This window comes from Oncorhynchus masou, chromosome 29, assembly GCF_036934945.1.
Source record: "Oncorhynchus masou masou isolate Uvic2021 chromosome 29, UVic_Omas_1.1, whole genome shotgun sequence".
Lineage (NCBI taxonomy): Eukaryota > Metazoa > Chordata > Actinopteri > Salmoniformes > Salmonidae > Oncorhynchus > Oncorhynchus masou.
In genome coordinates, this window is record NC_088240.1 from 58,393,550 (window position 1) to 58,537,728 (window position 144,179).

General features: G+C 42.1%; 3 protein-coding genes and 1 pseudogene across 3 annotated transcripts; 1 reads left to right on the plus strand and 3 right to left on the minus strand.

Annotated features, from left to right (window-relative positions):
• Positions 1–373: 373 nt before the first annotated feature.
• Positions 374–33,493, minus strand: LOC135520098 (mitogen-activated protein kinase kinase kinase 5-like). The gene is made up of 28 exons (XM_064945434.1): positions 33,024–33,493; positions 32,706–32,845; positions 31,770–31,957; positions 31,293–31,461; positions 27,295–27,401; positions 26,805–26,975; positions 26,258–26,370; positions 25,688–25,847; positions 22,358–22,508; positions 21,859–21,963; positions 21,434–21,486; positions 19,521–19,616; positions 18,797–18,881; positions 17,990–18,123; positions 17,049–17,176; positions 12,251–12,387; positions 11,839–11,944; positions 11,510–11,667; positions 7,785–7,977; positions 5,517–5,676; positions 4,998–5,169; positions 4,270–4,455; positions 3,760–3,865; positions 3,303–3,546; positions 2,877–2,989; positions 2,012–2,109; positions 1,656–1,732; positions 374–1,385 (listed from the first exon to the last, which is right to left on the minus strand). Exons 1-28 carry the CDS (start codon positions 33,352–33,354, stop codon positions 1,277–1,279), a joined length of 3,990 nt encoding a protein of 1,329 aa, XP_064801506.1. The 5' UTR covers positions 33,355–33,493; the 3' UTR covers positions 374–1,276.
• A 2,782-nt stretch (positions 33,494–36,275) lies between these two features.
• Positions 36,276–44,908, minus strand: LOC135520099 (smad nuclear-interacting protein 1-like). Its single transcript, XM_064945435.1, has 4 exons — positions 44,608–44,908; positions 38,532–38,655; positions 37,731–38,359; positions 36,276–37,494 (listed from the first exon to the last, which is right to left on the minus strand). Exons 1-4 carry the CDS (start codon positions 44,772–44,774, stop codon positions 37,242–37,244), a joined length of 1,173 nt encoding a protein of 390 aa, XP_064801507.1. The 5' UTR covers positions 44,775–44,908; the 3' UTR covers positions 36,276–37,241.
• A 31-nt stretch (positions 44,909–44,939) lies between these two features.
• dnali1 (dynein, axonemal, light intermediate chain 1) lies at positions 44,940–49,381 on the plus strand. Its single transcript, XM_064945436.1, has 6 exons — positions 44,940–45,351; positions 45,592–45,728; positions 45,873–46,042; positions 46,284–46,462; positions 46,942–47,106; positions 49,230–49,381. The coding sequence occupies exons 1-6, from the start codon at positions 45,271–45,273 to the stop codon at positions 49,263–49,265; spliced, it is 768 nt and encodes a 255-aa protein (XP_064801508.1). The 5' UTR covers positions 44,940–45,270; the 3' UTR covers positions 49,266–49,381.
• Positions 49,382–49,395: 14 nt separating this feature from the next.
• LOC135520101 (nucleolar GTP-binding protein 2-like) lies at positions 49,396–83,161 on the minus strand (annotated as a pseudogene).
• Positions 83,162–144,179: the final 61,018 nt, after the last annotated feature.

The following is a 144,179-nucleotide window of genomic DNA, read 5'->3' on the forward strand; positions in this document are numbered from 1 at the left end:
CACCAGCGACTCCTGTGGCGGGCCGGGTGCAGTGCATGCTGACACGGTCGCCAGGTGTACGGTGTTTCCTCCGACACGTTAGTGCGGCTGGCTTCCGGGTTAAGCGGGCATTGTGTCAAGAAGCAGTGCGGCTTGGTTGGGTTTTGTTTTGGGGGACGCACGGCTCTCGACCTTAGCCTCTTCTGAGTCTGTACGGGAGTTGCAGCAATAAGACAATTGGATACCACAAAATCAGGAATGTTTAGCAGGGCTATAAATTATAGAGAAGTTGACTAAAGCACAAACAGACCTGGCTACTAGGCATGACAAAGAAACATGCAGTGTCCATGTTTCATGTGACATTTTGAATGACATGTAGATATTTTGTTGTCGCTGGGTGGTGTTAGTAATTATGCCTACCAAGACTTTTATTCCTGTAACTACAAATGTTAAACAGAGAAAAAATCATATTTAAGCATATGACATTTTTAACATGAACATTGGCCCCTTTCTTTATCGAAAGACCCATATACACCTATTACAGACACCACCAGTATGTGGTATACACCTATTACAGACACCACCAGTATGTGGTATACACCTATTACAGACACCACCAGTATGTGGTATACACCTATTACAGACACCACCAGTATGTGGTATACACCTATCACAGACACCACTATTCCCACTTATTTAAATGACCAATCACCAGAACACATTCTCGCAAAAGTGTATATTTACCATCAATAACATAACTTTTCTTCAAGTCCTGGGCCCTGAGAAGAGCTCAGAAATGGTGTACATTAAAGGGGTACATTTTGTTTTATACTACACACCAAACTAACAAATAAATGTGAAGTATCATGGAGGCACGGAGTGTCTATTGAGGTAAAAATATGACAGCTGTTGGCCCTAAATATCCCCCCTCACCCCTCCGAATATCAGGGAATTGTCAATGGTTTAGAACCCCATTTCAGCCAATCAGATTGCAGATTTCTCCGAACCCGTTTTACAAGTACAGTTATTCACAATAAGAAATGACAGAAAAACATACTGTTCATCCATCTTTCTGTAACCATTTCAGTTCCAATATAACATCTTTGGGGAAATACTAAGGTAGGTCCCAATTTTTATGACATGATTATCTTGTTCTCAGAAAACCGTACATGCGCACACACACTGACACACACACTAATTCCTGCATCTTAACTATGAGACAAATTCACAGACTCAGTCAATTTGTACCATGTTGTGTTTATAGGACCAGCCTATTAGTGGAACACGTAATGACCCATCAGAGAATGGTGTCCTCGTCCTCTTCAGAGTGTGTGCTGAGCTGAGATTTGAGCTGTGACTTCCTCTGTGTTGTGATGGCCGCCCAGACACGACACAGCATCCCTCCTCTGTGGAGAAACAGTAACAGTAAAAAATACAACCATTACAGTACAGACCCTTTGTGTGTGTGTGTGTGTGTGTCACATCCATACACCCTCCTACTGCACAGATCCCTAGTCACACATTGACACATCTCAGCGATCCACAGTACTTTCACAGTCCTTTGAATAACGACATAAACATCCAAACAGAAAACAATGGGTTTTCCTCATTAGCGTAGATCAGTTTCCTGTTTCTGCTTTAAGGATGTGCGACCATGATTGGAGGAGGAAGTTCACCTTATGGCACAGTACATCAAGTCATCCCTGCAGGCCATGGTGAGGAGACAGTCCAAGGTGAACTCGTGAGAGAGTAACTACAAACAAAAGCACAGCGTGAATTCTACTTACGCAACATCAGTGAGAACAAGCCTCATGCAAACACGGACTGAAACCGAGCTCCATTACTTCCTATTTTTTCAGATTTTTCGTGGTATTGACTTTTGTGATTTGTTATTATAATGTGAATAAGGCTCTTTTCACCAATTAGATGGTTTATTCCATGCATGTAGTTACCCATAAATCAATAGCCACACCATATCTTGATAACCAATCCCACATCATTAAATCACAAAGTCGTTTTTGAAGTTCCTTACCTTGTCTATGGTGTCCTGATCGACTGGGATAGCCTTCAGCCAGCAAACCAAGGACTTGACTTCTGGGTTCAAACTTATCTGCAGGGACAACTCTGTATCTACAGGAGGATGAGAAGACAAGTCGGTATGATCTGGTCACCAGTTTGCGCCATCATGCTACTAAGCTGAACATTGTGAGTATTTCAAATGCAGATTTTCAGGTAGGGTTAAGGTGTTCGACTGACAGTCAAATGGACTGAGGTTTTGAGTCCCAGTCGGGGCTATTCGCGACAGTATACGTTAACATGGGTAAAGGAAGTAAACCTGACAGATACAAAGCAGAAGTGTTAAATAGGGTCTTATAAACAAAAACAGGCCAACATTTTCCGATGCCAGTTTCTAATCATTATTATGACTGACACATCTGGTTCCAAGTCTCGAATCTCAGCGGCAATGAGCTTCACGCCTTAAAGTCAAACCAGTAGAGCAGAAATCCACTGTCTGAGGGTGAGGTGTGGAGAGAGATCTAGAAACACAGGGTGTGAATCAAAGCCTACAAACTGTCTCAATGGCATTCCATCTCTCCATTTTAGGAACATGACAGTAGGCCGGCCGTAACTTGTAGGGCCACTGTCATACCACAAGCTTCAACCTCCAGTGTCTATGTATACAAAAACATACAGGATTTTAACGCCCGATATTAATTATTCATTAGACAAAGAGTGCTCGGCCTTGCTGCATACTAAGGCGTGGCAGAGTGACAGAATTTGGCTCACTAAGGTACTTCAACCAAACTTACAATGTTTACCAACACACTAGCCTTAAATGGGCTGACATTAGCAACAGTCAGACTGCTTTGGGACGGAGTGGGATCTGAAAACATTACCTGTGAGTTCTGATGTGTTCCTGGTAGTGTCGATCTGATCCTGTCTCCTCTGGACAGAGTTCCTCAGTAGCTCCTGGTATTCCCGCTCTTTCTCACTCAGCTGAGTCAGCAGTCTGAAACACACAATTAGTCATCATGGACCAGGCCTGAAGTAACAGTACATTTTCCTATTTACACACGTCACTTCACTCTCCATGTTGTAACTGGTTGCAATGTAATCCTTGGTTGTGTGCTGGCACTTTTCACTGAATCTGTAGGAATTACTATTTTCTTTACATTTTAAAGCCAATTATACTAAAGTTGAAATGAAAGGAAACCCCAGGTTAAAAGGTGGAATAAAGAATAACATGACAATACAAATGCATTTTTTTTTTGTCATGCCAATAAAGCAATGTAATATAAACAGCTAAGTAAATGGCACTGAACCTGCGAGTCTCTAGCCGTAGATCTGTCAGTTCCTGACTGAGGGGACAGGTAGTGTTGTACTGGAGGCCATTGGGTAAGCAGGGGCTTTCTGAAACTTCCTCTATGGTCTCTGTGTCGGCTGGCGCCGCCACCTGGTCATCTGAGAAAACTGCAGGCAAAAGCTTTACTGGTTCCCTGGGCCGCTGCCCTCTCTCTGGGCTACTCTCCTCCGTCTCAAAGGAAGACTGCAGCTGGAGCTTGAGCTCTGAAAGACATTGAGGTGTGTGTGTGTGAGCAAGAGTGTGTGTGTGGGCAGGGATTTGGGAGGTGGTGAAGTCTTTGAATGGCGGGGATGGACTCAATTCCAAATCCCAGAGTCATATCATGAAATTGAACAGGAGTTCTATGAGGAATGTCTATGTCCAATACAACGTATAGAAGTTGAGATGGAATTAGGCCCGACTCTGCTGGTTCTTACCTGGTAATAGTACAGTGATGGCGTCCTGCACGGCCTGCCTCAGCAGGTTATCCAGAGCAAACATCCAGTGAGGTTTCACCTGCTGCTGCCTCAATACCTTTTTCACCTGCACACACACACACACACACAAGGGAGTGAGAAGAATGGATTAGCATAATACTATTGGGTGTGATGCATAGCCTGTGGTAAAACTCCTGGCTATTTACACATATACGACTCCCCCTGTTCAATCCCCTGTCCACCCTGGCCTTGTGATTACTATCTGTCTAATACTTGAGGAACCGTGTGTGAAATCTATGGCCAATCCATGACAGTAAGCAATCTTTTACGTGCCAGGGAGAAATGGAAACTGGCAGGGCTACTGTCCTCAAGGACTGGCGATCAACTCCTGGGTAATGTTCATTAAGTACCACATGAAAAAGAACAGGGAGGAACTACTCCAATAAGATGTTTTGTAATGTTTTCCGTTGCATACCCGAATGAACACAACGGTGACCTCCAGTGACCTACCGCATCCTGGAAGCTGAAGAGCACAGCTCGCAGGTTTTTGAGGGGTACTGCGGTAGCAAGCAGTGTGGAGCGCAACTTCACCAATCTGTTCGTCAGGTGTCTTCTGTCTGGAGAGCGGATGTTCTCCCGCAGGCAGCCAATCAGCTCAGAGATGTGCTCTGAGGTCACAGACCCAACGTCTGTTTGCTTAGAGGCAAGGAGAGAGGAAACATTCTAAAATAATTATAGGCAAATAAACCTACAAGGGTAAAATGTAGACATAAACACTCATTCTTTCACACCTTTCACACCCAACACACTCAGTTTAAGTGCCTTGTGGCCCTGTGCAGCTCAGTTGGTAGAGCATGGTGCTTGTAACACCAGGGTAGTGGGTTCACTTTCCCGGGACCAACCTTACGTAAAAGTCTGCTAAGTGACATTTATTATTATTATTATTATTACACCATACATTGTCTTTAATTGCTCTGGATATATGCATGCTCCGATCGGTTGAGTGCATGCCCTCATAACCATCCTAAGCCATTGCATTTATCAGGATTTGACTGTATTAGGGATAGATCCTTCTCTGGGCCCATATAATTTTTTTTGTCAAAGAGTAGAAGTACCGATCTAAGATCAGGTCCATCCAGTCTTATTCATTATGATCTAAAAGGTCAAACAGATCCTAGATCAGCACACCTACTCTGACATATACAGCCCAAGATCTCTCTCTCTACCTCTCGCTCTACCTGAGGTAGTGTGTTCTGGATATTGTGCACCACGTCAGTGATGTACTCAGTGAGGATCCTGTGCAGTGTGGCCCTCCTCTCGCTGTCCTTCCTCAGTAGGAACAGGCCCAGGTTCTCCCCTGACATGGCTGGACTAGCCGTCGTGTCCACAGCACTGGGCTCCTCTGACACCCTGGCCACCAAGGTGGAGACGAGATACACCAATGTCACATAGATAAAACATTCTGCCATACAAATATGGTCTTTGGCAATATATAGCATGGGCTCCATCTCAATTGCTTGAAAATCTGACCTCTCCTCTACTCCTCCCCTCGGTCTGCAGCGATTGGAAAATAAGACAATATCGTGGAAGCTCATCATGGAGCAGTTGGATTTTTCAGACAATTTAGAAAAAGACATGGTCATCTATCTTGAGATGATCTCTTGCATTAACAGTAGGCAATGATCTACAATTAAGTTGTTTCACAAATCGGATGTAATCGAATGGGGAACCAGAGGGTATAGGATGTTTTGACCTACGGCAGGAAGCCTCTGGTGCTGGGTGGGCTCTTTTTAATGTCCGTTCCTCTGAGGGGGGAGATGATCCTCCGGAGGTCCCAGGAGCACGACAGGTCCATCGTGTCTGTATCTGTCACAGGTACAGACACCGGGACAGACATACTGCGCTGGTAGTTGTCACCTACAGGACACAAAGCAGGGCAGAGTCATTACCCCAGTAATGGTGACGGAATGGCGATGAGCATAGCCTTTCTGAATTAGGAAGACTATACACAGACAAGGGCAATAATAATTAATATTTCAGACAATTATGAAAATAATGAGTGTGGTGATAGAAATTAGGATCACTTTTGTATTTTTGAAAGACAAGGAGAGCGAGAGATACACACTGCTCAAAAAAATAGAGGGAACACTAAAATAACACATCCTAGATCTGAATGAATGAAATATTCTTATCAAATACTTTCTTTACATAGTTGAATGTGCTGACAACAAAAATCACACAAAAGGTATCAAAGGAAATCAAATTTATCAACCCATGGAGGGTCTGGATTTGGAGTCACACTCAAAATTAAAGTGGAAAACCACACTATAGGCTTATCCAACTTTGATGTAATGTCCTTAAAACAAGTCAAAATGAGGCTCAGTAGTGTGTGTGGCTTCCATGTGCCTGTATGACCTCCATACAACGCCTGGGCATGCTCCTGCTGAGGTGGCGGATGGTCTCCTGAGGGATCTCCTTCCAGACCTGGACTAAAGCATCCGCCAACTCCTGGACAGTTGGTGTTGGCGTTGGTGGTTGGAGCGAGACATGATGTCCCAGATGTGCTCAATTGGATTCAGGTCTGGGGAACAGGCGGGCCAGTCCATAGCATCAATGCCTTCCTCTTGCAGGAACTGCTGACACACTCCTGCCACATGAGGTCTAGCATTGTCTTGCATTAGGAGGAACCCAGGGCCAACCGCACCAGCATATGGTCTCACAAGGGGTCTGAGGATCTCATCTCGGTACCTAATGGCAGTCAGGCTACCTCTGGTGAGCACATGGAGGGCTGTGCGCCCCCCCCAAAGAAATGCCACCCCACACCATGACTGACCCACCGCCAAACCGGTCATGCTGGAGGATGTTGCAGGCAGCAGAACGTTCTCCACGGCGTCACCAGACTGTCACGTCTGTCACATGTACTCAGTGTGAATCTGCTGTCATCTGTGAAGAGCTCAGGGCGCCAGTGGCGAATTTGCCAATCTTGGTGTTCTCTGGCAAATGAAAAACATCCTGCACGGTGTTAGGCTGTAAGCACAACCCCCACCTGTGGACGTCGGGCCCTCATACCACCCTCATTCATGGAGTCTGTTTCTGACCGTTTGAGCAGACACATGAACCTTTGTGGCCTGCTGGAGGTCATTTTGCAGGGCTCTGGCAGTGCTCCTCCTGCTCCTCCTTGCACAAAGGCGGAGGTAGCGGTCCTGCTGCTGGGTTGTTGCCCTCCTACGGCCTCCTCCACGTCGCCTGATCTACTGGCCTGTCTCCTGGTAGCGCCTCCATGCTCTGGACACGCTGACAGACACAGCAAACCTTCTTGCCACAGCTTGCATTGATGTTCCATCCTGGATGAGCTGCACTACCTGAGCCACTTGTGTGGGTTGTAGACTCCGTCTCATGCATGTCCTTTCTTGGCCACTCCTATCGATCTATCTATCGATAGGAGTGGCCAAGAGAGATTATATATATATAAATAAAACAGCACTGTGTATATATATATATATATATATGTGTATATATGTGTGTGTATATATATATATATATGTGTGTATATATATATATATATATGTATGTGTGTATATATGTGTGTGTATATATATATATGTATATATATATATATATATATATGTATATATATATATGTATATATATATATATATGTATATATGTATATATATATATATATATGTATATATATATATATATATATATATATATATATATATATATATATATATATATATATATATATATATATATATATATATATATATATATATATATATATATATATATATATATATGTATATATATATATATATATATATATGTATATATATATATATATATATATATATATGTACATACACACACACACTGCTCAAATATTTAGGGAATCGATAGATCGATAGAAGTCACAAGACCAGACTCTGGCACTGATGATGACTATGAAAATGATGACGCTAACTATGACGATGAAAATAAAGCTACCTATGATTATGACGATAACAATGATGATGACTCACCAGCATCCGTAGGCAGTGTCTCAGGCTCTGGCTTGGCCTTCCTCCGGGAGGTGGACTTGAGGAAGGAGTCCTTGAGCAGCTCAGAGGCCGTGGCCCTGTTGTCTGGGTCCGGTGTGAAGCAGCTCATGATGCAGACTTTGGCCTCACCTGACATACACTCCGGCACCTCCGGGTGGATCTTGAACATACCAACCTAGACGGAGACGGGAACAGAATACGTACTCTTCAGGGTTGTGTTCAGTAGGGCGCGCAAGGTAAAACGTTTTGCAACGGAAACTGACAGATTCTTATTGGACAAGTTCAGGTAGTCCCTCCCTGTTTTAGTATATCTTCAGTTTGATGCTTTCTGAACACAACCCTGGATTCAGCTGGTAAAATTCTGTACTGTCCAGAATTCACCAGGTACTAACAAGGTATAGTACCTTGAGTATGCAATAACATTCTCATTGTCAAACCTTTAGGTTTTGAAGAAAAGGAAACGCACACCTATTTAAGCGAGGTGCTGGCTAGCGGAGTAGAAAACTTGAAAATAAGAGAGAGCCGCACACTCTAGGAGCTCAGATGCAAAAATGTAATTACCAACGTTTCGACAGCCAAGCTGTGTAATCACAAACACTGCGGGATGACTCGTTTATAGTGTCAAAAGACACAGGTGTCTGTAACCATGGTCAAGAGTGGCCTAATATCATTGGTTAATTATCAAATATTAAAATAGCATACAAACAAATGGATAGCATACGGATAGCATACGATCATAAATTAATTTTCGACTACACAAGCTGTTAATGATGCTGGCATATTCAATGAACTGATGAAAACTAACCAAGCGCTCTAGGACAAGTTGTCTACAGAAATAAAGGAAGTCATAAACAAGAAATTCAACCAAGACAAAAAAGACAAGGCCGAGGATAAAGTCTACTTCTGGAGAAACCCTGACAAGAGGTCTGCTCCTCCTCTCCATGGCAGACGCAGGAGGGATGCCACTTATGTCCATCCACCCCCGTCTGACCAACGCTCTACAACCAGCGCCTCATGGGCTTCCAGTGGTAGTTTTTTATTCAACGAGAGATTGGACGGACGGAAGGGCGGAGGTGGCCGCAGGCATGCGCATCAACGAGATGTCGCACCCGACGGGGTAAGAAGAAAGGACTATCCGAGGCAGAGGAGACCGTTCACACGGTGCCAGAACCCACGGGACTGAGTGTCTTTAATTTATCAAGAAAGATATTGAGCCCTGCCCATGTCTCTTTGCTTAAGAAAGGGTTATCTTTTGTGCCTACAACATAGTGCAACAATTTTGATGTTAAGGTAGACATGTTTAGTTTTTTTTAGAAACATCCGTTTAAGGGAATAGTTTAGCTCCCCTAATTCTGACACTTCTATTGAACCAGTAGGTTGCTCTCCTGCACATACTCCGACTCCTTTTAGAAGCAAGAGTTATTTTATACCTCCAGCCAATCGCAATCACTCTATCGAGACATATTGCAGACTTGTGGAAAAAGATGTTGGACTTCTCCTGAAGAATAAACAGGGGTCAAAATCTTTCCATAATTTACCTAATGATGAAAGACAAGCTTTGCTTGATTTACAATCCGATACGTCAGTCCTTATTCGTCCTGCTGATAAGGGTGGGTCGGTTGTACTCATGGATAGGACAGTTTATGTATAAATGAGTGTCATAGACAGCTGCTTGACAACACCTTTTACAAGAAACTCAGAAGTGACCCCACTTCCCAAATTCAGAATACTATCTTTACTTTCCTAGATGGGTATTTAAGTTCTGGTTAGATAAATTGCCACTTTCTACACTTTGCCAAAATTACACAAGAATGTTACAACCTCCAAGGCGCCATATTGTAGCGGGCATTGATGCAGTAACGGCCCCTCTATCTACTTCTGTTGACTTTTTTATTAGACCACTCGCAGAACAGCTCCCCTCCTTTGTAAAGGACACCAGCAGTATGATCTCTATCATTGAATCTCTTGATCCTCTCGCTGAGAATACCTTGTTAGTTACTTTTGATGTTGAGTCGTTATACACAAATATTCCACACGAGGGCGGTATTGAAACCATGGAACATTTTCTTCTGCAACGTGACCCTAATGAACTACCTTCCAGTGCATGCATTATAACATTGGCTGAAATAGTACTCACACAACTATTTCATGTTTCTAAATGATTTCTTTATTCAGATGAAAGGTACTGCTATGGGATCCCCCATGGCTCCTAACTATGCTAATTTGTATGTGGGTTACATGGAGAAACAGTCTATTTTCAATCCTCTCAAAAATGTTTTCTTGCCTCACATCATTATTTGGAAACGGGATATTGATTGTATTTTTGTTCTATGGAGGGGTGATGCAAAACAGCTCCAGGCGTTCCATGCTTTTCTTAACTTCTGTTCTGAGCATCTGAGATTTACTATGCAATCTGATACACGTCAAATCAGTTTTCTTGATCTTCTGATCTTGTGTGAAGATAATATTCTATACACTGATCTTTACAGGAAGCCTACTGATCGTAACAGTTTGTTGAGGGCTGATAGTTGTTACCCACTTCCCTTGAAAAATAGTTTCCCCTTAGCCAATTCTGTTGAATCAAAAGAATTTGCAAAAAACAAAATCAGGTTGACAGAAATATGGCTGAGACGCAAAGACAGTTCAAGGACAGGGGCTGCAAAAAGATCAGATGAATATTGCCATTGAGAAAATTCAAAACAAAGCATGACCTTTTTCAAGGTCAGTCTCGCAAAAAGACGCATTCTTGTGTTCTAACTACCCGCTATTCAAAGCGTTCTGAACAAATTAAGGGAATCGTTCACAAACATTGGCACATACGAAAATCCGATGAAAGTCTCGGTAATGTGTTTTCGGACCTTCCCGGGGCAGAAATCTCAGAGACCAATTGGTAAACTCTGATTTACCACCCCAAGATATTCCTGAACAACGTCTATTTGCGCCCCTACTGGATGGAAATTACAAGTGTAATGGCTGTGCTCAATGCAATGGCACTTATAAATGTAGATCCTTCAAACACTCACAAACAGGGAAATCGATCCCAATAAAGGTGTTATTACGTGCTCCACTAAGGCAGTTATTTATCTTATAACTTGTCCTTGTGGTAAAAATTGTGGGTTAAACAAAGCGTGAATTAAAAGTACGTATCTCAGAGCATCGTAGCACCATTAGGTGCAAAAAATTGACTTACCCAGTTGGGGCCCACTTTTTGGAGGCAGGCCACTCGATATCATCTCTGCGTTATATTGTCATCGAACATGTCACCCTCCCTAGGAGAGGGGGTGACCTTGATCATTTATTGTTAAAACGAGAGGCTGCCTGGATCTTTAACTTAAAGACCCTTGCTCCCTTCGGTCTCAATGTAGACTTTGTTCTGAAGCCATTCTTGTGACTTTGCCATTGTAATTGTTTGTAAGCTTGTGTAGTCGAAAATGAATTTATGATCGCATGCTATCCATTTGTTGTTTGTATGCTGTTCTTTGTATGACATTTTAATATTTGATAATTAACCTATGATATTAGGCCACTCTTGGCCATGATTACAGACACCAGTGTGTCTTTTGACACTACACAAACGAGTCATCCCACAGTGTTTGTGATTACACCCTGATGAAGACAGCTTGGCTGTCGAAACATTGGTAATTACATTTTTGCATCTGAGCTCCTAGAGTCTTCGGCCCTCTTTTATTTTCTAAGAGAAAGATTACCTTGAACATGGCTGCCTGTGGGCTGCCCAGCTCGTGGAAGGGTGGTTTCCCCGTGGCCATCTCTATGATGGTACAGCCCAAGGACCAGATGTCTGCAGGCTTCCCGTAGCCCCGCGGGCCCTGGTCGATGATCTCTGGAGCCATGTACTGCAGGGTCCCTAAGCACACCACACAGAGACGTTTAGACACCCGCCTACACAAACATGTAGACAACACATGTAAATAATGTTCATACCAACAAAGTCAAAGGACAGTGTTCATATGCAAAGAGCATGGCCACATACCCAACCACACTCATACAAAAGCATCAAACATACACCCACACACACCTGTAAAGGTCTCTGTGCAAGGGTTGATTCCCGCCAGTCGTTTCGAGGTGCCAAAGTCAGAGATCTTGAGAACACCACTGTAGGTGTTAATCAACACGTTGTCACCCTGTGAGAAAATGACTTGTTTCTTACACGAGATACTCTTTCCCCACAACACATTGTGACACATTAGTAGTTGAGTAAGCAACATACACCAGGTTCATGCTCAGTAGGCCACAACGTAGCAAAACGTTTTGAAAAGGAAAACAAAAAGGAGCGTTTCTTAAGTGCAGGAAATGCCTTCCTGTTTCACTCCATTTTCCGCCGTTTAGTACCGAATGAACACAACTACTAACTCTGACCATGAGAATTTAAATCCGCTGTGGCATTGGTACTTAAAAAAAAATAAAAAATAATGTAAAAAAAACCTCACCTTGATGTCTCTGTGGACTATCTGGTTGTCATGGAGATACTTAAGCCCTTCCAGGATCTGCCTGGTGTAGAAAATGATGGTGGCCTCATTGTCTTTCAGGGGTCCCCATTTGGAACGCAGGAGAGAGGACAAGCTTCCTACATGGGAGAGATGACATTGGAATGGGTTACGGATAGATATGTAAGGGATTCTATTTAGGATTTGCAACACCTGTGGGCCTCGTTTCCCAGTTGCGATGTAACTTAAGCATTACGATGACGTACCAGATGCATCATTATATACACGAGCCAACTTGTTTCCCAAACAACCACCCAGTGAGAACGTTCGCTTAGTGCCTTGTTATACCATGTGTCAACACTGTTAGGATCAGATATCTCCATTCAAATCTGAACATTAAAATGATTCCACAATACTGACCAAGGATCAGCCAGTAGAGAGTTAATAGTCTATTTTCAGACATAGGTGGTACTGAGGCAGCTTATTATGCTTACCCAATAACAATGCACTACATCACAGATTGGGCACATCGTTGACCACGTTGTCACACGTCATGAAAAACTTGGCCGAATAGCCTAGTCGAAAAATAGAACTCAATTGATGGAAATAGCCTACACAGACCCATGTAGGCTAAGCATCTTTTAATGCAGTCATCTTGGTTTTCATTCGAAGCTTCTACACCTGCATTGCTTGCTGTTTGGGGTTTTAGGCTGGGTTTCTGTACAGCACTTGGAGATATCAGCTGATGTACGAAGGGCTAAATAAATAAATTTGATTTGATTTAATTGTATTCTTCACTTGTTTGAAACAATTTCAAACACTTTGGCAACTTTGTATTTGTAGTCAACTTAGTTCTGAAGGTAACGGTAGTCAAAGTAAGACAGAAAAAAATAAAATCAAGATGTTTATGCTGTTTAGCCAAAACCTGTGAATAAAGTGAGGCGAAAGGGCAAAATAAATGCATATAATGATGCACTTTGGCTGCACTATGAGTGGTCTGGATCACTAGATGTGCCACATTACTAACGAAGGGACTGGGAATCACCTCGGCTACTAAAGAAGGTTCTAACGATGATCTTAACGTTATGAACGCTCTGGGAAACAAGGCCCCGAATATTCACAATGATAAAATGTCGGAAGCTGAAATAAAACATGACTTTTTGAAGTATTTTCACTTTTTTTATTTTTTATTTTATTTCTTTAAACACTGGTACATCAGTGACTTGATTACATTGTGATATCCATTTTTCTCAATCACTGTGATACTTGAAACACCCACACTTCCTGTGTCATATTCTGCCTGCAGCTATAGCACTGAATTAGACACACACACGCACGCATTCAAACACAAACACACACCAAAAAGACCTCCAGACTTCCTGGAAACATTCTCGCACTGGCTCTATGCACACTCACTGGACTCTACCCCCACACTCAAGCATACTACACTGACACGCCAACACACACACACTATTCTGTTTCATATCTATCCTGATTGCCTTGTCACTTTTACCCTTACCTGCATGTACATATTACCTAAATTAACTCAACTACCTCGTACCCCTGCACATTGACTCGGTACCAGTACTCCTTCTATATAGCCTCGTGATTTTATTGTGTTAACATTTCCTTTTTTGCTATTTAGTTGTAATTTTTGTATTATTATTTTTTAACTCTGCATTGTTGGGAAAAGGTTTCTAAGTAAGCATTTCACGGTAAAGTCTACATGAAATTACTGTGTTACATGAGGACTTACCTCCTGGTTACACTAGTGACCATATTCCCCGCGCATCCCGCAAAGGCGGAGGTGTTGTTATCATTTTACTCCAGTGCTAGCCTCTACACTGGCTTCCTGAACCTGTTAAGGCTCGGGACAATACTGCCCCCTTTGGATGAATTGCGTGCCCATAGTAAACTGAAAACAAAATCTGTCCAAAATTGCTAATATATGCATATAATAATAATTATTGAATAGAAAACACTCTAAAGCTTCTAAAACCGTTTGAATTATGTCTGTATGTATAGCAGAACTCACAGGGCAGCCAATCTCCCAAACTAGTTTTCTCATCAGGAAAGTTGTGCCAACTTTGACGTCATCGCCCCCACCCTTCCCAACCAGCTATGGATCTGGGAACAGTTTCTATGTCTTCCGCGAGATGTCTTCTATCAGTAGAGCGTTTAATTGTGCAAATCCCGCGAGCTTTGACCCTTTGGCAGGCAAAATACTGGGTGTCGCGAGAAAATAGATGCGCGTTCTGGCGTGAATTGTACACAGTCATTCCTCCGTTCCAGATTGTCTGAGAGGAATTGCTTTTGTCCTGTTGAATCGCCAATTGTTTTGTACGTTAATAACATCCTAAAGCTTGATTCTGCACTTAGTTTGACCAGTTTAGTTGACATATAATATGTAATTTTGAAGTTTTGATGCGCAACCCCTCGGGACCAGAAGTCATTTTGGATGCATTTCAGCTGGAACTTGTCGCATTTGCTAATACAAAGACACACGACTTGAAACCAAATGATGTTTTGGGTAAGTATGACTCCTTCCATTACATTCTGATCGAAGACCATCAAAGGGAATATTTATGTTGTAATTTTGTGTTTCTGTTGACTCCAACATAGCGGAGAAATATTGCTTATGTCTGAGCGCCGTCTCAGATTATTGAATAGTAAACGATTTCTGTAACGTTAAAAATAAATGTGACAAAGCGATTGCATTAAGAAGCAGTGTATCTTTCTAACTATATGTAGAACATGTATATTTAGTCAAAGTTTATGATGTGTATTGCTGTTATCTGGCAGAGTTATCTATAATTTCTCCGGACATTTTTTAGCATTTTCTGAACATGGCGTCAATGTAAACGGAGATTTATGGATATAAATTGCATATTATTGAAAAAAACAAATGTACTGTGTAACATGTCCTATTACTGTCATCTGATGAAGATTTTCAAAAGGTTAGTGAATTATTTTTTCTTTTAATCCTGCGTTTGTGATTGCATCTTTCGTTCGACAAAATGGCTACATATCGTCTGTGTCTTTGTGGTGGTTTGACATACATAGGTGCTATGTTTTCGGCGTAAAACATTTTAGAAATCTGACTCGCTGGGTAGATGAACAAGGTGTTTATCTTTCATTTGAGCTATTGGACTTTAATGTGTGGAGGTTAAATATTTCTAAGAATATTTTTGCATTCTGTGCGCCACTTTTTGAGTTGAGGGGGTGGGGGGGGGGGGGTGCCCTTGGGGAAAGTGTAGCGCAAGGGCTGATTTCAAGGTTTTACTGCTAACCGACAAAGCATTACATGGGCTCGCTCCTACCCATCTTTACGATTTTGTCCTGCCGTACATACCTACACGTACACTACGGTCACAAGATGCAGGCCTCTTCACTGTCCCTAGAATTTCTAAGCAAACAGTTGGAGGCAGGTCTTTCTCCTATAGAGCTCAATTTTTATGGAATGGTCTGCCTAACAGAGAGATGCAGAATCGGTCTCGACCTTTAAGTCTTTATTGAAGACTCATCTCCTCAGTTGGTCCTATGTAGTCTGGCCCAGGAGTGTGAAGGTGAACAGAAAGGCACTAGAGCAACGAACCACCCTTGCTGTCTCTGCCTGGCCGGGGGTATCGTCGGACGGGGCCACATTGTCTCCCGACCCCTCCGGTCTCAGCGTCCAGTATTTATGTTGCAATAGTTTGTGTCAGGGGGCTAGGGTCAGTCTGTTATATCGGGAGTATTTCTCCTGTCTTATCCGGTGTGCTGTGTGAATTAAAGTATGCTCCCTCGAATTCGCTCTCTCACTGAAGGCCTGAGCCCTAGGACCATGCCTTAGGACTACCTGGCCTGATGACACCTTGCCTTCCCCAGTCCACCTGGTCGTGCTGCTGCTCCAGTTTCAACAGTTCTACCTGTGGCTATGGAACCCTGACCAGTTCACCGGGCATGCTACCTGTCCCAGACCTGCTGTTTTGAACTCTCTAGAGACAGCAGGAGCGGTAGAGATACTCTGAATGATCGGCTATGAAAAGCCAACTGACATTTACTCCTGAGGTGCTGACCTGTTGCAACCTCTACAACCACTGTGATTATTATTATTATTTGACCCTGCTGATCATTATGAACATTTGAACATCTTGGCCATCTTCTGTTACAATCTCCACCCGGCACAGCCAGAAGAAGACTGGCCACCCCTCAGAGCCTGGTTCCTCTCTAAGTTTCTTCCTAGGTTCCTGCCTTTCTGGGGAGTTTTTTCTAGCCACCGTGCTTCTACACCTGCATTGCTTGCTGTTTGGGGTTTTCGGCTGGGTTTCTGTACAACACTTTGTGACATCAGCTGATGTAAGAAGGCCTTTATAAATACATTTAATTGATTGATGTGACAGTTTCATAATTAGGGGAGCAGAGAAAGATGAGCAAGACGGGAAGTATTGATGAGAGAATGAGTGAATACAGTACCAGTGTGTGAGTGGTGGAGAGAGATTGAAAGAAGGAGAATGAGTAGAGAGGCACAACAACAACCGAGAAGTGAAGACTGAAACCATTAGCTGTATGGCAGTTTAAAAAGGTAAAGCAGGACAAGATTACCAAAACTTCCTTCAGTGAGAGAATTAATACTGTACATACCAAGTGAAGGAATGATAGAAAGACTTGTCTAAAGACTACACATTTGTAGTAGAGAGGCACAAAAGTTGAAATTAGAAACAGTGAATAAACTGGTTCTTTGTGACCTGGTTTATGGGACCATAGAAACAGAATGAGATTTAATATAGAATGAAACAGATTCTATTTCTATGCACTGTACCTCCAGGAACCTCCTCCATAAAGATCTTGATGAAGCCGTCCTGACTCATAGAGCCCAGGTACTGAACGATGTTCCTGTGCTTCAGCCTCTTGTGCAGAGCCATCTCCTCATGCAGAGGCTGGGAGTAACTGAGATTCACACACAGATGGGGAGAGAACCAACCATTAGCATTGGCACTAGATTAGCATAGCATTAGCAAATGGGACAGTGTTCATCTGCCGTTATAACAACATTGCTACAAAACATAAACAATGTTAGTGCTGGCTGTGCCGTCATTGAAAAACAACATAAAATTCACTCCAATATTGCAGTTGCGCTGACATGGTGTAGCTTTGACCTTTGCGTACTGTATGAATATGATGAGAGCTTTACAAGCACCTGTCATGTGCTGCTTTAACCTATGTGGCCATTAGTTCTGCAGAGGAACTAAGTACTAACATTTCTTGAACTATGGGGCTCAGCTCTTAGTCGAGGTCGAAGGCTCGTAAACAAGGAATGGGGAAATCTAAATAGACATCCATCTCTTCAGGGAGTAGAGATTCCAGTGTAGCTATGGGGACACTGGGCAAACATGACATTTGGCATGCTGAGGAAAACATCTGCGCATTCATTATTCTCATCATTAATCGTGAACCGTTTCGCTCACATTGTATAATATATTACACATTAGGCTAAAATAATAATTCGGATGTATGGTATCATGTGCAAAGAAAAGCAGCCTGGTCCCAGATCTGTTTGTGCTGTTGTGTCAACAAGTATGGTCATTGTTTGACAATACAGCAAAACAGAACTGGGACCAGGCAACAAAAAAAAAAAGGGGAAATGTAGCCTGGTCCCAGAACTGTTTGTGCTGTCGTGTCAACAAGTATGGTCATTGTTTGACAATACAGCTAAAACAGATCTGGGACCAGGCGAAAAAAGGGGAAATGTGTTTTCCATACGTGCTGTCTTTCTCTGGGATCTCCTTGATGGCGATGCGGACTTGGTTGCTCAGGTCCCTCCCAGCATACACCACGCCATAGGTTCCTTTACCCAGAACCACCTTGTCTCTGTTTTCGCTGGTCTCATAGATAAACTGCAGGTCGTAAGGGAGGTTTAATTCAACAGGATGACGGGTGTGAAAATAAATGTGCGTGTGTGTGTTTCATTAAAAAAAATGTGTCTCAAGAGAGTGTGTGGGTTAGAAAGTGTAAAGAATTTCACAAGCAACCACAAAAGAAAAGGTTGAGTGAGAGCACAAAGCAATGGAAAGGGATATATATTTAGAAATCTTCTGCTGCTCTGAACTGCAGTGAACTGAAATACTATTTGAAATTATTTCAAATAGTATTTGAACCCAGGTTTGCTGGAGTGACATGCTGGACTGAATCCAATGTTCTGTGAATACCAGGAACTTAACACACACAAAAATGAGGGGTCGGGAATACGGTAACCATAGCACTACTTGGGCGACGGTTAAGGGAAACTTTTCGCCTATTGACCCCATCATGACAGGGCTTGTTTGTGTACTGGTAGGTTAGAAGGGGGAGGGTGTCAAAAAAAGAAAAGCAGCCTCGAGAGGGAGGATTCTACGGCCCTATCGCAATTTGTGTCTCCACAACTCCTTGAATCCTTTCTCCTCACCTCCTTTTCAACCGTATTTTAGGAGAAGGTCCTATGTCTCACCCCTCGAACCCTGGTTTCCAATGCATTTGCAGGAGGAAGAAAGAGGAGAGGAAATGAATGAATTGAGAAAGAACCTAGCTGACCTCCAGTAATCCTCCAGTGAGCTCGCTGGAGTACTCCACTGGGGCTTCTGCCTGGGTTAGAAGAGAATTGACCATCTCACAGAACCTGATGGAGAAACAGCACACACAATAAACTAAATCACGTGGAAAAGACTGTTCAAATACGTGAGCATGTCACATATCAGGCAAATCATAGATAAGACCTGCAGAAACGTACACAAATTCAGTACGCGGCACTGTTATCAATGTCATGAAGTATTAAAGGGGACCTTTCGATTGCCTGTTATTCACCTTTCACTGATTCCACAAACACTACTATGAAAACCACTTCCTACTTCCTTCCTTCTCAGAAAGTCTTGGATAACACCTGGGATTTACTGTATCCCAATACACAACACCTAGCTAATACTGTACTGTATTAGCACACAATGTAAAATGCACATCCCTATCAATTCACACCAAAAGGGGAGAGAGAAGCAGGCTCTATTTTCACTAGGCCAGAGTAAAATAAACATTAACAGTTGTCATGTCAACACAATCAAATCATGTGATAATGGTTCAAAGAACAGGCCCAATCTGTATGTAGGTTTTGTGTGGACAATGTGGGGAATGAATCAATGGTTGATATGGTTGGTTGTTACACCCCTTCCTGCTAGACAGCTGGGCTAAAGGCTGCCTTTTGGTGTGCATTTGTGCGTGTGTGCGTGCCTATGTACACGTGTGTTTGTACGTGTGTGGGACTCACCCCTTACAGTGCAGCTCGCTGGGAAAGCAGAGTTGGAAGTCATCCGAGTTCTCCAGGACATACAGGAAGCAGCTACGCTCGTCAAACTTGGAAACACTGTGCAGGTCAAAAGGTTAAAGAGGGGCATTAAGAGCTACACAACACTTCAAAGCTAACAGCGGCGCCACAATAAAATAACAAGTATTCTCGAAATACCAACGCAGGCAAACAGTTAAGGGAATATGAATAAAGACAAGAAAAGCCAACAATGGCACATTCAATATGTGGCTCTCCAATTCAGAGATGGACATTTTCTTTCCATCTCGTATAGATTGAAATACTGATACGTTTGAAGCCACCAGGTGACAGTAGGGCTGGGCGATATGACGATATATATCGTGTGACGATAGACGTTTTGTTAGCGTTTCATATTATGCTCTATCGTTTACTTCGTTGTGTAGCAAATCACACAAGGCAATATTTTTCATCAAACGTGCCATGTGGAAGGAAATTTGCAACACAAACAAACATGGAGGGGAGTGACCGTGACACAGAGTACGGAGACACAGAGTTTGTACCTAAAAGAGGGGCTACTTCGGTCGCATGGACGTGATTTGAGTATGAAAAGTCTGGTACGGACTAGAAAACTGCCATCTGCAAAATATGCCGCAGGCCGGTCCAGACGACAGGCTCAAACACCACGAACCTCTTTAACCACCTGCGTAAGAATCTTGTGAAACAGCGCAGAAAGTCTACCGATGAGTCCCAGAAATGTATAGTCAAGTGCTCAAAACAAACCCCCGACAAAGACATTGCAAGAGGCTTTTGCCCGCGGCACATCATATGGTATAGAATCACGACAATGGAAGGAGATACAGCTGCCGTTACAACTTACATCTGCAAAGACACGGCCCAATATACACGGTTGAGAAACGGGGGTTTCGTGAGTTGGTGCTAACGCTCGACCCAAGGTACCAAATTGATATGTGACACGTATTAATGACAAAATAACATGCAAAACAGGCAAGCTCCTAAAAATATTTATTATATATTTTAGGCCTATATTTATTTTGTTTGCAACATCAGTTGAAGTGTTTTCTATTTACCTTTTTAGATTTTATACATTCATATTTTGTTATATGTTTAATTGAAAATTTGCACAAAGGTTCTAAATAAAATGAGAAATAATCAAACATGAGTAAGTACCTTTTATTTGTTGGGTATAATTCTAAATGTAATAAGAAATATGCCTTTACATGTAGTCATTTTATATCAACTATTTATTCATTGAATTTACAGAAAATATGCTATATCGTGATATGTATCGTTATCTGGATATGAAATGACCTATATCGGGATATGGGATTTTGGCCATATCACCCAACCCTGGGTGACAGTGTTGCAAATATAAACTGAAAGAAAATAAATCTATCGCCCAGGAGGCAGTTCGGTAGGCAAAACAAGGGTAAAGTACACAGTGACCTCCACAGCCAAATAGACACGGACGGACACACACACACACACACACACACACACACACACAGTCAAAGTCGTTGAAAACAACATAGACAAAAACACCCTGATGGCCAGTGGCCAAGTCCACCAGACAGATAGTGTTTAGACTCAGTAGACCGCAACCTGGCTTCAAATACTATTTGAAATCCTTTCAAATACTTTAGCTGGGCTTGATTGAGCTTGCCTGGCGCAATGGAACCAATAGAGTAGTCGCAAACCTGCAAACTCCACCCATCTGGAACTCCAGGCAGGCTAAAGGAAACGCTGAAATAGTTCAAAAAGTATTTGAGCCTAGGTCTGGTAGACTAGCCCTGGTGATGTGTATGGGCTGCAGGCGTGAACACGACACACCCACACATCACAGAGCCAGGAACTCAGCCCAGAAATATTAGCACACTCTGTACTGTCTGTTACCGTACCTCACTCCCCGGATTTGCGAGGCTGGGAAAGTCCACTGGGCTTTCTGGCCTTTCTATGGAAGAGAAGACATGGCAAACTGTCAAAATGCTGACTCAACAGTCTAAACACACACACAAAGTGTGCACTCGCCTGCACACACACGCGGGTGGCACACATCCTCATTAGGCGATTATAGGCATGTCTTCTTTCCCGTCACTGACGTGGTGCCATTTTGAAAACACTCCACGCCTATTCTGGTGAAACACACCATTCCTGAACTACCATTTTCTATGTCTTAGCAGGTTGAAAACTGTAGACCTGTACAGTATAACTCAGCAGTTCAATATCTACAAGGCGGTAGAGGGGTCTGTTCACCTGGTCCCAGATCTGCTTGTCCTGTATAGCCAACTCTTACGGTCATTGTCATGCCGAACATGGTCTGTACCTTCAGGGGTGTGATGTGGTTGAGCCGAACTGTGCAGCTGTCATCCTCCTCACTCACACACACTATAGTGGGCTGGAGCACTTTGGTCTGCTCCAAGATCAGAACCTGAGGAACGGCAATGGTTAATGGCGATAACAGTTTTTGGCATTAAAAGGTTACTTTTCCAAATAATTTTACTGCAGAAAGGGACTGTACATTGTCAACATGACAAACTCTCCCGGCAAGGTGAAGCCAAGTGCCAACATCATTAGCAATTATCTGACCATGACCGTGCAGTTAAATGCATGTAAAAGCAAGTATTTTTTACTGCACTGCATTTGAATGCCCAGAACTGTCATATACTAGGCAGAGAAAATCTATTGAGGTCTCACAAAGCAATGTGGGTTTGAGGAACTAGGAGTACTTGGAGCGGTAGTGTCTGACAGAGTGACTTGGAAACATGCCGCTATGCTCCAACTCAATAAAGCTGAATGTACTGGGAGCTGTGGTGAGGTCTTACTGGGCAGCGGTCAGTGGAAACAGTGGGCTTGCAGGCTTGCAGCAACAGCTCCATCCAGAAGTCCACAGTCTCCTGTTTAGACGGTTTCACCTCCGGGGGCTTGGTGAACTGATGGTACAAGATGAACGTCTCCATGATCGAGCCCACATACCTCAAAAGAAAGATGCGAATAAGTATTTGAAAATCTAAATTCAAAACATTGACCTTAAAAGAGGTCATACCAAACTTTTGCTTAGGGGAAAGGTTTCCACTAAATGGCCAGTATCTTTAACATTAAAGGTCCAGCATAGTCAAAATCATGTTTTTCATCAAATGGATGATATTTAGATGAAACCAAATCAAAGTAGGATGAACAAAGTAGGAAAAATTACTGTTGCTGGTACATTTATCAAGTCTGATCATAAAGTTACTGGTCCCCTCCCCCCATGTGAAACACTTGAATTCAGGTGGCGGGATAATTTAGGGTTTCGTGTGACATCACATAAATCCCTCAATTTAATACACCAATGGTAACGTCTTATTCTCTTGCCTAATTTAAATAAGTACCGACTCGTAACCATCAGCATAGAAGGTATGTTTGCAGAGGGGTGTGGTTTACATAGCTAGCTAGTCTACTGGTGCTAAAATTTGACTGCAAGGTGACATCAAATTACAGGTTTCTCCTATTCATCTATGACAAAGATAATTATAGGTCCCCCCTTTCATCTGTGTCTGGTGTTTGCTAGTTACTGGCTAGCTAGTTCTTCAGCCAGCATGGAACAAAGGGGGGGGTCGTTCAAAACTCAGACGCAGTTGTCATGTCAACATTAGAGTGTTGGACTAGTAACCTTAAGGTTGCAAGATCGAATCCCCGAGCTGTAAAGGAAAAATCTGTTGTTCTGCCCCTGAACAAGGCAGTTAAGAACAAATTCGTATTTTGTGGGTTAACTGACTTGCCTAGTTAAATAAAGGTAAAATAAAAAAAATCTGTCAGTTTTGCTGCAAAATCCCATGCAAATGGGAGATCCTGACATCATTGATAGTCATGGTTTATGAATATGGTCTGGCAGTCAACATAAAAATACACACATATATACACACACACACACACACACACACACACAGTTGAAGTCAGACGTTTAAATACACTTAGGTTGGAGTCATTAAAACTAATTTTTCAAATACTCCACACATTTATTGTTAACAAACTATAGTTTTGCCAAGTCGGAGAGGACATCTACTTTGTGCATGACAAGTAATTTTTCCAACAATTGTTTACAGACAGATTATTTAATGTATAACTCACTGTATCATAATTCCAGTGGGTCAGAAGTTTACATATACTAAGTTGACTGTTCCAGAAAATTAAGTCATGGCTTTAGAAGCTTCTGATAGGCTAATTGACATCATTTGAGTCAATTTGAGGTGTACCTGTGGATGTATTTCAAGGCCTACCTCCAAACTCAATACCTCATTGCTTGACATGGAAAAAGTCAGCCAAGACCTCAGAAAAAAAAGTAGACTTCCACAAGTCTGGTTGATCCTTGGGAGCAATTTCCAAACGCCTGACGGTACCATGACCATCTGTACAAACAATAGTGCGCAAGTATAAACACCATGGGACCACGCAGCCATCAAACAGCTCAGAAAGAAGATACTTTTGTGCCTGTTTCCTCCAGTATCTATATCCACAGTAAAACAAGTCCTATATCGACATAACCTGAAAGGCCACTCAGCAAGGAAGAAGCAACTGCTCCAAAACCGCCATATAAAAAGCCAGACTACGGTTTGCAACTGCACATGGGGACAAAGATTGTATTCTTTGGAGAAATGTCCTCTGGTCTGATGAAACAAAAATAGAACGGTTTGGCCATAATGACCATTGTTATGTTTGGAAGATAATGCGGGATGCTTTGCAAGCCGTAGAACACCATCCCAACTGTGACGCACGGGGGTGGCAGCATCATGTAGTGGGGGTGCTTTGCTACAGGAGGGACTGGTGCACTTCACAAAATAGATGGCATTTTTATTTTTTTATTTTACCAGGCAAGTCAGTTAAGAACAAATTCTTATTTTCAATGACGGCCTAGGAACAGTGGGTTAACTGCGGGTTAACTGCCTGTTCAGGGGCAGAACGACAGATTTGTACCTTGTCAGCTTGGGGATTTGAACTTGCAACCTTCCGATTACTAGTCCAACACTCTAACCACTAGGCTACCCTGCCGCATCATGAGGAAAGAGGAAAAGTAGGTGGATATATTGAAGCAATATCTCAAGACATCAGTCAGGAAGTTAAAGCTTGGTCACAAATGGGTCTTTCAAGTGGACAATGACCCCAAGTATACTTCCAAAGTTGTGGCAAAATGAAAGAAAGAAAATTTGTTGGCAGAATTGAAAAAGCGTGTGCGGGCAAGGAGGCCTACAAACCTGACTCAGTTACACCAGCTTTGTCAGGAGGAATGGGCCAAAATTCACCCAACTTATTGTGGAAAGCTACCCAAAATGTTTGGCCCAAGTTAAATAATTTAAAGGCAATGATACCAACTACTAATTGAGTGTATGTAAACTTCTGGCCCACTGGGAATGTGATAAAATAAATAAAAGCTTAAATAAATAATTCTCTACTATTATTCTGACATTTCACATTCATAAAATAACATGGTGATCCTAACTGACTTAAAACAGGGATTTTTTTACTTGGAATAAATGTCAGGAATTGTGAAAACTGAGTTTAAATGTACTTAGCTAAGGTGTATGTAAACTTCCGACTTCAACTGTATATATTTTATGAGGCATACCCAGACCTTACCCTGTCCAGTTTCAACTGAAATTGTCCAAGATGAACGAGCTAGCTAACTTCATGATCTCACTGCAACACTGCTCATTACATCCAAATTGCTTGTCATAAGTATTTCAAAGAACTGTCAGTCAAGGCAAGCTCCCCCCACTCAGCCTATTAACTCCCCGCCCACTCAGCCTGCCTTTTCAGTCTTACTGATAGTTAGACATGAGAGAAGTAGTGCATTTCCTCAAATTTGGAGCATTTTTAAAATCGTGAAAAAAAAATACAGGCTATTATTTAATACAGCTATTATTTAATCCGGATGACTGTACTTGCCCTTTAATGGGATATTTTGAAATGTGGCCCCTCATCCTGGTTTCTAATCATCTCAATCTCAAAAAGCAAGTTCATATAAACATCAGTGTTATTGAGGAATCTGTTAGAATGATATGCTCATATATTTCACATCAAGAATAGCTGCCTGGTCCCAGATCTGTTTGTGCTGTCTTGAATGTTTGCAGTGACAATGACCATAGGGATCTAACAAGATGAACTGTGACCCCTCTCACCACATGGGTGCATTGAGCCGGTAGAGTTTCTCTGAAGCCTCGATGACCTTCCTGTGTTCGTTGGCCAGGATGCTGGCTCCCAGGTAGAAGCCTACGTCCCAGTAGTCCTGCATCTTCTCCAAGCTGCCCTTCCTCCCCAGCAGGCTGCTCAGGGTCACGCCTGGAAACACACACAACAAACACAAACACACACGGGCGCAGACAGACACAGAGGTTGGATATTGAGAATATTATATATTTTTTTCCCTCAGGCTAACAGTATGGCATCGAAATGTAACGAAAGAAGACATGACATGGCACAGAAGCCCAAAAAGAATAACAGTGACATGCATTAATAAATAATGTAGGGGTGTAATTATTTATGCAGGCTGTTAGTAATGATGATAGTGATTGGCAGGGAGTAGGACTCCACCAACAATTAGCCCACATTCACTGTGGTTGATTACTGGCATGGATTAAAAACAACAAGGCAATTGTAGTTTACTTAAGCAATTATACAAAACGAACACACTAGTTCACTTTGACAGGCTACTGATTCAGGGCAGTAGAGTGTCGGTGAGAACAATGTACCTATCTTGCGCAGCTCGATGGAGGTGTCAAATTCATGGCCGGCAGCCATCAAGAGGACAACGTTGTTGATGCCGGAGTGGAGGGTTTGCTCTGTCTCGAAGGCTTTGCCGTACCTGGGGGAGAATTCATGAAGGGAGATTAAAATGGATTAATTAATTAACATATATTGCTGCCTAGTCAATGAGCTGACCTAAGCAATGTTTTGCTTAATAACAGCGTATCATAAAGAATCAGTTGTGTCAGATGTCATAAGCCTGACACAAGGCGTCATGACTGTTTATGCCATCTGCCATTTCTTAATTCTAACAGTGTTATGCAGCCTTTATGACAGAGGACTCAAGTAAAGTGCAACTGAAAAGGATGGAGGGAACTCAAAGGAATAACATAACATAGACTGATGTCGAGCCCTAGTAAGGAGGGCTTGACTGGAGTGAGTGAAGAGATGCTGTGTGTACGGTGTGGATATTAGGACGACCGACAAGTCCGAGTGGCTTTGACACCAACTCCAAGGCTGTACTAATATGGACACCGTAATGGAAGGTCTCACCAGTAGCAGGCCTGGTCTCGACTGCGATGGTCTTTAAAGCCTGAGCTCATGAACATGTCTTTGTAGATACGGCCACAGAGGCAGTGCACGTCCGACGCCACCCGGTCACCTGACTCCACAATGGGCAGAATCACCTCCAGGGCCTTGGCACGGTCACCTGGACGATTCCTCCTGAAGGTCAAGGATTAGGAAACATTATGACAGATGGAATCCTCAGAATGAACAGCCCATGTCATGCTGGAAGTTAAAGTGTCAGGTAAATTTCTTGAAGAAAATCTGTGTGCTTGCTTCAGTCGTCTAAAATAATAAAGATAGGGGGGGAAAAAAACAGTACGGTGCTTTCAGCAAGGCCCCTACTTAAGTGTTAAAATGGGGGTTGGCTCCAACCCATTTAGTGTCGTATACACATTATTTCCTTTTATGATATCATGTGAAAGACTATCGTCAAACAGAATATGTGAGCAATACACAAGTAGAGGAACAATGGTACCTGTTTAAAGCAAATATGTAGTGAAAATTGATATTCTGCTGGGAAGCCGCCAAGCACGTGGGCAAGTTGTTCAGGCTCTCTACCAGTTTGATAATGGCATCGTAGTCCTGAAGTCAGAAAGAGGACTGGATTAGAGCAAACCCTTTATCAACATTACAATGACACCTCTGATTTCAAAGCATTATATATTAGGCATAGCTGCAGACACCTTTAATATTTTTAAATAGACATACAAAGTGAAGATCCTCCCTCAAATTGATTTACTTTAACCCCTGCAGTACTTGTTATACATGCATGTAGGGTTGGGCGATGTCAACATTTGTTCAAACATGATTAAGAAGACATGACAAATGGTGATATAAAATGAATATCCCCCTTTATTTGCCAAGCCGAAAATATACACAGCACCAATCAAAAGTTTGGACACAACTACTCATTCAAGGGTTTTTCTTTATTTCTACATTGTAGAATAATAGTGAAGACATCCACACTGTGAAATAACACATATGGAATCATGTAGTAACCAAAAAGGTGTTAAACAAATCCAAATATATTTTAGATTCTTCAAAGTAGCCACCTTTTGCCTTGACAGCTTTGCACACTCTTGGCATTCTCTCAACCAGCTTCACCTGGAATGCTTTTCCAAAAGTCTTGAAGGAGTTCCCACATATGCTGAGCACTTGTTGGCTGCTTTTCCTTCACTCTGTGATCCAACTCATCCCAAACCCTCTCAATTGGGTTGAGCTCGGGTGATTGTGGAGGCCAGGTCATCTGATGTAGCACTCCATCACTCTCCTTCTTGGTCAAATAGCCCTTAGAGTCTGGAGTTGTGTTGGGTCATTGTCCTGTTGAAAAACAAATGATAGTCCCACTAAGCACACAGCAGATGGGATGGCGCATCACTACAAAATGCTGTGGTAGCCATGCTGGTTAAGTGTGCCTTGAATTCTAAATAAATCACTGACAGTGTCACCAACAAAGCACCATCACACCTTCTCCTCCATTCTTCACTGTGGTAACCATACATGCAGAGATCATCTGCTCTGTGTCTCAAAGACAATGCGGTTGGAACCAAAAATCTTAAATTCAGACTCATCAGACCAAAGGACAGATTTCCACCGGTCTAATGTCCATTGCTCGTGTTTCTTGGCCCAAGCAAGTCTATTCTTCTTATTGATGTCCTTCAGTTGTGGTTTCTTTGCAGCTTGAAGGCCTGATTCACACAGTCTCCACTGAACAGTTGATGTTGAGATGTGTCTGTTACATTTATTTGGGCTGCAATTGCTGAGGCTGGTTACTTTAATGAACTTATCCTCTGCAGCAGAGGTAACTCTGGGTCTTCCTTACCTGTGGCGGTCCTCATGAGAGCCAGTTTCATCATAGCGCTTGATGGTTTTTGAGACTGCACTTGAAGGAACTTTCAAAATTCTTGAAATTTTCCGGATTGACTGACCTTAATGTCTTATTCTCTGTCAAATATCTTTGCTTATTTGAACTGTTCTTGCCATAATATGGACTTGGTCTATCACCAAATAGGAGCCATGTTCTGTATGCTAACCCTACCTTGTCACAACACAACTGATTGATGCAAACGGAGGAAAGAAACTCCACAAATTAACTTTTAACAAGGCACACCTGTTAATTGAAATGCATTCCAGATGACTACCTCATGAAGCTGGTTGAGAGAATGACAAGAGTGTACAAAGCTGTCATCAAGGCAAAGGAAGGCTACTTTGAAGAATCTCAAATATAAAATATATTTTGATTTGTTTAACACTATTTTGGTTACTACATGATTCCTTATGCGTTTTGACAGGTACTGTATATTTGTTTACATTTAGAATAGTACATACAGCTAAAACATATTTTAGTAGCCTATTCCTCTCTGTTGGAGCTGTGGCATAAAATAAGTGTGTGTCTGTGTGTGCCGACATATTTTATGGGTTGTAAATCATGAAGGGTCCGGCAACTCTGCTGCCCCAGAACTGGATAATTATTCAATGATTTGCATTTTTGCATAATCTTCCTCTCTTATTAGGCCTAGGTTTCTATATGTTGTAGGTAGGTTCTGTACATTGCTAATAATAGGCTATTGAAGTAGGCCTATTTTGTATTTTTTTTGTATTTTTTATTTTACCTTTATTTAACTAGGCAAGGTAGTTAAGAACAAATTCTTATTTTCAATGATGGCCTAGGAACAGTGGGTTAACTGGCTGTTCAGGGGCAGAATGACAGATTTGTAACTTGTCAGCCCGGGGGTTAGTCCAATGCTCTAATCACTAGGCTACCCTGCCTACTCCACACATGATTTCTTTCATAAGCTTTGCTCAGCTGTAAGTTTCCTTTTAACTTCTCATTAGAATTTGCACATCAAACTAGTGTTTGCAAAATTTCACTTCTTGTTGCCAGTAATATTTGCCATTGAAAATAAATGTTGTAGAAAATCACCTATAGATTCTGACTTTCACAATTGTTCCTATTTGAAAGCTGTAACTTTAGGACATGAAAACACTTTATTAGAACAGCCTACTTGGGAAATATATTTTAGAACTTTAACTTGTCTTAATGCTTTTGATAGGCTATTTTAATTAGTAGGATTTGGCTTTTGGCCATTTGGTTCGCCACGGCAAGTAGGAGGGATGAATAACTTATTTTAGACTAAGGTTTGTTGAAACTACTCATTCTATTTGTCTATCTTGCTCTTGTATGAGCTTCCTCTCATTGTTACCTTAGGACTATCATGTTAACTTATTCAAAAACAACTTGAAACTGTCTGAGAAGTCTGTTAAATAAATGTATTGTTTGATCAGGAAGTAGTACAGCGGGAGGAAGCGGGAGAAAGCCAGCATGCATAAAAACAGATGTCATATTCAAGTCAAATGGAGCAAAAACACAACATTTGGATTTTAAAATAATTAGACACTGCATTGTCCCCTATATAAAAAAAATATAGGCTTCGGCTATATGCCAATTGAGAAAGAAAAAATATATGTATCTGAAAGGACATTCTGCGCTGCTTTGGTGAAAATCTACATTGTTCTTTTGCATTCTGTAACTTCTTTGTAACATATTTATTGAAATAGGTTATGCAGGCTATAGCAAAGAAATAGCCCACTTGGCATGGCCCTGCTGTGGGCTGCCCAGTCCGCTCTTTTCTGCGTGGAGCCAATCAAGTTGAAACAGGCTATACATTGTCTGTCACAGCACAATGTCATCACCATCAGCGATAGCTGTCAATCGTCTTCGATATCTGATACTATCGTAATATCACCCAACCCTAAAAGTTCTTGCATACAACTGAGACCCCTGATGAGATGACTTTATTTTTTTACTTAGAATGACCTTGGAGGGCTGCTATCTAATCATTGTTAGCATTCAATCCCCTTTAAATATTGGTCTTTGTGTTCACAAAGAAAGAGCATTAATGTTTCAATGAAGGTAGTCAACCATCATGCAGACTGTAGATCCGCCACACTAACACACAGGTTTTAAAGGTAGATTTGGCGATGCATGAAGTAAACTGCAGAGTTGGGCCAATTTCCACACCAACTAAAAGTATGATGCACGAGGCTAAACTTCTCAGCTATTTTGGTACCGCAGCTATAACATTGCAGCAGTTACTCTGTGAGTGAACTGTCTTGCGTCCAGCTTATCTGCGTGGTTCATTCTTCTGCTCGTGGTAACTTCATATTGCCGATTCTCTGTTTAAAACACCACAAAAGCATTCCACAGTCATAAAAGTGAGCCCATGCAAAAAAAATAATCTACTGCCCAAACACAACAGCCACCATAAAATAAACAAGGGCAGTCTTGACACTGGCAAACACAGAACCACTGAGCACTAGGTCGTGTTCATTAGGCACCAAATGGTAGGGACTACCTGGACTTGTCCGATAAGAAGAGCTCGTTTTCATTTTCTATTACACAATGCTTTGCTACGGTGTAACCTAATGAACATGATCCAGGTCCCTGTCCCTCGCTCCCATAGCTAAGCCCACCTGGACATCCCGGTACGACAGCAGTAGGTTCATGATGATGTCTGGGCTGAGCAGCTCCACCGTGTCAAGGCGCTTCTGGATGCGACCCAGCTCCAGACTCAAGTCCTGGCCACTGAAGCGCTCCCGAGCCGTGCGGATCTCGTGCCGGATGGACTCCCGGAAGTACTCACTAATAAGAGAGTCAGTTTTACCCTTACGCAAGGCACTTAACCCCTGAAAATGCTTGTGATCCAGGGGCATATATTGCATATAGCACAAATGACTGATAATAGCTCATGTCGAACTGAAAGACATTTGCAGTTGGGCAGTCTAGACATTTCCAAGCTTAACCATGTACTTTATTTGCTGCTACTCTCCCACCCAACCAAGCTATCGAACCAAGCAGATGGGTTGAGCAAAAAAACAAAGTGAAAGACACAATGTGGGAGTCATAAGGGAATATTTAGATATGCAGCGTGGGAGGCATGACAGGCTGACCTGGCATGAACGTGCACATTGTCCAGCAGTTGGATGAGCCTCTCTACCAGTGGGGTAAGGAGGGGTTCCAGTTGGAAGCTTGGCTGCATCAGTTCTTTGATGCCGTTTACGAGGGTCGCGTCGCAGGCAAACACCTTGCCCTGTGGCAACACTACATACGGGATGAACGTGTAGCTCCCACACTGCTCCTGAGGGAAGACACACATATGGGAATTAGCATACGAGCTTTCACTCACAAGCGTTACCTATATGCAGCATACATAAACATTATGACCAAATCCCAGCACACGATTAGCAAAAAGAAACATATACAATATTCACCTTGGAACCACTGTATTAACGTGTGTTAAAATATTAGGAAATGTTTTTTTTGCTTAATCCCATCTCTGCAAATGCTGTATAAATATAAATGAGGTGATGTTCCATTGTCATGTGCCTGCTTGAGGACTTATGACAATGGAGTACTCATCTTGCTACCTTATCCATTCCAGAGTGGTATCGTGCTCTAACAGTGGTGCTGCTTTAAACACACATATCTACTAAACACACACATCCGCTTGATAGGCCTAAGGAAATCCATTGCCCTATAAACCTATAAAAGACTGCAATTCAACCTTTGTTCAACAATCCATAGAAAACAACCTTAAGATCAACCTATATCAGGAAAATCAGGGCTATAAAAAGTCACAAATCCTTATTTAATTTTTTTTTTTTTTAAGTGCAGTAGATATTGGCAATATTATGCAACTGGTGGTGTGACTGTTGTGGCAATGGAAGGGACATCTTTATGGCACTGTAGCCTACTTCTTACAATATGCCACACCTTAAAATCTGTTTACAACCCAATTTCCCCCCAAAGTGAGCTGCCAAAAGGCTCACTTGGTCCCTTCGTCAATAATGTAATCATTGTAAACTCTCACGATGCCCTGCGTGTACCTTGAGTGCTTGCAGGTCACTGTCCTGCTTGTAACAATACAGGATGATGTTATTGGTCATGCTGAAGCTCTCTCTTACGCCCAGGTGATAGAAGAGTGACTGCTGACAGCAAGTGTCACTAATTTCCACCACTGCCACATCTGTCAAAAGAGAAGGGTCAAATTGGGTGTCGAAATTCGAAAACACCCGTGCAGCCCCGGTACACACGTAAAATACCTGTGTGCAGAACACACACTAACTTTTTGGCCAACAACTTAGAAGAATGAAGTAGTGTGGTGTGGCAAATGCCTTGCAGACAGTCGACATGACTATACTTGCCTGCATTGTAGAATATATCAAGAATGTCAGTCGTCCCAAGCGATATCCTCTCGAAAGGAATTGTTTTGAACACCGCGTGCGTGTCCGCGCAGGCTTCTTTCACAGACTTCAGTGACAGGTTCTCTTCTGTCTGTGGCAGGGATGCATCCTCAACGACAATGTATACAACAGCAACAGCCCTAGTCCGGCTCCGGGGTGAAATAATGTGCTTATTCGAGGTGCTGAGATCAATAGCCAAAGGGTCCTGCCATAAACTTCCAGCTGATACCCAAACAGGATCCTTTCTTTTGACCTCGTGCAGGCTCATACGCCTGCGTTCGGTGGTATACATTTTCCCAAATATTCAAGGACTCATATTCCAGTGTGTCATAGACAGCGCAGCTCTGTTCCTGTAAATCCCCCAGGTGCGTCTCGTCTCCAGTGACATTCCGCGAACAGTTCCCTACACGCTTTCAACCCCTCCCATATCCCCGGCTGCGAACTCGCCCAACGTCTACACGCAAACTTCAAACACAGGACACGTTACAATATGGAAATAAACAAACGTCTTTCTCATTGGTGTAGCAAGTGTTCATGTGCACTTGAACATCGCATCCACTTTGGTATTTTATTAGGATCCCCATGAGCTGTTGCAAAAGCAGCAGCTCCTCTTCCTGGGGTCCACGCAAAACATAATACAGAACATCAATAGACAAGAACAGCTCAAGGACAGAACTACATAAAACATTTTAAAAAGGAATATATATATATATGTAGCCTACATATCAATGCAAACACACAAACTATCTACCGGTAGGTCAAATTAACTGTTGGGTTTACAGAGGCTCCTCTATGACCTCTGCTGGCGTAGCCAGAAAAACGTTTGGTGGGCCGGAAAAAATGTTGCTATTGAGATACATTTGTCGTTTTATTGCTAATCTCATTCTATTCTACACATTTTGCTATGATGCTGATAGAAAATATTTATATTTTAAACCTCATTTCCTATAATTCTACACATTTTGCAGAGGGAGAAAGAAGTGTGTTTATTTCCATATTGTAATGTGTCCTGTGTTTTTTAGTTTGCGCGTCTCAGAGCTCCATGTCTTATCTGTCACGTCTGTGCATAATGGGAGCACCACCTTTAGGCCTGTAGAACTATTGTTATTAAACATCTGTGGCCTGGTATACCCCAACCTGCTATAGCTGGTTTAGTAGCGTAGGACTGGTTAAGGCTTAAGTTTTCAATTTAGATTGAACTCTGTATTTTGAGAGTCTGTTCATTTTGTAAATATGTAGATTATGTAAATATTCATTCATTGGATTTCATCATTCACTGGGAACCACCTTTCACTGTGAAAAAAAACGGGACACCATGTTGCACTTGATCCTGCTGCCTCCTGCTACTTACTGCCTATAAGGCTGCTTCAACATTGAGTCTCTACGACAGCATCAGAGAAAATTCGGCATTTTTCAAGCTCAATTCCTGCAATTCTACACATTTTGGAATGGGACAGAGACTTTTTGTTGTTGCAGCTTTAAAGCTAATATCCTGCAATTCTATACATTTTGCCATGAGGCAGAAAACCAGAACTGTGTTATGTCCAAAAACCTTTCAAGGGGAATACAAGAAGTATTGATGGAGTACTATGGGAGCCTCCAAGACCCATGTTGCCCAGGGTTAAGAACATACATTGTAGAAAAGGCGCTAGGCTTTATGTTATATTTGTTCTTAATATCGACATTAATAGTAGAATGATAGTGTTTCGCAATATTCTTTCCCCAAAAATGTATCAGGTCCACACAAAATTTCATTTAAGGGTATAGCTTTCTTATTGGTCAACAAAAGACGACCATATCGTGGTCAAATTGACTGAGTTTCCTTTCGCTTCAGTACAGGTTAGCTGACGTCACAAAAACGGTGCGCAAGCATAAAGGGCAGCAGTGTTATGGTTCTGGATGGCCAGATAACTAGCAACAATGACAAGAAACTGACATGTGGCGAATCCTTAGTGGCTCGTTTCAGCTCAGTTGATCTTGTTCTTAATACCATGTCTTATTTGAAAGGTGTTTTGACTGATGTCACATCTATGATAATATGTCCCCAAAAAATGCTATCTAACCAACAACCTAAGGACGTATTTGAGAAAGAAACAAGTGCTCATTGTGCAACTTTGTGTTTTCAATAAACATTGGAGATGGACTATGTTGACAAATGCCGTCAAAAATCTATGCCAACCCCGCGTTTTGCCCCATAGTTGTGCACTTGTTGGTTTTGTTGCTAAACAACCAATCCCTTCTATATCCCCAGAGTAAGATTCCACAGCCACAAAGTCAAAATTGGCTACAAAAAAAAAGTTAGTGTTTTAATTTAAGGTTAACATTGCGGTTGTTAGGGTTAAATTAAAATGTTAAGAGAAATTGTAGAAAAGGGTGGGGATTATGACTTTGTGGTTATAGAAACGAGTGATGACCAATTGACCGGGGCCAGCAAATATTGTCAAATTGACTGGGGCTGTGCGATTTCGACATGTTTGACATTCGCTGGCCCCAGTCAATTTGAAAGAGACCGTTTGTCTTTTGTTGACCAATAAGGCTGCACCATTAGAATGAAGTTGTGTGGGCCCCCAATAACATTTCTTTGGAAAATGTATCACTATATGTATATATTAAGGACTTTCATGAAATTACAATGCAAAAATGTTACATCTAGATAAAAAAAATATAATAATACTACATTGTATTGCATTACACCCTCTAAACTTATTCGATAGATACCAGTCTTTGGCCAAATTATGTTCAATATGTTGTGGTTAGCAATATTCATGTCATTTTTCATCTGGCAGTACTTTGAGAACCGCCAGGGATATTCAACTCTTAACCTACGAGTCCGGAGCCTGCTGGTTCTGTTCTACCTGATAATTAAATTACACACATTTGGTGTCCCAGGTCTAAATCAGTACCTGAAAAAAAAAATGCTGTGTAACTGGCTTTGAGGTCCAGAGTTAAGATTGAGGGGTCTACGTGATACTATTACTGATAATATGACAGAACTTAGAAAACGTTACACAAAGCAGAGCGGCATAGGACTGCAGGCGAGGCTAATAAACCTGAAATAACCGTGGTTATCAGAACTTTGGGGACATTAGTCTGTAGAGCTTGCGAAATTTACCTCTGGTTTATAACTTGATGTGGCTTACTGTGTGGTTATGATGGTTTACTTGAACATACAACCATCAAAGTTATGGCGAACAAATAGCAACAAAACTAAGAGTCTTTCACAACCTTTATGTACAATACAAAACATCTAAAATTGAACTACAATGGGGTTCAAAAAAGTAAAAAACAAAATTGTCTTTGTAGTGGGAATAGTCATGCTGTACGATCTTTCTCCAGAAACCTCCATAGCCTACAGTCAATTCGGTAGTAAAGAATGGGTAAACGAGAATACACTGCGACACACACATTTTTTCCTACATCACAAGTAGCACACATTTAAAGCAGAGACATACACGCGTATGCTTTCTTCACTCCTTGTTGCAACGCTCAAACCCAAATACTGTACACTATATGATGAATCCAGCGTTCACATTCAATACATCCAGTGTATTTACAGTTAAGGTCTGGACATAGGCTAGCCTTCAGCAATATACTAATTTGTATTCAATGTTCTATTCCAAAAATATAATAACAAAATAATTTTTCGTAAAGTAACTTCTTTCTGGCATTGAGCACTTGTGTTGAACGTAAGCAGTCAGATATAAGGGTGGGGGGGGGAAATCAACCACACTACTGATCTTAAGCTAATGTCCTGAGAATAGAGTACTGAGACCTGTTACTGCAGGTTAAAGCAGGTTTTATGACCGACAAAGAGACCACAGAATTCTCCTACCCCTCTTTTTATTTGTTCCGTTAACCCTGAAAGCTGCTTAACCCAACACACCATCTATGCAGTTCATTGTTCCATCCGTGTTAAGGAGATGGCCAACAGGTGGTAGGCATCAGTGAACATTATTTTCCAACAATACACTTGACTGGAAAATTCGTGGCCCTGTCAGAATAGTTGAAAGAACGCACATTTCCTTCCTTGTTTCCCCTGAGGTAAGCACATATTTACTAAGCAAAACCCTACTATTTTCAACAATCCAACCAATTAAGCTCTGTAATTACTTCAAAAAGGAAAGTAGGACGGAAGCGCGCATGTCGCAACTATTTCGAAAAGGCTCAGAGGTCTTGCATTCACGCGTCCAGGCCCTCGTCATCTTCCTCCGCCCTGGCGTCCACCTCGGCTGTGTCGGAGAACTCATGTAGCAGGACGTACTCTCGGCTACTGAAGCCAAACTTGAGCACGTCCTTCTCCTTGAGCTCGTAGTACCGCTGCGCCTCGATGCGCTGGTTGTTCAGGTAGGTGCCATTGCCCGAACCTAGGTCAATGATGTAGGGCTTCACCCGCCGCCCGCCAGTTCCATCCGAACGCGTGAACTCCACCAGCCTGGAAATCAGCAGAAGCAGAAAGAACTACATTACCCAGAGGTTGAAAGTGTCCCGACCTAGAGATTGTGATTTCAAACTCAACAGAACTACATTAACCAGATGTCAAAAGTGTCAGACCTCAACAAAATGTAGGGAAATTATGTAAGTGGGAAAAAAGCATAATTTCAAAACAGAGACCATTTTCGAAGGATTAGCAGACTAATGTCATCCCGACAAGTGATTGTCAGATCTCACCTATACTGGAACACAGCGTGCTGTTTGGAGCAGGATGGGTGGTCGATGGGAATATCAGCAATCTTCCTCTGCCGCCCCATCAGGTATGCACTCTGCCTGTGGACGTACATGACCGGGAGCTGCTCATCGTTCTTGAAGGGGTACAGTCGCCATCTGCGCTTGGGGATGCGAGCCTCGGGGGGCTCGTTGTACTTGATCACTTCCCCCCTGAACGTGTTGGTATCTTCTGTGAGTGCACCGGACAGTTCAAAGTTGGGCTTCTCTTTATCGACTGGGGGGCTGTCTTTGCCCTCGCCACCCTCTTGGGTACCTTGTCCGAAAGGTTGTCCCCCGTCATCGTTCTCCTCAAACCGGTGCCGGTTGTCCCGTCGTTGATTGTCGTGCTGCTGTCTCTCTGCATGCTGCTCCTGGAAGGAGCGGGATTCTCGCTCTCTGGGCCGGTCTCCACCTCCACCCCGCTCTCTCTCTCCTCGTTTTCTCTCCCTGGGTCTGTCAGACTCTCTGGGTCCGTCAGCCTGCTCCCACCTACTTCGCCGCACTGGTGGCTCCGAGGGCTCTGACTTGTCGTTGCGGTCGCGCCTTCTATGGTCATCGGCACCTCGGTCAGCACCGTGGTGGTCACCCTGCTCCTGTTGGGGAGACAGTGAGACAGGAATATTAGCCTAATTCCAGAGTCAAGCACCGGGACAAAATTAGTTGGTAAAGTGTTTTTATTTACAGAACATATTTGCTGCATTGAAAGTTTTACATTAATGCATTTCCCCAATTGCTACATTTACTCATAAGTAGTGACAGAATCACCCGCTTTATTTTCACATCGGCACCGCGGGGAGGGCTTCGGCTCCTGCCGGTGTTTTTGGGCGATCTGTCTCGTCTTCCCAACGCCCTTCTACCTGGCGAATGACCTTTCGCCCTGGGTGGCGATCTAGTCAATCAAATCAACAAGGAAAGGCTTTAAAACCAATAGTTAATTTAACACCAAGGCTAGCTAGCTACAAAGGACAGCTCCTATTGTATTCTTCTCTGAGCGACATCTGACAAATAATTCGGAATACGGGGTTCGACATATAGGATGGCTGCTGGTCTAGGGAGTCAATCAACCATGTCAGATACCTGCTTGAGCCAGAGAAAAGTAAATATTGTAATAATACAATTTTCAATCTGGGATATAGATTTGATGAAAAACAGAAATTCCCAAAGCTGTTACTTCTTTATAACACGCACCGCACACATAGCCGTTGAGAAAAATACAGTGCCTTGCGAAAGTATTCGGCCCCCTTGAACTTTGCGACCTTTTGCCACATTTCAGGCTTCAAACAAAGATATAAAACTGTATTGTTTTGTGAAGAATCAACAAAAATAAATCTTTTTGTATCCAAATCCGGCTTTAAACTTCTTCACAACAGTATCTCGGACATGCCTGGTGTGTTCCTTGTTCTTCACGATGCTCATTGCGCTTTTAACCGACCTCTGAGACTATCACAGTGCAGGTGCATTTATACGAAGACTTGATTACACACAGGTGGATTGTATTTATCATCATTAGTCATTTAGGTCAACATTGGATCATTCAGAGATCCTCACTGAACTTCTGGAGAGAGTTTGTTGCACTGAAAGTAAAGGGTCTGAATAATTTTGCACGCCCAATTTTTCAGTTTTTGATTTGTTAAAAAAGTTTGAAATATACAATAAATGTCGTTCCACTTCATGATTGTGTCCCACTTGTTGTTGATTCTTCACAAAAAAATACAGTTTTATATCTTTATGTTTGAAGCCTGAAATGTGGCAAAAGGTCGCAAAGTTCAAGGGGGCCGAATACTTTTGCAAGGCACTGTATAATCTGTTGGGCAGCAAGAGGATGCATCTCTCAACTGGTTGTTGCATAGAGCAGCTCTCAGAAGAAGAAGTTTTAACTTATGCTAACTACCAGTAAAAGCTAAGGCAACAATGGGTATGCAAACCGGGTATTTAAAAAGTCTGGTCCGAAGTCATGGTTAAATCTTTGATGCGCAATTCAGTCATCAGGCTCTGTTTGAATGAACATTTTTAAATGCTTTCCTAAAAAACCTTCCCAATTTGTTTTGCAAACTCTGGCATCAAAATTAGGCTACATGGTACAGTATAGAAACACCATTAGCCAAACTGTCTCTTGCTAGGTGCGCAATTGAATTGAAAGGCAATACACTCCTCCAACATCACATTTTTTCCTGACCTCAAACGTGGTCTCCTGATGTGGTTTAAGCAGTTTGGGACTTAGAACATCACATTTGTATCGTTTTTATATATATAAAAAGTGTGATTTTGAGGGTGAAACCCAGACAAAAATAGGAAAACCCAGAAACGGGGAAAATGGACTTTAGCAAAATATAACTGATTTTATAGGGTCTTTATAGAGTACTGCTGACTGTTAAAAAAAAAAATCACAAATAACACCCTTTGATATTACGTTAAGGTTTTATAAACAATCAATGTAAATATTATAATGTCAAGTTACGATGCAATTATTAGTGTGTGGAGGGTAAGTTATTATAGGCTACTTGCTCATCCTGTAAAATATGTATACAATCAACTGATATTTAAATTATGCGCGCATTATATTTTTCCTGTGAGATCTTGGCCCGGGACAGTATCATTTCTTCCATTTGGGCCAGTGGCTTTCAGTTGGCACTGGGCCGGTGTGCCACCGGCAAATTTACCATTTATAGCTAGTCTGATTAATCCTGCTGTAATATAGAATTGGTACAGTGCCTTGCGAAAGTATTCGGCCCCCTTGAACTTTGCGACCTTTTGCCACATTTCAGGCTTCAAACATAAAGATATAAAACTGTATTTTTTTGTGAAGAATCAACAACAAGTGGGACACAATCATGAAGTGGAACGACATTTATTGGATATTTCAAACTTTTTTAACAAATCAAAAACTGAAAAATTGGGCGTGCAAAATTATTCAGCCCCCTTAAGTTAATACTTTGCAGCGCCACCTTTTGCTGCGATGACAGCTGTAAGTCGCTTGGGGTATGTCTTTATCAGTTTAGGCACATCGAGAGACTGAAATTTTTTCCCATTCCTCCTTGCAAAACAGCTCGAGCTCATTGAGGTTGGATGGAGAGCATTTGTGAACAGCAGTTTTCAGTTCTTTCCACAGATTCTCGATTGGATTCAGGTCTGGACTTTGACTTGGCCATTCTAACACCTGGATATGTTTATTTTTGAACCATTCCATTGTAGATTTTGCTTTATCTTTTGGATCATTGTCTTGTTGGAAGACAAATCTCCGTCCCAGTCTCAGGTCTTTTGCAGACTCCATCAGGTTTTCTTCCAGAATGGTCCTGTATTTGGCTCCATCCATCTTCCCATCAATTTTAACCATCTTCCCTGTCCCTGCTGAAGAAAAGCAGGCCCAAACCATGATGCTGCCACCACCATGTTTGACAGTGGGGATGGAGTGTTCATTGTGATGAGCTGTGTTGCTTTTACGCCAAACATAACGTTTTGCATTGTTGCCAAAAAGTTCAATTTTGGTTTCATCTGACCAGAGCACCTTCTTCAACATGTTTGGTGTGTCTCCCAGGTGGCTTGTGGCAATCTTTAAATGACACTTTCTATGGATATCTTTAAGAAATGGCTTTCTTCTTGCCACTCTTCCATAAAGGCCAGATTTGTGCAATATACGACTGATTGTTGTCCTATGGACAGAGTCTCCCACCTCAGCTGTAGATCTCTGCAGTTCATCCAGAGTGATCATGGGCCTCTTGGCTGCATCTCTGATCAGTCTTCTCCTCCTTGTATGAGCTGAAAGTTTAGAGGGACGGCCAGGTCTTGGTAGATTTGCAGTGGTCTGATACTCCTTCCATTTCAATATTATTGCTTGCACAGTGCTCCTTGGGATGTTTAAAGCTTGGGAAATCTTTTTGTATCCAAATCCGGCTTTAAACTTCTTCACAACAGTATCTCGGACCTGCCTGGTGTGTTCCTTGTTCTTCATGATGCTCTCTGCGCTTTTAACGGACCTCTGAGACTATCACAGTGCAGGTGCATTTATATGGAGACTTGATTACACACAGGTGGATTGTATTTATCATCATTAGTCATTTAGGTCAACATTGGATCATTCAGAGATCCTCACTGAACTTCTGGAGAGAGTTTGTTGCACTGAAAGTAAAGGGTCTGAATAATTTTGCACGCCCAATTTTTCAGTTTTTGATTTGTTAAAAAAGTTTGAAATATCCAATGAATGTCGTTCCACTTCATGATTGTGTCCCACTTGTTGTTGATTCTTCACAAACAAATATATCTAGTTTTATATCTTTATGTTTGAAGCCTGAAATGTGGCAAAAGGTTGCAAAGTTCAAGGGGGCCGAATACTTTCGCAAGGCACTGTATATACAGCCTGACACTAATGACTGCAAAATCATGTAAATGTTCCTTAAAACAAACTATATACCTACCGGCTCTCTAAAAAGTTGGGTAAATAATACTTTCCTGTGGAAATTTTCTCAAATTTGGAGAAGATGAAGGACAAACCACTCAGACAACCAGTAATGTTTAAATGTAATTTTATTCAACATTCTGGAGGCATGAGTTTTGGGCTGCGTCCCAATTATCGGTGTATTACTGCCTGATTAATCAGACTTAACACATACAAGGCTCTCCCTCGTCCTCCGTTGGGCAAATCCGACCATGACTCCCTTCTCCTGCTTCCTGCTAACAAACCAAAGCTCAAAACAGGAAGTACCAGTGATGTGCTCAATGTGGAGGTGGTCGGAAGCAGACGCGAGGCTACAAGACTGTTTTGCTAGTACAGACAATTGTGATATGTGGCAGGGCCTGCAGATGATATGGGATTAAAGGGAAACCCAGAGTTGCCCAGCGATGCAGAACTCCTAAACAAGCTAAATGCCTTTCATGCTCGCTTCAAGGAATAGAACGCTGTGCGACTTGCTTGAAAGCCCATTTTTTCAGATGACTGATATCCAATTTGCCTACCGCCCCAACAGATCATGCCATTTCAATTGCACTTCACAATGCCCTCTCCCACCTGGAGTGTGCAAGAATGCTTTTCTGTGCAAGAATGCTTTTCAGACTACATCTCAGCGTTCAACACCATAGTCCCCTCCAAGATCATCACCAAGCTAGGGGACCCAGTGACTGAACCCCCCCAACTCTGCAACTGGATCCTAGGTAGGCAACAACTGCCACGCTGACCATCAACACAGGTGCCAGTCAGGGGTGTTCGCTTAGTCCCCTCCTGTACTCCCTGTTCACCTACGCAGCTGCAACACTAAGTTTGCTGACAACACGACACTGGTAGGCCTGATCACCGACGCCGATGAGTAAGCCTACAGGGAGGTCGATAGAGCCTTAGAGTGTGGTGCCAGGAAAACAACCTCAACTTCAGTAAGACCAAGGAGCTGATTGTGGACTATAAGAGAAAGAGGGGAGAGCATGCCCCCTGTGGTTCCTTAGCATCCACATCAAAGGACTTTACATGGTCCACATGCACACCTGCAGTCGTGATGAGGGCACAGCAGCTTCTCTTCCTCAATAGCCAGTTAATGGTACAAGAACTATCTGCATTGACCCTACACACACTCACTAGACTACATACACTACACTGACACACAGACAATACAAACTACACACACACACACTTTTACACTCATTTGCTGCTGCTCCTCTTTATTTTACTCATCATCTATCCTGATGCCTAGCGACTTCACCGTCTTCATGTGCATAGCTACCTCAAATAACTCGTACCTATGCACATTGACCTGGTACTTGCTGTATATACTGTCAAATCAAATACAATTGTATGTCACATGTGCCGAATAATAGACTTACCGTGAAATGCTTACAAGCCCTGAACCAACAATGCAGTTAATAAAATATTTCCTAAATAAACTAAAATATATAAAAATTATATTTTTATTAACAAAATCCAACGAGGCTTTATACAGGGGGTACTGGTACCGAGTCAATGTGCAGAGGTACAGGTTACGGTAGCGCCATTCTTGTGTATTTTATTCCTCGTTACTATTTTATTTTTAAACTATGCATAATTGGGAAGGGCTCGTAAGCAAGCATTTCACGGTAAAGCCTCCAGTGTGTGACAATTGTATTTTAATTCTAGCTAGCTATCACTGTTTCCAATCAACTAACATTAAATGAGCTAGCTAATTGAGGGAAAACTGGCGGCATTCAGTCATTTACTTTGCCCACTACCACTTCATAAGAACTAGGTACAATCATGACACCGTGTTAACGTTTAGTAAACGTCAATAAATCATCACTTCCATAAGTCTTTCAAGACACTTATCAGCAAGACATTCAAAAAAATACACTCAACAGTTTTGTAGATCCATTCAGCTATGGTGGCCTCCACCAGATGAAACTATGCTTACACAAGTGTTGGGCTGGAGCATGCTAGCTAGATAGCCAATTAGCACAGGTGGTCGGTCGCCTAGTCTTCAGAAACAAGCGCTTTAACGTGGAGACATGTCAGTGTGGGAACACTGCGTGTATAAATTTCGCCTTTTGTTTTTTGAAAAGTATTATTCATATGAAAAATATGCCTCGACGCGTGTTAATGTTCAGATTGAGCGTCGGTGCTCATAACAAAACTCCCCGTACAGAAGACGCCGTTGTTCAATGACTTGTGTAATGTAATGGAACAAGAGTCGTGACCAAGGGCTAATTGAGGGTTAACGTTACACGACTAAAGCATAACAATAACGCTTACTAGTAAGCTAACTAAATCGTTAGCTTAGTGGCTAGCTAGTTGCTATTATTGAAATTGTGTAACATCATAGCCGTGCAACCCTACGGTGTAATTTGTGTTCGCTAACTACAATACTATACACCCATAAAATCAGACTACCTGCTCGTTCGTTTTCTCTGCGGCGGTGGGCTTGGGCTGCCGTTGGACCCCGAACTCGAGCGGCGTGATCTCTGGGGCCTAGCAGGGCTGAGTTTCTCTTGTTTGAATTTCGGTTTTGAGTCCCGCACCGGGGATTCCACTCTTTTATGACGTCTCTCTTTATCCATTATCAAACTTAACCAATAGTTGTAAATCGACTAAATAAAGTTCATCGCGAATACATATGTATAAAAAGTGAACAACAAACTCCACTGCAAACGCTGAGAAAGTTCCTTATTGTGCGCAAGGAAACGCTTTTCCGCTTCCGGCAGAACGCTTTAAATATTTTTCACCGTGACTATGGACTAGTTCACTTTAGTTCCGTTGTAATATTGCAGACATATTATATCATCTTTTCAATAAGGTCATACACCTACACAATGTTATACTTAAATGTTTGTACTTAATTTTCCTTCCCCATTTCATAGCGTCAAAGGCTTGAAACAACTCTGAATCATGCCTTCGAGCAGCTCGGATAGGTTAGTGAGTAGCGCATGGAATTAAGTTGCCATGGTAAAAATAAACAATTAAACGTCTTCAATTCACATTTCAACAACACACATTCCTTGAGACATTACCTGCTACAACAAAACACTTTATGTGTAGTGTAATCAAAGTATCACAATGATTCCTCCGGCTGATTCTCTGCTGAAATATGACAACCCAGTCTTGGTGAGCAGAAACACAGAAAAGAAGTCTCCAAAGGTAGGATAACGTTAACAAAACACGTTTTTAATGCTGGCTGCTAACGTTAGTTACAGTAGCTAAATGTATCCATACAGTGGTATCTAACATACATTATGTCCACTGTCATTATTTTGAAATCAATGGTATGCCAATGTTCCTAGTGAGCTGTGAGAGATGTCAATCAATTATTTATTTTTTCAACAAATTGGCTGAAGATTGTTGTTCTTCTAATCAAAATGATGTGTACTGCAAATTCAGGCACGACCCCTGAAAGTGGCTCCACAACAGCCTGCCATGACTGGCCCTGTGCCACCTCCACCCAAACCCAAGACCCCCTCAGCCGATACCAACAAACAGCAAACCGAGGAGATTCTCAATGCCATCCTACCACCCAGGTATGACATGACACGGACACATCTTTACTGATAACACGCTTCTCCCTATTTTTTTACTCTTAGGGAAATTAACCAATATTCCCAGCTTCGCAAAACCTGAAATTTGGCAACCCTGTGTTAATCTCAGCTCTACCACTGTTACAGGGAATGGATGGAGACCAACCAGCTGTGGGTGCAGCAGGTGTCCAGCACGCCGTGTACCCGCATGGACGTGGTGCACCTACAGGAGCAGCTGGATCTGAAGCTGCAGCAGAGACAAGCCAGGGAGACGGGCATCTGCCCAGTCCGCAGGGAGCTCTACTCCCAGTGCTTCGGTAAGGAGAGAGGGGGAAGCGAGATGAGATGCATGGATGGTAGTAATAGTAGAAAAGTGTGTTGGATACAAATCCTAAAAACTGGGCCAGTTTCCAAGAGGACCAAGATTAGGCTAGACTCAAGCTGGTTCTGAACTAAAAAGCAATTTCACTGGGTTTAATCTGTGTCTGGGAAACTGGTCCTAAAGAATGTTGCACTGTGAGTTTGTGTTTAAAACTCTAAGCCATTGATTGCCTGTAGATGAGTTGATCAGACAGGTAACCATCAACTGTGCTGAGAGAGGACTGCTGTTGTTGCGTGTGCGAGACGAAATCCGTATGACCATTGCTGCTTACCAGACACTGTATGAGAGCAGTGTGGCCTTTGGCATGAGAAAAGCCCTGCAGGCTGAGCAGGGCAAGTCTGACATGGAGAAGAGGGTAAGGAAATGGGTCGCACACAAATGAGCATTTTCCAACCTTTGCATCATTGTAGATTGACCTTTACGTTTAGAATGCTTGACCTGTCTGCAGTGTCACTGGAAAACTTTTCAAGCAACCAAGCTAGTGTAGACCAGCAGAGGGAGCCATCTTCCTGGCCCTCATGGCTGCATTTACACAGGCAGACCAATTCTGATCTTTTTCCCACTAATTGCGTCTTTTGATCAATCACATATAATCTTTTCACAGATCTTTTTCAGAGTTGATCTGATTGGTTTTAAAGATCAAATTATTGAAAATAAATATCAGAATTAGGCTGCCTGTCTAAACCCAGCCCATGACGTCAGAGAACGCTCCGCTTTTACCACTTTTTTACCACAGATAAAGCTAAAAAAGATAGTGAATGGACTGCTGCACCATTGAATGATTTAAAACCTTTATTACCCCAAAGTGAATTTGATTTGCATCTACTTGTGTAGATCTCCGATTTGGAGAACGAGAAGCGGGACCTGGAGAGACAGGTTAATGAGCAGAAGGCCAAGTGTGAGGCCATTGAGAAGAGGGAGACTGAGAGACGGCAAGTAGAGGAGAAGAAACACACAGAGGAGATTCAGTTCCTGAAGAGAACCAACCAGCAGCTCAAGGTAAAGGTGCTCAGTCATCATCATTGTGTGGTCTTGCCAACTCCTATGGGCATTGTCACGCCAAATAAGGAAGGCAGGATTTTCCTAACTCATAGAAAGTCTTTGAAATGATATCGATCAATTGATGTCAGTTGAAATATACTTCACAAAAATATACATGCATCATCAAATGTGTAGGTACCAGCTGAAATTATCCCAGAAACTTTCCACATGCACAAAAAGCTTATTTCTCTCAAATGTACACACATTTGTTTACATCCCTGTTAGTGACCATTTCTCCTTTGCCAAGATAATCCATGCACCTGACAGGTGTGGCATATCAAGAAGCTGATTAAACAGCATGATCATTGCACAGGTGCACCTTGTGTTTGGGACAATAAAAGACCACACGCTCCCTCAACATGTTTGAGGGAGCATGCAATTGGCATGCTGACTGCAAGGATGTCCACCAGAGCTGTTGCCAAAGAATTTAATGTATATTTCTCTACCATAAGCCACCTCCAACAATTTAGAGAATTTAACAGTACGTCCAACCGGCCTCAACCGCAGACCACGTGTAACCACGCCAGCCCAGGACCTCCACATCCAGCTTCTTCACCTGCGGGATCTTCTGAATCCAGCAAACCGGACAGCTGATGAAACTGGGTTTACACAACTTTAGAATTTGAATTGCAGAATTGCAGTTCAGCGTCGTAACGGACTTCAGTGGGCAAATGCTCACCTTTGATGGCCCCTGGCACGCTGGAGAAGGGTGCGCTTCACAGATGAATCCCAGTTTCAAACTGTACCACAGGCATTGAAGAGTGGGACAACATTCCACAGGCCACAATCAACAGCCTGATCAACTCTACGCAAAGGAGATGTCGTGCTGCATAAGGCCAATGGTGGTCACACCAGATACTGACTGGTTTTCTGATCCATGCCCCTACCTTTAAAAAAAACAACAACATATCTGTGACCAACTGATGCATATCTGTTATCCCAGTCATGTGAAATCCATAGATTAGGGCCTAATGAATTTATTTAAATTGACTGATTTCCTTATATGAACTATAACTCAGTAATATTTGAAATTGTTGAATATTGCATTTATACTTTTGTTCAGTGTCTTCGGAAAGTATTCAGAACCCTTGACTTTTTCCACATTGTTAGGTTACAGCCTCATTCTAAAATCGTTTTTCCCCTCAATCTACACACAATAACCCATAATGACAAAGCAAAAAAAACAGGTTATTAGAAATGTTTGCTAATTTATATTTTGAAAAAAATGACATTTACTTCAGTATTCAGACCCTTTACGCAGTACATTGTTGAAGCACCTTTGGCAGCGATTACAGCCTCAAGTCTTCTTGGGTATGACGCTACAAGCTAGGCACATCTGTATTTGGGGAGTCTCTCCCATTCTTCTCTGCAGATTCTTTCAAGCTCTGTCAGGTTGGATGGAGAGCGTTGCTGCACAACTATTTTCAGGACTCCAGAGATGTTCGATCGGCTGGGCCACTCAAGGACATTGAGACTTGTTTGGCATTCGCCAAACCCAGGTTTGTCTGAAATGTGATTCATCACTCCAGAGAACGCATTTCCACTGCTTGAGTCCAATGGCGGCGAGCTTTACACCACTCCAGCCGATGCTGCTCGGCCATGGAAAACCCATTTCATGAAGCTCCCGTTGAACAGTTTCTTGGTGCTGACGTTGCTTCCAGAGGCAGTTCGGAACTCTGTAGGGAGTTCCAAACTACACGCGTCAGCACCCGGCAGTCCCGTTCTGTGAGCTTGTGTCCTACCACTTCGTGGCTGAACCGTTGTTGCTCCTGGACATTTCCACTTCACAATAACAGCACTTACATTTGACCGTGGCAACTATAGCAGGGCAGAAATTTGACAAATTGACTTCTTGGAAAGGTGGTATACTATGACAGTGCCACGTTGAAAGTCACTGAGCTCTTCAGTAAGGACATTCTACTGCCAATGTTTGTGTATTGCATGGCTGTGTAATCAAATATATACACCTGCCAGCAACGGGTATGGCTGAAATAGCCAAATACAAAAGTATGTGGACATCCCTTCAAATTGGTGTATGTATATGAGATATTTTTAACATTTAAATTTCTTATCCTTTACAGGCCCAGCTGGAGGGGATCATTGCCCCAAAAAAGTGACTCCTCCATTCCACAAGTGATCTATATCCAGCAGATTTCAGATGGTCCAACACAGCATTATGTAATAGAAGTCTACTTCATAACCATAAAGCCTTGCGTTACTATAGCAGAATAAAATTAAAAAATGAAATATTTTGTTCATATACTTTATTTTATGGTATGACATCACTTGATGTTTTTTTCCTCCAAAAGTGCGGTACATAACCTGGGTGCCAGTGTTTCTGCTCTCTAGCCAACTCCTTATGGAATTGTCATGCCAAATTTGACAGTTAGCAAAATAAAGAAAACAGACTGGCACCCAGGCTATGCAGTACAAGTGTACTTTTTTGGGGGGATGACAGACCCATCCTTTCACTTCTCAGTGAAGCTCCATATGAGTTTAAGTAATAGTTTGACGAAAGTGATCAGTCACTTCGCTGAAGGTCACTCAGGATCAGGTTAATGCATCAAGCGATTCACTTGATTAATAAGAGGTTAATCAAAACCTAATTCACTCAATGCCCCTTCCCCAAATCACTTTACATCAAGATACCAAGGGTAGGTACCAAGACACCTTAAAACAATTCATTACAATGACAGGGTCATAAAAATAAATATTTATTAGAAATGTCCCAGTTTGGTTTCTTGGACCACAGACTAGTGCTTCAATCTCTTGGCTTTCTTGCCCTCGCTGGGCACCGTAGGCATCTTTCTGTTCTTGTTCTTGTTCTTGACGTTGTGTGTTTCATAATAGCGCATTCCAACTTTCTTCACCTTCTGAGCACGATCCGCTGCTCTCCTCTGCAAGGGGGGGAAAGACAAATGAGGGAGATTTAAGCCTGAGGAAGAACAGTGCCTTTCTTCATTCCATTAACAATAGCGGTAGGGGAGCGGCCATCCATCGGAGGCGTCCAGTCTAGATAGATAGGCCTGTTTGATGTCAAACAGCGGGGTAAGTGAACACACGGTACCTGCTTGGATGTTAGATTTCTGTTTGGACGCGTGAGCTCCTCTGCCTCATCAGTTTTCCTCTTCTTGCCAACCTGTGTTACAGCTGAGGAACAAAAGGTTGGCCAGTAAGTGGATGACCCGTAGGCATGGAATTCCTAAAACACTTAATAGGACATTCCCATTCTATTTATATGGTTTGATTGCTTGTTTGGTGTCAGTTTGACAGTGGTCTTTGGCCAAATACCTACTCTAATTATACATTTTATCTGCTGCTATCCATGAAGACTTGTATAAAGTCTGTACTTTGTGTAAAGGAAAGTGCATATTTTGCTAGAAGGCCCTTGTATTCTTTGATGGAATACATTTGCCGGGTTAAAATAAAATAAATCCCATGACTGAAACTTAAGTTGATCTCAGATCAAATGTCTGCGGAAGGAAGTGAACCTCCCCTTTCATGTAAAAAAAAATAATAATAATCATGACCATTATGCTTTTAGGGAAAGTGGATCATTTTGTACATGTATTAAACTACAAGTTTGACCAATTCCAGTCCTTTTCAATTGGAAAAAGAATCCATATGAGAGAAATCCGTGACAACTTTAACCCCTGCATTTGGGATGTCAGGTAAGCCCACAAAGGAAAATCACTAATAAGTTGAAATGAAGTTGCTACCTTTAGGTTGAGGTTTATTCGCCGCCTGCTTCACTTTCATGTCTGTGAGCACTTTGTCAGATAGTGCCTTCGGAATCCTGAACAAAAAAAGAACAGTAGAAAGAGTCGTCACATATAACCTCATTACTCCCTGCACATCCAGACAGTTTAGTCCAGTTGGAATTCGCTGAGCCGACAATGGAAAGCAAATTGGCCGCAGACGACTCTTATTTGACGTTGTTGAGTGAGGGCATGAGCTGAAGTTCACCAGCGAGAAAGACAGTTGGTGAGTCCGCGGAACATGACATAAATGGTGATGGAAAACCCCATCTATCAGACAGAACGGTATGAGCAGCTGCCAATCCCCAGGTGCCTGGACAGTGAAAAACGAGGCATGTTTCACCTCAAAGGACCTAGGCACCCTTCATCTCTCTATGGCTTCATCCCAAATGGCATCCTATTTCCTACATGGAGCACTACTTTTGTAGTTCACTATATAGGGAATAGGGTGCTACTTGGGACAGAGCTATGCCGGTATTTTGGACAAGAATCGGGGTTGATGTGGGTTTATTAGAAAATAATAAAGCACATCTTCAGAACAAGACTGAAATGATAAGTGGTGGGGAGAACGGAGAAGACAAACCGGATGGCGGAGAAGCGCTTGAGTCTGGCCCGGTCCAGGAACTGCTTGTACTTTGCAATCTTCCCACCCAGTTTGCGGATAGTCTCACGCAAACTCTTTTTTTCCTCCACCTTGGCAGGCTGACCGGCTGGGGTGGTGGCGGCACACTCAGCATCTCCAGCTGCTGTCTCCCCATCCCCCTTCTCTTCATCTCCATTTTCCTCTTCCTCATCCACATCCGAGCCGGACAGGTCTGAGAAAACGAGGTAGTCGGTCTGCACGGGTGCCAGGTCTTCATCGTTGAACTCGGGCGCCACATTGATCTTGCCGAAGTTCTGCCGAACGTTGGAGAGAATCTTCTGCACCTGCTCATGTTTGTGTTTCTGCTGCTGCTGGGCCTCCTGCTCGGCCGACACTGCAGCCACCACCTCCTAGCTCTGCTCCTCTGTTGTGCCTTCTTCCTGTACACACTCTAGCTTCTGGTGCCCCCTCCACTGGTAGTACATCCTTGCCCTGAAAACAACACACCAATCAGTACAACTTTCATAATCATGGCTAGGTTCTGATTCTCCTGAAGTGTGCACTTGCACACTCATTCGACATGGATTTAAAAATGATGGAAACTCACTCCAGCCAATGCTTACACCAATCCAATGGGGAGAGTGCAAGTCCACACTTCAGGAGAAAGGTAGAGAATCGGGATGCATGCAGACCATGTGTACATTTCACATTGAGTGGACAATATTGCCCACCTGCCATCTTGTTGCTCATCTGAGAGGACCACAACAGAAATAAGACATTGGGTTTTAGCCTCAATCATTTTAATGTATGCATTGTTGGCCCTGGCTGGAAGCAGCTTTATATATTTTTACTTGTCAAATAAAGCAAATGTAGAAAAAAAAAACTTGAGCAAAGACAGTCAATGTGACCATGCTTGCACTCTTGCCCAATCTTGGCAAGTCCTGTGATGATATTTTACATTTAGCCAGAGGGTGGCAGACTATAACCAGAATATGCTAACATTGCTGTTTGAGAATGTCTCTTTATTTTCGTCTGTGAGGGAGAGGGTTTTACTCCAGCTGTTCGTCCACCCCTCACCTCATGCTCTCCCTCACAGCCAGGGGGTTTTACGAAGAAGGGGATGCGTCCTCTCTGCCAGTCGTTCAGCACCATTTTGGAGACACATGGAAGGTCTGGCTCACCCCCCTGCAACAGATCATGCATTAGGGAAACATGAGAAGAAAATAAAGTAGGAATAAATGGAGCGTCCTTACATAGACTTTATGTGCCACTTGGGATTGATGGGTTCCAAATAAGCTTAGTAAGCTTTAGGGTCAAGTGTAGAATTTCAGACGGATCAAAAAAATGGCCCATACAAAAACAGAGTGTATGTTTGGGAAGATCATTTTTTACCACTGACCAACAGCTTGTCAAATACACAAAGGATAAATCCTGAATATAACACACCTTTCAGGACTAAAGTATATTGTGACATTCAAATTCCCTTAACCACAAAGAGTTATAAAGATAATTCAGACAGATGAAAGATGGTCAGAAATGAAGACAAGCAGCCCAGGCTATGTAACCTGGTGGTCTCAGATCTGTGCCATCTTGCCAATCCCTATGGTCATTAGCATGCCAAACAACAACCATAAGAGTTGGCTATGAAGCACAAACAGATCTGGGGCGACCAACAGCCTACAGACAATTACCATGTACTGTGACTTCAGCCCCCATTGATACACTCCAGGGTTATGTTAATTAAGTACCAAACGAGACAACTGACTGCGACAGGGAGGGACTATCCGGTCGTGTCCAATAAGAAACACTTTTGTTTCCAGTTCAAATGTTTTCCCTACAGTGTGCTTGAATTAACATGACACAAGCCCTGACCTTAAGGAGTTTGCCCATGCGCATCGCCAGTTTCTCCAGGAAGTCCTCTGGGGAGCGCCAGGTGGGGATGCGGTACGTCTTCTGGATGTACTCTGGTTTGGCCCGCTCTAGCACTGCCGGGATATGCTCCTCCGGGTTACGGATCTTCTCCACTTGCACCTGGGAAACAGCAGTGAAGCATACAATGATACAATTGTTAGGTTAGAAATGCTACAGGTTTAGACATGGAAGTAAAAAAAAAACTATCAGTGAGAAAGTTAAGACGCATAAATATCATACCCCCAAGACATGCTAACCTCTCACCATTACAATAACATGGGAGGCTAGCATTTTTGGGACGGGGAGGTGATATTTGTTCATCTAACTTTCTCGCCCATCATTATTCACTATACATTCAGGACTATCTGTAATCATGGTACCATCAACATTAATATATATGTGTTTAGAAACATTCTATTCACCATGAAAGTGACTCCAAAATTATACATTATTTACCTTTCATTTCTATTGGGCACAAAATTACCTGAAACGCAACTAAAACAAACAAAAAATGCATCCAATAAGTTTGGCGTCACAAGCTTGACGAAATCATTGCATGCTGGGAATATGGGACCAAATATTCAACTTTTGACGACCTTAATACACAAGTGAATTTGTCCCAATATTTTTTGTACCCTAAAAGTAATTTCCAAACAGATTACCCAACATGGCTGAAAATACCCTCAAATTAAAGCTGACCATCTGGGCCTCCCGGGTGGCGTAGAGGTCTAGGGCACTGCATCGCAGTGCTAGCTGTGCCACCAGAGACTCTGTGTTCGCGCCCAGACTCTGTCGCAACCGGGGGGGTCCGTGGGGCGACGTACAATTGGCCTAGCGTCTTCCGGGTTAGGGAGGGGTTGGCCGGTAGGGATATCCTTGTCTCATCGTGCACCAGCGACTCCTGTGGCGGGCCGGGTGCAGTGCACGCTAACCAGGTCGCCAGGTGCACAGTGTTTCCTCTGACACATTGGTGCGGCTGGCTTCCGGGTTGAATGCGCGCTGTGTTAAGAAGCAGTGCGGCTTGGTAGGGTTGTGTTTCGGAGGACGCATGGCTTAATTCACACCCGTACAGGAGTTGTAGCGATGAGACAAGATAGTAACGACTGGATACCACGAAATTGGGGAGAAAAGGGGGTATAATTCACACAAAAAAGCTGACCATCTGCACTTTAACCATTTCAAATCAAAATTGCTGGAGAACAGATCCAAAACTATTTCCCACTGTCCCAATACATTGAGCTCACTGCATAACCCTGCCTGCTCAAATAAAATAAAAAATGGTTTACTACAAACAAAACCATATAGATTATTGATGGAGAAAAATAACATACCACTCCTTTCAACACGATGTCGCTCTCGCTGTCTTCAGAGGGGTAAACTACACCAGGACAGTCGATGAGGAAGATGCGTCGCATCAGGGTGATGTACTGCCACACCTGGAAGAAGAGACCGGGCCCAAGATCAGCTAAGTCACATGGTCTAATGACTTTCTACTCAGAACCTATTCACAAGAACTTATCGGTTTGGGAAAATTACATTTAATTTGATAACGTAGCAGAAATTAAGACCCTACTGCATAAACAAACAAAACAGATCTTAATCTACTATCCCCCATAGTACAAAAGTTGAACTATTGTAATTCTGCCATTAGCGGGAAAATACCATTATCAAAAGGGACCGCAAATGCGATAATGCATTTAATGCTTTTTTATAAAAAGGTGCATTTTTATGGTGAAAATTTTCTTCCTCAAACTTGAAACTTCGTTCTACAGCTGCACCATCGAGAGCATCCTGACTGGTTGCGTCACCGCCTGGTAAGGCAACTGCTTGGCTTCTGATCGTAAGGCACTACAGAGGGTAGTGAGTACGGCCCAGTACATCACTGGGGCCAAGCTTCCTGTCATCCAGGACCTATTTTATAGGCGGTGAAGTGGAAAGCCCAAAATATTGTCAGAGACTCCAGTCACCCAAGTCATAGACTGTTTTCTCTGCTACCACACGGCAAGCGGTACCAGAGCGCCAAGTCTTGAACCAAAAAGCTCCTTAAGAGCTTCTACCCCCAAGCCATAAGTCTGCTGAACAATTAATCAAATGGCCACCGGACTATTTACATTGACACAACCCCCCTCCATTTGTTTTGTACATTGCTACTACTAGCTTTTTATTATCTATGCATAGTCACTTCACCCCTTCCTACATGTACAAATTACCCCGATTAACCTGTACCCCCACACACTGACTCAGTACCAGTACCCCTGTATATAGCCTCGTTATTGTTATGTTATTGTGTTACTTTATTTTGTAAATATTTTCTTAACCAACAGTGCAGTTCAAGAAGAGTTAAGGACTTGTAAGGAAGCATTTCACGGTAAGGTCTACACTTGTATTTCGCGCATGTGACAAATAAAAGTTTGATTTGAGTATGATTTAAAGTCGCAAAAAAAGGCATGCATTGTTTCTTGCCTTACACTGGGCATCATTCACAAGTGATAGGCTAATATTGTAACTCAAACTATTCTTGATTTAAATATTCTTTACATATACTAACTAAGATCTGAAATTTATTTTGATTTACAATGGACCATTAACATGCACCTGTCTCGAAACAGGGGGGATACATGTAATCTATGCTTAAATATCAAATGGAGGATGCTTTTCCAGTGGTTCATTTTCATGCCCGCCAGATAGGCTATACTCCTGTTGCAAAGACAAGCAATGTGCTTAATACTAGGAAAGTTGAGATATAAATATAGTAGACCTAGTCTTTAGAAAGCTGATGGCTTCTATTAAAAAGAAGAGGATCCCATCACTCTGTTTTCTCACACAATTGCATTGCCTATAGAAATGTTGCAGAACATGAGCTCTCATGAAGTGTTTGATGATATTTTTGATGACATTTGCATTGTCAGAGTGATTAAAAGGACAGAGTGCTGAGTACCTGGCAGTTAACGAGTTTGGTAGACTACTAATGATCATCAGCCACATCAGAGCTTGGAGAAGCCTAATTAGCATGACTAAACGGTCACAAAGAATTTGACTACCTTCAAGGCTCGTGACCGCTGGTGTGGTGGTAACACGGTCACCGTAACAGCCCTAATCAGGTCTATCACCGTCCTGTCGTCGGCAAACTTAATGTGTTGAAGTCGTGCGTGGCTCGGCAGTTGTTGGTGATTTGGGAGTACAGGAGGGGACTAAGCACGCACCCAGAGGGGCCCCCATGTTGAGGGTCAGCGAGGCAGATGGGGCAGTCCATCAGGATCTAATTTAGGTCTTATTTAGGTTGTTTTTCTACTTGCCCAGAGTCAGACGAACTCATGATTACCATTTTTATATATCTCTGCGTGCAGTTTAGAGATTGAAGTTAGCTTAGCGCAATTGCTGGAAATCTTCCGGTACAGTAGCCAGCTCCTCTCAAAAGCAGGGGAATAAACCTAACTACACCAAAACTGGGTGGTTGGTCATTTATAGTCTTACAAATCTATACATAGTAATCAATATTTTATACATTTGTTAATTTCAATGATCATCAATCAAACAAAACTAGATTCTATCCACTGCCTCATTCTCTGACCAGTTGTTGCATAGAGATTTAGAGATAGCAATGTTGTATCGGTCTCAATGGCTCTGCCCATGTGCTTACAGACGCTATAAATGGGACAGATAAAACATAACTAGCTCTATAAATCTCTATGCAACAGGGAAATAATGAGGAAGTGGTTAGAATATCAGATCTTATATCAGTTGAAATTAACTAGTTTGTTTTAGCAATGCTAGTTAATTAAGGATACTATAGTTATCACGTTTCACATTGAATTTATAAAAACTACTAAATGGTAAGACCTGTTTTTATTTTTTTTAAATTGGTGCCACTCTGCACACAAGCTTGTTAGCTAGCTCTGGTCTAGCTTTCAAAATCCAGGCGGCATTATCTGTAATGTACTGGAAACAGTGTCATGACTAAGGGCTGACTCTGGTCAAACTTTAGTTAAGCCAAATCTCTGAAATTCAAAGACATTAAAGTAGATATAATTCTGTAGGCCTAATTCAGATAATGCCTGTCATAAGAACAAGATGCCCAGTGCTCTCGTCACCCACAACATTTCAGACCCTACACTACGTGCACAATTATTAGGCAAGTGAGTATTCTGATCTTAGCATTATTTCTATGCACATTTTCCAACTCCAAACCATATAAACTTGAATGCTTATTGGATTTAAATAATTTTCAGGTTATATGTATTTGTGTAATGAGGGAGAGAGTGGCGAAAGTGAATAACACATATCAAGGTATGCATAATTATTAGGCAGCTTCATTTACCTCAGGTAAAATGGGCCAAAAAATAGATTTAACTGACAATGAAAAGTCAAACATTTTAAAATTCCTTTCAGATGGATGCAACACTCTTGAAATAGCTAAACTATTGAGGGGTGACCACAGGACAATCAAACGTTTTGTTGCAAATAGTCAAAAAGCATGGAGAAGAAAAGACGCAAATGAACTGCAAAAGACTTGAGAAGAATTCAACATCAAGGTACCAGGAACCCATTATCCTCCAGTGCCACCATATTCCAGAACTGCAACCTACCTGGAGTGTCCAGAAGTACAAGGTGTCAAGTGCTCAGACACATGGCCAAGGTCAAGAAGGCTGAAACACCACTACCACTGAATAAGATTCACAAGTTGAAGTGTCAAGATTGAAAAATCAGTCTTATGGTATTTTATTTATTTTGCCCAAAGGTTTTATGGACAGATGAAATGAGAGTGACTCTTTATGGACCAGATGGATGGGCCCGTGGCTGGATCAGTAATGGACACAGGGCACCACTTTGAGTCAGGCGCCAGCAACGTAGAGGACGGGTACTGGTATGGGCTGCTATCATTAAGGATGAGGTAGTTGGACCTTTTCGGGTTGAAGATCGACTGAAACTCAACTCCCAAACCGACTGCCAGTTTCTGGAAGATTATTTCTTCAAGCAGTGGTACAGGAAGAAATCCTCAGCATTCAAGAAGGCCATGATCTTCATGTAGGACAATGCTCCATCACAAGTACTCCACTGCTTGGCTAGCCAGCAAGGGCCTCAAAGATGCCCGAATAATGACCTGGCCCCCTTCCTCACCTGACTTAAATCCTATTAAGAACTTCTGGGCCCTTCTCAAACCTGAGGGAAGACAATACACCTCTTTGAACAGCATTGGGAGGCTGTGGTTGCTGCTTCAGCAAAAGTTGATTGTGAACAGACAGACTACATGGATGGAAGGCTCATAGCAGTTATTGAATATTTTTTGAAGGCCAACATTTTTATTTAATTGTCATTTTGTGTTACTTATCTGTTACACTTACTCTAAAAATTTAGTATAAACAAGTCAGTTGGGAAAAAATATTTTTGTAATATAGTTGCCTAATAATTCTGCACACATATTCCCCTGAGAAAGACAAAACTCACTTTTCCTTTGTTAAATACTCAGGTAAATAACATTTGATTGACTGAAACCATTGTTTGATCAACAATAAAATGAATCCTGAGGAATACAATGCCTAATAATTGTGCACGCAGTGTACACTTGTCTGTCCAATGCATGTACATAGCTTGCCCTCTCCATAGTAAGCGGCTCTACCCATTGGTGAAGTAATATAACGTTGAGGTAAATTTTAAAAAGTATCGATGGAGGTTTAAAAAGAAACACAAAATGAAAATTATTTCAGTTCCAACCCCTGGTAAGAAGGTCTCCTGCTTTTGAGAGGAGCTGGCTACTGTACTGAGAATCACATTGCTTTTCTCTTCTGCCTGAAAACCAATACTCATATCCCCATTTGGACGAAGGAAGGAAACATTTAACAAGCTTCTTCTTTTTTTTTAACACAGAAACAAACGCATTGCACATCCATTCAAACAACCAGGCGTGAGAGAGTTAGAGACAGGAGGGCCAGCCGAATGCTGAGCAACCTTGTTTGGCCAAAGACAGGCAGACAGACGCTAGCAGCCTCTGGCGAGAGCCACCTTTGCATTGGGCGATAAACTCTCGCTGGTTACGTGCCGATCTGATAGATCCCAAAGAGGGATGCACACTCACAGCTCTGGCAACAGACAGCCAACTCCGATAGTATCATCCTCAGTGGGTTTTCCAGACCTCCAGATCCACCGTTTGGTTCCAAACAAGATGAACAGGTCCAGCGAGAGGAAATGAAGGATGAGGGTTATTGTTTCTTGCTTTTTGGCCACGTATCTGCCAGGTATCAGCCGTGTATAATCGAGGCGGAGGGTTTAAATACATATACTTCAGCGCATCGTTGGGAAGCTACTTAGGATATGAGTAGCACACTGATACACAAAATTTAGCCTGCGAACATTCTATTCTGTGCTCTCTTAGCAATCAAGGGAATTGCGTGAGATCGATCGCCCCCCCCACCCCCACCCCCCCTGCATTGGCCATTATTGAAATTACATGGACGTATGTACATAGCTCATCATGACATCCCAGGTATCAATATGGGCTTATGTTCAAGTGTTTTTATTTAAAAAAATGTATTTTTGGGGGAACGATACCATACCTTGGTCTCACCGGCGAGGGGTGCCACGTTGCAGACCTTCTTGGAGCGTAGCGTGTTGATGACAGAGCTCTTTCCCACGTTGGGGTAGCCGATGAACCCAACGCTGATCTGCTTCTTGTCTGTGTGGAGCTGAAGAGGCAAAACAAGTTAAAATAGCAGTTTCCTGAAAACCAGTCTATACTTAACCTGTCTTCAATTCCGGACAGCAACAACTCCAGACCACACTTTGATGTAGGCCAAAACTAATAAAACATGTGACCATGTAATCTAAAAAAGCTTGTTTTCACCAGCAAAAAATAGCTACTGGAAGCAGATAAGTCTACACCATGGATCAAAAATCTGTCAAAACCAAGAGGTAGGTATAAATATTAGTCTCCTCTGAGCATCCAAGGCCGTGTTTTATGGCCCGTGCGTACCAAAAATAGCTCGGCAGCAGATGTGAGGACCCCGTGCGGAGCCGTATGCTCATAAGGGTGGTTAGAGTCGGGTGCCATGACAAAAGCTGGCCATTTGCACCAACTTCTGCTCCTTAGGGACCTACTTTTGACCAAATGGGGAGTGTAGTTCGGTCCGTGTGGAGTGGGGAACTCACGCGTGTGTGTGTCTACCATGCCAAACTGCCTGAGGAGTTGGATGAGGGAGCCCTTGCCGAACGAGTTGGTGAGGCTGGCATGGAAGGCCAGGGTGGGGTACTCGGCGGAGAGCACGGCTACCCAGCGTTTCTGGTTCGAAGACAACAAAACAGACAGACAGACATGGACATACATTTACTCTATGTGAAATGTTAGTTTGCAGGGCACGTGTGTCAGTCAGTATGAAAGGAAAGTATGTCGATAGTAGTCTACAAAGCAGGCGAATATCAAACATCAAATATCCTGGAAGTATGCACAATTCAGTTGGCCATTGAACAATTTATGTCTAGAAATGTATAATTTACTCTAGGGGTCGGGCAGCATCTTCTCCGATGCTGATGGAGTAAATAATATACTTTTGAGCGGGAATGAGGTGCGGTTACACAAGATTAGCACTGGAGAATAACCTATTTAACACAAGGCACAAAACATGTGTCATTTCAATGTAAGGCTGACATTCCTTCATAATGTGTGCTGAACAGTGCATCTCTAGTGTATTCCACTGACACGACGGCAAAATCCTGCAGCACATCATGAAAACAGTTGGCGCGGACACCATCCTTCCTGCTTTGGTGACCGCCGAATCCACACGCACGTTATTTGAGGCCACAAGCTATCCTTCGTCAAGGTAAAGCAAGCATGATACGGGATTGGGAAAAAAAGAAAAGTTGTGGATAACTACTCCCATAAAACTCCTGAGAACAATTGACATGGAAGGCATTGTCAGTCTTGATCATATATTAGTCTTTTGATCAAACACTACTGAGCCAAACCAAACTGAGCTGGTTTATTTTCCATCCGCCATAGTTGCTGCAACCGTGTTGAAAAAGACAAAGTGAAAAGAAACAGACAGCTCAGTACAGTTTGGGTCGGCAATATAGCGTGAACGGGGTACATGTGTCGGCTTGGCCAGAGGTGTGGACTCGAGTCACATGACTTGGACTCGAGACGGACCCAAATCACAATGATGACTTGAGACGCGACTTGATAGAAAATAAAACTTGAGACTAGGGAGCCCTAAGAGTCTGGACTCGACTTAGAAATGATCTGGGCAGGTTGTCACTACTCACCATGCAGCATCGCACTTGAAATAAAAATGATTGGCTAGTGAAACGCACACTCGGCCCTCTGATTGGACCAGCAAGCTGTCAATCAACACAGGTCGGGTGGGGGCGGAGCATCAAGCAACAATTACTAGCATAGCTGGTCTTACGGTACAGTGCCTTGCGAAAGTATTCGGCCCCCTTGAACTTTGCGACCTTTTGCCACATTTCAGGCTTCAAACAAAGATATAAAACTGTTTTTTTTGTGAAGAATCAACAACAAGTGGGACACAATCATGAAGTGCAACGACATTTATTGGATATTTCAAACTTTTTTAACAAATCAAAAACTGAAAAATTGGGCATGCAAAATTATTCAGCCCCCTTAAGTTAATACTTTGTAGCGCCACCTTTTGCTGCGATTACAGCTGTAAGTCGCTTGGGTTTTGCACATCGAGAGACTGACATTTTTTCCCATTCTTCCTTGCAAAACAGCTCGAGCTCAGTGAGGTTGGATGGAGAGCATTTGTGAACAGCAGTTTTCAGTTCTTTCCACAGATTCTCGATTGGATTCAGGTCTGGACTTTGACTTGGCCATTCTAACACCTGGATATGTTTATTTTTGAACCATTCCATTTTGCTTTATGTTTTGGATCATTGTCTTGTTGGAAGACAAATCTCCGTCCCAGTCTCCATCAGGTTTTCTTCCAGAATGGTCCTGTATTTGGCTCCATCCATCTTCCCATGAATTTGAACCATCTTCCCTGTCCCTGCTGAAGAAAAGAAGGCCCAAACCCTGATGCTGCCACCACCATGTTTGACAGTGGGTATGGTGTGTTCAGGGTGATGAGCTGTGTTGCTTTTACGCCAAACATTTTGCATTGTTGCCAAAAAGTTCAATTTTGGTTTCATCTGACCAGAGCACCTTCTTCCACATGTTTGGTGTGTCTCCCAGGTGGCTTGTGGCAAACTTTAAACAACACTTTTTATGGATGTCTTTAAGAAATGGCTTTCTTCTTGCCACTCTTCCATAAAGGCCAGATTTGTGCAATATACGACTGATTGTTGTCCTATGGACAGAGTCTCCCACCTCAGCTGTAGATCTCTGCAGTTCATCCAGAGTGATCATGGGCCTCTTGGCTGCATCTCTGATCAGTCTTCTCCTTGTATGAGCTGAAAGTTTAGAGGGACGGCCAGGTCTTGGTAGTTTTGCAGTGGTCTGATACTCCTTCCATTTCAATATTATCGCTTGCACAGTGCTCCTTGGGATGTTTAAAGCTTGGGAAATCTTTTTGTATCCAAATCCGGCTTTAAACTTCTTCACAACAGTATCTCGGACATGCCTGGTGTGTTCCTTGTTCTTCATGATGCTCTCTGCGCTTTTAAGGGACCTCTGAGACTATCACAGTGCAGGTGCATTTATACGGAGACTTGATTACACACAGGTGGATTGTATTTATCATCATTAGTCATTTAGGTCAACATTGGATCATTCAGAGATCCTCACTGAACTTCTGGAGAGAGTTTGCTGCACTGAAAGGGGCTGAATAATGTTGCACGCCCAATTTTTCAGTTTTTGATTTGTTAAAAAAGTTTGAAATATCCAATAAATGTCGTTCCACTTCATGATTGTGTCCCACTTGTTGTTGATTCTTCACAAAAAAACAGTTTTATATCTTTGTTTGAAGCCTGAAATGTGGCAAAAGGTTGCAAAGTTCAAGGGGGCCGAATACTTTCGCAAGGCACTGTATGTCAAAATTGCTTGGAATTGATAAGAGTTACGAACCTCGCATTAGGAATTTGTTGCTAAATTAATTATTACATAATCAAAATAATGAAAAGGGCTGTCTGGTAATATCTGAAATAAAGCATAGTTCTGAGATAGAGTATCAGATTTCACATACTAGATATCCGAACCGTTTTGTAGTGAATACGATTTTTTTTAACCCATTAAAAAAGGTCCTTACCATAAAAAGGTACCTAAAGTACAGAGTATCAAAATTCTGTGACATTAGAAGATTATTTACCATCTGCAACTGCAGATAGAACTTCATGACTGAAATGTCAATCTTTGTTCAGCCATAAGTTTGACACTTCTTCTATGTTCAGTTTTTAAGAAGCCTTTAGCTATTTGAATACATAAATTATAGAATAGCACTATTTTACCAAAATAGAAAATATATTTCTTAATGTATTATGATCAGACAAATTACTGTTATCACTGAACAATGTGACATACTTGATTTTTTTGTTGTTGTTTTTTTTAACTTTATTTAAACATTCTTGAAAATGCAAGTGTCTTACACCCTTCAAAAGATTAGAATATTGGTAATCAGACTACGTTTTCCAATTTAAAATAGCTTTTACAGAGAACAAATCCCATGCTTTTGTTTGAGAAGAGCAATCAAGAACAGAAACTTTTTCCGCCATGACAGTTTTTAGACTTTCACATCTGAAGGTAAAATTATGACTTACATTCTGATATCTTGCTCTTATTTCTCATCCTGAGTATCCCATTGATCAAATGAAGTGCCGTTTTCTTCGATAAAATCAATTTTTATAGCCTAAATTTAAACATTTTGTAAACTATTTGTGCCGGGAATTCCATCTCTATCATTTTTTTACGGAGCATTCGGCGTGATTCGCCCATATAAACAATCGTTTATATAGTCATGGTGGGTTTCAGTGCATTCCTCTGGATGTTCACAACACAGTCAAACAACGTTGATTTTTGCGGGGAGAATTGACTGAAGAGAGCTGATTTGAAGACAACGATAAATGACTACCTGACGCACCAATAATTTTACCGAAGCTTCATTGATTGACTATATTTCTGCCCAATGACCACTGATCTTCTTGAAATCTAGCTGGGTAGATAGCCAATGAGCTGAGGTAAACGCCAGTATGTAATGGTTTGGAGTTGGACCACAATTCCTTGGTTGTAATCGCACGCGCAGGGAACTCCATTTTCGCCTTGACGATCAGAGGGGTTGCTGTAAGGCTTTTTACGCGCAGCTGTATTTCGGAAAGTTGTAGTTTCAATGATTTTATTGAAGATATCCTGGCGAATACTTCATGTAAAGCGAAGTCAAACTCTAAAGTAAAAGTGAAAGTGAGACAGATTTTTTTGTTTGATGAATCTTGGAGTGTTATGATTCAAACAAACTGAGGAGCTGTTTCTGCAAGGACAGGACGTACTTCTGGACGGGTAAAGTGCTCATGCCGTTTTATGAAATGTAAAAATATATATATAAATATTGTTGTTTTTTTGCAATGAAATGTGTAATTTGTTTTTGTGTGTGTTGGTTTGTTTGGGTGTGTGATATATATATATACATACAACAAATGGCCGGAGTTGAATGGAACACCTTAGTGACTGTTCCCTCTGCTCTATACAATCAATACATATCTGTTTATTTTATGTGATGATAAAAGGCTCATACAATACAAATATTTTTTTATGTTTTCTTTCACAGTGATAGCGACTCCGACTGGGAGGCCCCGGTGCCAAGCTTCCCGCTCTACCTGTGCCCCCAGTGGTGTTCATATGCCACAGTTCATTACTGCAGGCATGACTGTGCCTCAGAGCCAAAAGGGCACAGCATGGAGGCGTCGTTGTGTTCTGTGTCGCATGAAATGCACCACTTGTTCAGTTTGCCTCTGCTTTACATCAGAAAGAGACTGCTATGGGACATGGCACAGGCAGCAAAATATTATGATGAGGACTTCCAAGGGGTGTGTACTGTTTTTTTTTTTTTTTTTTTCTAATATTTTTAGAATTTTTTTGGGGGGTGTGTGTGTGTTAGAATTGCTTTTTGATATGTTGTATATAGTTATTTGCACTGCTGTATATAGTTATAGGTCATTTCACCAATTCGGCCACTTGGGTACATTTGGGCAACTTGTGTGGGACACCTGGGTGACTTCATGCCAAATGTCATGTAGCTCACCCATTCCTGAAGTTGTCAGTCTCAAACTTTGCACACCTACAAATGCCCTCTTGTGGTATCCATCAAAATTATCTCCAGCATCCTATTCTAGTACATGTGAAAGATGATACTACAACAATAAAAAACAGAAAACGTATGCTCTTTCTTTCTCTTTTCTTCCACCAGATCTACTGTGTTATATTCTCCTACATTCAATTAACATTTCCACAAACTTCAGAATGTTTCCATTCAAATGATACCAAGAATATGCATATCCTTGCCTCTGGAGCTGAGCTACAGGCAGTTAGATTTGGGTATGTCTTCAGGCAGAAATTGAGAACAAAGGGTTGCAGCCATAACAGGTTTAAGAACAAAATCTTATTTTCAATGACGGCCTAGGAACAGTGGGTTAACTGCCTTGTTCGGGGGCAGAACAACAGATTTTTACCTTGTCAGCTCGGGGATTTGATCTTGCAACCTTTCGGTTACTAGTCCAACACTCTAACCACTAGGCTACCTGCCACCCCTTTAAAGATTTGACACCGCTTTTTGCTTGTGTGCCATTATTGCTGATTAGACGAGCCTAAAACATACAGTGCCTTGCCAAAGCATTCAACCCCCTAGGCTTTTTGGGATTTAATGTAATGGACATACACAAAATAGTCCAAACTGGTGAAGCAAAAAGTATTATTACCGGTTACAAAAAAATATGAAAAGTGGTACATGCATATGCATTCACCCATTTGCTATGAAGCTCCTAAATAAGATCTGGTGTAACCAATTACCCTCAGAAGTCACTTAATTAGTTAGATTGCACACATGTGGGCTTTATTTAAGTGTCACATGATCTCAATATATATACACACACCTGTTCTGAAAGGCCCCAGAGTCTGCAACACCACTAACAAGCGGCACCATGAAGACCAAGGAGCTCTCCAAACAGGTCAGGGACAAAGTTGTGGAGAAGTACAGATCAGGGTTGAGTTATAAAAAAATATCCAAAACTTTGAGCATCCCACGGAGCACCATTAAATGCATTATTAAAACAATTGAAAGAATATGGCACCACAACATACCGGCCAAGAGAGGGCCGCCCACCAAAACTCACAGACCAGGCATGGAGGGCATTAATCAGAGGGGCAACAAAGAGACAAAGGACAACCCTGAAGGAGCTGCTAAGCTCCACAGCGGAGATTGAAGTATCTGTCCATAGGACCAGTTTAAGCCATGCACTCCACAGAGCTGGGCTTTAAGGAAGAGTGGCCAAAAAAAGCCATTGCTTAAAGAAAAAAATAAGCAAACACGTTTGGTGTTTGCCAAAAGGCATGCAGGAGACTCCCCAAACATATGAAAGAAGGTACTCTGGTCAGATGAGAATAAGATTGAGCTTTTTGGCCATCAAGGAAAACACTGTCTGGCACAAAACCAACACCTCTCATCACCCCGAGAATACCATTCCCACGGTGAAGCATGCTGGTCGCAGGATCATGCTGTGGGGATGTTTTTGCATCAGCAGGGACTGGGAAACTGGTCAGAATTGAAGGAATGATGGATGACACTAAATACAAGGAAATTCTTGAGGGAAACCTGTTTCAGTCTTCCAGAGATTTGCGACTGGGACGGAGGTTCACCTTCCAGCAGGACAATGACCCAAAGCATACTGCTAAAGCAACGCTCAAGTGGTTTAAGGGGAAACATTTAAATGTCTTGGAATGGCCTAGTCAAAGCTCAGACCTCAATCCAATTGAGCATCTGTGGTATGACTTAAAGATTGCTGTACACCAGCAGAATCCATCTAACTTTAAGGAGCTGGAGCAGTTTGCCATGAAGCCACGGTCCTTAGAGGGAGATGGCAAAGACATAGGTTACTGTAAACCTGGTATCATTTGATTGGTCAATGGTAGTTGTTTTTAGGTTGAAAAGGTTACACCTCAGAGGGTATCAATGGAATCAAGGTCTCTTATCCTGTATCCAGTCCATGGAGGAAGGTTGTATGATCAATTCTCATTTCCTAGGCTTTATGTCTCTAGCCTAATGGGCATCTTTGTTCATGCTTTGTCTTGAAAGTTAAGATCTATATACTTGGACTAATGCTTGTAACTTAAGCTTTATGCCTCATTTTACAAAGTAATTAAATACACTTCTATTTAGAATTCCATTCTCAGACATTTCTTGATTGCCTTTTACTGTAACTCAACTATAGTCTCTTGCATATAGCCATTTATCTTTTGGAGTAAGATCCATATTTGAATAGGCTAATTGCGTCGTCTTACTATGAGATGCACGGGAGGTACACTGAACAAAAATATAAACGAAACACGCAACAATTTCAGACTTTATCGAGTTACAGTTCCTAAAAGGAAATCAGCCAATTGAAATAAATTCATTAGGCCCTAGTCTATTGATTTCCCATGACACGGGAATACAGATATGAATCTGTTGGTCACATATACCTTAAAAAAAAGGTAGGGGTGTGGATCAGAAAACAAGTCAGTATCTGGTGTGACCACCATTTGCCTCATGCAGCGCGACATCTCCTTATCATAGAGTTGATCAGGCTATTGATTGTGGCCTGTGGAATGTTGTCCCACTCCTCTTCAATGGCTGTGAGAAGTTGTTGGATATTGGCGGGAATTGGAAGACGCTGTTGTAAATATCAATCCAGAGTATCCCAAACATACTCAATGGGTGACATGTCTGGTGAGTATGCAGGCCATGGAAGAACTGGAACATTTTCAGCTTCCAAGAATTGTGTACAGATCTTTGCGACATGAGCCCGTGCATTATCATGCTGAAACACGATTTGATGGCGGCGGATGAATTTCACAACAATGGACCTCAATATCTTGCCAAGGTATCTCTGCGCATTCAAATTGCCATCAATAAAATGCAATTGTGTTCGTTGTTCGTAGGGTTGCAAAGGGTCAAAAACTTTCCGGGAAATTTCTGGAATTTTTCCATGGGAAGTTAAGTTGGGGAATTTTGCTTAAATTCATCAACAACAAAAAAGTTAGCTTATAACAGTGAACATTTTTTGTGGGATACACAAGGCAATTATAGCTCGTGGTATATTTTGGTTAAACTATCCCCAATTCAATGGAATTGCAACCCTCTGCATGCACAGTGAATTCTTCCATCATAGGTGCAGTGCACTCTTCCATCACATGTACAGCTGATTCTCAAGATCTTGCACACTAATGAGATGCTTTTGAGCCCACACTACTACACTGTCTGAGCCAAGGACGATATGCTTTCTGGAAAGTTTTGATTACAATACTGGGTGGGGTGAATATATTTTATATGACATACATTATTCTTTGCTAAGTAGTAAATAGTAACCTACAGCAAGGTGTGTTTAATTTCTAACTTGTTTACAATTTCTGCTCGTTAGTTGTTTCTAGAAGAAATAGAAACGCACATGTATTTAGGCGAGGTGCTGGCTAGCGGAGTAGAACTTGAAAATAAAGGAGAGCCGTACACTCTAGGAGCTCAGATGCAAAAATGTAATATCCACTGTTTTGACAGCCAAGCTGTCTTCATCAGGGTATAATCACAAACACTGTAGGATGACTCGTTTATATAGTGTCAAAAGACACAGGTGTCTGTAATCATGGCCAAGAGTGGCCTAATATCATTGGTTAATTCTCAAATAGTAAAATGGCATACAAAGAACAGCATACAAAAAACAAATGGAGAGCATACAATCATAGATTCATTTTAGACTACACAAGCTTAAAAACAATTACAATGGTAAAGTCACAATCACGGCTTCAGATCAAAGTCTACGTTGAGACCGAAGGGAGCAAGGGTCTTTAAGTTAAAGATCCAGGCAGCCTCTCGTTTTAACAAATTATCAAGGTCACCCCCTCTCCTAGGGAGGGTGACATGTTTGATGCCAATATAACGCAGAGACGATATCGAGTGGCCTGCCTCCAAAAAGTGGGCCCCAACTGGGTAAGTCAAGTTTTTGCACCTAATGGTGCTACGATGCTCTGAGATACGTACTTTTAATTCACGCTTTGTTTAACCCACAATTTTTACCACAAGGACAAGTTATAAGATAAATAACTGCCTTAGTGGAGCACGTAATAACACCTTTGATTGGGATCGATTTCCCTGTTTGTGGGTGTTTGAAGGATCTACATTTATAAGTGCCATTGCATTGAGCACAGCCATTACACTGAGCACAGCCATTACACTTGTAATTTCCATCCAGTAGGTGCGTAAATGGACGTTGTTCAGGAATATCTTGGGGTGCTCAATCAGAGTGTAACAATTGGTTTCTGTCAGTGTAATACGCATACACGATAATTATTACCCCCCTACACGTGCATTTGTCTCAGGATAGAGTAAAGGGATCTCTTACCGTGACCCAAGGAAGGGATAAGGTCACACTTGTTGAGCACGAAGATCAGATGCTTCCACGGCTTTTCCTTCCTCATGTAGGTCTCGATGCTCTGCGAGCGCGTACCCATGGGGTCGCGGGCATCCAGCACCTGTATGATGACATCTGATGAGTCTATCACCTGTGGGTTAAGGAGTGATATTGAAGAGAGGAAGGCAGAGTCAAGGTTTGGGCATAACCAGGAGTCAGAGAGTTCGTAGCTGAGCTAAACTCATCTCGAATCACTATATTTCAGAAACATTTTTTTCAGTGAAGTAAAAGCGCAATCATGAGTGTCACTGTGGTCCATTTTTCCTCTATGGCAGTGACTGAGGCTGCATGACTGCAAAGCCTAGTCAGACTGGCCTGCTTGCTCACGTATCCAACCCCATCACTGCCTGCACAGCCCAGCTCGCCATCACGACTAAATAACATTTTAAAACTGATAGAGGTGCACAGAAAGAATGGAGAGAAAAGCAGCTGTGTAGACTAATGCCTTGTTAGGGATGCGGAGAGCTGCTCACAGCCGTCACACGTGATAATTATTGGATGACGCATTCTGCTATGACATATCGGACATCACGTTCTGACCTTTGATATTCTATTTGTAGGAAGCGTAGGGATGCATTCTGTAATTCATTTCGATATGAGAAACATAGTGGCAAGTTTGCATCCCTGATACCTGCACCATACACAGTTTCTATTAGGAAATATCAAGGTGAACTAAAATAAACATTCCTAGATCAGATAGAAAGATGCTGTACCTTGTAGAGTTCTCCCCAAATCCTCTTCGACTGGCCCTTCTTGAAGATCTCCTCACAAGCCTCCTCTCTGTGTGTAGATAACATACAGTGCCACACCCAAACGATAACCACAGACTGGAACTGCTCATGTGGTCCAACATACAGTCTAAAGCTAGGCTATATTATCAAAACAAAGAAAATGGAGTATCAATCATTGAATTGGGGTAGTAGTAAATAGAAAACGGATAGTAGTTATTGGTATACCTGAAAAAGCCCAGTACGTTTGGAAGGCATTGTCACTGTCAGTCAAAGTGACATCATTGACAGTAGCCAATGACAGAATTAACACGCGCTACTGCACTCACCGGACCCCATCGTCCTCTGTGACCAAGTCACGGTCCTTCTCAGTGCTGTAGGTCTGTACCGAGACCTCAGCCTGTTCTGCCAGGTCCTTCATGTCTCCCACCATCAGGTTGGGTCGTTTACGCTGCGCCTTGGGCCTGAACGTGGTCTCAAAGCCCTCGGTGTCCAGGATGTGTACCTTAGATATCTGCAGAAGATGGTGGCCAAGGGGAGGAGACGGGGAGAGATAATTTAGACAAAATTGTTTGACAGAATGCACTGGTTAGATAACAGGAGGAGAAACAGGGGCTTTTGCAATCTATTTGAGAGGACATTCTATCACAGCTGCTTCCTGAGAGAAGCAGCAGGAGGGACACATTAGGAAGACAGACAGGGGGAAGACTTGACGATAGATGTGAAAGATGGATGTGGAAATGTGGGACGATAGATGTGATTATGTCTGTGCTGTACTCTCTTATTATGGTCCTCAAATGGGTGTCTGAGCTCCATAACCATAAGCGTCCTCAAAATGTCTGCAAGTTGTTCAGCTGCCTTACAGACAAACCACAACACAGGGGGGCTGGAGAAGAGCAGTTCTGTGCTCGCCCAAAAGATTTACGGCCGCCTGCGTTGTATCACAGAGTGTGGCTTTGTCATGCCGCATGCAATGCAAAATAAATACATCCGGTAAAGCAACAGTTGCTCTCTCTCCCTCGTTGCGAAGAAACAAGCAGAATAAAAACCCAACGGCTTGGAGGGGGTTACAGTTGGAACACAATTCTTGGGTGGAACAGTAGTGGAGAGAAAGCACAGTGATGTAGAATTCCATGTGTGTTCCGTGTGAGGTATAGGTTAGGTTGTAATTAGTTGGAGCAAACTGCAAAGCTTTATGCGACGGAGCTAGTGGCCATGTTCCAGGGGTTCCACCAATAAACAACGGCGGAGAACAAACACAGCACCTCAAGTATGCAGTGAAACTGTCAATAAACTGCATTGTCTAAGCCAGATCTGATTAGGAGTTAAATTATCCCGACACAGCCGTAAAAGGTAGCCTTAGTCCCATTGAAACACGGAGAGAAAGAGAAAACAAACAAACAGTTTATGGATCTCGTCAAAAGCAACGATGTTTAAGATTTCAGCTTCACCTTGACCATCCGCCAGGATGTTTTGGAGGATGTTCTTTCTAAAACGATGTGTCCATCACCTCCAGTTTCATTCTTCCACCCCTTCTGGTCTTGTTTTGAAGCATTCTAATGCTAAGCCTGGCTTTTTAAATTAAAATCTAACAGTAAACGACAACAACAAAAAATCCTTGGGGGGGGGGGGGGCAAAAACTCCAAATACGTGCTACCGACTGAAGACAGAAACTATGGTGAAAACATCACCATAAAATAGAATAAGAGACCTGAAAAAGACCTTGTCGAGAATACTCAGCCAACAAACGGTGAAGATCAGGAACAGATCAGAAGACAGAGAACCAGAATTGACATCAAATTAAAAATTATTTATGCAACGTATCTGGACTTGCTCACATTCCTTTGGCATGGGGCTCAATTCCCTAAATGGCTTAAGACATAAAATGGCAAGAGGAAGGAGGAGTGGGGAAAGGAGGGAGAGTAAAAAAAAGGAAAAGGCCATTTATTTCCAACAGCTTTGAGCGTCTTGAAAGGTCTCGCACGCATATGGAGCTATTTAGAGGGAAAAGAACACAGAAAAACTCACTCAACAACAATGTTCAGAGAGAACATGAAGAACTGGACAGAAGTATTGTTTGTAGTCTTTTGGGGCGTTTTTTTTTTTATAGCTAGGCGAAAATGGACAATAAGTCATATTGTGATAAATTTGACCATGTTGCTCAATAACAAATACAAGAACATTCACTGCACATTAGTGGCAGTCGATGATTAAAAAAGCTATTATTTCATGCAGCATATACAGGGAATGCATGACTAATATTTTGATATGAAACCTGTCAAAATAAGATCCAGAATTATCAGATTTATTTTCAGATCTTCAGAGAATTTGATGACCTCTTTGTTCATATTGGCCTATAAGCTATATTATTCACATCCTGAGGAAGTGCAAAACATTTTGCTAGATTGATAACTCAAATTACTTTTGTGTTTATATATAGCCATTTATTAATCCATCAGTTAAATGTAGGCTAATGTCCTACAACAAAACCTTCCAGCGCCAGGTGTAACTGAAAGAGTAATAGCTTTTTAAAAAAAAACTGTAATTTGCCTGCAGTAGCACTTTCGTCAATGGTCATATGGTTGTGCTTCTCAGAATGCATCTCTCCCTCCACCATGCGCATATCTCACACAGCAGCCAGCCGCGAAACAGGGACAGGCAGATACTTTCATAGCAGGAATCAACATAATGCATAGGCTATTACAGTTGAGAAAATAATGGTTTTAGAGCAATCTACAGGAACATTGTGTAGCAAAATCACCCGGGGGCGCAAAGTTGGCCAACTACATCGAACTCTCTCTTGCAAAGCACAACTCGATACAGGCAGGTTGGATCATTGTGAAGCGGAGCAAAACGAGTGGAATAGGCCAGTTGGAGAGGAAGATCCCACGTGACCTGTCAACCCGTGCATTTTTCACCTCACAAATACAGCCTGGTTAAACCGGAATGAACGCTCAGTCTGGTGTAACCAGGCTCTAAGAAATAGGCTGCCTGGGGAAAATAGTGTAATGATTTTACAATAAGTTAACTGACTTTCAGCATAAATAAAAAGGCACTCAACTTGCACTGCACTGACTCAGATGACTAGTTCAAATAAAAGAATAAGATGATAGTTGGAGTTGTATTGGTAGATTTCAGTGAAGCCTTTAATTTTATCGATCATAAATTGTTATTGAAAAAAACTCACTTGCTATGGCTTTACATCACATGGTTGCAGAGTTATTTATCCAACAGAACAGAGTGTTCTAATGTCAGATACAGTATATATACAAAAGTATGTGGACACCCCTTGAAATTAGTGGATTTGGCTATTTCAGCCTCACCATTGCTGTGTATAAAATACGAGCACACCGCTATGCAATCTCCATAGACAAACTCACGGCCCTACTGAAGAGCTCAATGACTTCCAATGTGGCACCGTCATAGGGAAATCTTAATGCTACAGCATAAAATTACATTCTAGACGAATCTGGGCTTCGAACTTTGTGGCAACAGTTTGGAGAAGGCCCTTTCCTGCTTCAGCATGACAATGCCCCGGTGCGCAAAGCCAGGTCTTTACAGAACTGGTTTGTCGAGATCAGTGTGGAAGAACTTGACTGGCCTGTACAGAGCCCTGACCTCAACACCATCGAACACCTTTGGAATGAAATGGAACGCCGACTGCGAGCCAGGCCTAATCAGCCAGTGATATTGACAAAGTCGTGGTGAAGATGGGGAGGGTTATGTCTGTTATAAAAAGATGTTCTGCGTTTGACACAAATCAACTGTACTAGTTGTTCAGGCTCTGCTCCCATCTTGATTACTGTCCTGTAATAGTGTCAAGTGCAGGAGAGAAAGACCTAGCAAAGCTGCAGCTGGCTCAAAACAGAGCAGCACGCCTTGCCCTTAACTGTACATACAGAACTAAAATCAACAACATGCATGCCAGTCTTTCTTGGTTGAGGGTTGATGAGCGATTAACTGCTTCGGATCTACTTTTTATAAGAAATATTACTGACAAAAATTTGAGGTCGACTTATTCTGATATTTTAACGGCGATTATTCAAGGACCAAAAAAAGCCGATACTGATTAAAATTGGACGATTAATGTTTATTTATATATACAGTTGAAGTCAGAATTTACATACACTTCAGTTAGAGTCATTAAAACTCATTCTTCAACCACTCCACAAATGTCTTGTTAACAAACTACAGTTTTGGCAAGTCGGTTAGGGCATCTACTGTGTGCATGACAAGTAAGTTTTCCAACAATTGTTTACAGACATATCACAATTCCAGTGGGTCAGAAGTTTACTAAGTTGACTGTGCCTTAAACAGCTTGGAAAATTCCAATAAATTATGTCATAGCTTTAGAAGCTTCTTATAGGCTAATTGACACCATTTGAGTCAATTGGAGGTGTACCTGTGGATGTATTTCAAGGCTTACCTTCAAACTCAGTGCCTCTTTGCTTGACTTCATGGGAAAATCAAAAGAAATCAGCCAAGGCCTCAGAAAAAAAACTGTAGGCCTCCACAACTCCGGTTCATCCTTTGGAGCAATTTCAAAACGCCTGAAGGTACCATGTTCATCTGTACAAACAATGGTACGCAAGTATAAACACCATGGGACCACGCAGCCATCATACTACTCAGGAAGGAGATGTGTTCGGTCTCCTAAAGATGAACGTACTTTGGTGCAAAAAGTGCAAATCAATCCCAGAACAGCAGCAAAGGACCTTGTGAAGATACTGGAGGAAACAGGTACAAATTTATCTATAATCACAGTAAAACGCCACTGCTCCAAAACCGCCATAAAAAAAAGCCAGACTACGATTTGCAACTGCACATCAGGGCAAAGATTGTACTTTTTGGAGAAATGTCCTCTAGTCTGATGAAACAAAAATAGAACTGTTTGGCCATAATGACCATCATTATGTTTGGAGGAAAAAGGGGGAGGCTGGAAAATTGTGGATATATTGAAGCAACATCTCAAGACATCAGTCAGGAAGTTAAAGCTTAATCACAAATGGGTCTTCCAAATGGACAATGATCCCAAGCATACTTTCAAAGTTGTGGCAAAATGGCTTGAAGACATCAAAGTCAAGGTATTGGAGTGGCCATCACAAAGCCCTGACCTCAATCCTATGGAAAAATTAAAAAGTGTGTGTGAGCAAAGAGGCCTACAAACCTGACTCAGTTACACCAGCTCTGTCAGGAGGAATGGGCCACAATTCACCCAACCTATTGTGGGACGCTTATGGAAGGCTACCCAAAACATTTGACTCAGGTTAAACAAACAATGTAAAGGCAATGCTACCAAATACTAATTGAGTGTATGTAAACTTCTGACCCACTGGGAATGTGATGAAAGAAATTAAAGCTGAAATAAATCACTCACTCTACTATTATTCTGAAATTTCACATTCTTAAAATAAAGTGGTGATTCTAACTGACCAAAGACAGAGAATTTTTACTAGGATATAAATGTCAGGAATTGTGGAAAAACTGAGTTTAAATGTATTTGGCTAAGATGTATGTAAACTTCTGACTTCAACTGCATGTATAGGTAATAATGACAATTACAACATTTTTAACTTAATATAATACATCAATAAATTCAATTTAATCTCAAATAAATAATGAACATGTTCAATTTGGTTTAAATAATGCGAAAACAGTGTTGGAGAAGAAAGTAAAAGTGCAATATGTGCCATGTAAAAAAGCTAACGTTGAAGTTCCTTGCTCAGAACATGAGAACATATGAAAGCTTTTAACACGAGTCGTCAATATTCCCAGTTAATAAGTTTTCGGTTGTAGTTACAGGAATTATGACACGTTGACTATTTATCTCTATACCATTTGTATTTCATATAGCATTGACTATTGGATGTTCTTATAGGCACTTTCGTATTGCCATCACCCACTTGAAGTCATAAAGAGCTCTGTGAATCAAGCATTGCTAAGAGCTGCTGGCAAACGCAGTAAAGTGCTGTTTGAATTAAGCCTGCTGCTGCCGTCTACCACCGCTCAGTCAGACTGCTCTATCAAATCATAGATTTATTGATAATAAACACACAGAAAAACAATCCATGGTCATTAATATGGTCATATCCGGAAACAATCATTTTGAAAACAAAACATTTATTCTTTCAGTGAAATACGTATTTTATCAAAGGGGTGGCAACACTAACGTCTAAATATTGCTGTTTCTTTGAAGGTTGTGCAATGTTATGTCATAAATATGTAAAAATCTGGCAAATTAATTCTGGTCCTAGTTGGGAAGAAATGGTCTTCCCACAGTTCACAATGAGCCAGGTGACCCAAACTGCTGCATATACCCTGACTCTGCTTGCACTGAATGCAAGAGAAGCGACACAATTTCCCTAGTTAAAGACATTCATGTTAGCAGGCAATATTAACTAAATATGCAGGTAAAAAAAAAATCTAAACTACTTGTGTATTGATTTTAAAAAGGCATTATGAATGGGTACATTTGTGCAATGTATGTGCTTTTTTCACGATTGCACTTTTGTTAAATCGTCATCCGTTTGGCGAAGTTGAAGTAGGCTGTGATTCGTTGATAAATTATCAGGCAACGCATTGATTATATGCAATGCAGGACATGCTAGTTAACCTAGTAATATCAACCATGTGTAGTTAACTAGTGATTATGTGAAGATTGATTGTTTTTTATAAGATACGTTTTTTTTAAGTTTTTTTTTTTACCTTTATTTAACTAGGCAAGTCAGTTAAGAACAAATTCTTATTTTCAATGTCGGCCTAGGAACTGTGTTCAGGGGCAGAACGACAGATTTGTACCTTGTCAGCACGGGGGTTTGAACTTGCAACCTTCCAGTTACTAGCCCAATGCTCTAACCACTAGGCTACCCTGCCGGCCCTAATGCTAGCTAGCAACTTACCTTGGCTCCTTGCAGCCACAAAGTCATTTTGATGCTGCACTTGCGTAACAGGTGGTCAGCCTGAAATGCAGTCACCTTGTGGATTGCGATGTAAATCGGCATCCAAAAAGGTTGATTACCGATTGTTATGAATAATTGGCATGGCCGATTCAAGTTATCGGTCGACCTCTAGTCTATATAATCAAATAACATTCAGCTCAGATACCCATACATACCCCACAAAACATGCCAACAAGGGTTTCTTCAAAAACGAATTCACTGCAACGCACAGTTTTATACAGAGCCATGATCGCATGGAACACCCATCTCCAATTATTCAAGCAAAACTATCTAAAAACAGATTAGAAAGCAACTCATGGAACAGCGGGGACAGTGAGGAGCCACTTTTAAAAAAATGTTTTATTTGTATAATGTTGTATTTAAAATGTGTGTGACTTGTCTATCAGTGTTTTGAGTTTGTGGACCCCAGGAAGAATAGCTGCTGCTTCTGCAAAAGCTAATAGGGATCCAAATAAATAAAAATTCATATTCATATCACACAGGACAGACAGACTGCTACAGCTTTGCCAGATGGGACAATATTGAATAACATTGCGTGAGATCGAACACAATTGACACTCCCTGTAGTCAAAAACATCAACACCACAAATATGAAAGCACACAGTGTGGAGAGTGCCGTCTGCTCAGCATCAAGTAGCCAACTCCACCCCAGTATTGAGTCACTTGGTGTCCTAATTTGACCGGGGTCGTATTCATTAGGCACCAAACAGAAGACTAAAAGTCCCGAACCACTTTTAGTTATCAGTCGAAAAAACATTTTGCTACAGTGGGCTAATGTAGCACGGTCTACCGAAACGTTGGTACTTTTCGATACAAAAACATGAAAAACGGTTTGATACTAGAATTTGTTACTTTCGGCACTTGTGTCAAATGTGTCTCAAGTCATATACGGATTGAGAGGAGCTAGTCTGTCTAGTAATTTGTCTGAATCTTTTCAAGGGGTACTGTAGTAAGATAGCCAGGCTACAGACACAGCGCAAGCCACATTTGAGAAGCAAGCGGGAGAGAGAAAATGCCAACGACATGGCTTCTTCAAACTAAAACATAACTCCACACCCCCATGTTGTTGACTAAATGGTCTCCAGAAGTGAACTATGGGAATACTTTGCGTACAGAGCAGATGAGGGCCAGCCAACAGAAACAACTAAGCACAAGGTGCTACAAAGCAGTGCAGTGCAAGGAAGGTTTATTCCAAAACGACCAACAATTCTTTAGTGTGGAGAAAAAGTATGTGAACCCTTTAGAATTACCTGGATTTCTGCATAAATTGTTCATAAAACGTGATCTGATTTTCATCTAAGTCACAACAATAGACAAACAGTCTGGTTAAGCTAAAAACAAACAATTATAATTTGTCATGTCTTTGAACACACAGTGTAAACATTCACAGTGTAGGTTGGAAAAAGTATGTGAAACCTTGGATTTAATAACAGGTTGACCCTTCTTTGGCAGAAATAAACTCAACCAAACATTTTCCGTAGTTGCGGAACAGACCTGCACAACGGTCAGGAGGAATTTTAAACCATTCCGTTTTACAAAACTGTTTCAGTTCAGCAATATTCTTAGGATGTCTGGCGTGAACCACTCAAGGTCATGCCACAGCATCTCAATTGGGTTGAGGTCAGAACTGACTGGGCCACTCCAGAAGGCATATTGTTGATCTTTTGGGTTGTTGTCCTACTGCCTCACCTAACTTCTGTTGAGCTTCAATTGGAGGACAGATAGCCATACATTGTCCTGCAAAAATGTCTTAATAAAATTGGAAATTATTTTTTCCGGTCGATAATAGCAAGCTGTCCAGGATCTGAGGCTTCAAAGCAGCCCCAAACCATGATGCTCCCTCCACCATACTTTACAGTTGGGATGAGGTTTGATGTTGGTGTGTTGTGCCTTTTTTTTCCTCCACACAGTAGAGTGTCCAAACAACACAACTTCAGTTTAATCTGTCCACAGAATTGTTCCAGTAGCGCTGTGGAACATCCAGGTGCTCTTTTCCGAACTTCAGATGTGCAGCAATGTTTATTTTGGACAGCAGTGGCTTCTTCCATGGTGTCCTCCCATGAAAACCATTCTTGTTTAGTGTTTTACGTACTGTAGACTCGTCAACAGAGATGTTAGCATTTCTGTAAGTCTTTAGCTGACACTCTAGGATTCTTCCTAACCTCATTGAGCCTTCTGCGCTGTGCTCTTGCAATCATCTTTGCAGGACGGCCACTCCTAGGAAGAGTAGCAACAGTGCTGAAATTTGTCCATTTACACACAATTTGTCTTACCGTGGACATTCTTTCAGAGATACTTTTGTAACCCTTTCCAGCTTTATGGAAGGCAACCATTCTTAATCTTAGGTCTTCGGAGTTCTTTTGTCCGAGGTTCACATCAGGCAATACTTCTCGTGAATAGCACACTCAAATTTTGTGAGTTTTTTTTAAATAGGGCAGGGCAACTCTAACCTAAATCTCCAATCTCGTCTCATTGATTCGACTCCAGGTTCATTGACTCCTATTAGCTTTAGGAGAAGTCATTAGCCTAGGGGTTCACATTTTTCCCAAACTACACTATGAATGTTTAAATTATGTATTCAATATAGACCAGACAAATACAATTTGTGTGTTATTAGTTTAAGCACAATGAGTTTGTCTATTGTGACTTAGATGAAGATCAGATCAAATTTTATGTCAAATTTATGCAGAATCCCAGGTAATTCCAAAAGGTTCATACTTTTTCTTGCCACTGTACACGGAATATTTGCATTGTAATGTTATTCTACTAGCAACTAAATTTGAATGACTTGAGTGAGAATGACGAACATACAGTCCCAGTCAAAAGTTGACACACCTACTCATTCAAGTGTTTATTTTTACCATATTCTACATCAAAACTATGAAATAACATACGGAATCATTTAGTAACCAAAATATATTTTATATTTCAGATTCTTCAAAGTAGCCACCCTTTGCCTTGATGACAGCTTTGCACACTCTTGGCATTCTCTCAAATAGCTTCATGAGGTAGTCACCTGAAATGCATTTCAATTAACAGGTGTGTCTTGTTAAAAGTTCATTTGTGGAATTTCTTTCCTTCTTAATGCATTTGAGCCAATCAGTTGGGTTGTGACAGGGTAAAGGGGGTATACAGAATATGGCCCTATTTGGTAAAAGACCAGGTCCATATTATGGCAAGAACAGCTCAAATAAGCAAAGAGAAACGACAATCCATCATTACTTTAAGACATGAAGATAAGTCAATCCAGAAAATTTCAAGAACTTTGAAAGTGTCTTCAAGTGCAGTCTCAAAAATCATCAGGTGCTTTGATGAAACTGGCTCTCATGAGGACCGCCATGACTGCGGCAGAGGTTAAGGTCATTAGAGTTACCAGCCTCAGAAATTGCAGACCAAATAAATGCTTATTGAGTTCAAGTAACATCAACTGTTCACTGGCTAATTGACCAAGAAGGAGTGATGAAGTGCTGCATCAGATGACCTGGCCTTCACAATCACCCAACCTGATCCCAATTGAGATGGTTTGGGATGAGCTGGACCACAAAGTGACGGAAAAGCTGTGCTCAGCATATGTGACAACTCTTTCAAGACTGTTGGGAAAGCATTCCTCATGAAGCTGATTGAGTGTGCAAAGCTGTCATCAAGGCAAAGGGTGGCTACTTTGAAGAATCAAAAATATATTTAGATTTGTTTAACACTTTTTTGGTTACTACATGATTCCATGTGTTATTTCATAGTTTTGATGTCTTCACTATTTTTCTACAATGTAGAAAATAGTCAAAATAACTCTTGGGGGTAATTAATATGGCGTTTTATTTTTTTGAAAGAAATTGAATATATTAGATGTTGTACTAAATATGGGTTAAATAAAAAATAAAACTAGCTATCAACATATTGTTCAATGTTAAAAATAAATAAAGGCCAGTGGTTATTCTGTTACATTTTTTGCAAATGTATTATTTCAGTGTCCTGATACTAAACCTGGTATCGATGTCAAAATGCTGGTATCGTGACAACACCAGTGTGCTCAAATGAATGCGCCCCTGCTTGGTACTCACGTGTGCCTTGACTCTGTCGTGCAGGAGGGACATGGGCAGCCTGCTCTGTTTCATTACCACGCGGTATGGGTCCTTCTTCACCGCACCCATCTCATCCTGAAACTTCTGTAGGGATGACTGCTTGATGACCTGAGTGTTTGCTGAGACAGTGGAGACCAGAGGGGAAGAATTAACCAGTGTGTGTGTGTGAGAAAGTTGAGGCTGCCATCTTATCTCTCCATACACAGATATTTAAAAAAGGCATAAAACAGATTTATTCTTACAAATCAAGAGTTTGCTAGACATTATTGACAAGAACTCCACCATTCTGTATACAGTTTCAACTTGCTTCAACGAGCCAATCAATTGTGAGACAAATTGCCATTATACCTGTCAAATCAATAATAAAAACAGAGCCAAGAGAATTTGTGGATTAACTTGAGACAGTGTGGCAATTGCAGTTAACAGCACTACTCACCAAACCATTTGATGTTGGGCTCCACTCTGGCCTGTGTCCCATCAGCCACAGTGAACTGGTACGACAAACGCTTGATCACCTGGCCTCTGTTGTTGCAAATGGCAGAGGAAATAGTCAGTGGCCACAAAAGCAGGTGCATGGAAATTATATTAGAGTCAAATATATTACAACACAATCATTTTTTTTTTTAAATGAAGAGGAGCTACATATAGAATACCAGGAACTGGTGTGGTTGATCTGGGTAAAGTGTCAACTGTTGACCTGAGAGTTACACTAGCATTAAAGGAAAGAGTTCATATGGAAGTGTCACATGTTGTTTTCTCTCCACCATTTACCATCTCTGTTTTTGTCTGTACATATTCAGACGCCTGACAGTTGCCAGGTCCCTCATGCTGTTGCCTGAACCTGCAGGAGTCTTTGGTCGGTCTGTAAAGGGTAGAGTCGTAAGGTTATGGTGATATATGCCACACAGTGTTAGAGATTATAGGTGTGTGGTGGTATTTTGGGTTAATTAATTGTCAGTGTCAGAACAATATTGGAAATCCATATAAGAAGTGTAGTTCTCAATTGTGTTATGGGAAGTTACGTTGTAGCTAGTTACTGAACTAATTATGTCAGTGCCAAACATATTGTATACGTTTCCATTTCTAGCTAACACGAATGTCACATATGGACCAAATGTGTCTGTGTTGTTAGAAGAAACAGACAGATCTATCAGAGAGAAAGTCTATCGCGTTAGCTAGCTAACATTAGCTGTAAACAAACAGTAACGTTACATAGAGCATGGACTGTAACATACCAGGATTACTGCTGGCCGCCGATGTGTTTATCGTGCTTTTCCCCTTGAACCGTGGCTTCACCATCTTGACTGGTTATTTGACACACGTAGAAAACACTCAAAATGTCAAGTTATAGCTTTATCTTCTTCTATGTATCCGAACCATGCCGTGTCCTGAACCAGTCCCGCAGATTCCGGATGGACGTCATCAGAGAGCGACAATACATGTGTTCTTTATTATTTTTTTAATGTTTATTTTTTGTGTGTGTATATATATATATACAAACAGGCAATGATACCATATGCTAAGGGGTAAAACAAATTACAGATTATACAAAGACCTTAAAATATACACACATATTGATTGTTTTAACAGCTTTCTTATTAGAAGGATGTAGAATGGTCTTAATGTACTGTTCAAATTCCTTACAGAAAACACGGAAGAGTATTTTTTTATTAGTGAATTTACATTTATGAATATGACATTTTGCCATTAGCAAAATTTGATTTATGAGGGTAAAACAAATGACAGATTATACAAAGACCTTAAAATATACACACATATTGATTGTTTTAACAGCTTTCTTATTAGAATAATGTAGAATGGTCTTAATGTACTGTTCAAATTCCGGAAGAACACGGAAGAGTGTTTTTTATTAGAGAATTTACATTTATGAATATGAAATTTTGCCATTACCACAATTAGATTTATGAGGTAAAATTGTGAATATCTTTTTTGAGTTTCTTCAGATAATGATTTGCAGGGTAATACTTATTGATCATTCTGAAAGAGACCTCTTTGACATTGTTAACAAGCAGGTATTTGTGTGGTAATAACCAGACTTTTCCCCAACAGATATTTTAGACAGATGTATTCCAGTAAGTTGTGACATAAGGAATGGATACAATATCCCTTTGAAATAAAGCACGTATAGATCTGTTCTGAGGGAACAAGGAGAAACACATTTTTCCTACTGAAGAGTCAACTGGATTAAGCGAGGGTATGTCAAGAAGGTGAGGTCTTGTTACACCTCTAAATAACATGAGAGTTCCAAATGGAATAGCATCAAAGACTATGGCAAACTCTCTAGCTGTAACAGGGATATTGTAATGAGATATAAATTCCTTATAATTAAGTAACAATCCTTCTGCATTAAAAAGTTTACTCACCAGCAGGATATAATTATGATTAAATAAATACTTTTTTCTATACAAAATATCCTTCCAAATGAAATACCTATGCAGGAAAAAAAAATCATGTTTATATATTAACAACCACGCTAAGAATACTTGTCCATGAAAAGCAGATCATTTTGTAGGAATTTTATCAATGTTATCCAGGCTGCATCACATCCAGCCGTGATTGGGAGTCCCATAGGGCGGCGCACAATTGGCCCAGCGTCGTCCGGGTTTGGCCAGGGTAGCCCGTCATTGTAAATAACAATTTGTTTATTACTGGCTTGCCTAGTTAAATAAAGGTTAAATACAATTTTTAAAAACAATAATTGCAAAGTAACATAAAATTGAAGCCACCAAAACGGGAGAAGATATAATGAGGGATGAAATTCCAAATTGAAGTTGGATTCTATAAGAAATGTTTAGCCCAATTTATCTTAAAAGTATTATTCAAAGTAGGAAAATCCCCAAAAATTGAGACCACCATATTCACGTGTTCATAACGACAGATTTCCTAATATAATGTGTATGATTTTTCCAGATGAAGTTGAAATGCATCTGGCCGACCACTTTACCTATTTTGTTGTCAAGATGGAGGGACTGGGCTGCAAATGTAAGTCTGGAGTTACCTTCAGCTTCAGAAAGCAATGCTCAAGCTTTCAAGGATAAATCACTTTGCAACCAATGGTTCAAAAAATGGTTCAATGGTTCAAAAAAACTTGTAGTTTTTTTTCAATAATATGAAATGTAATGAGCATCTTTCCTGTTGATCCTTAGATATGGTAATCCCAAGGTATGTTACTTTTTCCTTGACTGGAATATTGCATATAGAGGGTATCACACTTTAGCAGCAAACAATTCACACTTATTAAGGTATAGGCAAAGAGCAGATGCTTTGGAAAAATATATTTATCGGCTGCTCTAGGAATCTGTTCAGCATCTTTCAAAAAGTGGGTGGTGTCATCTGCAAGCTGACTTATGATAATATCTCTGTCAGCAATAGAGATCCCTTTTATATCGCTGGATTTAACAGAACTTGTAAGAAGTTGGGTTGCAAGCAGGAAGAGGTAAGGCGACATTGGGCAACCTTGCCTAATTCCTCTTTTCAAATCAAATCTAGGAGAAATGCCATGCTTTAATTTAATGGAACTGTTCCCATTCATATAAAGAGTTTTAATAGTACTACAAAATAATTCCACAAAGCAAAATTCCTCAAGGGAGAGAAATAGAAACTCATGTTCCACTGTATCAAAGGCTATATAAAAGTCTAAGAAGACAATAAAACTCTCTTCGAAGATTAGATCAGAATAGTCAATAAGTTGTAACACAAGTCGGATATTATTAAATATACAGTGGGGCAAAAAAGTATTTAGTCAGCCACCAATTGTGCAAGTTCTCCCACTTAAAAAGAAGAGAGGCCTGTAATTTTCATCATAGGTACACTTCAACTATGACAGACAAAATGAAAAAAAAAAATCCAGAAAATCACATTATAGAATTTTTAATTAATTTATTTGCAAATGATGGTGGACGTCTGGCCCTCATACCACCCTCATGGAGTCTGTTTCTGACCGTTTGAACAGACACATGCACATTTGTGGCCTGCTGGAGGTCATTTTGCAGGGCTCTGGCAGTGCTCCCCCTGCTCCTCCTTGCACAAAGGCGGAGGTAGCGGTCCTGCTGCTTAGTTGTTGCCCTCCTACGGCCTCCTCCACGTCGCCTGATGTACTGGCCTATCTCCTGGTAGCGCCTCCATGCTCTGGACACTACGCTGACAGACACAGCAAACCTTCTTGCCACAGCTCGCATTGATGTGCCATCCTGGATGAGCTGCACTACCTGAGCCACTTATGTGGGTTGTAGACTCCGTCTCATGCTACCACTAGAGTGAAAGCAACGCCAGCATTCAAAAGTGACCAAAACATCAGCCAGGAAGCATAGGAACTGAGAAGTGGTCTGTGGTCACCACCTGCAGAACCACTCCTTTATTGGGGGTGTCCTTTATTGGGGGTGTCTTGTTGTCTATTTCATTTGCACAACAGCATGTGAAATTTATTGTCAATCAGTGTTGCTGCCTAAGTGGACAGTTTGATTTCACAGAAGTGTGATTGACTTGGAGTTACATTATGTTGTTTAAGTGTTCCCTTTATTTTTTTGAGCAGTGTATATATATATTTATTTATTTATTTTCTTCCCAGAGTTCCCAGTTGTCTTGAACACACTGAAGTCGGAGATTTCCGAGTTCCCAGTTGTTTTGAACGCTACATGAAATCTCTCACTTCACCTCTTTCTCTCTGACCATGTGATGCTCAAGTAATGGTCAGTGTTATCTGGGATCATTAGGACTTCTCCACCCTCACCTTAAACATAACCCTTAAACCATAGCCATATAGTTTCACTAATAAAGGACTATTAAAAGCGCAGTACACTAAATCACATTTTTTTATTCAGATTTCTCAGGGGATGCTGTAGCGCCCTCCCGCGTCTATGCCCTAGCCCATCTACAGGGTTAGGGTTACTGTTCCCACACAGCCATGGATCCATGTTACAGCATGTATTTACAGAAGACAGAGGGACCAACTGTGCTAATTAGTTATCTAGCATGCTAATGGCTTAAGGCCGCCTGAAACATGTCAGTGACCATGTTTACATGCACACCAATATCATGTTATTTTTCAGGATACTCAAGTATTCTGTTTTTGAGTTGACACATACTGTATAAACCTCATCTCATTTACAATAACCAGAAGAAAAAAACATGTATCCTGGTGTTAAAAACCCCGGATAAGATGCCTGGGATATGCTGATCTAAAACAGGATACTGTTGCATGGAAACATCTTATCCTGTCTACTGTTGTATTGCGGTCTGTGCAGGCTCAGTTTCACATACCATGGATGTTGTGTGATGATGTTTTAATCTGATTGTCAAACAAATCACATTACCTGCGCAGTTCAATCCAACATAATAATTTAGCCAACTATAATTAATTTACTACTGGCTACTTTCACCCCTAATTTAGACAACTTTCTGCTTATAATTTCCAACATTTGATAGGCCATAATATAATTTCCGACATTTGGGAGGCCATTTGCTTGTCAACTATAGTTTGATACTGTAACGGTTTTCGTTGGTGGAAGGAGAGGAGGACCAAAATGCAGCATGGTAAGTGTGGGGCAAGGTAGCCTAGTGGTTAAAGCGCTGGACTAGTAGCCGGAAGGTTGTAAGTTCAAACCCCTGAGCTGACAAGTTACAAATCTGTCGTTCTGCCCCTGAACAGGCAGTTAACCCACTGTTCCTAGGCCGTCATTGAAAATAAGAATTTGTTCTTAACTGAGTTGCCTGGTTAAAAAAAGTGTCTGTTATGTTTTAATAGAACAAACTGAACACTAAACAAAAATTATAACAAAACGAAACAGTTCTGCCAGGTGAACAGACACTAAACAGAAATTAACTACCCACAAAGCCCATGTGGGCAAGAGCTCCATCAGTATGGTTCTCAATCAGAGACAATGACAAACAGATTGAGAACCATACCCGTCCCTGATTGAGAACCATACCCGTCCAAAAACAAAGAAATAGAAAAAATAACATGGAAACCCTTTCCTAGTCACACCCTGGCCTAACCAAAATAGAGAATAAAAAGCCTCTCTATAGCCAGGGCGTGACAGATACATGCAGCTTCTCTTCTATCAATACGTGTTCCCCCAGAAGACTAAATAATGTAGTGCTCACCAGAATAATGTCTTACAGCAATAGAATTTAATGCATCAGTAATCTATACTGAAGAAAAATATAAACGCAACAATTTCAAAGATTTTACTGAGTTACTGTTCATATAAGGAAACCAGTCAATTGAAAAAAAAAACTTTTTAGGTCCTAATCTATGGATTCCACATGACTGGGCAGGGGTGCAGCCATGGGTACCTTGGAGAGCATAGGCCCACCCACTTGTCAGCCAGGGCCCACCCACTGGCGAGCCAGGCCCAACCAAGAATGAATCCCCCCACCAGACTATCCCGCAGGTGAAGAAGCTGGATGTGGAGTTCCTGGGCAGGCGTTGTCACATGTGGTCTGTGGTTGTGAGGCCGTTTGGACGTACTGCCAATTGCTCTAAAATGATGTTGGAGGCAGATTATGGTAGAGAAATTAACATTAAATTATCTGGCAACAATCTCTGGTGAACATTCCTGCCGTCAGCATGCCAATTGCACACTCCCTCAAAACTTATGAGATACAGTATGTGGCATTTTATTGTCCTCGGCACAAGGTGCACCTGTGTAATGATCACACTCTTTAATCATCTTCTTGATATGCCACAACGGTCAGGTGGATGGATTATCTTGGCAAATGACAAATGCTCACTAACAGGGATGTAAACAAATTTGTGCACAAAATTTGAAAGAAATAAGGTTTGTGTGCGCATGGAACATTTCTGGGATCTTTTCTTTCAGCTCATGAAACATGGGACACTTTACATGTTTCGTTCAGTGTATATTACACTACATGTGAGACGTTATAGGCCTACAGTCAGAGTTCATATTTCAGTTGCTATTCCATTTAACCCATATATTTAAATGAGGTAAATTATGTTTATTCATAGATACAGGGATACTCATGAGCGGGATATCAAAGGTGCATGTAAACAGCTTATCCCGAATAACACCTTAAGCGGGATATGAGCTACTATCATGAATACTGTCTGCTGCAACTGTGACGAAGCCAGTTAAAACACTCTATAGTAAGTGTATATTTTTGCATTTGTGAAATCATTTTGATGTGACATGAAAGTAAAGGGCTTTATGTTTTCGAGAACCGTAAAGCTATTGAGAATCAATTCACATTTAGATGGAGCTTTTGGCTGATTTGGCTGGCAGAGCCAGTTACCTATGAAAATAACATATAACATCCTTGTACCTTAAGGAGTAGCGGTAGGCTCCTTAAGAGTAGACCTACATCCTGGGCTATGTCCTATGCAGTTTTGTCCGGAAATTGTTTAGCTGGTGTTCTAAGGTCTTCTGCTTATTTTACATTCCCAAACAAATTCCCAAACGGGTGCTGTTTAGCCAAGCGAAATGCTAACAATGCAAACCACGTCCCAAAACGACCAATAAAATACATGTCCTGTCTTTTTCGAGGTGACCTCCCCCTCACCTCCCAAACTAAATGTTCCACTCTTTCACCTTTTTGTATAATTTGTAAAATTTTTTATCACCACCTGAAAAAGCAGTTTTTTATGTAGACCCTATTTATATAGTAGCTTGTACTGGTGATACGAGCTACTAAATGCTATAATTCTGCACATTGCTGCTTTTTCCAGAAGAGGGTGCAATACAGTTGTAATGGTTTGCTTGCCTGGGTCATAGAGGATTGTGCACAAAAGTGTACAGTAAGCCTTTTACTGTCAATCCTATACATCTATTCCTATTGCAACTGTTCTTCAGGTTATAAATTGGGATTATAAATAACCTTCCCATTTTAGTTTTACAGTTGCACTTTATTTAACCACACAACAATTTATTTTATACCCTACCCATGTGTGCAGTTTATAGGCCAACACATCTATTTATTTAGGCTTAACTACCAACTTTGGACTGTTTGTCATCCATCCTACCTGTCTTTTTGCTGTTGTTTCCATTCAGCATTCTTAACTGAAAACACTGTCATTCTGATTACTTATCCACTCATTTATTAAAAAGTTAGCCTAAATGCATCAGTTTCAGCTCAAATGCAAATGTTGGTTAGATTACATTGTTATTCTGCAACAATCTGTGCTCATAGTAGATACGTTTATGAAAATGTGGTCTTCAATGTATTCTTGTGTGTGACGGTACAGCCCTGACAAATATAATAAATGTGTTTTGCCTACAGTCTACAGTCTATTAGCCTACAGGCTAATACACTTGAAACCTGTGCAGATACCTTGTGGAATGCGTAGATAATGGCGTCAAAGGCATTGCACGTTGCCAATAAGAAACAGGCATACCCAGCTTAATAATGGTCCTCTGTATCCATTTTATATGACGTTTAAAGGAATTTAAAAGTGTTTTACCTTGACTCTGTGTTTAGAGGTGCTTTACCCTGTAGGAAGAGACTTGTAAGGTTCCACTTTAACAGCCTACTGAGTATTTTTTATTTTCGTCATCAAGATACACTACCGGTAAAAAGTTTAAGAACACCTACTCATTCAAGGGTTTTTATATATTTTTTTCTTCTAATTTCTACATTGTAGAATAATAGTGAAGACATCGAAACTATGAAATAACACATATGGAATCATGTAGTGACCAAAAGAAGTGTTAAACAAATCAAAATATATTTTATATTTGAGATTCTTCAAATAGCCACCCTTTGCCTTGATGACAGCTTTGCACACTCTTGGCAAAGATAAGATTGTGTAGAGTTGGCTACTGTGGTAGTACTACACTATATGGCACAGTGCCATGCCGTAGAGTTAATTTTCACTGCCTCTGAAGGTGTCTCTGCCAGCGTTCAACTCCAGTAAGCTCGCAACAGCAGCAGGAGAAAAGTTCTGACCAAACCAAGTAATGTTCTCTGCTAATTTTCATACAGATGAAATTGGAACAGACAGCATTAGCAAAGCACTGCAAAGAAATAAATAAAACACCCTCAGATCACAAAGCTGCATTTTCCCTTCAAAATGTATTGAAATCTCAAGCGGCTGGGTTCTTGTCAGGACAAACAAAGAGAGAACAGACAAACGCTCCTGAATTACTTTCAGCTTTTATACCTTTTATACTCTAACCGTTAAGATTAGAGTGGGAGAGCAATTTAGGGTAATTTCTGAGTATTAATCTGGTCATATCATACGTCACAGATAATAGCCTATTCCTGTTTTATCTTTAACATTTTGTTCTTTGAGCAATAAAGTGTTGTAAATGAATGTTGCAAAGTGTAACCAGTCATTTACTACCATGTGGAACCAGCCATCTACAACATACGGAAAACATTTTGACTAAGACATTTGTTTTCATTGTAGTTGGTAGGAGACACTATACTGCCTAACAGAAGCAGAACAGTTCAATCGAGTACAGGCTAAACTGAATAGACAAAAGACAGAATGCAATATATGCTGATGACAGGTAGCCCTATGCTAGGCTGCTGGCATCAAAACCCCGTCGCTGGGGGAAAGGAGTTCCAATGACAGGCCTTGAGGTTATTATGCTGGTGGTGGTGAGGGGGGAGGTGGATGGTTGTCAACAACTGCTGCTGAAAAACAGCAAGTGAGAGAACATGAGAGTAAGTTGACAAAAATACCTCCCAAGATTTATACCCCTTGGTTGAGAGAGATGGTGATAATTGCGAGAGTGAGCCTATAGGTTGAACAGCAAGCATGAGGAATGTGCATTACCGTGCCTATAGGCTATGTGTAACGACAGATTTCCTCTTCTGAAGAGGTGTAGCAATGATCGGACCAAAACACAGTGTGGTAAGTGTCCATGTTTTAATAGTATAAACTGAACATCACACAAGACATAATAACAAAGTGAATATAAACAAAACAGTCCCGTGTGGCACAAACACTGACACAGGAAACAAACACCCACAAACCAACAGTGAAACCCAGGCTACCTAAGTATGATGGAGAACCATACTAGGCCGAAACAGAAACCCAAACATAGAAACCCAAAACATAGACTGCCCACCCCAACTCACGCCCTGCACATACTAAATAAAGACAAAACAAAGGAAATAAAGGTCAGAACGTGACACTATTATGTAAATAGGTGAATGACATTCCGCAAAGGAAAGAAGAGAAGAAGCAAGACGCAATGCTAATGATGATATGTTTGCATTCATTCCCACTATGCCCATTTAATAGGAAACACAGTAAATTATGTTCTGCATACTTGATGAATTTAATAAGCGTTCAGACCGAAAGTTTACTTTCGTAAACTATATACTATGTCACTTTGTATCATAGGGGTTTGCAAAGTATTTTACATTTTCAGTAGGTTGAATTTAAACAGACAAAGGGTACGTCCCAAATGAAACCCTGTTGCCTATTTAGTGCTCTGCTTTTGAACCAGGCCCCATGCCTCTGGTCAAAAGGAGTGTACTATTTAGGGAGTAGGGTGCCATTTGGGATGCATCCAAAGAGATCCTGTTGATGTTTGCCATATGAGATGGGTCTATATTCTCCTCCACTTGTGTGGTAAGGTTATTTATACCCTACTCTTCAAGCAGGTTTACAAAAGCATGTATCAGTGCTCCCAGACTCTGGAGCGTCGAAGCCGTGTCTTGGAGGGAGAGTGAGGTCACAGTGCTCTCGTGCAGACAGAGCAAGCGGCGGCAGACACAGCTAAATTACACCACTGCAATAAATTGCAGATTTAGCAAGCAATCTTGTATCAAATTACAGGATTCTGCGTGTATTAGTTTTTATAGAACTATATAACAAAGTGGGCTAGCAAGTAGGGGAGCCCCATGTGCTCTGGCCACTCATCCAGGAGCCAGTGTGAGAAATATTTGACAGATGACTTGCAGAGCACTTCTCTTCCCTTTCTTCTTCTTGGGTCCTCTTCTGGAGCCTCATGGGAAGAAGAACTTGTTTATTTCGTCTCTGCCTCTGCCCAGGGCCAACGAGCGAGGTCATGGCATCCCTCTTGCGGGTTCGTATTGACTCAATCAAGTTCTTGGATGGATGCGGACCTCCTCCATGGAGCGTGTTCGTGACTGACGTCACAGAAGTAGGACGTGGGATCCAGACAACACCGTTTCCCAGCAGAGCTATCAGAGCTGATCATATGTTTTATAATAAACACAGCACTGGACCTCGTACTCTGCTAAGAGTCAAGGCGTCTCATAGTAAACTGTATTGTTGGGTAACACTTTACGTTAAGTTGCTCTTACACCTGTGGATACTGTAAACGTTGTCGTTAGGCCATCATTGCTTTGCTTTGAGATTATTCAGTTATGTCTCAAGTAACACTGCAGGGCTAATGGTGTATTCACCTCTGATGTTGCTTCACTTAGGCTACCATATAGAACAAGGTTCAGAGACTGCAGAGGTGGCGTCTTCCAGCTAACCTAAGTATATGAGGTTTCAGAAAGTCTGGTGCAGTTTAATGAATGAGAGCCAATTCCCCTTGATGGCTTACCTGTCCCTGGCAACATAGATGATATAAGACAGAGAAACCTGAGCTGCTCTATTGCTGTTCTATGGCTGTTGATGGAATGCAGGTCAAACTTAGGTCAGTGTGGTGTTCATCAAAGGAACATGTAGTGTGTGGCCTCGGTCTTTATTTTGTCAGAGCAAAACAAATCACATAACTTCTTCAGAATCTGTAACTGAGGACAGATTTTGGCCTACAGGAAAATGTAATTCCAAAACACAAAGGCAGGCGTTAAAAGCCCCCCTTCTGTACAGCGAAGCCCTGAAAAATCTCAAAAGGCCACAGCAGCATCAAATTAAAGCTGGTATAAAACCGCAGTTCCCGAAAAGCACAATGATTCGTCATAAGCAATGCAATTAGGCAATTCCTCCCTCGCTATTGTTTGGCTGGGCACTAATACGCTGTGGCAGGAATTATAAACATTTTCTTTTCGTTGAAAACATTTGTTCTCTCTATGCACTAGCTAGACAAATGCCAGATGCAGAGGATACAACGAGGTTAAAAGGTACAGTTGCCTTTTTAAAATCGACAGCATGCGGCGAGAGGGGATGATCAAAACAGGCTAGGCCTAGTGAGTTATTCCACTTCGGCTTGCCGTGGCGTCGCATTGAAGTAAGCTCCTAATTGACTGTGTATGTACATTTGTAGATAATATCTCAGTGTGGTTAATTAGAAGGGTCTCGAAGCAGCTCTGCTTTGAGTCAAAATGGGATACGTGGCCCTGGTGAGGGAGTACAGCCTTCGACCGGCCTGACTAAACAAAAAGAGATTAATTGCTGATGGTCTAAGCTCTCTCTCTCGCACTCTGAGCGCTGTGCTGTGCTGTGGAGACCCTGCTGTAGAATACCTGCTCCCAGGACAAGGGGGTTTCAGAGCTGGACTGAAGTGCTTCCGAAGTGCTGACGGAGCCACTGCTGCTTTGAGCCATTTCATCAAAATAACCCAGTGATTTGCCATCACATTTGAATGGGATCACCCATCGACGGAGAGAAGGTGTAGATGTAGTTGTGAGTTGGAGACGCAGAGAAACGAGATTCCATCTTCTTTGGGCGGTAGCATGTTCAGCAGAGCTACACCCAATTGTTAAGGCGGTTCCAACATTCCCACCTTTGTGTCATTATATAGCATCTGAAGATCCTCTTGAGGGCTTGTGGTTTTTGCTATGAGGCAGCGGCTATCTCAGCTCCTCAATCTCCATCTATCCACACTCGGCTAACAGGCCAAAGCAGCTACCCAGCAGCACTGTCTGCAGATCACTCATACCCGCCTACACCTCATTAAATATGTGGACAGACTATTGCCAGTTTAATGTGGGATTAGGCCGGTTTGGAATTCACGGTAGGGGATCGAACGAGAGAAAGACGGGAACAAACGGTGAATCACTAAAACTAATGAAAACAATGTTGGAAAAACCCAGCTGGAATGGAATTACGGCACTTCTTGTATTTTCTTCTTTAAGGAGATATGTTTTACTAATGTGTTTTATCCTCTGTTTATTTTTGCCCCACTTCCCCAAAACCTTCCACTTGTTTAGTTCTCTAGCTTGCTGTGGCCACAATTTTCACACCACATAAATCATGGCATTATCTGCTGGCAGGGGCTTTGGGAGGCGTTCTCTGCGCCCACTCTTTTAATGAATGGTTTTTATGGGGCCTAATCTACGGCATATAAACTACTGTTGGGGCTATATGTCTCCGTCAATAGGGTTAGGCCGAGTGTATGTAGTACACGAGCTGAACCTTTGCCTAGATATTGTTGGTAGGATCCAATCTGCTAACCTGGCTAGAATCCAAACTGATATACTCTGTTTCACCATTGTTTGACTTCATCGGTTAATTCCATGCTACCAATTTACAGTCAGTCGTTCAGTGATTTTTCCTCTGCACTGGAATCATACTGGGAGCAATGCACTGGGCAAAAACAGGATGAATCAAATTTGTTTCCACGTCATATCAACAAAAACATTTAATGTGACGACGCTGAATAAATGGGGAAAACTGATTGGATTTGAAAAAAGTAATCAACACAAGGGAATTCCATATTTTTTTCCCACCCAACTTTTAACCTAAATCCAGTTAAAGGGTGACAGTTCGTTGAACTGACGTCTGTGCCCAATGGGAAGTGATGTAGGCCTTACAGTTGTGAGGAATACCCGCCATCATACTGACTCATAATGGGCGCTAATTCGCCACCGACATAGTCTCTCTTTGCCACAAATCACAATTGAGCATCACAGTTAGTGTAAATTTGTGCATGACCACTGAGAATAAAACAGCTTCTGTTGTCACCTCTGTCACCTCTGAAGGAAGACATTTTCGTCGCATTGAGCCTGTGATTGAATGTGTTTTATAGCAAGTCAGGGGTTTTACAAGTCATTTTCTACATTGAAAGGCATTTATTAGCCTGAAAATAGTTTTCCACTTATGTTTAGTGTTTTATCTGATCAGATACCGATCTCCAATGAATCATGTGGGAGCAATTACCAGCAAAGCCCAACAAGTCTAAATAACGATACTTTCAAGAGTCTTTCGATGGAACAATATCAAGGACTACAAAATCTGTAAAACAGGGTGCATGACTGAACTAACAGAGAGAGACTTGTGTCTTGGAACGACCAAGGCAACAGGACATCAAGGAAACTGCTCTCCCACAGCCCTTTAGGATCGAAAAGGTTCAAAGCTTCCTCTCCTTTATTATTATACACCGCTTGTTTCTTTATGTGACTGAAAACACACTCATCTGTTTCTTACGGGCCTAGTATTTCAAATGAAACACAATAAGGAAGGCAAGTATGCAAACTATCCCAGAGTGTTTAAAGTAACAATAAAAGAATGACCTTCTGATAAGAAAAATATGTGCAGCCGAGGGTTTCTCGGAAATCCGACGCTAATCTGAAGTGAAACGCAAAAACGATTCCCCGCCCGCAATCTCAGTTTCCCGAGCCATTTGCTTTCTGCCAGAGCACTTGCACAGAGAAGCTGGCAGATGTAGGTCTGTCTATAGTCGGTCCAAAACAAACACGCTCGGATGCTCCTCACTCTCCAAAGTCCAACGATGAGCTCTCATGGAGTTCAGGCCTCTCCTTCGCACCACGTCTGTACATCTGGGGTGTTCGTGCAAATGTAAAGAGCTTGGACTGCAGGCTATAGTTTGAATGTCAGTAACTGGATTGCGGTCATGCTGTGGTGTAAAACTGGAGGGGAAGGCTAAAAATATGTTTTGCACGGTAAGTTTAAAGAGGGCATTAAGCCATGCTTGCTCCCTGCCAATACTTCTCTCCAGTTGAGTTGAAACAGTGCTGTGTTCCCCAGTGGGCACCTCCACTCTCTCCTACTCCTCTTGTTTTTCTGTGACGGGTGCTACCCACTGTGCCACCTTGTCTCCACTGTTTATCTGGTGCACTCTGCATTAGATAGAAACAACAGAGAAGACCATTGTGCCCGAGATTTGTGACACCCTGAAACTTTGAGGGGGTACCACTGAGGTCATGCAGTGAGATGTATCTACAGCACAGATGATTACAACGACTCTCTGCCCTCTCCAAAGAGTCATGGTCCGTTGTGGATCAAAGAGAACCAAGAAACCACTTCCCACTTTTCTTGCCAGGAGAGAGGGCCTGAGGAGGAAGGGAAAGGGTCTGGGACTCTGGGCAGAGGGACTATGGCACCATACCTCACATTTCCATCTTGAACTTTGTGAGAAAAGTGAAACGCCTGTGATACTAAAAACCACAAGATGCTTCAATTAGGGTCTCTTTATCTTTTATCTTGTGCCTTTTACCCAGTAAAACAAATGGTTGGCTGATAACCTCAATCTATGAGGTAAAATATTAAGCGAGACCAATGGGTAAAGTAATACCTCTCCTGCTCAAGCACATTTGCTGAACTTTCTATGCGATACAGAGACCTTTCAGTAACTACCTACTGGGCACAAGCTGTGTAAATCAATGTTGTTTTAACATAATTTGTCAATGTATTGTGGTGTGGAATCTATGTAGAAAATACATTGGATTTGAAAAAGTCAGAGACTGTTGTTTTGAGGGCAAAATTTAAACCACAAGATTATGTCATCATGATAACACATTTTCTACGGGATAATGATAACGGAAGCCCATGAGTTTGTATTTTGAATTTCGTGGTCACACATTGAGATTCGTGGTTGCAAATACAATTCACAAATATGTAATTGAATTTCGCAAGCTTGTATCATGATGTGGGAAAATTGTAACAATGGTCGCAAACTTGTAACTTGACATTTAAATACATTCAATAGGATTTTTTGTCCATGTACGACTATAAATATTCTGCTGGTAATCAAAAATACCCCTGCAGATTTTGAATCTGTGCACGCTCAGAGTTCTATCACTTTACTAAAAGATTTGTAAGCTTGTTGAATGTTTTTTAAGTTTGTAGAAAGAGACTTGCAAGTAAAATCGAGGTTTGAGCAGCTATAGGGGTAGGACCTTTTGCTCCTGACCATTCAACCAAAAACCCAGCTGCCTATTACTGCAACTATTGCTAGATTGATCCATCATTCAAATTTCAGGAAGTATCTTGAAGAGGAGAACATAAGTAATTTCTACAAAGTAATGTTATGAATGTTACTCCTCGGCCTGAAGTGCTAGAATAAAATGATACTTGATATTAATATTCTCTTTTATATGTGTACATAGATTTTTGGTGAAAAGGCATGACAGTAGTTTGTTTATCATGTGAAATATAATGGTACATTTCAGATTAACTCCATTGACAGCAGCTAACGTTAGCTAGCTACTGTAGCTGGCTTCTGACATTCATCGTAGTTTTACTATCAACTGGCTAGCTTAATCAGCCAGGTTTATTTGCAGGTGGAAAACATATATAATATTTGCTTGTTAACCGTCTGATTGATGAAGTCGATATGAATGCCATTTTTTGTATTTGGATCCCCATGAGCTTTTGCAGACGCAGCAGCTACTCTTCCTGGGGTCTACAAAAAAAACACAAAAAGTAACACAAAACAAGTAACAAACCACTGATAAAATATGATATACAAATAATGCAACAGATAATAATAGAAACAATACAAAGTTGTTTAATCTGTTTTTAAAGGTCATTTTGCTGGAGATGGAAGGTTCCATGTGATCGGGGCTCTGTATAATACTGTGCATTGTCATACATTTGTTTAGGGCTTGGGGACTGTGAAGAGACCCCTGGTGGCATGTCTTTTAGGGTATGTACGAGTGTCTGAGGTAAATTTTATTTGATAATGCAGACAATCTGGATTTTTCATCACAGTAATATTTCTCGAAGAGAAGCAGTTAATCTCTTGTCAACACTCAACCAGGAAAGACTGGCATTCATTTGTCGATGTTAGTTCTGTATGTGTAATTAAGGGCAAGGCGTGCTGCTCTGTGTTGAGCCAGCTGCAGCTTTACTAGGTCTCTCTTTGCTGCACTTGACCATATTATCGGTCAGTAATCAAAATGGGACAAGACCAGAGCATGAACAACCACTACAGTTTTTTATAACATAAATACCCCTCCCCATCTTCACAACAACAATATGACTTGGCCATGATAATTGACCATCCAATGTTATACTGAGAGTTTAGCTTCCTCAACTTGCTCAAATGTCACACTCTTTATACATAACTCCTATTGAGGTTTAGGTCTTACAGAATGGTTTGAACAAAATACAATGCTTTTAGTTTTAGATGTATAAAACTAAAATGTAAATGCAACATGTAACGTGTTGGTCCCATGTTTCATGAGCTGAAATAAAAGATCCCAAAAATTTTCCATACACATAAAAATAGTATTTCTCTGAAATATTCTGCTTAAATTAGCTTATTGTAACGGTTTTCTTCTGGGGAAAGAGAGGCGGAGCAAAACGCAGCGTGGTTACTTGTAAACATCTTTAATAAAGATGAACAATGAACAATCTACAAAACAAGAAATGTGAAAAAACCAAAACAGCCCTATCTGGTGCAACAAACACAGAGACAGGAACAATCACCCACAAAACCCAACACAAAACAGGCTACCTAAATATGGTTCCCAATCAGAGACAATGACTAACACCTGCCTCTGATTGAGAACCATATCAGGCCAAACATAGAAATAGACAAACCAGACACACAACATAGAATGCCCACCCAGCTCACATCCTGACCAACACTAAAAAAAGGAAAACACACACAAATGATGGTCAGAACGTGACACTTAGATCCCTGTTAGTGAGCATTTCTCCATTGGCAAGATAATCCATCCACCTGAAAAGTTGTGGCATATCAGGAAGCTGATTTAAACAGTATGATCATTTCACAGGTGCACCTTATGCTGGGGACAATAAAAGGCCACTCGAAAATGTGCAGTTTTGTCACACAATTCAGCAGATATCTCAAATTTCGAGGGAGTGTGAAATTGGCATGCTGACTGCAGGAATGTCCACCAGAGCGGTTACCAGAAAATGCTATGTTCATTTCTCTACCATAAGCCGCATCCAACGTTGTTTTAGAGAATGTGGCAGTACGTCCAACCAACCCAACAACTGCAGACCACGCTTAACTACGGCAGCCCAGGACCTCCACATCCGACATTCTGCACAAACTGTCACAAACCGTCTCAGGGAGCTCATCATCCTCACCAAGGTCTTGACCTGACTGCAGTTCAGCGTCGAAACCGACTTCAGTGGGCAACAGCTGTTGTTTAAATTCTGCCCAGGATTCACAATGCACAATACATATACAGTAGGGGGGCGTTGCTGGGAGGTGACCAAGAATCCGATGATCACTGATAGTGCTGCAGAGTTCCATTGTGGAGATATTTGTCCTTCTGGAATGTTCTTCCATCTCTGCAGCACTTCACCAATCAGGCCTTTTTAGTAGACTGGCCAGACGGAAGACACTCCTCAGTAAAAAGCACATGACAGCCCGCTTGGAGTTTACCAAAAGGATTTTCCGACCATGAGAAAAAAAGATTCTCTGGTCTGTTGAAACCAAAATTTAAATCTTTGGCCTGAATGCCAAGCGTCATGTCTGGAGGAAACCTGGCACCATCTCTACGGTGAAGAATGGTGGCAGCATCATGCTGTTGGCATGTTTTTCAGTGGCAGGGACTGGGAGACTAGTCACAATCGAGGGAAAGATAACAGTTCAAATTACAGAGAGATTCTTGATGAAAACCTGCTCCAGAGCACTCAGGACCTCAGACTGGGGCGAAGGTTCACTTTCCAACAGGACAATGACACTAAGCACGCAACCAAGAGAATGCAGGAGTGGTTTCGGGACATGTCTCTGAATGTTCTTGAGAGGCCCAGCCAGAGCCCAGACTTTAACACAATCTAACATCTCTGGAGAGACCGTATAATAGCTGTGCAGTGACGCTCCCCATCCAACCAAACAGAGCTTGAGAGGATCTGCAGAGTAGAATGGGAGAAACTCCCCAAATACAGGTGTGCCTAGCTTGTAGTGTCATACCCAAGAAGACTCAAGGCTGTAATCGTTGCCAAAGGTGCTTCAACAAAGTACTGAGTACAGGGTCTGAATACTTATGTAAATGTGATATTCCATAAAAATTGTATTTTAAAAATGTCTAACAACCTGTTTTTGCTTTGTCATTATGCGGTATTGTGCGTAGATTGATGACTATTTGATGAGTATTATTTTATTTATCCATTTTTAGAATAAGGCTGTAATGTAACAATGTGGAAAAAGTGAAGGGATCTGAATAGTTTCCCAACGCACTGTACATCTCCTTTAAATGTTGATATGTGGTTGCATTGTTCAATATTACTTTTGTAAGACAATAAATCGTGTAATGTTAAGGCTATCTTATAAACGAATGTAACAGTATTTATTCAAATTAGTAACACATCCATGGCCAGATGTTGAGGTTACTGTATACAATATATGTATTCTTATGTAATCATAGAAAGCATGTTTGGGTTCACAGGTTTGTGGAAATCTTCACAATTGCTATAATAATCTGCACTGAATCTCAAACGGCATTGATCACTTGCACCATGCACTTTATTGTAAACTCAACTGCAATCCAGGTAATTTGGTTGTGCTATTTGATGAAGCATGGTGATAACACATTGTATTCCCATTTGAACTGTGTTGTGCTTTTTCAAATGGCTGAAAGCATAGTAATAATACATTGGGAATTCAACAAACTTCAAATCAAATTGGTCACATGCACCGAATACAATAGATGTAGACCATACAGTGAAATGCTTACTTACAAGCCCTTTAACCAACAATGGAATTTAAAGAAAAATAAGTGTTAAGTAAAAAATAGATAAGTAAAAAATAAAAGGAACAAATAATTAAAGAGCAGCAGTAAAACAACAATGGCGAGTGTGGGGGCACCGGTTAGTTGAGGTAATTGAGGTAATATGTACAGTACATGTAGGGAGAGTTAAAGTGACTATGCATAGATAATAAACAGATAGTAGCAGCAGCTTAAAAGAGGGGCGGGGGGGACAATGCAAATAGTCTGGGTAGCCATTTGATTAGCTGTTCAGGAGTCTTATGGCTTGGGGGTAGAAGCTGTTAAGAAGCCTTTTGGACCTAGACTTGGTGCTCCGGTACCTCTTGCCATGTGGTAGCAGAGAGAACAGTCTATGACGAGGGTGGCTGGAGACTTTGGGCCTTCCTCTGGGCCTTCCTCTGACAGTGCCTGGTATAGAGGTCCTGGATGACAGGAAGCTTGGCCCCAGTGTTGTACTGGGCCGTACGCACAACCTTCTGTAGTGTCTTGTGGTCGGAGGCCGAGCAGTTACCATACCAGGCAGTGATGCAACCAGTGATGCATCCAGTCTCGATGGTGCAGCTGTAGAACATTTTGAGGATCTGAGGACCCATGCCAAATCTTTTCACTCCTGAGGGGGAATAGGCTTTGGTGTGTCCTCTTCACAACTGTCTTGGTGTGTTTGGACCACAATAGTTTGTTGGTGATATGGACACCAAAGAACTTGAAGCTCTCAACCTGGTCCATTACAGCACCGTCGATGAGAATGGGTGTGTGCTTGGTCCTCCTTTTCCTGTAGTCCACAATCATCTCCTTTGTCTTGATCACATTGAGGGAGAGGTTGTTGTCCTGGCACCACACGGCCAGGTCTCGGACCTCCTCCCTATAGCCTGTCTCATCGTTGTCGGCAAACTTAATGATGGTGTTGGAGTCGTGCATGACCATGCAGTCATGAGTGAACAGGAAGTACAGGAAGGGACTGAGCACGCACCCCTGAGGGGCCCCCGTGTTGAGGATCAGTGTGGAAGATGTGTTGTTTCCTACCCTTACCACCTGGGGGCAGCCCGTCAGGAAGTCCAGGTTCCAATTGCTGAGGGAGGTGTTTAGTCCCAGGGTCCTTAGCTTAGTGATGAGCTTTGAGGGCACTATGGTGTTGAATGTTGAGCTGTAGTCAATTAATAACATTATCACATCTGTGTTCCTTTTGTCCAGGTGGGAAAGGGCAGTGTGGACTGCAATAGAGATTGCATCATCCAGACAACTTTTGGTTGTCTTTTTGAGTGGGTGAAAATAGGTTGGAATCTCATTGATCAACATATCTACCAAATATTACCCAATTCTCCACATTGAAATGACATGGGACTGGGACTGGCTTTGGTAAGCCACATATTTCTTCTGTAACAACGTGGGAGAGGATGTCAGGTGAAGAGGGGAAGCGCAGAAGGAAACAATCTCTTGTCCGACTCCCAGCATGCCTCTGCTGTTTGTCCTGACCCTCCCTGTGTAAAGCTGGGCCAGACACAGCCAGTCACAGCAAGGGCACCAGTCAGACACCACACAGAGAACAACTCCCACGGAGACACAGACACTTACCTTTCCTCTATATTCTTCCGAGGCAGTCGTTTAAACGGTTGGTGTAATAGTAACATGGTTCAATACATTTTGAAATGCACTCTTAGAAAAAGGGTTCTAAAAGGGTTATTCGACTGTCCCAATAGGAGAACCCTTTTTGGTTCGTGGTAAAACCCATTTCGGGTTCCATGTAGAACCCTCTGTGGAACTGGTTCTACATGGAAACGAAAAGGGTTCTACCTGGAATCAAAAAGGGTTCCTCAAATGGTTCTCGTATGGGGACAGCTGAATAACCCTTTTAGGTTCTAGGTAGCACCTTTTTTTCTAAGAGAGGAGATGCAGAAGTGAAGCTTAAAAAACCCAATTAGATATCGCAATTAGAGTTGACGTAGAGATAAATAATTATGCTTTTAACAATGATATTAAAAAAGTTCTGTGAATGTAATATCTTTCCTTTCTAACAGTATCATGGTTCCTCATACTTTGCATGGATAAAGTGCCTGAGTGTATAAAAACGCAATGAAAAGGGGGAAGAATTGACAAATTCTGAAAATCGTGAAGCGGTCCGAAACCGTTTTGCTCCTGAATTCCTATCTATGGTCCGGTATTGTATGTGGTTTGGCAAAAAAAGAACAGGATAGATATATATATATATATATATATATATATATATATATATATATATATATATATATATATATATAAGAGAGAGAGAGATTCTCTACATATGGTGCGGCGGTCATGTATGTACTCCATACGTGACCGCGAAAAATCTATGTTGTGTGACGTACAGGGGTCGTATCAAACCTGCATGTGTATCATATTGGTAAATGTAAAATGTGGGTTGCTGTTTCACTTCAATATAATGGAGAATGGATTGAGTTTTGCATCATTTTGACCTGAGCTCCAATTCAACCAGAATTGCTAGAAGGGCCCCATGAGAGGTCTTTACACTTTGTGCCAGTATGCATAAGTCTCACAGTAGAATTGCTGATACAGGATCAATTTAGCCTTTTTCGGTCAGCACTCCCACTCTGAAACGCTTTTTGAATTCGGCTAGAGGACAATGCCGGATAGAAACCTTTTAGAGATCACAGTAAATACGGAAATTTGATTGGACAATTCTGCAACAGGCCTGTAATGACTCAAGCGAGATCAGTCTGGGAAGATTGCGGGCACACATCCAGGAAATGTTCATTAAACACAAATCTCATCAGACCGTTCTGACCTCCTGCGTTCGTTAGCTTCTGTTTTCATCAAGCTCATGAGACTATGTTGGTGTTCATCCAGACCACTTATGACGACCTCCTAGGTGGCTAGGTGAAGCTATCGTATCCGTCTCACTTTAAATGTTTGCGGAAGTGAACGCTTACAGCGCCTGTAAGTGGATCTCTGGAAGGGACAAATGGAAGAAATAATTTTCCTTCTAGGTATCGTGATACAACCTTTTGGGTGCTTACAGGATGGGGACCGTCACAACTATGTGTCCCGGGTGAGCAACAACAGATTATCACTAGGGTGCAAGTGTTACCTTTAAAGGACAGAGATAGAGACAGTGACACCCCTGGCATCCGTGTGTGTTTCTTTGTGTCTGTGTGTTTCCACCCAACCTCTTCCAGACACTGGTCTCCACATCTAACCTGCAACGACCTCCGCCAGAGAACATTAAAAAACAGCTCTGGTTTAACGGCGCCCTTCTATTTTGCTTCAAGACATGTTTACCTAAGGTCTGTCACGGTCCCCGCAGACCCCAATGCTTCTGGCTTCTTTTAATGACCCCGGCAAAGGTGGTTATAAAATGGGTGAAAATCATCCCCTTGTCCTGCTCTCCTATGTGGAGTGCATTTCCTTTTTTCTTCTCTAATGCTACTGGGATGCCTCTTTTCCCCTCTTCATCCAGCTGATCAAATAACAAGATTTATAGCAGAAGTTGTTATTCCCCTCCCCACACAAACACACTTTGACCTTCCTATGTCTATTTTCTCCCTTTTCGCTTTGGCCAGATGTGTATAATGTGGAATGAGCACGGATTGCTTTGTCAGGGAAAGGCTGGAAGACCAAATACAGCACGGAACTGTGGAATGGCAGTCTATCAATAACCAGTATTCGGTGTGCACATACTGGAGTGTGAAGACTAAGGACACACACAGACACCGGTTGTGGAATGTTAATCTCTGTTGAAACATCTTGCTGTCACATAGAGAGAAACAGAGCTTTTAAGGAGCTTTATTTACATAAAATGCTGACTGAGGCAATGCTGACAAAGTAGTCTAGGGGGAAATGCGAGGGAATAGAGATGTGGACTGCTGCTGCTTTCCAGGCCTGATGGGGATCTCTCTCTCTCTCTCTCTCTCTCGCTCTCTCTGTGTATGTGCAATGAAACAGAAGCATTGCTGTAAATTAAGTGTCACTTTGCCAAGATGGAATTCACATCACCCCTGTCTAGCACTATCTGTGGAATGGCTGCTAAAGCTTGATGCTGTCCGGCCTAGAGTCCGGGATGCCACAGCTACTCCCCAGCCTCCTCTCTTCTTTACAGACCATGATGGGAGCGGGAGGGGTGACTTGTAATATAAAACAATCGCTCCGCATGCTTCAGTTAGTGCTCCAAGTATGTCCACAAATATGCAAAAACAATGATTTATATGATTTACATACCTTTGAATTGGATCCAGGATCAAAAAAGTATTTCTGGCAGAGTGACAGAAGTTGGGAGGGCTGTAACAAGACAGAGTAGTATGATTGACCTGCAATGGCACATGTTACTGTGTGTGCCTATGTGACATTTTGCACTCCATAGAGAGAGATTATGGACTAAAATGAATCAGTAGTCAAAGACTAATCAAATGGATTTTATGTAACCATTCCTGAAGCTTTGTAACTAGTACAGTGATGCAGAGTCTGACCTTGATGCTTAAAAAGCTATTACAAAAAGGCATGACGATTATGAGTCAGAGGTTTTACCCTCTGGCCTCCAACCTTGTGCTATATGGACCTGGTGAAAGATCAGAGATATTGGCGTCTACGGGGGAGTGGGAAAAAGGTGCCGTTTCCCAGAGGAATTAAACCTGGGTTGGGAAGAATGTGCAGGACCAGGGAGAGCCCCCATGGTGCGGATCAGAACCTTCATGCCTGGGGAACATTGTGTAGGGATTATTAGTTCCTAGATGATTAGTTCCCATGTAGTCCGTCTGCACTCCACCTTCTCTCTTCTCTCCCTTTTCTCTTTCTGTCTCATGCTGTCTCTCCTCTTGTCTTTGTATCCCTTGTCTGCTCGCTTGGCTTCCCCGAGATAGGAAATTATTCAGTGTTCAAGAAAAGCCACATCATATAGCCACATGACTCAGCACCTATAGGTTTAGTGACTGGGAGCTTGCTAATGTCAAAGACATAGAGTTCTATATATTTTCCATTTCTTTGTGTCAGTTCATAGTTGAGTTTTTCCTATTCAATCTTTTTCTGAGGGCAGAAACAAATGTGATTGGTGAAGTTTAGGGAAGACTGGTTAAAGACGTCCTCCAGCAATATTTTTTACTTTTACTGCTGAAAAGCGACATCCCGAGTATAAACACAGTAAAGTACACACACAGTACAAGGTAAAAAAAGAAAAAAAAACTGTTTTGCAAACGTCAAGGAGTTCAATAGGGCATTCAAGGAGTTGGTCTGATGGGAACCCGTGATGTCATCGGCCTCCCCCTGTGCTTGAGGGACATTCGAAGAGCAATAGAGAACAATAGAGAACTTGTGCTATGTTATGACTAACCTGAACCACCTATTGAGATGTGCCTTTTGTTCCGTAAATCAGCTGTTAAATGAGGTGAAAAGGAGACTGTAGTGCCCCATTAAATTTAGGGAAGTAATCCTAATTGTTTAGGGTTAGGGATTGGGCTAAATTTAGGCAAGACGTGATTGGTTAAGTTCAGGGTAAGGTGTTGGGGGTGGGATTCGAATCAACGACCTTGTGTATGGCAACCTGCTTGTTACCGTTATACACAATACATAGCACATTCATATTCTGTAGTCATATATATGAAGTCCCAACAAATCATCTTGTCTAAACTGCACAATCCTCATTTTATGACTTTCATGACCATGTTTCTAGTCCATAAAAAGAAACGGGTAACATGTTACTAGAAGTCTTCGTGTATAATGCTTTATTAACTTCTTATAAGCATGTACTGTATGTGCCTTTATAACAACCCTTTGCCCAATTCCTTTAATGGTTTAATGGTTTCTCTCTGAACTGACTGACTCGAGGACTAGATCTGGAGCAGTAGCACTGGCATCCCTGGGCAACCACAACCCTCCCTTCGTGGTGGACCCGAGGACCTGTAAATTAGAACCAAGGTTCCCCCAAGCTCCCTTTTAATAAATGGGTTGCGGCAGCTAACGGTGTTTTTCAACCGGGCAGTGCAGAGCGTTTGGCATCACCACGACTGTCTCGCTGTGCTGGACCCCATTAATTTAGCTTCGCAAAGGCATTTTGGTGTTACTGTGGTCGTTCAGCCCTGGTTCTTTCCCTGTCTGTCTGGAGATGAAGAGAGAGAACGAGAGAGAGGGAAGAGAAGAGAGGCAGAGGGACGCCCTGTTTCATCCTGAGTTGTGTTTATCAGACCTGGGTTCAAGTACTATTTGAAATCTTTAAAAAACTTTTGAGCGTTTGCTTTGGTCTGCTATGAGTGCCAGGTGGGCGTGGTCTGCACCTTGGGGACAGGCAAGCAGGCAAGCACAGTTGAAGTATTTGAAAATATTTCAAATAGTATTTCAACCCAGGTCTGGTGCTTATTTTACAGAACGTTGTGACAGAGTCTTATTGCGTTGAACTTCACCCAAGCCCAGGGCCTGGTAGCCTATTCATGGGCTCTTTCATGCCTCACCTACTTTCTCAAACATTCCATCATTGTTGCACCATTAACTTGGTGGTGGTGGAGGTGGACACGAGCTCCCTTAGAACACTCCTTCCAGTCGCTCAATCTTGGACACCATTTTGACATGTTTAAACGTTTCTGCTTCCCTGTCATGTGATTGTAGAGTAAAAAGCAAGATCAGCAAGATATGGTAGATGATGTCGATTTGGAGGTACATTTCGATATCAGGACATACAGTGCATTCGGAAAGTAGTCAGACCCCTTGACTTTTTACACATTTTGTTATGGTACAGCCTTATTCTAAAATTGATCAAATATATTTTTCCCTCATCAATCTACACACAATACCCCATAATGACAAAGTGAAAACAAGTTTTTAGAAATTTTGCAAAATAAATCTAGATAAAATAAATATACCTTATTCAAATAAGTATTCAGACTCTTTGCCACGAGACTTGGAATTGAGCTCAGGTGCATCCTGTTCCATTGATAATCCTTGAGATGTTTCTACAACTTCAATGGAGTCCACCTGTGGTAAATTCAATTGACTCGACATGATTTGGAAAGGCACACACGCCTGTCTATATAAGGTATGTCACACCCTGATCTGTTTCACCTGTCCTTGTGTTGTCTCCACCACCCCCTCCAGGTTTTGCCCATCTTCCCCATTATCCCCTGTATATTTATACCTGTGTTTTCTGTCTGTCTGTGCCAGTTCGTCTTGTTTGCCAAGTCAACCAGCATTTTTATCCTAGCTCCTGTTTTTTTTCCAGTCTCTGTTTTTCTCGTCCTCCTGGTTCTGACCCTTGCCTGTCCTGACTCTGAGCTCGCCTGCCTGACCCTTCTGCCTGCCCTTGACCTCGAGCCTGCCTGCTGCCCTGTACCGTTTTGGACTCTGACCTGGTTATGAACTCATGCCTGTCCCCGACCTGCCTTTTGCTTATCCCTTTGATTATAATAAATATCAGAGCTTTCCATGTTTGCATCTGGGTCACGCCTTGTGTCGTTATAGTACGAACTGACCACGACTGACCCAGCAGACTTGGACCAGCTCTGTCACGCTGTCTCCCTGCATGGAGCTACCAATAAGATACAGGAGGAGCTACTTCGGAACCTGATGGAGGGGTTCTGATTACTGGTGGAACACCACAACCAGGTGATCAAGGCATTAATGGAGCAATTCTGTGAATTAGCTCGCAGACAGCACGCCACATCTGAGACCTTTCAGCCACTCAATAACTTCCCTACTAGTGGTGGGTTTGTTCAGCCTACCCTGGCTCCCTGAGAACCCCGCTTACCTCCTCCAGAGCGATATGCTGGCAATCCTAGAACCTGCGGGGTGTAGTTTCCCAGTACTCCCTCATTTATGAGCTTCAGCCATCTTCATTCCCTTCATCTCAATCAAAGATAGTTTATCTAATTACACTAATGTCCGGAAGGGCGCTCTCCTGGGTGACGGCTGTTTGGGAGCTATAATCCGCCGTTTGCCATAACCTGGAAGATTTCATGGCGGAGCTGAGGAAGATATTCAATTCTCCGATGCCCGGGAGAGAGACGGCCCGAAAACGACTGAAGGGACGTCAGAACTCCCGTAGTGTGGCAGACTATGCAGTAGATTTTTGCACATTGGCCCGCCGAGAGTGGAATCCGGAGCCTCTGTTCGATACCTTCCTTCAAGGACTATCGGAGGAAATAAAAGACGAGCTCGCAGCTCAGGAGTTACCATTGGAGCTCGATTCGCTCATCGCACTTACGATTAGGATTGAGGGAGATCTACGAGAATGCAGGAGAGAGAGGTCGGGTCTCGGGAACATTCGTCCATCCGCTGCTGTTTGCTCACCTCCGAAGGAATCCGGAAATTCCCGAAGTGTGCATTTCTGTGAAAAACTGAAGCCACCCGAGTTCCCTCGAGAATCATTGGCGACAGGTGAGTCGGATACTCCTGAGCCTTTGCAACTGGGCAGAGCTAGATTACCGCCTTGGGAATGTTCACGTAGGGTGAGCTCCAACTGTTGTCTGTACTGGACATTATGTAGCAACCTGCCCTGTTAAGAGACCTATTTATTTAGTAGGTACAAGTACTCTGGTGAGCCAGACTGGGAATCCTCTAATTCCCATCACCCGCATACTGCTTTGGGGAGACTCATCTAAGTCTAAGTCTCTCTGGGTGTTCATTGATTCTGCAGATTAATGTTTTATGGATGCTACTCTAGTTTCTGAAAGAGGTATCCCCACTCAACTCCTCTCTGTTCCCATGGACACTAGAGAACTGGACGGCCGCTCCATTGGAAGAGTTACCCACAGCACTGTTTCGATTCATCTGTGGGTTTCAGGAAATCACAGTGAGTCAATACAGCTTCTCCTCATTGATTCCCCCATGTTTCTGTTGTTTTGAGATTTCTTAGCTCCAAAAACACAACACCGTTATTGACTGGCCCACAAGTTCCATCCTGGGTTGGAGCCCGTTCTGTCATTCCCATTGCCATAAAGCGTCATAGCCTTCCTCGAGACGTCCTCATCTGGGCTTAAGTAAAGCCTCGGATTTCTCTGAGGTTCCCGCAGAGTACCATGACCTCCTGGAGGTCTTCAGCAAGGCATGTGCTACTTCTCTCCCCGCGCATCGTCCCTACGATTGTGCCATTGACTTTCTCCCAGGCGCCATACCGTCTTTGTGGTCAGCTATATTCTCTATCCGGCCCGGAGACCAAGGCCATGGAGGAGTGTATTGAGGACTCTCTGGCTGTCCTTCTGCATCCCCTGCCGGCGCAGGGTTTTTCTTTGTGGAAAAGATGGACAAGACCCTGCGTCCGTGCATTGACTACCGAGGTCTTAATGACATCATGATCAAGATTTGCTACCCACTACCACTCCTCTCCTCTGATTTTAAACCTCTCCAGGGGGCTACCATATTTTCCAAGCTGGACCTACGGAATGCCTACCACCTGGTTAGGGTATGTGAAGGAGATGAGTGGAAGGCCGCTTTCAGCACTGGCAGTGGACATTATGAGTACTTGGTCATGCCGTTTGGTCTCACCAATGCTCCCGCTGTCTTCCAGGCCCTGTTATCCTCTCTAGGGTATGTGGGACGCGTCCCACCTAGCCAACATCCAGTGAGATTGCAGAGCACCAAATTCAAATACAGAAATACTCATTGTAAAAATTCAGAAAAGATACAACTATTTTACATAGGTTTAAAGATTAACTTCTTGTGAATCCAACCACGGTGTCAGATTTTAAAAATGCTTTACGGCGAAAGACAAATCATTACAAACAGTAACCAGCCAAGTAGAAGAGTTACACAAGTCAGAAATAGAGATAAAATTAATCACTTACCTTTGAGGATCTTCATATGGTTGCACTCAGAAGACATTAATTTATTCAATAAATGTTCCTTTTGTTCGATAAAGTCTCTCTTTACATCCGAAAACTCCCGTTTTGTTCAGTAATCCACAGGTTCAAACACAGTCACAACAGGCAGACAAAAAAAACAAATTGTATCCGTAAAGTTCATAGAAACATGTCAAATGATGTTTATATTCAATCGTCAGGTTGTTTTTAGCCTAAAGAATTGATCATATTTAAACTGGACAATAACGTCGTCAATATAAAAGGTAAACAAGAAAGGCACTCTCTCGGTCACGCGCATGAAAAAGCTCTGTGACACGGCAGGGTCCAGTCATTCCGGCTTCTCTTACTCCCTCATTTTTCAGAATACAAGCCTGAAACAATTTCTAAAGACTGTTGACATCTAGTGGAAGGCATAGAAACGTCAATTTTAGTCAATGGATACTGTAATTGCATTGAATAGAAAACTACAACAACAAAAAAATCCTACTTCCTGAATGGATTTTTCTCAGGTTTTCGCCTGCCAAATCAGTTATGTTTTACTCACAGACACTAGTTTAACAGTTTTCGAAACTTTAGAGTATTTTCTATCCAAATCTAACAATTATATGCATATCCTATCTTCTGGGCCTGAGTAGAAGGCAGTTTAATTTGGGCACGCTTTTCATCCAAAATTCCAAATGCTGCCCCCTACCCTAGAGAAGTTTACTTCTTCGATATAGGGGGCGCTCTTTTAATTTTTGGATAAAAAAACGTTCCCGTTTTAAACAAGATATTTTGTCACGGAAAGATGCTCGACTATGCATATAATTGACAGCTTTGGAAAGAAAACACTCTGACGTTTCCAAAACTGCAAAGATATTGTCTGTGAGTGCCCCAGAACTAATGCTACAGGCGAAACCAAGATGAAATTTCATACAGGAAATGCCCCAGATTTTGAATGCGCTGTGTTCCAATGTCTCCTTATATGGCTGTGAATGCGCCAGGAATGAGCCTACACTTTCTGTCGTTTCCACAAGGTGTCTGCAGCATTGTGACGTATTTGTAGGCATATCATTGGAAGATTGACCATAAGAGACTACATTTACCAGGTGTCCGCTTGGTGTCCTCGGTCAAAATTATTGCGCAATCTCCAACTGCGTCCACTTTTCCATTAGGTTCAGAGGAGAAAGGCAACTGCCACGAATGATTTATCATCGAATAGATTTGTGAAAAACACCTTGAGGATTGATTCTAAACAACGTTTGCCATGTTTCTGTCGATATTATGGAGTTAATTTGGAAAAAAGTTTGGCGTTGTAATGACTGAATTTTCGTTTTTGTTTCTTAGCCAAATGTGATGAACAAAACGGAGCAATTTCTCCTACACAAATAATATTTTTGGAAAAACTGAACATTTGTGTCACGCCCTAGTCTATATTTATTATGTTTATCTTCATTTATTGGGTCAGGCCAGGGTGTGACATGGGTTTATTTGTGGTGTGTTTCGTCTTGGGGTTGTGTGGGGTGTATAGCATAGTCATTGGCTGCCTGAGGTGGTTCTCAATCAGAGTCAGGTGATTATCGTTGTCTCTGATTGGGAACCATATTTAGGTAGCCATATTCTTTGTGTGTTGCATGGGTGATTGTCCTTAAGTGTCCTTGTTCCTGTCTCTATGTTAGTTTACACTACTATAGGCTGTTTCGGTTTTCATTACGTTCTTTTTGTTTTGTAGTATTTGTATTGATTCGTGTTTTACGTTTTCATTAAACATGGATCGCAATCTACACGCTGCATTTTGGTCCGACTCTCCTTCACCTACAGAAAACCGCTACAGAATCACCCACCTCAAACGGACCAAGCAACGTGTCAACAGGCAGGTGCAGCAAAGAGAGGAATGGACATGGGAGGACGAATTGTTCGGAGAAGGACCCTGGGATCAGCCTGGAGAATATCGCCGCCCCAAAGAAGAACTGGAGGCGGAGAGAGCTGAGAGACGCTGGTATGAGGAGGCAGCGCGGCGACGCGGATGGAAGCCCGAGAGTCAGCCCCAAAAATATCTTGGGCTCAGGGAGAGTGTGGCAGAGTCAGGAAGCAGACCTGAGCCCACTCTCCCTGTTTATCGTTATTCTCTCCAAAACTCTTGAACGTGCCGTCCTTGGCCAGCTCTCCCGCTATCTCTCTCAGAATGACCTTCTTGATCCAAATCAGTCAGGTTTCAAGACTAGTCATTCAACTGAGACTGCTCTTCTCTGTATCACGGAGGCGCTCCGCACTGCTAAAGCTAACTCTCTCTCCTCTGCTCTCATCCTTCTAGACCTATCGGCTGCCTTCGATACTGTGAACCATCAGATCCTCCTCTCCACCCTCTCCGAGTTGGGCATCTCCGGTGCGGCCCACGCTTGGATTGCGTCCTACCTGACAGGTCGCTCCTACCAGGTGGCGTGGCGAGAATCTGTCTCCTCGCCACGCGCTCTCACCACTGGTGTCCCCCAGGGCTCTGTTCTAGGCCCTCTCCTATTCTCGCTATACACCAAGTCACTTGGCTCTGTCATAACCTCACATGGTCTCTCCTATCATTGCTATGCAGACGACACACAATTAATCTTCTCCTTTCCCCCTTCTGATGACCAGGTGGCGAATCGCATCTCTGCATGTCTGGCAGACATATCAGTGTGGATGACGGATCACCACCTCAAGCTGAACCTCGGCAAGATGGAGCTGCTCTTCCTCCCGGGGAAGGACTGCCCGTTCCATGATCTCGCCATCACGGTTGACAACTCCATTGTGTCCTCCTCCCAGAGCGCTAAGAACCTTGGCGTGATCCTGGACAACACCCTGTCGTTCTCAACCAACATCATGGTGGTGGCCCGTTCCTGTAGGTTCATGCTCTACAACATCCGCAGAGTACGACCCTGCCTCACACAGGAAGCGGCGCAGGTCCTAATCCAGGCACTTGTCATCTCCCGTCTGGATTACTGCAACTCGCTGTTGGCTGGGCTCCCTGCCTGTGCCATTAAACCCCTACAACTCATCCAGAACGCCGCAGCCCGTCTGGTGTTCAACCTTCCCAAGTTCTCTCACGTCACCCCTCTCCTCCGCTCTCTCCACTGGCTTCCAGTTGAAGCTCGCATCCGCTACAAGACCATGGTGCTTGCCTACGGAGCTGTGAGGGGAACGGCACCGCAGTACCTCCAGGCTCTGATCAGGCCCTACACCCAAACAAGGGCTCTGCGTTCATCCACCTCTGGCCTGCTCGCCTCCCTACCACTGAGGAAGTACAGTTCCCGCTCAGCACAGTCAAAACTGTTCGCTGCTCTGGCCCCCCAATGGTGGAACAAACTCCCTCACGACGCCAGGACAGCGGAGTCAATCACCACCTTCCGGAGACACCTGAAACCCCACCTCTTCAAGGAATACCTAGGATAGGATAAGTAATCCTTCTCACCCCCCCCCTTAAATGATTTAGATGCACTATTGTAAAGTGGCTGTTCCACTGGATGTCAGAAGGTGAATTCACCAATTTGTAAGTCGCTCTGGATAAGAGCGTCTGCTAAATGACTTAAATGTAAAATGTAAATGAGACCGGAACCGGTGTTGGAGGTGAGCGAAGCAGAGACTGTGAAGGAGTTAATGGGGAAATTGGAGGAGAGAGAAATGAGGGAGTTGCTGTGTTGGTGCTTCTTGCATGGAATTCGCCCGACAGAACGTGTCAGGGATTTGATGGCACCTGGGTCAGCGCTCCATACTCGTCCTGAGGTGCGTGTTAGTCGGCTGGTGAAGTTGGTGCCAGCCTCACGCACCAGGCCTCCTGTGCACATCCCTAGCCTTGCACGTCCTGTGCCAACACTGCTCTCAAGATCTCCAGTACGCCTTCACGGTCTAGCCCATCCTGTGCCACCTCCACACACCAGCCCTCCGGTGGCAGCTCCCCGCACCAGGCTTCCTGTGCGTGTCCTCGGCCCAGTACCACCAGTGCCAGCACCACGCATCAGGCCTACAGTGCGCCTCGCCTCTCCTGCGCTGCCGGAGCCTCCCGCCTGTTCAGCACTGTCGGAGCCTTCCTCCTCTACAGCTCTGCTGGAGTCTCCCGCCTGTTTAGCGCAGCCCGAGCTGTCAGTCTGCATGGAGCAGCCAGAGCTGTCAGTCTACATGGAGCAGCCAGAGCTGTCAGTCTACATGGAGCAGCCAGAGCTGTCAGTCTTCATGGAACAGCCGGAGCTGCCAGTCTGCATGGAGCTGTCAGTCTGCATGGAGCAGCCAGAGCAGCCAGTCTGCATGGAGCTGTCAGTCTGCAAGGAACTGCCAGTCTACAAGGAGCTGTCAGTCTGCAAGGAGCTGTCAGTCTGCAAGGAGCTGTCAGTCTGCAAGGAGCTGTCAGTCTGCATGGAGCTGCCAGTCTGCATGGAGCAGCCAGAGCTGTCAGTCTGCAAGAAGCCGCCAGAGCTGTCAGTCTACATGGAGCAGCCAGAGCTGCCAGTCAGCATGGAGCAGCCAGATCCGTCAGTCAGCCAGACTCTTCCAGATCTGCCAGTCAGCCAGACTCTTCCAGATCCGCCAGTCAGCCAGACTCTTCCAGATCTGCCAGTCAGCCAGACTCTTCCAGATCCGCCAGTCTGCAAGACAGACGCCCACCCGGACCCTCCCTATTGTTTTGATGTGCGTCCGGGAGTCCGCACCTTAGGGGGGGGTTCTGTCACGCCCTGGTCTATATTTATTATGTTTATCTTCATTTATTGGGTCAGGCCAGGGTGTGACATGGGTTTATTTGTGGTGTGTTTCATCTTGGGGTTGTGTGGGGTGTATAGTATAGTCATTGGCTGCCTGAGGCGGTTCTCAATCAGAGTCAGGTGATTATCGTTGTCTCTGATTGGGAACCATATTTAGGTAGCCATATTCTTTGTGTGTTGCGTGGGTGATTGTCCTTAGTGTCCTTGTTCCTGTCTCTATGTTAGTTTACACTACTATAGGCTGTTTCAGTTTTCGTTACGTTCTTTTTGTTTTGTAGTATTTGTATTGATTCGTGTTTTACGTTTTCATTAAACATGGATCGCAATCTACATGCTGCATTTTGGTCCGACTCTCCTCGCCTACAGAAAACCGCTACAATTTGCTATCTAACTGAGAGTCTCCTCATTGAAAACATCCGAAGTTCTTCAAAGGTAAATGATTTTATTTGAATGCTTTTCTTGTTTTTGTGAAAATGTTGCCTGCTGAATGCTAGGCTTAATGCTATGCTAGCTATCAATACTCTTACACAAATGCTTGTGTAGCTATGGTTGAAAAGCATATTTTGAAAATCTGAGATGACAGTGTTGTTAACAAAAGGCTAAGCTTGTGAGCCAATATATTTATTTCATTTCATTTGCGATTTTCATGAATAGTTAACGTTGCGTTATGCTAATGAGCTTGAGGCTATGATTACGCTCCCGGATACGGGATTGCTCAACGCTAGAGGTTAAACAATGTGCTCCGGGACATGTTAAATTGTTTAGTGTTCGACAAGTCCTCAACGATATCCAGTTTATTTCCCGTTCTACCCAAGAACACGTCCTCCATGTTCGACAAGTCCTTCAGCGCCTCCTGGAGAACCAGCTATTTGTGAAAGTGGAGAAGTGAGATTCCACCGTTCTACAATCTCCTTTCTGAGATATGTCATCACTGAAGGAAATGTCCAGATGGACCCTGAAAATGTGAAAGCAGTAGTGGATTGCCCCCAACCTATGTCCAGGGTGCAGCTACAACGTTTCTTGGGGTTTACCAATTTCTACAGCTGTTTCATTCGAGGCTACAGCACCCTGGCGGCACCTCTCTCTGCACTCACCTCTCCCAAGGTACAGTTCATCTGGTCCCCAGCTGATAACAGAGACTTTGTTAACCTGAAGCATCGGTTCACTGCAGCCCCCATCCTCGTCCATCCGGACCAGTCCCGTCATTGTGTGGTTGAGGTTGATATTTCTGACGTTAGAGTGAGGGCTATCCTGTCCCAGCAGTCTTCCCAGGACCAAAAAGCTCCACCCCTGTGCCTTCCTGTCCCATCGTCTCAATTCTGCAGAAGGAAACTACGGCGTAGACTACCGTTCAAAAGTTTGGGGTCACTTAGAAATGTCCTTGTTTTTGAAAGAAAAGCAATTTTTTTGTCCATTAAAATAACATCAAATTGATCATAAATACAGTGTAGACATTGTTAATGATGTAAATGATTATTGTAGCTGGAAATGGCTGATTTTTTATTGAATATATCCATAGGCGTACAGAGGCCCATTATCAGCAACTATCACTCCTGTGTTCCAACGGCATGTTGTGTTAGCTAAGTTGATCATTTTAAAAGGCTAATTGATCATTAGAAAACCCCTTTTGCAATTATGTTAGCACAGCTGAAAACTGTTGTTCTGATTAAAGAAGCAATAAAACTGGCCATTTTTAGATTAACTGAGTATGCAAGAAATTGCCAAGAAACTGAAGATCTCGTACAACATGTACTACTCCCTTCACAGAACAGCGCAAACTGGCTTTAACCAGAATAGAAAGAGGAGTGGGAGGCCCCGGTGCACAACTGAGCAAGAGGTCAGGTACATTAGAGTGTCTAGTTTGAGAAACAGATGTCTCACAAGTCCTCAACTGGCAGCTTCATTAAATAGTACCCGCAAAACACCCGTCTCAACGTCAAAATGGCCGCCCAATGAAAACAACTCTAGATTTATTTGAAGCCCATGAGTGTGTAGCTGCTGTGTAGCTGCTTGTTCTCAACTTCTTACCATACCCTCTACACAAATAGGGCCCCTCGGAAGACCATTTGGAATAAATGTTTTTATAACTCTGTTCTGGATTAGCCTTGTCTTTTTTGATTGGTCCAGATATGGCATGTCTGCATTTGTCCTGACAGTGATTGGCCCAACAGTCTGCGGTCAATTGCTTGATGTAAGAAGCATTTTCTTATTTCCATTTTGTGCTTTTTAATCAAGTTTATCTACGACTCCCACAAAATTACGAGGAAAACATTTGACATCAACAAAGTGATCTACCCACAGCAAAATAACATCTCAATTCAAATTCTTGAGTTGTTTTTTTTCCATTTCCCACAACCATGCAATGTTTTCTTGTAATGCCTGTTATCCATTGGAAATACTTATGACAGTTACCTGACTCAACATAAAACAAGATCAATTACAGCAGAAAAAAAGAGAAAAGAAAAGGTCAGATGAAGACTGTGAGCTTGTGTTTTGTTGGTGTGCGTGTGTGTGTTTAAATTATAGTGATTAAATGATACAGAGAGAAAGAGAAAGAGAGACACAGAAGGAGAGGGAGAAAGAGAGACAGAGAGAGAGACACTCACCTCACAGATGAACCACATCTGGAATGGATCATCTGGGAGGGCTGAAGACTGCAAAAAATTAAGAAGCACTTTAAACACAGCAAAATATTTAAATTGAGCGGGCAGATAGGATGTGTGAACTACACCTCCTTGAACTACAAGAATGCAGCATTGGAGAGTGTCTGGAATATACCTTCCCCATTTCTCCTTTTCTGTCCTCCTCCTCTTCCTTGATGGCTTGGTTTATGTGTCTTGCTATGGAGGCTGCTGGGTGTCCCATATATTTTTCTATAGGTTTCACTGTTCACCTTCCAATACAGCTTAACCCTGTGAAAATCAATTTCTCTTCAATTGGCCAACATATTAAGGAAAAATATCAATCAACAGATCAAATATATTTGTAATAAATTCCATAACAGTGAAGGTCGATATAAATTCACAATTTGATCAGAAGACTACGGCGATCCAGACCAGGGCTTATGATACTCAGCAGGAATAGGTAAACGAGCAAGCTTTCTTCCCATGATTATTTTAAAACATGTCATGCACACGCGCACACACACATAAACACATACACACACACATACAGATCAGTGGTGGTTGGTGCCGTTTTTTTTATGAGCACGACCTTAATTCTATTAAAGCATAATGGATGACTGTCATTCATATTCCATTGATTTGATTTGAACTCAGCTCAATGTAACATTGCTAGGTTCAAGGTGATACTCAAATTTTCCCTATACCCATCATCAGTGAAACATTCAATACCGTCTTGGACACTCTGCATCTAGCTGATCTATGATGTAATCATTAGTCCAATAGTTGCAAACTAGAATTTCTATTGGACAAAATCAGATATGTTTATCCCCATCTCATTCCATTTCCATTTTTTTCTACGGAATCGTCAGAATGAATACACTCCTGATCACACGCAAACACTGTTCACTTTCATTGCAGCCACATACAAACAGCATGATCACTTTGCTCATTGTATAATCTCTTCTCGCATCTACACGCTCTCCTCCTCTCACCTTTTCCCTTCACTTGTGGACGGCAGTGCACAACAAATCAGCTGTCTGTAACCAGGTGAAAACCCTGCTCCGCTTGAGGCTCCCCCCACTTCGGTGGCGCCTCTGGTGCAGGGATTGTCGCCCGTAGATCGTCGCTGGGGGCTTCGGACTGGGGACCGTCGCTGCAGGCTCCGGACTGGGGACCGTCATTGGAGGCTCCGGACCGTCGCTGGAGGCTCCTTTCCCTGGATCTTCACTGCAGGCTCTGCGCCATATATCATCACTGCAGGCTCCACGCCATGTATCATCACTGGAGGCTTCGCGCCATGGATCATCACTGGAGGCTTCGGACCTTGAATCATCACTGAAGGCTTCGGGCCTTGGATCATCACTTGAGGCTTCTTGCCATGGATCATCAATGGAGGCTTCAGGCCTTGGATCATCACTGGAGGCTTCGTATGTGGAGCCGGAACAGGTCTCACTGGACTGAGGAGACCTACTGGAGGCCTGGTACGTGGAGCCAGAACCTGTCTCGCCGGACTGGGGAGATACACTGGAAGCCTGGTGCGTGGAGCAGGCACCGGATACACTGGGCCGTGAAGTCGCACTGGAGGTCTCGAGTGTAGAGCTGGCACAACCCTTCCTGGCTGGATGCTTACTTTCACCCGGCAAATGCAGGGCGCTGGCACAGGAGGCACTGGGCTGTGAAGGTGCACCGGGGACACAGTGCACAGAGCCAGCGCAAGATATCCTGGGCCGAAGAGACACACCGGAGACCAGGAGCGCTGAGCCGGCATAATCTGTCCTGGCTGAATGCTCCCTCTAGCTCGACAAATGCAGGGAGCTGGAACACCGGGCTGTGAATGCGCACTGGAGACACAGTGCGCATCACCGCATAACATGGTGCCTGACCGGTCACACGCTCCCCACGGTAAGCATGGGGAGATGGCTCAGGTCTAAACTCTGACTCTGCCAATTTGTTTTCTTAACTCCTTGCATCATCGGCGTTCCTCTCTTGCTGCCCCCGCCTGCTTCCATGGCAGGGTCTTGTCCCCTGCCATTACCTCCTCCCAGGTCCAGGATGTCCTCCACTCCATTTTCTCCCAGGCCCAGGATCCCTGCTTCTCCTGGCCACTCTGCTTGGTCCTTTGGTGGTGGGATCTTCTGTAACGGCTCTCGTCGAAAGGAGTGGACCAAAGCGCAGTGTGGAAGGATGATGTTTATTTTCAAAAAACACTCAAACAAAATAACCAAAGTGAAAACGAACACGCACAGTTCTGTCAGGTACAGACACGAAACAGAATACAAGATCCCACAAAACCCAAAAGGAAAATGACAACATATATATGACCCCCAATCAGAGACAACGATAGACAGCTGCCCCTGATTGGGAACCGCATACGGCCAAAAACAAAGAAATAGAAAACATAGACTTTCCCACCCGAGTCACACCCTGACCTAACCAAACAAGGTCAGGGCGTGACAAAAATGTTGCATTTGTTAATTTACATTAACAAAAAGAGTGATCAAATTAAGATCCTACATCTGTACGGGCTAAACTGTCTCAATTCTCTCCACCTCATATCTCTCACACACACTCAACCGTGCACACACACACAAATACACATACAGCCCTATCAATTTACTTGTTTCCCGACTAGGAATTTAGGGGTCCTCTAAAAACCATATAATAGCCATCTATAGGAAAAATGCATAATAAATCTCACTTTATAGCTGTCAATTAGTTTATAGGTGGAAGGGCCTTTGACTTAGTCAAAGTTAAGGAGTTTACAAACATGAACCCAGCCAGACCACCCAACAGATACCATCATTTAACTGCAACAGAAAACACAGAGCCAACACTTTCTTAATGTAAGAATGCATTTGCTGTCTATCAAAATCATATAACAGTGGATTAAATATCATCGTCTTTGGGAACAAAACATTGCTGTAATTGAGACAGCTGGGATGAATTTGGAGGAGAGGGGGCAAGATCACAGCCTTATTTGCTGTTCTTCCTTTGTGTGCAGATCTTGTTTTTTTCTGGAACATGGCTGTTGCTGGTTACCAGTCTTCTTCATTTACTGCATTGGGTTCAAATGCTATTTGAAATAATTTTGAATCCTTTATTTGTGCCTAGTTGAGATCGCCTGGTATAATGGAGCCAATGGAATAGTCCCAAAATGGCATGCCCCTCCCATCTGGCCCTTCAGGCAGACGAAAGCAAATGCTCAAAGTATTTGAGAGATTCAAATAGTATTTGAAGCCATGTCTACTGTATTGGCTAATTGGCTGGATGGAGATTGTCTTCTCCCCTCCATGACACAGAGTGAATTAAAATGCTCTCTATAGTCCTCAGATGCAAATCAAAGGCATTTATTTGTGCATGAGAATTGTAATCTCTGGGAAAATACACCCTCTCCAGCGGAAACGTTTCGGGGGATTTTATTTGATGCAAATCTTTCCATTCTGGACTGCATTTTCAACCGCCATAGTTTGGCTGTACTGCTTTGCTTGCATTGCTGAACTCTTCTTGACTTGGTATGGATGGGTTTATTCTGTAGGCTTACATTGGGGTTGTAATGATCACATTTACATTTTCACATTTAAGTTCATACTCAATGTCTACTGAATCTATTGTGATTTTATTCCAGAAGTAATATCCTACACACCGTTGGTGGATGTCAGTATGATGTCAGGATAATGTGGGGGAAAAGAGCTTATAACAACTTTTGATCCCCTTTTGATCAGTTGGTAAGACCCAGTAAGTGACAAAAAAATGACGAGAAAGTCAAAATGTCAGAATAAGACGAAAAAACGGCAACATAAAGTTTAGAGAAACTGCTCTTTGCTCTGAGTTTTGATTGGGGCAAGTCATTGACATCATCACTGTCTTTTCGAAGACTTTCCTCTTATTAAATATTTAACCTCAACAGAGACGGTCTCCCACTGGAGCACTCTGAGATGAACTCAATGTTTGGGCTGTGAGCAACATGCCAGGAGCTCAACTGACATTTACACTCCCAGTGGTAATTTACTTTGGTGTGTGTGTGTGTGTGTGTGTGTGTGTGTGTGTGTGTGTGTGTGTGTGTGAGTGGGCGCATGTGCACACAGACTACATATGACCATCAGTATGTACATGAGTAATGGAAGAGGGTTAAAGGCTTTAACATTATCAAACCCTCTTGATGAGTATTGTGTTATCACGTTTATTGTTCTAACAGTGTCATCCAAAACACCAGTTGTAGTATTTTACTGCATAACAAAAACAATTAATGGCCAAATACAACTTCTGTGCTCTATGTCCCATTGAACTCCAATCAGATGGAGAGTTTGAGTCTCTGTATATTGATACTGGCCTGCCTTTAGTTTCAACAAGAAGTGTATGACATATGTGTACATCACCCTTGCCTGGAGTGTGTACATCAGCATTTGTGATCACTACTGATTTTTTAGATGGCAAGAAGCCATATTTCTTGTCGCCTACTGAGCAAAACTACTGGGGCTGGGAAGCTCGATTTGACTCATGATGTTTATCACACAGTGACAGACTAATCACACGCACATTCACGTTTCCAATACATGGTCTCTCTCGTGTTTGATTGCTGCAGATGTGATACTTCTCTCGTGATCCGCAGCCTCCACCAAAGGACACACATGTATGCTCAAAGGGTTTGTCTTTGCAACATGGGTGATTTACTCTATTTTAGAACACACACGCTTGTACGCAGGTATGCAACCAATGCTAGCACACACCTACTGCATGTATTTAAACACATACACTCACGAACGCACGCACACACCTATGCATTCAAATACACAAATGCACACACACACATCACACAAACACACACAAACAAACCTGAAGATACATAGTAAAAAGGATAGCATGCAAAGGAGGGAAATTCAATCATTCATGTTTCTCTCTGTTGGCAACATTTTGCATGAAAAAAATAAACGACCCAGTTACCAGATACACAATCTTGCAAACTACTTTTCTTTTATCTGTAGTTGTCTAGTTTATCTTTCATTGCGGTAGAGCTTAAATAACTCTAGCATAACATGAATAACTGCTCTCACTCTTGACATGTCCAATTCAGCTCCAGATTGAACTTTCCTGATCTATGGTCTGAATGTGCAATGTCACACTGGTTGGAAAGGGAATGACATGTGAATGTGTGCCGAATGTAAATAGTTTAAGGCCACTGGTTGGCAAACATTCATTTTAAACCACAAATAGAGCTTGGCCACCAGGGATGGATGGCAGCATTTGTCTGTTTAACGCCTCTGTTTGACACCTACATAGCGGAGAGGGTGCGAGACCGTGAGCGAAAAACTCCACATAGTGAGATACGATGCAAATAAAAGAGAGAAGATCTCACTTCTTGTAAAACTCTTCTTTCAGCGAGGAAACACAGCCCCAGCCCTGGGTACACTCTCTTTGTTGAACTGCTGGTGAGGATATACCTCCTCTGGATGCCACCTTGGCCATCAGGGCCCCATGGCATGGACCTTTGTGTGGAGAAGTGGATCTGCGTTAATAATGTGGGACAAAAATAGGGCCAACTATGTAAATGGGATTTGTGGCAATACAAAAAATAAATATTGTGAAATCAAGTGAATACAACTGTTGACTGTTATGGTGAAACCTTTATGGAATTATAAAATACTTATGGCAAACATACTTACCCTCTCCCTCAGATTCAGGGCCTGTATTCACAAAGTGTCTCAAAGTTGGAGTGCTGATATAGGATCAGGTCCTTTGTCTATTCTAAAAGGCTGGTCCTAGATCGGCACTCCTACTCTGAGACACTTTGCGAATATAGACCCTGATCTCAGTAGCCTACCTGTGACTCAGCCCCATGACAGCGCTGCTCTGTAACAGGTTACATTGGAGAACCTGTTTCTTCTTCTTCACCTTTTTCTGTTTAACTAACACTAAACGTGTTGAAATATATATTTATTAAAGTTAGACTGTGAGAGTTGATTCAGATGGTTTCAATTCATCAGCCAGATCGGACATCTGTTCCTGGCTCTCAGACGAGAGAGAGGGAGAAAAAAGAGGCTTAACTTGCAACAAAAAAAGTGTTTATTTTGGATAACCTTTTCAATGGCTTCTCCAAGCCTAACAAGTTGTCAAGTATGTCCAACAGGCAGGTAGGTAGGTTACATTATATAGGGCTGCCTGTGACATCACCATTTACTATAAAATGAAATTAAATTTACTTTTGTAGTTTGTTGAACCATCCTTGTAACACTTTGTCTGCCATTGAACTTGATTATTCCACTGTCAGGACCATTAATGCATCACATGCAGTGGTGTAGAGGAGGGTAAATGCACGTAAACGCCGTTCACCTACTTTATTCACCGCGAATGGAGATCAGCGCTTACCCACCTATTTTGTTCACCACTAATTACACGAGTATAGTTCACTGAACCAAACCACCTCATTGATGTGCTACAAAGGTCTTTAATTCATTTGAATCACATAATGATCATATCTTAGGGTGACTGAAAGACAGATGTATTGCTTTTGTCATTACCAGACAAGAAAGAAAACCTGGGCACAATTTGGCTTTTGCTAAAGCACCAATTTTCTGCTTGTCCAGAGCTGAAAACTGTTGTTCCGTGCAATAATTGACAGCCCTTTTAAAATTCCCCTATTATTCATTCCTGAACCCGCCATTAGTGACCAGGGGAGTACGGGGGAAGTTATTTCAATGATTAACGGCTTAGTTTACAAATGAATAAAAATGGTCTGGTTTCCTTTCCCCCAAAAACCCTGTTCCAATTTTCCTTGAAGCCTGAAATATAAATGAAAATTCATCCAAATGAACATTTTCCAAAAGGTAAAAGGTGTTATGGATATTACACTTAACAGAAATGTCAAGTAAACAGTGAAACATTTTGATTGATCGGGATGCATCCCATATTCCATTTTTGAAATCCCATATTATTTCTTGAGCAGACAAATGATTGAATCTGTGGCACAGGATTGGGGATATATTGCACTGGATGTGAGAAACAGCAAACAGTTGTAAATTCTCATCATCATGGGTGAGCCTTCATTGCGCTTTAATGAACCTTGTCTGAAGAGACAATATGTCTGGGGCTGCATTCTCTCATATTGGACGAGTTTTAGCTTTTATTGTTTTTGGTTCAGATTTAGAAATTAGGATCATAAATGCCCTACGAATTGGAGGCAGACATCTCAAACAGTATGTATATTATTTGACTACCATGGTATCTGATTTCAGAATCGATTCATGGTGCAGAGTCTGCTCTTAAGAAAATGATGACAATTATAACTTTTGACAACATGTTTTTGACACCTGGGTGTTGAAAGGTGACCTTCAAGAAACTGTTTGGTGAGAAACATTTTAGCTTCGAAGATCACCAAAATCATCCTCTTTAAAGGGGTACTCTGATGGTATTCCTGCCAAAACCAAAATAAGCCCAAGGCCCCTGCCATGGTTGATTTTCTATTACAATGCACAACAAGCTAAGTACTACAGCTTAAGAGGGCTCCAGTCCCCTTCTGTAGTTACTTACTGTGTGGGATGCAAACAAAATGTGGGACATTTGGTACATTTCTGTGTACCCAGACTATTTTCTTAGGGTCATACTTGAGAAAGGGGGTCGCTTAAGGATAGATCTCAGTGGGGAAGTCATGAAGTTCAGAATCTCCTATTGGCTCTGAATTACTGCACTCCTTTGACATCCCTAGAGCAGGAGAGCAGTCCAAGTTTTCTTCCTCAATGTGGTGCGTACTGGGGTGATTCTACCCATGAGTTTTCCCTAGCAGAGGCAGTTCTAAATGCAGTCAGTATCAAATAGAACCTCAAGAAAATCCAACTTTATCCTTCATTTGGACCCCAATAGCTGACGCCATGGTTACCACTAGTCTTCATGGAGTCTTCTAACTCCTGTTCTCTATCAGATGTCACAGACATAAAGACAGTTGCATTATATGCCATTTGAGAGGCAGGATTACTGTTAGGCAGGATTGCGATTATGGTAAACAATCTTTAATTGAGACTGCGGATATATTTATAAGGTATTTTATCTGAAATGTTTGGATATAGGCAATGGTGTTCCCTGACCTAAGCATTCTCAATACTTTCTTATGCTGGTCTGTTAAGGACAAATTGTAATTTGAGATCTGCGTGCCTAGCTCAAATTGTTGTGAAAATATCACATTTTGAATCTGACCTTCATTCTGAGAATTGCATAATAACAGAATGAGCGATAGTCATTGAAATCTGTTTGGTTGAGATCTTTCCCAAATTGACACTCCGTGTAATATCGTCATAGTTTCACAAGTTCGTTCAATGACTAGCAGAACTGTGTCTTTTGGGGAAACGCATTTTGTAGCCTGCTGTCCAGCTTTTGAAGACGTGCATTTTCTCATTTTACATTGTGTGATCTATCAGGAATGGATAGCTTCTGATTGAGTCTCGGAGCAGGTGTTGTCATTTGATGGCTTTTGATATCTGGCTAAGATATTGCCATTGTGTGATTGTGCAGACATCAGGGCTTTGATAGTGAATGGCCACATTCTATCCTTATGTGGATGAGCTACTAATGAGTTATTGAGTGTCAACAGCTTTTTAAGGATTTGATGATAAGTGTAAATGTGCGAAACATGCTCCGCAGCTGACTTCAAAGCACTGCATGCCTTCAGAGTTCATCGCTGAGAACAATAAACAGCGTTAATAGCTGTAAAATAACACAGCTCATTGTCCGCGTGCTACAAAATTGTAAACTCTGGCTGGACCCTCTCTGGACTGCAATTAGTCAACATCTGGTGAAGTTATGCCACCATTTAACACAGAGCAAACAAGTGTCACACTCTTCTTTGAAACTGCCGAAATATTGCAGAACATTTGAGGAATCACATGTGATGATATTACTGTCAACATAACATTCTGCTCAGATAGACGTGCTTTTTCACATCCAGAGACCAGCATAGCAACACGTGTACTGTATAATGCGTTGTATTGTGAGTTTAAATAGATAGTTCACCCAAATTACTAAATGGCAGTCTATGGCAGCCAATTCAATCAGTATACCAAGTGGATTCTCACATTTCTTCAAACACCTGGTAAGGCACGTTAACTTTCAAAAATATAAATAAATTGTATGATTGTTATAAAGTCAGAAGGATCAAAGAAACAAAATATGGTGACGTTATCTTGGAGTACGCCCAGATTCTTCAAATGTCAAAATATTTTGAAACGTCGGTATTACTTAGACCCTCTTGAACATACTCTTGGAGAGACAACCAAACAACGACCATAAATGGAAGAAAAGCTGATTTTAATAACATTTCCTTCGTAATATGGTGTTTTGATTTCATAACGGGATGTCTCCTTTCATGTCGGTCTCAGTCAAAGATCACTTTTGAATCCAGCGTTTCTTGTCTAAAGCGTTGGCAGCTGAGGGTGTCTTCTCACAAATCAGAAACCAAATCTGACATCTGAGTTCTGGACTCAATGTTTCCAAACTCATGGTTCAAACCCAATCAGAACATCCCTCCCAGAAATGCCTCCCCAAAAACCCATGGAGAGCATCAAACCTGTGGCTTTTGTTTGCCATTCAAGCTAAAAGACAGCTTGGAGCTTATATAATTTAAGACAATTTCACAAAGTCACGTGAAGCAATCTAATGTCCTTGCTCTAACATTGCCGGGGCCAAGCCGAAATTGTCACGTTCTGACCTTTCCTTTGTTTTGTCATTATTTAGTATGGTCAGGGCGTGAGTTGGGGTGGGTAGTCTATGTTGGTTTTTCTATGATTTGGGGATTTCTATGTTTCGGCCTAGTATGGTTCTCAATCAGAGGCAGGTGTCATTAGTTGTCTCTGATTGAGAATCATAATTAGGTAGCCTGGGTGTTTGTTTCCGTGTCTGTGTTTTTCACCACACGGTACTGTTTTGGGTTTCGTTCGTTCCACGTTTATTGTTTTTGTATTCAGTTGTGTTCATGTTAAGTATTTCTTATTAAAAAGAACCATGGACACTTACCACGCCGCATATTGGTCCTCCGATCCTTCTCGCCTCTCCTCTTTGGAAGAAGAGGAGGAAATCCCTTACAGAAATCAGATTTTCAAACTAAATCTGTTTCCCCCTCCCTTCTCATTTTTGTCCCTCTTCCGTTTTTGTTCTGCCTCTGCTTCTAAGTTTGTCTGTGTTTTTCTCTAGTCAAAACAATGTTTTGTAAGTATTAAAGGTAGACTCAGCATTATGCGATGAGCGCGATGCAAGACTTTGCTCTCACACACTACAGAGTATCTGGGGCATGTGCACGGGTTCGGGGTCACGCTGCTACAAAGTGGTAGCTACAGGACCAAAACAGCAGAGAAGTTTAGCCTCGCTCTTAGTTGTAACAACCCTGTCAAACTAGTACTGTAAGTTTGATAGCTTGCATCCCCAATGTTACAAAAAGTCCTCAAATTGCTTCATCTCAGGGACCCAGAAGCTATGCGAGGAGTCACCAGCATTAATATTTTATCCATTAACGTGTAAATTAACTTGCTGTCCAAACAACTGTAAGCCAACTGTGGATTATTATTTCACTCTTAGTATAGGATTTTGAGAAGTTGACAATCGTCTTCCATGGCTATATTTTAACGGCCAAAGGGGAGTGATTCATTAAAGTTGAAAATATTCAGATCTCAATTGTACGAGACATCTGTTAAAAAACAAACCTTCTCCCTCGCCCCGCATGGTGCATGGATTCGACAACGGCCAGCCCATGCTCCTCTCCTCTGACCAACGTTGCTTATGTTTTGCCTGAGCAGAATTCTCATCCCACACAGATGTTCTGGAACTGTCCTGGGTGTTAATCACAGGTAATGTCCTCCATGGTGTAAAGTAGCCCTGACCCTCTTGTCAATCTTTTCCATTCTCCCTTCCCTCTCGCCCTCCCTTCTCTGGAGCAATGGCTCTTGTGTTTTCTCATTGGAAGGCTAGTGTGGGAGCCCTCAAGCAACGATGCTGACTGTGCTCAACGTTTGGATGGGCACTTAGCTTCTCAATTCATAATTTTGCGTGAACTATTAAAACATGTATCTGGGATTAATTGTCTGGTATACTATTTTGTCTGTATTGTGGCCTTCCAAACGGAGAATATCCTGGTAAGGAAACTTTGTCTGCGTATATTTACCTTAGTGTGAGCAACAGTCTCATGTTAAAATAGTCACATTTTAACCATTGTAGTTAAATGTCACCCAAGCTGACATATTAGTAATACACACCTGTTAACACCTGTTCTGACACCTGTTTGCGGGAATGTGGCATGAATTGAACACGACAGGTGTTCATGATGAACCTGTCAAATCCCTGTATTTCGGCAGATCTCCCTCCTGGTCTTGTAATTTACAATCTTGTTGAGTTTTGTCAATTATATTTTTATTGTTGTCTCATTTTAGGCGTAGCTACCAAATTAACTCCACATGCTAATTTTATGGGTCATGTTTCCATGGTTTCGAGAACATTATGTTTTCATCATGCTTTCCATTCACTTTGTTCACAGATTTGAATTATTTGGTTCTTACACTGTACAAGGCTACTCTTTCAATAGAAGTGCCAGTTGTTACTAGTCTGTCTCTATATATGCAAATAATGTGTGTGCAGTGTCAGTCTATACGTTTTATATCTTGATGAGCCTCCCTGACATCTTTCACACATATTGAATATTACTGTTTTCTCACATACACAGCCTAAAATGTATCCCTGGGTTTGTTGGATGATATTGGCTTTTAATTGCATGGCTGTAGCCTACAGACAGTATATGATTCATTATGAACAGAAGACCCCTGTCTACAGTTAATTAGACAAATTTAGATAATTACACATGATTATTTGTGAATTTTGCAGAATCATTAGTAGCAACGAGCCATAAATATTGCTCACAATCTCTTTGGCTCTAAAGTAACCATACCATGTCATTGTGTGAGCTTTATCTGCTTTTGAATGAACATATGGTACTTGTTTACATTTGAAATGAAAAATCATACTCTGAACTTACATCAAGGCAGGTATGATGTGTGGTCCTTCACTATAATATTTCTTATTTTTAAAAAGATTGATATGTTAATAGAAAATGGAGTATTTCGTGGTATTCTATTTCGATAATGCGCCTCAATAAAGCCATGGGTAATTGTTATTACGGAAAACTCCAAGGGAGTACATTGCTCATCTTCTCCCCTCTTAAATACCATGGCATCCATCCAGGAATAACTTATTGGGCAAACTAAAGGTCAGAGTTGTTGCTGCGTTTACCCTCGTTCTTCAACCTAATTTAATTATGAAACCACACAGCAAATCCCAAGTAAACAACTGCAAATAATAGCAAGTCTATCCAATAAAAAACCAAGCACTTATCACAGTACAGGGAGGAAAGGAAAAGTTCAACTCCCTAAGCTCTTGATCTGTCAGTCATAGCGACTAGGCTAACCTTATGGCTGTCACATACTACTAGACTATATCCTCATTGTGTTACTCCTCAGGATGTACAGTAGGCTGCATGACCTCTGAGACATTTGAGGAATGTATCCAAGGGCAGTTATCTCAGCACCTTCTTAGAGATTCTAGGTAAATGGTCAGTGATTCTGTTCAGGCTGTTCAAAAGACGATTCCACCCCTAAAAGACACCTGCTGTTGTGGTAACATGGACAGATCTTAAAGGTAGACTCAGCAAGACGACGTAGATGCACAAAGTAAACAGCAGTAACAACAACAGGTCAATTGTTAAACCATGCTTATTTGGGGTGTAGAATCCATGATAAGGTTGTTACAGGTACTTGAGTACCTGCTATGCAGTGTTTACCTAGTGCACTTACTCTTCTATACTTGTCACATAAGTAATAGCCACCTGTGATCAATCCATTGGCCTTTTATTTTCTAAAATGGAGGGCAGTTACAAAATGATTTCCCAGGGACTGATACGCTGTTGTTTGCAACTCTTATTTTCAACTACTTTAGTTTGAAGCTGGCAGACCACACCGTTGTAATAACGGTACTTTGGAAATGTTCAGTCGTCCATAACTTAATCATAGCAGCACTATCCATGTATCATAGCCAATCAAAATATGTTTATAGAACAATGTCTTGTTACTGCCTGTCTTGATGACAGGGAACATAATACAGTATGAGAGTGAAAAACGAATAGGTTATTTTTGAAGTATGAAAAACATTTATTTCTGCAAAATGTGGTTCACATGGACTATTTCAAATCCCTTCTCGTGTTGACCTAATTATCTAATAAGATCTGAAAGCGATGCTGATGTGATAAAATTTGCACATTTGCGCTATCCATCGAGTTTCTTTATTTTTCTTCAGTCAGTCTTCTCTTAATAGCTGAGTTTGCCGTGGATCCCGTAATAATGAAATGGCTTAGATACAGATGACATGAACTATACCCTTGGGTGATTGCCATGGGTGTAGTTATTGTGAACATAAAAGCACAAGCAGTGTTTCTCTCTTCGAGGGAATCAGAGTAGGGAGATGCTAGACAGTCAATATATGAGATCAGGGTACATATTGGAGAGATGTCGCTTGCCAGGGTAAATTCTATTTCAATTCCAATGCCAGTAAATTAATTAAAAACTGGTTGAGGGAATACACTGTTCATAAACACATTGAATAAAGCCAATAACTATTTGGAAAACATCGGTTCTGCGGGATACTGACTACTAGCAAAGTTGACTAGGATCTCAGTGTAGGGGGTCTTGCTTAAATTAGTCAAAAGGTCTTACCAAATCGCTTGATGAAAAGGTCAAATCTCTTGATGAAAAGGTCAAATCGATCATTCTAAAATGTATCTTAAGTGTTTCAAATGTCAAGGGTTGCATCACTGTTATTCTGTATCTGCCATTTCCTTGAGCTACAGTAACTGTGACAAAGACAGGTGTACCGGTATACGGTGTCCATATTAGGACATAGTAACACATTCATAGAAGTTGAGTCCTAATATGGACACTCTGCTCATGGGAATACACCTTTAAAACAATCATTTAAAACATAACTTACGGGTACATTTTGTCTTTCACCATTTCTGCTTTCCTCTATTTTTTCTCCCTCTGGCATTCAGATTCCATGCCACATTGGTTTAGCCCTATAAATATTTATCAGACCAGAGCTGTTTTCCGACACACTTGACAAGCGTTAAGATTCCCAGTCTGATCCTCTGAAAAGCCCCTCTTCTCAGACATCTCCTGTGTGGTGAAGAGTTCAAACAGAGCCACGCACGAGGGGAAGTCCAACTAACCTGGGTCAGTGTTGACATTGCTCAGACACTACAACATGGTCCAATGGGCTTAACTCATCTACTTTTTGGGCTCATTTTCAGTGGCGTGTCCAGAAGATGTTTTATGGAGTGGCCAAGGTGTGGCACAGATGCAGTTTAGGGGTGCCATAACATGTTTTACCTTAACTGATGCACGGTGGATCTTTTTCAATATACAGTAATTGTGATGGTTCCACACATTTAATGCTTCAGCATAGGTTTGGTACATTTCCCTTTTAAAATCATAAATCAAATCCAAAAGCCTAAGGGTATTAGCATATAGCAGTAAATTCATTTGAAAGTGCCACCCTAAATGTGAATTATACCGTGACATTCGGGGGGGGTCAGATTTTTTTAGGGCATTTATAATAACGATATGTAATTTATCTGTAAAAATGTATTACCTTTAACCTGTCATGAACACAACCAGTCATATTGTTTTCATCTGATTGTCAAACTGATCACTTCAAAAAGTAGGTTAAAGTTGCACTATACAGAAATCACTCCTGGTTGCCAAAACACTAATAGTTTGCCTAATTTCAGTTTATGTGACAAAATAAGATAGTTTACTGTAGAGAATCATTGTACTATCTAAACCACTGTGAAATATATTTTCCAATATCAAAAATATTGTTTCAGCTGTTTGAACTGGTGCACAAAACCAAAAGTAAAAGATGCAAAAACAAAACTTAAGAACAGAATAGAACAGATTTACCACTTCTTAGACTTGCTGTCAAGTAGAATGATAGATCTATAACACACATTTCCATGTGAATTTGGTCGGGTCGCCCAAAAAGTTACATATGTCCACTTTAAATATGTTACCTGCGCACATTTGTCTACTCCAAAATAAGTCAAAAATCCAAACAGTGCACTGTACACCCGCTAGTAGAATGTAATGATATTCAGCCAACTAAGTGGTACGTATTCATGGATGCCAAAACAATTTCCAATTAAAAAAATGAACAAACGTATCAAATATTTCTCATTCGTGTCAATCCGTGTTTCATAACATTCCTTAAATTTGCAAGAGGTTGAATCTACTTCACCAGAGAAAGCAACCGAGCGAGGCAAATAGCACCCCTATGTCGTCTTAGTATCTGTAGCCCATGTATCTGATCATGTCTATTTTTGGTCAGACAGCATCAGATACTGTACATAGCCTACAGATACTAAGACAGAGGAGCGTTGTTTGCCTCGCTTGGATGTTCTCTCCGGTGAGATTGATGAGTCTTGCTGTCGGTGCACATCTTGTTAAATGCATCAATATATTCAGAGACGACCTATCAGATCTCAGAATTCCTGGGTGCGGGGGCACTGGGGTGGCCAATCAGATTTCAAGGGGGGCCGTGGCCGCTGTTCATTGTCTCACTGTCTCTTCTTCACGTTTTCCATTGATAACGCAAACTCGCCATTTGAGTCACTTCTGATGGCTTTGGTACTGACATAGATGACATGCAAATGAGGGATAGTTCCTTGCATCCTTATAGGATGGTTAAAATTATCTGACGCTATGTTGGGGAAAAGAAAACACCTGACAACCTCCGATATTCAGATGGATGTCATAATTATTGGATGTCATAAGCACCATAACATTTTAGTAGGATCTTGACGAGTCATGCCAAGACATACAGTACAATAAACAAATTCATAAAACATAGTTTTGGAAAGTTTTACTGCACTGCTTTTCTGGAGGGTATCTGAAAATTAAACGGGATTTGGAAATATGAGACCATCTTGAAATCTCGGCAGCGGCCAACTTATTAGTTCACCAGCCCTATTCGTGTGTCTGTCTATGATCAATGAGGTCTTGCTGTTATGGTTGTCTGAGTCTTCATCAAATTGGCATAAAACCCCTGAGAAGTATTTTTTTATGTTCCACCAACTAATATAGATCATCCGCTTGTACCTCTGCCAAGCACTATTGCAGGTTTTTGGTACTGGTTTTCATGGCCAGCTTCACCTTAGGATGCCTTTGCCCTCACAATGGAGGCACTGGTGCAGTGAAATGAGGGCAAACACTATATGACCAGTGCTTCATACCATGTGAGGTCATACATCTTCCTCCTTTACTAAATATGTGAATGTGTCAGAAAAGAGAGTCAAGACCAACGATCTTACAAACTAATTTATCAACTTAGAGCCTGATGTTATGAATGTAACAACACCGTTTAAGGAAAGAACCTCAACCACAATCCTTCATGTGGATTGTCACGTCAGAACCAGAAAAACCTGCAGCAGTGCTTGGCTTCTCTGTCTCGTATGTTCGCTAGCCTTTTATACCTTCTGGCTCCGACACTTGCTCCAATATCACGGCTTATGTCTTTGCTGCACTGTACTTTCTTTCACCTGGTCTGGGCTGTAACCTTGGCCTTGAAATCCGAAAATACCACTTAAGCTTCAACTCAATTACAATGATGTAAATTCAAATTGCTGAAAAGTATTTAGAACCCTTTGTATGGAGAATATTGAATTTGTACCTAAATTGCTTTGAGGTTTTTCAGTCAAAATTGTTTTCCTAAGTTTTGAAACCTTGGAGCATTTTGCTCACCTATTTGAAATTGTCGGGCAATAAAACAGAAAATGTCTCAACATTTCCAAACATAAACACCAAGAAGAATTTAAAAGAAATCCCACTATGTTCTACTGCATTATAAAACAGAGGATTTATTCTTTACGAGACATCAGATAACAAAGCATTCACTGTCCTCACTTTCAAAAGGGCATCTTAAATCACTCCCTGTCTCTAGCTGCCCTCAAGAGTAAAATGCTATACTGTGTACTTTTCTGTACTTTGAGTCATCTCTTGCAGGATGACATGTCTTCAGAAAATACCATAATTCTTAAAACCAGTTACAATAGGACAACTAAGTGATACCTGACGTAATTAAGCAATAAGGCACGAGGGAGTGTGGTATAGGGCCAATATACCATGGCTAAGGGCTGTTCTTATGTACGACGCATCGCGGTGTTCCTGGACACAGCCCTTAGACGTGGTATATTGGCCATACACCACAAATCCCAGAGATGCCTTATTGCTATTATAAACTGGTTACCAAAGTCATTAGAGTCACTGATGTGATCTTCCTGTCTGGGTTGCCTGGTTCCTCTCTAGGTTTCTTTCTAGATTTTGGCCTTTCTAGGGAGTTTTTCCTAGCCAACGTGCTTCAAAACCTGCATTGCTTGCTGTTTGGGGTTTTAGGCTGGGTTTCTGTACAGCACTTTGAGATATCAGCTGATGTACGAAGGGCTATGTAAATACATTTGATTTGATTTGATTAGAGGAGTAAAAATAAATGTTTTGTCATACCCGCGGTAAACGGTCTGATATACCATGGCAGTCCGCCAATCAGCATTCAGGGCTCAAACCACCCAGTTTATAATTCAGCTTATACCATGGCATTGAATACTTGTTTCTGATTGGCTTGAAGGGAATTCTAGAGCATGCATTATTTCCCTATAATGCACAGTATATTTGCACTGTAGAATTCAATGGCTATAGTTCATTCTTACATGTTCTATGTTTCAGCTGCGTTTGAAAGCAAAATTGAAAACATTATTGGCATTGTTGATTTCGAATTTCATAATAGCAAGCTACGACTGATGGTTTGGTTAGCTAAACTGGCAAGTCTGTTTGTTTGAATACCATAGCAACTACTGTAGCTATCTAGTAAACTTGCGAGCAACTTCAGTGCATGTTAAATACATTTCTACCAGTAAATTAACACATTTCTTGCGGTAAATGTGTTAAATTATAGCCATGGTATAAAAGGGATAATCAACTCAGGGCTGTATGCATTCTCTGTTAATAATGCAACTCCATGGAAGGTCGTTCATTATTTTTCAAAGAACACATAACCCCTCGTTGATTATCCCAATGCATGTCTTGCCTGTCTCTTGTAAGGAGAAGAGTGACAGAATACATCACAATAACACAAAGATGACATTTTGCCATGCTGGGGATTTTATGAGACACAGAGAACACAGGTGATTAGTGCGAGAGATAGATCACATGCTTTATGGCAGTGAAGAGGGTGGCATTTGCCAAAACCTATTGAACTGAATTGATTACCTGTGAGAGACTGTAGATCTCTGTAGAAGATGTCATACCTATTTAGCGTCTCTGGCACAATTCTGTCTGTGGGTGGTATAGGACAGTCCGCTTGCCACATCCTTATGACGAAACTACTGGCACAGATACATGAAATTAAGGTGATATTCTGCCTGTTCTTATGAGGACCAATATGGCAAACACATGTTGGCAGCTGCAAATGTTCTGGGCACATTGTTTCCAGTGTGATCAATCGTTAGTTTGAAGCAGTGGGAAGAGTTTCAAAGAAAAGCTTCCCATAACATTCTTGTGTTCCACATACATCTATTCAGATGACAGGATAGCTTTTATTTGAGTGTTCTCGATAGAAATGAATAAATTGGGATGATAAATTACTGTGTGGGCCTGTGCTCATCACAGGTGGTTACAGAGTGATTCCTCACGAAAACCATTAAAACATACCATGAATTGGGGGATTTTCATAAAATGCAATCCGTAGAATAGTCCTTTGGAAGAATGATTGTTGACATATTTGACATTTGTGTTAGGCTCTGACCTTAGAGAGCTTTTTATGTCTCTATTTTGGTTTGGTCAGGGTGTGATTTGGGTGGGCATTCTATGTTCATTTGTCTAGGTTTTGTATTTCTTTGTTTTGGCCGGGTATGGTTCTCAATCAGGGACAGCTGTCTATTGTTGTCTCTGATTGGGAACCATACTTAGGTAGCCTATTCCTACCTGTGTTTTGTGGGTAGTTGTTTTCTGTTTAGTGTTCTGCACATGACAGGACTGTTTCAGTTTTCCCTCTTGGTTTATTTTGTTTGAGTGTTTGTTAATCCAATAAAATCATGAACACTTACCACGCTGCGCTTTGGTCCGATCCTTCATGCAACGACGACCGTTACAATTTGTATCTAAAAGCATAATTAAGAAATAATTCATCAAAGTTGGCATATTTATGAAATGTTAACCTTAACCAGGCCTCTTTAAGACTCCATAATGTTTCATCTGAAGACACTACAAAGCAAAAATGTGTATCATATGAAGCTTTACCACTTTCTCTGTAATATGAGTGGTATTTTGGTTTCAAGTTTGAAAAAAATTGACTTTAATTTATAAATATTGAAAAATATAAACATGAAAATTGAAAATATTGGCAATGCTTCTTTATATTGTTAAATATAATATACTCTACAGTAAGTTTGATTTGTATCCAGATTTCCATCCCTTCATACAGTTCCCATACCACTCCGGGGAACACGTTATTACCAGCAGTGCACACAAGGGATTCTATTTCTATTTTTTTATGCTAACAAAGTACTAGCGAATTCCCATAGCGGACACTAGCTTGAAAATCATTCCGTCGGTACTTCAAAATACCCTGGTATACAGTATATTCAGCATACAGGCCAAGCATGTTTTAAAGTTATGGCCCATTTTATGCAGAGAAATTGGCATAGGAAGCAATGTAACCAATCACAGCCCTCCTTTTATTTGGATTGTTGCATATCCTGCAAATCACCAGCAGAGGGTGACTATTTTGAATCCATTTTCACATTCACTTAGAAATTGGAATCATAACATTAAAACTAGCAGAGATCCCACCATGGAACCTTGACATGCCCGTAGAGTATATTATGTTCAACAATATTGAAACATTTGTCAAAATTCTAAAATGGTATATTTTCAATATTCATGTTTGTTTTTCTTTATTCAAATATATATTTTTTAAGTTCCTTAAATCGATATACTACTCATATTACAGAGCAATCGGTAAATCTTTATATGACACCAATGTTTGCTTTGTAGCACCTTCAGATTAAACATCATGGAGTCTTAAAGAGGCCTGGTTAAGGTCAACATTTCATAAATATGCCAACATTGACTAATAATTTCTCAATTATGCTTTTAGATACAAATGTAAAAAATAACAATCCTTCCTCAAAAGGACTATTCTATATAGATCAAATTTGGTTTCGTAAGGATACAATCTACAACCTAATATGAATAACTTCACGATCAATATTGTCCACGATCAATATAAGCATTTGTGGAGTTATTGATAAATTATATTCCAACCATGATTAAAGCATCACTTTCTAAAATATCTAAATTTATTTGTGAACATTCTGTGTACAATCAAGAATAGTCAACAGCTGGATAGGAAACACAGGGAGGTAGGAAATGTAGTGAAAACATATAGAGCAGAGCAGAAAGTCGGAAGTGTGTAAAAACCTCCAGGGAATTCCTGTCTGAACCCAACACGGTCAACCGCAAATTTAGAGTAAATATGGTCAGCGGTAACGTAATGACAGGTTGTATGTTTGGAAAATTATTATCTGGGATATTTTGTTACATATTTTCAGGAAGAACTGGAGCATAGAGATCAATGTACGCCATCTAAATAGCTGATTATGACTTATCACAAAATAATGTGATCATCTGTGAATCAGTCACCTTCTGATGGAAGTCGTGTAACCTTATACTTGAGATCATGCTAATGTATTTGTTAAAAACCATCCTGACAGACACCTCGTTAAGTTCACTGATGACACTGCCTTGATCAGCCAGTTGCATGATGACGAGGAACACCATGGCCCGATCCTAAATGACTTTGTAGAGTGGTGTGACGAATCACACTCAAAACCAATAAGACCAAAGAGATGTCCATAGACTTCAGGAAGCATACAACACCTACCTCTGCAACATCTATCAGAGATCAGAACATAGAGATTGTAGAGGAAGAATACAAATATCTGGGTGTCCTCTTGGACAATAAGCATCAGTGGAGTAAATTTACAGACCTGATCTACAAAAAGAGTGAACAGAGGGTTTCTCAAAAAGCTGAGATCTTTTCATGTTAATTGTACTATACTGACTCTGTTTTACAAATCTTTCATTGAGAGTATTTGAACTTTTTGTATTGTTTGTTGGTTTGGCAATTCCACCGTCAGCCAGAGAAATATGCTGAGAAGGATTATCACCACAGCAATAAGGTACTTTGGAGTCAAATAGACAGGCCTGGAAGAGATCTTTAAGGTCCCTCCGCAAGGCTCACAAAATCATTTTAGACCCAAGCCACCCCCTGTACCCAGACTTTGAACTTCTCCCCTCTGGGCGCAGGTATAGGGCTCCCCTCGGCAGGAAAAACAGAACTAGACAATCATATGTGCCAGGTGTGATATCCCTCCTAAATAGCTCGGGCTAATATTCCTATCGACCCAGTAAGGCCAGCAGGCTAATGTTCCTATCGACCCAGTAAGGCCAGCAGGCTAATGTTCCTATCCACCCAGTAAGGTCAGCAGGCTAATGTTCCTATCGACCCAGTAAGGCCAGCAGGCTAATGTTCCTATCGACCCAGTAAGGCCAGCAGGCTAATGTTCCTATCGACCCAGTAAGGCCAGCAGGCTAATGTTCCTATCCACCCACTAAGGCCAGCAGGCTAATGTTCCTATCGACCCAGTAAGGCCAGCAGGCTAATGTTCCTATCCACCCAGTAAGGCCAGCAGGCTAATGTTCCTATCCACCCAGTAAGGCCAGCAGGCTAATGTTCCTATCCACCCAGTAAGGCCAGCAGGCTAGTGTTCCTATCCACCCAGTAAGGCCAGCAGGCTAATGTTCCTATCGACCCAGTAAGGCCAGCAGGCTAATGTTCCTATCGACCCAGTAAGGCCAGCAGGCTAATGTTCCTATCGACCCAGTAAGGCCAGCAGGCTAATGTTCCTATCCACCCAGTAAGGCCAGCAGGCTAATGTTCCTATCCACACAGTAAGGCCAGCAGGCTAATGTTCCTATCCACCCAGTAAGGCCAGCAGGCTAATGTTCCTATCCACCCAGTAAGGCCAGCAGGCTAATGTTCCTATTGACCCAGTAAGGCCAGCAGGCTAATGTTCCTATCAACCCAGTAAGGCCAGCAGGCTAATGTTCCTATCGACCCAGTAAGGCCAGCAGGCTAGTGTTCCTATCCACCCAGTAAGGCCAGCAGGCTAATGTTCCTATCGACCCAGTAAGGCCAGCAGGCTAATGTTCCTATCAACCCAGTAAGGCCAGCAGGCTCATGTTCCTATCCACCCAGTAAGGCCAGCAGGCTAATGTTCCTATCGACCCAGTAAGGCCAGCAGGCTAATGTTCCTATCGACCCAGTAAGGCCAGCAGGCTCATGTTCCTATCCACCCAGTAAGGCCAGCAGGCTAATGTTCCTATCCACCCAGTAAGGCCAGCAGGCTAATGTTCCTATCGACCCAGTAAGGCCAGCAGGCTAGTCTCTTTCTATTGGTATGTAACTGTTATGAAAGTTGTATTGTCAATTTGTTTTGTTATTTATACGCCGCTTTAGACGTGTACATGACACTGCAACAAAAATTCCCCATGGGGACAATAAAGCCAGTAAAGTAAATTAAACCATAGCATAATCCCAGGACGTCTGAGAAACGGATTAATTTGTGGGAAGTGTGGATTTCCGATGAAATACATATGGGTTGAGTCAACATAATATTATTTGTTGATGTCACGCCAAAGGTGTGCACTATATACCATCCATAATAAAGGCTTAGACGTGGGAAAGAGGAAGAGATCCATCAATACTAAGTCCCCTGAATCATCACCCTCCAACTCTCTCCAGCATTACTAAGTGAAACTCTCCTGTGACCAGATTCTTGTCTGCCTAGTTCTATGAATTAGGCAATGGACCGAAGTGTTCCTGTTTTGGGGGCGGGGGGAGGGGTTATGGGAAGAAAAAATAACTTTTCTGCAAATGCTGCAGACCTCGTTTGATCTACTAACGCCACTGTAGACAATGTGCGTGCGGGTGGATCCGGAGGATTAGGGTGTCTGCATCGCACCCTGTTTGGGCCACGATTCAGGACGATATCAGCCCATTCAGAGCTGCAGAATCAGTCAAGAGACAGGGCCTGTACTCACAAAGAGTCTCAAGTGCTGATATAGAATCCATTTTAGGTTTTAGATCAACATAAATAAGATTATATAGACAGGGTGGAACCTGATCCTAGATCAGTACTCTTACTCTAAGATATTTTTTTGAATATGTGTTATGAACTTGAGTGAAGACCCAAAAGCGGTTTTAACAGAAAACAGAGTTCTTTAATGAAAATACAGGAATGGCATAAATCCTCTTCCAACGTTGTCAGGGGAACAAAAGAACGTTAGTATAGTGCAGGATGCCTCAGCCAGGCAGACTCCGACAGGACAGGACAAGGTGGAAGCAAACGAGACGACAGCTTGCTTCTGGCATCAAAAAACACAAACAAGAATCAGACACTGAAAGTAGCAGGAACAGAGAAAGAAATAGAGACCTAATCAGAGGGGGAAGAGAGAACAGGTGTGAAGAGTGAAAGAGCTAGTTAGGGCAGATGTAGAACAGCTGAGGAATGAGAGACAGAGAAGGTAACCTAAAAAGACCAGCAGAGAGAGAATCAAGAGAAAGGACAGGAACAGACATAACAAGACATGACAGTACCCCCCCACTCACCGAGCGCCTCCTGGCGCACTCGAGGAGGAAACCTGGCGGCAACGGAGGAAATCATCGATCAGCGAACGGTCCAGCACGTCCCGAGAGGGAACCCAACTCCTCTCCTCAGGACCGTACCCCTCCCAATCCACTAGGTACTGATGACCACGGCCCCGAGGGCGCATGTCCAAAATCTTACGAACCCTGTAGATGGGTGCGCCCTCGACAAGGATGGGGGGAGGGACGAGCGGGGGCGCGAAAGAACGGGCTTAACACAGGAGACATGGAAGACCGGGTGAACGCGACGAAGATAGCGCGGGAGAAGAAGTCGCACTGCGACAGGATTAATGACCTGGGAAATACGGAACGGACCAATGAACCGCGGGGCCAACTTGCGAGAAGCTGTCTTAAGGGGAAGGTTCTGAGTGGAGAGCCATACTCTCTGACCGCAACAATACCTAGGACTCTTGGTCCTACGCTTATTAGCGGCCCTCACAGTCTGCGCCCTATTACGGCAAAGTGCCGACCTGACCCCCTTCCAGGTGCGCTCGCAACGCTGGACAAAAGCCTGAGCGGAGGGGACGCAGGACTCGGCGAGCTGAGATGAGAACAGCGGAGGCTGGTACCCGAGGCTACACTGAAAAGGGGATAGACCGGTAGCCGACGAGGGAAGCGAGTTGTGGGCGTACTCTGCCCAGGGGAGCTGTTCTGACCAAGACGCAGGGTTACGAAAAGAAAGACTGCGTAAAATGCGACCAACAGTCTGATTGGCCCGTTCGGCTTGACCGTTAGACTGGGGATGAAAGCCGGACGAGAGACTGACGGAAGCCCCAATCAAACGGCAAAACTCCCTCCAAAATTGAGACGTGAACTGCGGGCCTCTGTCGGAAACGACGTCAGACGGAAGGCCATGAATTCGGAAAACATTCTCGATAATGATCTGAGCCGTCTCCTTAGCAGAAGGGAGCTTATCGAGAGGAATGAAATGAGCCGCCTTAGAGAATCTATCGACAACCGTAAGAATAACTGTCTTCCCCGCTGATGAAGGCAGTCCGGTGATAAAATCTAAAGCGATGTGAGACCACGGTCGAGAGGGAATGGGAAGCGGTCTGAGACGGCCGGCAGGAGGAGAGTTCCCAGATTTAGTCTGCGCGCAGACCGAACAAGCGGCGACAAATCGACGCGCGTCACGTTCCCGAGTGGGCCACCAGAAACGCTGGCGAATGGAAGCGGCGTACCCCGAACGCCCGGGGTGGCCGGCTAACTTGGCAGAGTGGGCCCACTAGTAGGAACGGGAACGAACAGAAGGTTCCTAGGACAAGCTCGCGGCGACGGAGTGTGAGCGAGTGCTTGCTTTACCTGCCTCTCAATTCCCCAGACAGTCAACCCGACAACACGCCCCTCAGGGAGAATCCCATCGGGGTCGGTGGAGACCTCAGAAGAACTGAAGAGACGAGATAAAGCATCAGGTTTGGTGTTTTTGAGCCCGGACGATAAGAAATAACAAACTCGAAACGAGCGAAAAACAGAGCCCAACGAGCCTGACGCGCATTAAGTCGTTTGGCTGAACGGATGTACTCAAGGTTCCTATGGTCAGTCCAAACGACAAAGGAACGGTCGCCCCCTCCAACCACTGTCGCCATTCGCCTAGGGCTAGCGGATGGCGAGCAGTTCGCGATTACCAACATCATAGTTACGTTCTGACGGCGATAAGCGATGAGAGAAAAACGCGCAAGGATGGACCTTGCCGTCAGAGAGAGAGCGCTGAGAAA

Bases quoted from the DNA above. Each gene is read 5' to 3' on its own strand.
- LOC135520098 (XM_064945434.1), bottom strand. From the start codon at position 33,354: ATGTATACCACCGAACGCAGGCGTATGAGCCTGCACGAGGTCAAAAGA. The intron at 18,882-19,520 runs GTGAGTCCCACA...TTTCTCCATCAG, and splicing joins AGCGAGCTGCACTGTAAGGG to GTTCTGTGAGATGGTCAATT. The intron at 12,388-17,048 runs GTACAGTGCATA...TCTCCCATGTAG, and splicing joins TATGGAGGAGGTTCCTGGAG to GAAGCTTGTCCTCTCTCCTG.
- dnali1 (XM_064945436.1), top strand. From the start codon at position 45,271: ATGATTCCTCCGGCTGATTCTCTGCTGAAATATGACAACCCAGTCTTG. The intron at 45,352-45,591 runs GTAGGATAACGT...CTGCAAATTCAG, and splicing joins CAGAAAAGAAGTCTCCAAAG to GCACGACCCCTGAAAGTGGC. The intron at 47,107-49,229 runs GTAAAGGTGCTC...TATCCTTTACAG, and splicing joins GAACCAACCAGCAGCTCAAG to GCCCAGCTGGAGGGGATCAT.
- LOC135520099 (XM_064945435.1), bottom strand. From the start codon at position 44,774: ATGGATAAAGAGAGACGTCATAAAAGAGTGGAATCCCCGGTGCGGGAC. The intron at 38,656-44,607 runs GTAGTCTGATTT...TTGATTGACTAG, and splicing joins CAGAGAAAACGAACGAGCAG to ATCGCCACCCAGGGCGAAAG. The intron at 37,495-37,730 runs GTGAGATCTGAC...GCTGATTTCCAG, and splicing joins CACGCTGTGTTCCAGTATAG to GCTGGTGGAGTTCACGCGTT.